General features: G+C 39.1%; 2 protein-coding genes, 1 long non-coding RNA gene and 1 pseudogene across 6 annotated transcripts; 2 read left to right on the top strand and 2 right to left on the bottom strand.

Annotated features, from left to right (window-relative positions):
- Window positions 1–15,171: 15,171 nt before the first annotated feature.
- On the bottom strand, window positions 15,172–20,641 carry LOC140529030 (uncharacterized). Its single transcript, XR_011975396.1, has 2 exons — window positions 20,066–20,641; window positions 15,172–17,745 (listed from the first exon to the last, which is right to left on the bottom strand). It is a non-coding gene; the product is annotated as an uncharacterized lncRNA (long non-coding RNA).
- On the top strand, window positions 19,510–59,111 carry LOC140529026 (SLAM family member 9-like). 2 transcript variants are annotated; one of them, XM_072647420.1, is made up of 8 exons: window positions 19,510–19,747; window positions 30,628–30,975; window positions 32,130–32,396; window positions 32,690–32,809; window positions 35,958–36,061; window positions 40,847–40,912; window positions 51,680–51,685; window positions 58,863–59,111. In XM_072647420.1, the coding sequence occupies exons 1-8, from the start codon at window positions 19,696–19,698 to the stop codon at window positions 58,944–58,946; spliced, it is 1,047 nt and encodes a 348-aa protein (XP_072503521.1). In that variant the 5' UTR covers window positions 19,510–19,695; the 3' UTR covers window positions 58,947–59,111. The 2 variants fall into 2 exon arrangements, with proteins under 2 accessions (XP_072503521.1, XP_072503520.1); XM_072647419.1 differs by lacking the exons at window positions 51,680–51,685; window positions 58,863–59,111 and adding an exon at window positions 41,954–43,164 and having other exon boundaries at window positions 19,525–19,747.
- Window positions 59,112–59,219: 108 nt separating this feature from the next.
- LOC140529029 (SLAM family member 9-like) lies at window positions 59,220–84,058 on the bottom strand. 3 transcript variants are annotated; one of them, XR_011975395.1, is made up of 3 exons: window positions 70,964–72,799; window positions 70,283–70,340; window positions 61,627–61,715 (listed from the first exon to the last, which is right to left on the bottom strand). XR_011975395.1 is itself a non-coding variant. In XM_072647423.1 (2 exons), exons 1-2 carry the CDS (start codon window positions 84,004–84,006, stop codon window positions 61,354–61,356), a joined length of 411 nt encoding a protein of 136 aa, XP_072503524.1. In that variant the 5' UTR covers window positions 84,007–84,058; the 3' UTR covers window positions 59,220–61,353. The 3 variants fall into 3 exon arrangements, 1 of the variants encoding a protein (XP_072503524.1); XM_072647423.1 differs by lacking the exons at window positions 70,283–70,340; window positions 70,964–72,799 and adding an exon at window positions 83,958–84,058 and having other exon boundaries at window positions 59,220–61,715; XR_011975394.1 differs by lacking the exon at window positions 70,283–70,340 and having other exon boundaries at window positions 61,626–61,715.
- A 2,822-nt stretch (window positions 84,059–86,880) lies between these two features.
- On the top strand, window positions 86,881–104,914 carry LOC140523123 (T-lymphocyte surface antigen Ly-9-like; annotated as a pseudogene).
- Window positions 104,915–115,973: the final 11,059 nt, after the last annotated feature.

Consider the following 115,973-nt stretch of genomic DNA (forward strand, 5'->3'; position numbering starts at 1 on the left):
TGCTCCTCTTTCACCTAGGTCCCACAGAGTTTTCCCACTGACCCTCTATGCTGTCTATGATGTTTGTGAGTTCAGAAGTCTGGAAACTGCCACAACTGTCAGTGATTCAGTCCTCTGAGGCCTCCCCCAGCCTTCTCTATTCTGGCATGGCACACATCTGTATTAATAATGCATTTTTTTTGTTTTAGTATAAATAAGTGCCTCTGATTGAATAATGTGATTAAAGAAGATCTTCCCCATCCATTAATGAGCCTGCTCATTAAGGGGACTTAGATTAGGGAAGATTTGCAAGAAGGCCCATACCTTTTTTTAAGTTTCTAATGAGGCACTAGTTCACAAGGATTGTGATGCCCTCTGGCTCTAAAAAAATGTATAAATACTCTGAAGGTGAGGTTTTACTTTGGGGCTTACTGACTGAAAGTGTTTATTTGGTGAGACAAGACTCTGGGAAGCCTCTAAGGAGCCCTTTGGCTTTGAAAACCCAGATGTTGGTGCTTCTCTCTCTGGTAACTATGCATGCATGGTCAGACAGTTGCATTTGTCTATTGCTTATGTCAGACAATTGGAAGCCCTGTCAGTTGATCTTGATTTCTCTGTATTTTCTCTGAAGTTCAGGGTGCTGACTTTTTCCCTGAACTAAGTGAGTGATATATGTGCTTGATTAAAGTGATTGGTGACCTCTCAAAAGTTACCTTTCCTTTTAGAAAAGTTGATCAAAGAACCTGTAATAGCAGTCTCTCCTGTATATGCCAGGGGGCTCACTGTTACATTATGGCATAGTCACAGCAGGATCTGCAAATTCAAAGGAAAGTCGGGGCTTTGTGGGACTGGGATAATTGTCTGTTGTTTTCCAGTTGTGGCAGCTATGGTTCTGTGGAGCCCCAGGAGGTGGGGATGGCCAGAGCCAGGGATCAAGTGGATTAGCCCAGCTCCTGACTGTGCTGGAGAGGCAAAGGCCGTGAAAGTGTATTGTATTCGGAACCCAGACCAGAGTGGCATGAAACCTGGACCAGGAGTGGAAAACTGCCAGTGTGCCAAACTTGGAGAGGTGAGTAGCAGAAAAGGAGAGGAAGTTGGAGCAGACAGCTTCCTGTGTGCAGACCCAGGTGGGAGCTGTGATTGTCTGACTCCTGTTGGAGAAGAAGGAACCCAGGAGTTCAGAGGTCAGCCCAGGGAAAGATGAGAACTGCATAGAAAGGGATAGAGTGTGCTTTTTTGCAGCATCCTCCTGGGACAATTTGGGTCCCAGGGAGTGGAGCTGCTTATTTGGGTGAGTGCTATACCCAGCTGCCCCTCAGGACTTGGAAGCAAGAGGTGGAGCTTTGTTAAAACTGGGAATTGGCTCATTAGAGACTACATCTGAGAGTGCCTGCAAGGGCAGTGTGGGGAGGACACACCTCTAAAAGGACTTTGCTTGGATATTTTTGTTTGGGGTTAAGGAAGGAGGATCTGGTTGCTTACTCCTCAAAGAATGATGTTATGTTATGCATATACCTTTGATAATGAATTGCTATTTTAGGTATTCAGCAAATGTGAATTATGTTGTATTTACTTAAGAAATTTCAATGCCCGTTCAAATACAAGTTGCCCAAGTAATGAAAGATCTTGGGGCTGAATGTATTGATAATGCATCTGTTTTTTGTTTTAGTTTAATCAAGTGCCTGTGATTGAATAATGTGATTGAAGAAGATCTTCCTCACTCATTAATGGGCCTGCCCATTTAAGGGAGTTTGATCAAAGAACCTGCGACAGCAGGCCTCCTTCTCTATATCAGGGCATTTATTGTTACAATACCAGCTTGTGGTTCACTCCCAACCTGGTATCATATATCCTTCCTGTTGACTTTCCAGGTTGTCTTGGACTGGAAATTTGCTTCACTCTGTCATTTTGTCGGTTCTGTAGCTCTAGAATTTGCTTACAATCATTTTTACAGGTATTTGGCGAGGTTTGGAGGAGAGCTCAAGCAAGTCCCTGCTTTCACTCTGCCATCTTGGCTCCACCCCCAACTAGTTTTTTTTAATAGATTCTCTACATGTGCCATTATATCATCTGCAAAGAGTAATAGTTTCTTTCCTCATTACCTGTTCTGATTCCCTCTGTTTCTTTTTCTCCTCTTATTGCTATGGCTAGCATTTTGAGAACAATATTAAATAATAGTGATGATAACGAACATCCTTGCTTCACTGGCTTATCCCCATTACAGATAATGCTTGTTGACATTATTTGAAACTCCACTTATTCCTATGCTCTCTAGTGTTTTCAGTAGGAGTAGGTCTTGCATTTTGTTAGCTTTTTCTGTATCTATTGAGATAATCTATGATTTCTGTTGGTTTTGCTATTAACGTGGTAAATTGTGCTAATAATTTTCCTGATATTGAACCAACAGTGCAATCCAGACGTAAATCCACTTGGCCATAGTGTATGAGGCTTTTTATATATTGCTGTAATCTCCATACTAGTGTTTTATTTAAATTTTTTGCATCCATATTAATTAGGGAAATTGTTCTATAATTTTACTTCTCTGCTTTGGCTCCCCTGATTTAGGTACAAAAATCATATTTGTATCATAAAGGGGGATTTGGTAGGACTTCCTATTTGCCTCTTTTCCCAAATAGATTATGTAGCATTGAGATTAATTATTCTTCTTGTGCTTAGTAGAAACTGCTTGTGAACCCATCTGGACCTGAGAATTATTTTTTAGGGAATTCATTGATGGTTTGTTCAATTTCTTTGTGTAAAATGGGATTATTTAAGTATTCCATTTCCCCTTCTGTTAATCTGAGCAGTTTATATTTTTGTAAATATTTGTCCATTTGACTTATTGTATGTCAATAAATATGATGATCTAACTGTTTTCCTCAGCAGTACCCAAAACTTGACAAAGGCATAAAAGTTAGGGCATAAAACAAAACCTCACAACCAAATGCAGAAAGGCGAAAATAATGAGCAAACATTTTTCAGATCATAATGCAATAAAAATTACATTCAATGAGGGGCAATGGAAAGACAGATTAAAAATTAATTGGAAAAATAACAGAAAGAAGCCAGGAAGTTATCTGAGCTCTCCCCAGTTTCTCTCACAAACAATGTTTAATAAAGCCTTCAAAAAAATTCTGGAGTGACAAAATACACAAAAAGATGAAGTGAAACAATTTTCAAACCCAACATAGCTTAGAAGGAATTCAGGAAAGGTCTGTGTCACTTGAGTAAAAGGGTAGTGCAAACTAGTGTAGGTAATGTCCAAGTCATTCTGTGGGAAGCTCTGAGTCACAGTATGAATCAACAACCAAGGCTCTGCAGTCCTGGCTCAGAAGATCAGTGACACAGAAGGCCAGCTGTGAGGCTGCCAGCCCCAGGGCACAACAGGTGCAATTGGACGGGCCACTCTAGTGAAATGGACAAACTGTTAGCCCCAGAGGCCTTGTCACAGAAAGCCAGTGTCCTCTGGCTCCCAGTTCAAGAAACTTGGAACTGTGTTCCCTGTACTCCAGAAGAAGAGCTCAACTTTAAAAAACGAGCAAAAAACAAAAAATAGGAAGCCCTGATCACACAAAGCTACTATGGTGTCAAGGAAGATCAGAACACAAACTCAGAAGTGGACAACATTGTGAAAATGCCTACATATGAAGCCTCAAAGGTGAATATGAATTGGTTTCAAGCCCAAAACGTCCTCTTGAAAAAGTTCAAAATAGATTTTTAAAATCAAGTAAGAGAGGGAGAAGAAAAATTGGGAAAAGAAATGAGAATTTTGCAAGAAAATTATGAAATAAGTGTTAACAGCTTGGAAAAGGAAGCACAAAAGGACTGACAAAAACAACTCCTTTAAAAGTAGGATTGGCCAAATAGAAAAGCAGGCACAAAAGCTAACTAGAAAAAAATAATTCCTTAAACATTAGAATTGGGCAAGTAAAAACTAATGAGTCTATGAGACATCAAGAATTAATCAAAGAAAATCAAAAGAATGAAAAAATAGGAGAAGTGTTAAACACCTCATTGGAAAAACAACTGACCTGAAAAATAGATCTGGAGAGATAATTTAAGAATTATTGGACAACCTTTTCATTTTATTGATCTTTTTTTATTATTTATTGATATCACATGGAGTTATTAGTTTCAACTTGACAATGCTAATTTTTAAGGAATTATTTTTCTCAGTGAGCATTTGTACCTCCTTTTCCATTTGGCCAAATATATTTTGTAAAGAAGTTGCTTTCTTTGATGAAGTTTTTATATCTTTTCCCACTTTTTTTGTTGTGATTCCTTTAACAAGCTATTGATTCTTTTTTTCATGATTCTCTTGCATTACTTTAATTTTTACCTCCAATTTTTCTTCTTCTCTTATTTGTTTTTAAAAATCCTTTTTGAACTACTCCATAAGTTTTTTGGGGGCCTGAGACTAATTTACTTTTTTTCCCCTGAGGCTTCGCATGAATCCATTTTGGCATTATTTTCCTCTAAGTTTCTGCCTTAATCCTCCTTGTCATCATAGTAACTTTCTATGGTCAGTTTCTTTTTTTCTCTCTCTTTTTGCTCATTTTTCTACCTGCTTTGTAACTTTGTACTTTTACTAAAAGGCAGACTCTGCTCCTGGAGTGGAGAGTTCACTGCCTCAAGCTTTTTGTGCTGGGATTCAGGACTTTGCTGCTTACTTGCACTGCATGGAGGGTGACTTTTGCTGGCTTACGCAAGGGGCAAGGCCTCCCTTTTGGCCTGCCCCAGGAAGTGATGACTCATTGTTGGCCTGCTCCAGGCGTGGGGTGCTTGCAGTAGGGATGGGGCCTCTCCGTGTTGCTGGTCTGCCTCAGGGCTGTGGTCTTTCTTCTGGTTTACACTAGGGGTATGGCTTTGCTGGTGACATGCCTTGGGGCTTTGGGCCTCCCTGAATGCCTGATGTTTACCCTGCCACTGCTGTTCATTCATTGAGCTTCTCTCCCACCCCAGTGAAGTAGAACTTTTCATCTGACCCTCCAATTTGTCCTCTGCTGGTAAACTGTTTTGCTGCTCCATAATTTTTTATGAGGCATTGGTGTAAAGTTGTTTGGAGGGGAATTTTGGAAGACTTCAGGGAGTTTATTCCTCACTCCACTATCTTGGTACCAGAAGTCCTCCAGCAAATTAGATTTTTTACAAGATATGTACAGAAGATAGAAGAAGGGCAGTCAACAGCGAATGAAAGCAAAATGATGGTTCAATATGATGAAAACATTATCAGAAATGCTAAAATTCAGAACTAGTGGAGGCTGGTAAGGAAAGCTAAGGAAAACCGAAAGGAGTTGTTTTGAATTTGAGGAGAGGTTGTTTAGTTTGTTTTGCATATTTTCTGCTCTGGGGTAGATGAAACAGTAATACCTGACAACAGAGACCAGAAAGAACTGCATGATTTTGGTTTTTTCCTCTGCTGAAAAAGTCACTTTTGAACAGAAAATAACAGAACAGAAATAGCAAATAGGGAATTGGCAGCTACAATCTGTTGACACAAAGCTAGGAGGAAAGATAAGAGTTAGGGTCCAGAAAGATAAATGACAGCTAAGGTCCAAAAAGATTTTGAAAAGCTAGAACATTTGTTTTAATTTAACAAGGCAATTTGATAAGTCATTAGCTTAAGGGGAAGGACAGGTACATTTCTTTTGTGCAAAGGCATCTGCTTTTATTTGGGCACTGGAAGTAAAGAAGTATGTGGTTAGGCATGACCACTAGTCTCCACTAGCTGTTCATACTGCAACATCTAGGTAAGTCAGCAGGTGGCACCCTTGGCCTGACTTACTAGCTAAATCATCTTGCCTTTTTCAATCATTACACATTTCAAGAACTAATCATTGAAATCAATCAGCAAACTTTTATTAAATGTTTGTTTTGAGTCAGACAATATGCTAAGCACAAAAGGTCTAGAATTTCAAGGGGAAAAATGAAAAAATGAGAATGAAGGGAAAGTGGTGCTCCAAAAGTTCAAATTATACTGGAAATATGCTCATCAAAGTCATTTGAGCTAGTTAAGAAATAGAGAAGAGCGACATCTGAGAACCAAGATGGTGGAATACACAGTAACTTGCCATAACTTTTCCATGTTCACCTCCAAACAATCATAAAAGGAGTCTTAAAACAAATCCTGAAACAGCAGAACCAATGAAACAAGAAAAACAAAAAACAAGGTGAAACAAACCCAAGATTGTTGGGAAACAAGCCCAAGAAACTTGAAAAATGAGCAAAAAAGGTCTGTCTTACTTGGGCAAATGGAGAACATAGTCCAGGATAGGAAGCATCCTATTGATATAGCAATAAGCCCAACCTCAGCAAACCAGAGAAAGATCCTGAGCCCCAGTATGGAGGAGTAAGTAAAAGCCAACACCAGAACCCCCTCATGTGCCTCCGCATAGCCAGAGGAGCTGACAGACTACAACCTCAAGAACTATCACATGTTTCAGTGTAGCCCTAGGAAAACAGGTATCCTCCAGGGACCAGATATCTGTATGCTTTAGCTCAGCCCCAAGCAAACAGGGAGACACCAGTGCTATAGATGCCTTACAAACAGGTAGCCATCAGCACCATACTCCCAGCCTCCAGGTGCTTGAGGATAGTTCTGGCCAAACAGGCATCCTCCAGTAGCCCGACCTCCTTGTGTTTCAGTGTAACCCTAGGAAAATAGAGAAAAACTCCACTGACCTCAGCACGCACTAGGACCCCAATTCAGCACCAGGTAAGCTGCCAGACCCCCTATGGCCCCCAAGAAAGCCAGCCATCTCCCCACCCCCAGAACCAGAAACAAGAGTCTCTCATGGGCCTCAGGGCAACATCAGTGCAGTACCAGGTAAAAAGTCAGGACCTGCCACCCCTGACACAAGAAGCCATAGGAAGATATAGTGATGACAGAAAAGATCAAGATATAAACTTAGAAGAGGACATATTGAAACACCTATGGAAAAAACTCCAAAGGAAAATGGAAAGTGGTCTCAAGCCCAGAAAGAATTCATGAAGGAGTTCAAAATGGGGCTTAAAAATAATAAAATAGAGGGAGAAGAAAAATTGGGAAAAGAAATGAGAGTGATGCAATTAGGAAATTAAGAAAAAAAGAGTAAACATATTAGAAAAAAACAACTACTTAAAAATTGGAGTGTACATAGACAGAAGGTACAGGTATAAGGTGAATTTGAGGGAATAAGATAAAAACAATAAGGGATGAGAAAGAGAAGTAGACAAGGAAGTGATCTCAGATAAAGAAAAAGCAAAAATAGACCCAAGTAAAAGAGATAAGGAAGAAAATTACATCTTGCTAAAAGGTGCATTCATCTTTCTTTGCTGAAGAAGACCATGTCATCGGAGAAATAATGACATGACTTGCACTTGACTTTGTTTTGAGTGAGAGAGGGCTGTACAGGTCACTAGCCTCACTTCTCCTCCAGAGCCATCTGAATCCACTGACCAGATGACTCATCAGGATGATTGGAGATGATCCAGGATGAGGCAGTTAGGGTTAAGTGACTTGCCTAAGGTCACGCAGCTACTGAGTGTCAAGTGTCTGAGGTGAGATTTGAACTCAGGTCCTCCTGATTCCTGCACTGGTGCTCTACCCACTGCACAGCCTAGCCACCACTGCTAAAAGGTACATGGACAATGAAGTAATAGCAGTACTAAATATATGTGCACCAAGTTGAATGTCATCCAAATTCTTTAAGGAGAAGTTAAGTGAGTTGCAGATTCATAACCAAACAAGAGATAGAGAGCATTATGAAATGTAAAATAGGTAATTTTGATTATATTAAATTTTAAAACTTTTGTGGGAAAATTGGGACTCTAATGCATTGTTGGTGGAGTTATGAACAAATTCAACCATTTGGGAGAGCAATTTGGAACTATGTCCAAAAGGCAACCAAGCTGTCATCCAGAAATACCCTTGATTCAAAATTCCCTTTGATCCAGAAATACCACTACTAGGACTGTATCCCAAAGAGGTCACTAAAATGGGGAAAGGACCTATGTGTGCAAAAATATTTATAGTAGCCCTTTTCATAGTGGCAAAATATTGGAAACTGAGGGTGTGCCCATCAGTTGGGAAATGGCTGAACAATCTGTGGTATATGAATGTAGTGAAATACTAGTGTGTAATAAGATATGAACAGGCAGCTTTCAGAAAAACCCAGAAAGATTTGTACAAATTGATGCAAAGTGAAATGAGCAGAATCAGGAAAACATTATAGACAGTATCAATAGCATTGTGTGATCATCAAATATGAATGACTCAGCTTTTGTCAGCAGCATAATGTTCCAAGAAAAGTACAAAGGAAAATGCTATCCACATGCAGATAAAGAACTGACAGTCTGAATGCACACTGAAGCATACTTTTTTCCACTTATTCATTTTTTCATGTTTTTTCTTTTGATTTGTTTCTTCCTTCACAATGGTCACTAATATGGAAATATGTATTACATGATAACACATGCACAACCCACATGAAATTGCTTACCATTTTAGGAAAAGGGGAGGGGGAGGAGAGGGGCAAATTTGATGTCAAAATCTTGTAAAAATGAATGCTAAAAATTGTCTTGACATATAATTTGAAAAAATAAAATGCTATTTAAAATGTAGGAAAAGGAAAGAAAAAAGTACTATTGGGTGAACATGTAAAAAGAAGGAAGGAAGGAAGGAAGGAAGGAAGGAAGGAAGGAAGGAAGGAAGGAAGGAAGGAAGGAAGGAAGGAAGGAAGAAGGAAAAAAGAAATGAACAGAAAAGAGATCAGACTATATACATAAGCAAGTTCCGTAAAGAGTTGAATTTGGGGGGCGGAGCCAAGATGGTGGAGTAGAAAGACACACATATGTGGGCTCTCCCCACACGGCCATAAAACACCTGTAGAGAGGGACTCTCAACAAATTCTGGAGCAGCAGAAGTGGAGAACAACAGAGTGGGGGAGTTTTCCAACACAGGGTGACCTGAAAGGCCCAGGGAAACATCTGTTGCACTGGATGTGGAGCAGAGTCCAGCCCAGCCTTGGGCACAAGGTGTGGCATGGCTCTGGGAGGAGGTCATCTCGGGGCAGAATCTCCAGTTGCAACAACAGCAGCGTGTTCGTAGATCCCTCAACCCACAGGCGCCAAAGGTCAGTGATAGGGTTTTTTCAGCTGGCTGGGAAGGGAGAAGGGCTTTCCCATAGCTCCGGCCTCAGACAGCGGCCTCAGAGGCCACATCGGGCAGGCAGCAGCAGTTCCCACCACAGCCCTTACAGCACCCCACATCCATTGTTGGATCGTAAAACCCCTGGAGGCACTGAGGAGCTGATTATTACCTCAGCCCTGTATAGAGGCCATGAGGGAGCTGATCTTTATCTCACACTGAATGGGGGCCCTGCTCCCAAAGATTAACTGAATCTCAGGACCGCAGTGCTGGCTTGAAGGAACCGGAGGCCAGGTGGCTGTGGAGAGGTAACTACTAAGATTCTGGGCACCATCCCTCTCTGCATCCAGACCAGTACATGCTTGATTGTGCCATCTTGGAGAAACTGAGATCTTATAGATTCCCAGAGTATACCCTACTCTTGACAAAGGACCCAAAAGTCAAGTAACTGGTTGGAAAAATGCCCAAAAAAGGGAAAAAAATAAGACTATAGAAGGTTACTTTCTTGGTGAACAGATATCTTCTCCCATTCTTTCAGATGAGGAAAAACAATGCTTACCACCAGAGAAAGACATAAAAGTCAAGGCTTCTGTATCCCAAACATCCAAAATAAATATTCATTGGTCTCAGGCCATGGAAGAGCTCAAAAAGGACTTTGAAAATCAAGTAAGAGAGGTGGAGGAAAAAACTGGGAAGAGAAATGAGAAAGATGTAAGAAAAGCATGAAAAACTGGTCAATACCTTGCTAAAGGGGACCCCAAAAAATGCTGAAGAAAATAACACCTTGAAAAATAGGCTAACTCAATTGGCAAAAGAGGTTCAAAAAGACAATGAGGAGAAGAATGCTTTCAAAAGCAGAATTAGCCAAATGGAAAAGGAGGTTCAAAAGCTCACTGAAGAAAATAGTTCTTTCAAAATTAGAATGGAACAGATGGAGGCTAATGACTTTATGAGAAACCAAGAAATCACAAAACAAAACCAAAAGAATGAAAAAATGGAAGATAATATGAAATATCTCATTGGAAAAACAACTGACCTGGAAAATAAATCCAGGAGAGAAAATTTAAAAATTGTGGGACTACCTGAAAGTCATGCTCAAAAAAAGAGCCTAGGCATCATCTTTCATGAAATTATCAAGGAAAATTGCCCTGGTATTCTAGAACCAGGGGGCAAAATAAATAGTGAAAGAATACACTGGTCACCACCTAAAAGAGATCCAAAGAAAGAAACTCCTAGGAATATTGTGCCCAAATTTCAGAGTTCCCAGGTCAAGGAGAAAATATTGCAAGCAGCTACGAAGAAACAATTTAAGTATGATGGAAATACAATCAGGATAACACAAGATCTGGCAGCTTCTACACTAGGGGATTGAAGAGTGTGAAATATGATATTCCAGAAATCAAAGGAACTAGGACTATAAAACCAAGAATCACCTACCCAGCAAAACTGAGTATGATACTTCAGGGGAAAAAATGGTCTTTCAATGAAGTAGAGTGCTATGGTAACAGCATAACACACCGAGAGGAGCAAGTCTTATGCCTGGCCAGCAGGCTGCTCATCCTCCCGTGGAGCTCGCGAGTAAAAGAATGAGGCAGGAGAGCGGGTCATGAAGCAACTACGATTTATTCAAGCAAGCACTCTGGTTATATAGTCTCTGCCAGTCAGCCCAATGAACCATGGTAACGCACACAAAAAAACCCGGAACTATAGTAACAAACAGAAGCTGGAACTATAGTAACAAACACAAGCAGGGGTGGGGCCATCCCTTCCAGCACCATCTTGTTCACCCTTCCCTGCTCTGGACTCAGTTTAACTGATGTCCGTCAGTGTGGCGTCCCAGATGGCGTGGCGGTCAGCACCCCTTACAACTCCCCCTTTTTGTTTTAGACCCAGCGACCTTCACAAGTTTGTACATCTCTCAACTTGAATTGATTTTCAGTAAGCGTCCACATTGCATCTTTTACAGTTTGTAGGGCACATTTGAGACATGCTGGTATAAGGTATATAACAATCAAAAGAACAATACCTCCTGACAACAACGGACCTAACCATTTAAACAATGAGGTGCACTGATCAAAAAATTGCATTGTGTCTGAAACAAAATTCTCAGGTATTAATTTTTTCATCCCCTGAGTATTTATATCCAATGTCAATTTTTCCAACAGTTTCATTTCACTTGAAACATCGGCGAGTGTTAAACCATGCAGCTGAGCTCTTATTTCTTCCCAACTAAATTCAGTATCATTATACAATTTGTTCATCATGCAAAAATGACGATATCTGTAATTACATCTTAAAGCCAATTGTGTTTCTATGGCCTGCAGTTCATTTCCAATGGCTATTACATCATTTCTTATCACTTGAATGGCCTGGTAGAATTTGTGATCCATCCTCAATTGTTCCCTAAATCCCACGGATGCATTTTTGTACAAACACCAAGGATAGCCCTTCACCAGTCCTGTAAAGTTGAAATGTCTACTAATGTCCAAACACCCAATACTGGTCCTTGGCCTTGCTCTCTGTTAGAAGCAGTAATATGCTGCTGACTAATTTCATGACTCAGGCGTTGTAGTTTCCTCTTCTTTCTCTGGTGGAATCCCTGTAATTTCTTCCCCGTGCTGTACTACCCGTAGCCTTTTCACTGGTACCCAAATCTCCTTGTCTCCTGTAAAGATACAAGCATAACCCTTGCCCCAAGTTATTATGGTATGTGGTCCATGCCATTGCCCTTCTTGATCTCTCCACATGGCTGTCTGTCCCATGGCCAGAGGCGTCCATTCCAATCTTTTGTTTAAATCATCTGGTGGTCTGCCTGAACTGACCATGTATTTCATGGCAGGCGTAAGACTGTGCTCATCGAATTTAAAAAATTGATTGTGTACAGTGCTAATTTTAATTGGTCATATGCCATAGACCTGGGTCCCCAAGCTCCCCCTTTTTGTTTTTGGACATATTGTTTTATGGTGCTGTTTCCACGTTCTACTATAGCTTGTACTGGTTCCCACTCACATGAGAGATTCCGAATTCTGAAAGGAACTTTTTGAAGGCCAAATCAGTGTATGCCGGGCCATTGTCAGTCTTTAATAGGTGTGGGACACCATGGGCGGCAAAACATTGCAGCATATGACTACACACATCCTTAACTGCCTCTCTGGTGTGTAGAGTAGCTATGATGAAACTGGAGAAAGTGTCTACAGACACATAGACATATTTGAGCCTCCCGAATGAAGCTATGTGAGTCACATCCATTTGCCATATGACATTAGGATGTGATCCCTTAGGATTGTATACTCTGCATGGCATTGGTGGCTGGAAAGGAACGTATGCTGTGCATGACTTCACAATTCGTCGGGCCTCTTTCTTTGTAAGCTTGTATAAATGTCTTAATGATTTTGCTGATACGTGAAATTTTTTGTGAGCTTGCTGAGCTTCCTCTGTATTTTCTAGGTACACACCTCCTGATACTGCTCGATCCACAACCTCATTACCTTCTGCTAGAGGCCCTGGTAGGTTGGAGTGTGATCTTATAGGTAAAATGTGAAATGGGAACATCCACCCTCTTATGGTGTTTTGAACTTCCACTAGCAGCTATCCAATTTCTAATTGTGTTGATATGCAGGCGGTCTCTAAGTCTGGCATAAGTGTAGCTACCTATCAACTATCAGTAATGACATTGATAGGCTCATCTATTGCTAAAGCCTTCCATACCGCAAATAGTTCATTCTTTTGGGTGGATGAGAATGGAGTACTATATACCTGCAACCATTTATCTTGATATACATATGTAGCTGCTCTGTTTAATTTTATGGCATCTGTAAATATGCTCTTTCCTTCTACTGGGGTGTCATGGTGTTTCTCAGCCCATGTCCACGGTGTTTCCTGGTGTATGCTAGAGCCTTATTCTTGTTCCCTGTTTTGAAGTTTTGATTTATAATAACTTGCCATTCTGGGTATTCTGTACAGCATCTCTCTACTTGTTCTTTAGTATATCTACAATAGATGGCATCAGGATCTCTTCCTATCAATCTCCTCACTCTCTGTATTGCCTTATAAACCACTTGCACAACCAAGATACAGTAAGGGACACAAGACCTGTTATGCACTCTTTTCAAGTGTATCCACTCTAATACCCTTTCCTCTTGGTGTAGATACCCCGTTGGAAGTTCCACAGTGAAAAGAATGGAGACAGACAGACATTCTGTCGGTTCATATCTCCTGGTGCTAGCCTCTATGATTTTTGTTTGCACTTTTGAGATACTTTGCAACGATTGAGGAGTCCATTCTCGTGGTGAATTTAAGTCAGGATCTCCTTTCAGCATGTCATACAATGGGTGTAGTTCAGTCGTAGGTATTCCTAATTGTGGCCTGATCCACTGAAGCTCTCCTATCACCTTTTGCATATAATTGAGAGTCTTAACTTTAGAAACATCTATAACTGGTGGTTTAATATGGATTTGATGTTCTAATGTGGTGTGTCCCAGATAATGTATAGGCAGGTCCTTTTGTATCTTATCAACTGCTATTCTTAAGCCCTGCTTGAGGAATTCTCTCTCCATCATTTGTAATGTCATTTCTTTTTCTTTAATTATTATTTTTTAATGTTTAACAATCACTGCCATACAATTGAGATTTTATCCCCCCCACACCTACTCCCCTCCCTCCCCACGACTGCATATAATTCTGTATAGGTTCTACATATACTTTCTTATTGAGTATATTTTCACTATAGTCATGCTATGTAGTCAGACTAAAATAAATGAAAGAAATCATATAACAAATCAAAACATGATACACAAACACATACACATACACAAACATGATCTGCTACATTTTGTGAATGACTTCCATATTTCTTTCTCTGAGTGTGGAAGGCATTTTGCCTTGAGAACCACCTTTGGGATTTTTTTTTTTTATAAGAAGTTTTTGCGTTATCACAAAATTCCAAGTCTACCAGAAAAAACTCTCGCACACTGTGGTCGTTGCTGTGGACAAAGTTCTCCTGGTTCTGCTCCTTTCACTCAGCATCAGGTCATGTAAGTCCTTCGAGGCCTCTCTGAAGTCTTCTTGTTCATCATTTCTTATGGCACAATAGTACTCCATTACATTCATATACCATAATTTATTCAGCCATTCCCCAATTGATGGACATCCCCTTGACTTCCAGTTTTTGGCAACTACATAATGTCATTTCTAAAATCTCAATGTTATCATGAGCTCCTAAGGTATCATCCATACAATGAATTATTAACACCTGGGGAAATCTTTCCCTGACTGGGTGTAGTGTCTTGTTTACATACCACTGAGAAATTGTGGGACTGTTTTTCATTCCTTAGGGTAGTACCTTCCATTGGTAACGATGGTATGGCTCCTGTAAATTGATACTGGGTACAGAGAATGCAAATCTCTCCCTATCCTCAGGGTGGACAGGAATACTGTAAAAACAATCCTTGATGTCAATCACCCAAAGTTTATAATTGCTGGTGATTGCATTGGGTGATGGCAAACCTGGCTGCAGAGCACCCATTGGCTGCATGACGTCATTGATCTTTCTCAAATCAGTCAGCATTCTCTATTTTCCAAATTTCTTTTTTGTAAGAAATACAGGAGAGTTCCAAGGACTAAAGCATTCCTCAGTGTGTCCTAACTCTAACTGTTCTTGAACTAGGTCTTTCAGGGCTGTGAGATTTTCATGTTTTAGGGTCCATTGATCCACCCATATGGGCTCATCTGAAATCCATTGTAATTTCGGGGGTGGAATTCTCACAGCATTCTCATCAATGGACCCACTCAGAAATTTGTTGTTAATCTTATCCCTATTTGTGGAAGCAGATCTCTTCCCCACAGTATTATGGGAAGCCCTTCCAATACTTGGGGCCAAAATTTTCCTGACCTGTCCTCAAAAGTCCACCGTAGTGGTCTGGCCACCTCCCTGGCCCATTGTGAGCCTCCTATGCCATATACACTGTGTTCCTCTCCTATAGGCCATTGAGATTCCCATTGTGTCAAGGGGAATATGCTTCTGTCTGCACCTGTGTCAACAAGGCCTGTTTTGGGTATTTCTTCTATATATATGGTAGGCATTGGTCTCTGATTGCCAATTTGTTGAGTCCAATATATTGTTTGTTCTATTCTATGATTCCTTTGTATTAACTGTGCTACTGGATGCCCTCTATCGACCTCCACCTCTGTATAGTTAGAGTTGCACATCAAGATCTTGTGCAAGGTGCCAATTGGTGGCTGCTGTACTACGGCCTGTAAGCCTGGGTAAGCATTTGCTGGTGCAGAAATGATCATCTCTTGCTTTGTCTTGACATGTACTCCCTCTGTTGGTAACCATACTGCTGTGCATGGAGGTATCAGGACATTTCCTAGGCTTCTAATTAATTTTGACTGTATGGCACCAATTTGAGTGTCTGATACTTCCTCCTGAGGTTGAAAGTGGCCTATAGGATCCTCTCTGCATGCTCCCAGGTGGCCCCCCTTTGCTCCTGGGCTGGAGGGACGCCAATCTGTATGTTTAAATACTGAGCGCTACTCTTGGTAGTAGAAGATGACCTACATTCCAAAGCCCAATGTCCTGACTTCTTACATTTTGGGTATGGTGTGGTTGGCCTACTCTTAAATGGTGCTCTGTCCACTTGGTTCTGGAATCCCCTTTTCCCCTCTGCTTTGTTTCTACACTCCTACTTGTAATGACCTATTTTTCCACACTTAAAGCATCTCATTTTTGATCCAGCTCCTTGATAATTTCTCATCTCCCCTGTGAAGGCGGACACCTGTACTCTTGCTCTGTATGTCTGAGATCCTACCTCCTCACAACTATTTAACATGTCCTCAATGGAACAGTTCTTGGGCAATCCTAGCATAGCCTTCCTACAGTCTGCATTAGCTCCTGATCAGAGGATGTCCTTTATCACTACAGCAGTACCCTCTACTTCACCCATAGTCCACGTGACAACCTCAGTTACCCGAGCACAAAAATCTGTGAATGATTCTGCATTTCCTTGCTTCAGTGATTGCAGAGATATCTTCTTGGGACCCTTCTCAGGAATCAGTGTAAAGGCCTGCTCCACCCCTTGGGCCAGTCTCTCATACAGCCCTAGATCATGTTCTATTTGCTTAACATCTTTGCGTACTCTCCTGCCCCAAATAACATATCATACTACCTTTGGGTGTTTGTTGTGTTGCCCTCATTAACTGTTATTGCTATAGCTCTTAATTTTTCTGCCAGTAGCTGAAGAAAGCAAACATATTGTCCGGGAGTCAAAATGGCTCTCATGATTAGTTTCCAATCATTTGGGGTTAACACATAATTAGCCAATTCTTTTAATCTTATGAGAACATAAGGAGCATTTATGCCATAATCTGTTACAGCCTTTTTCAATTCTTTTATCTGTGAGGCTGGCATGGGTCGTGAGTCCTTGTCACGGAGCCATCGGCTCCTTTATGCTCCAACACAGGGAATGCATCTATTCATTCTCCACCAATCTCCCTCAAGCTAGTATAATCACCATCCTCTCTCAACTTTTCTAAAGTCTGCTGTAATGATGATTTTCTGCCTCTAGATGGTGGTGTTGCCTCATTTTTCAAAATTATATGTACTTTCTTTAACTTACCACTAGGTGTTACAATTGTTCCTTTTTTCTCACGTTTCATGCTTTCTCTTTTCTCACTACCTGTGAGTTCCTCTTTCCAGCTAACCCTCCTTTCCGTTTTCAGGAAGCCCTTTAATTTTTCAGTTAACTCTTGCAAGTTCTCCCTCAGTTCCTGAATCGTCTCTCTCTCTCTTGTTCCAACTCTAAGTCTGGATATATGGGTGCTGGCTGCCTTTCTGGGCTATTGTCCCTTGTACTACTCTCTGACTCTGATGGGGCTGTCTGTGAGGATGTGGTGAATGTTCTCATTTGCACTGCCTTGCCACCGTCTTCCTCTATGAACACATTCTTCAGCATGTTATATAAAAAGAATATGTGGGGATCCAATTCATTTGGGTTTTTGAGCTGAAAAGCTGTTAACTGCTCCCCAACAATAACCCAAAAGTGTAAACGTCATAGGAGGTCGTTCTGATACCCAAGGACAGATTTCACAGATGGTGGCTATGAACTTCCTTATATTACTCAAGCTTACTGTGGTTCAATGTTTCCTGATCTTTTTATAAATTATTGCAGTATACTGACCCTAACTCAACTTTTGTGAACTTTGCCCCATTTCAGTTTTACTCACGGTTACACTGCGTCTCACTGGAGCTGGATGCGCATGTCTTCTCCTGCATCCGTTTCTCAGAAGCACTCTGGAGGCACTCAGTGAGAAAGACAGGCTATGGTCTCCTGCTGCACTCAGGTATCCACTTCTGACCCTGTCCTGATAGCTCCTATACACCAAACTCTGTGAATCCTGACTGTCTAGGGTCCTGGGGAGCCTGATTCACTCGGCTAGGGTTCCTGAGGAACCTGACTCCCTCGGCTGGGCTATACCTAGCCTCCAGCACTGCTCCTTCCCCCTGCCTGCAGCCCCACGTTGGGGCTCCAAGTTGGGACTCAGTTTACCTGATGTCCATCAGTGTGGCATCCCAGATGGCATGGCGGTCAGCGTCCCTTACAATAGAGGACTTTCAAGCATTCTTGATGAAAAGATCAGAGCTGAAAAGAAAATATGACTTTCAAACACAAGAATCAAAAGAAGCATGAAAAGGTAAACAGCAAAGAGAAATCAGAAGAGACTTACTAAAGTTTAACTGTTTACATTCCTACATGGAAAGATGTTCGACCTAGAGGCCGATGAGCTACCTGAGCCTTCTTACGTTTTCACTGGTCTTTGGTGGCCAGCCGGATAAACGTGTTGAGAGATGAGACTTTCCAGAGTCAAACAAGGGTTAGGCTTTATTCAGGGTCTTAGTTAAGTATCCACAATCAGGGTGAGTTCTTCCCCAGGAGAGAGGAATCCTCCTCCTCCCAAGGGGCAAGGATCATACAGCAAGAGGATGGGAGTGGAAGAGGGGAGGGACTCTCTTCCCTCCAAGGCCCCGAAGCAAGAAGAGTGCCTTCAGGCATTCCTGTCCCTACTTAAGCTCTCCCACCACATAGTTTGCACGTGAATACCGTGAGTGCTCTCATCCCCTAGCTAATTAACAACAGGTGTGCTCAGACCAAGGACCAGTCTCAAGGGTGGGATGCTCTCTCCAGCAAGTTTCCCACTGAGAAGAGGTGGAAATGCATGAGATAGCCTGTGTTTCATGCCTCAATTCCCAGCTGTTCCCTGGGGGGCCTCATTAGAACTCTGAGGTTTAGAGGTCCTCACTTTTACCTGCCTGAGACTGTCCACATGAAAACTGAGCTTACACCCCCAACAGAAAGAGAATATTTATAACTCTGGAGACTTATTTCCAGTATCTGGGTAGTTCGTGAGATTACACACATACACACACACACACACACACACACACACACACACAGAAAGCACAGGGTGAGTTGAATAGGATGGGATCATATCTTAAAAAATGAAATTAAGGGGTGAGAGAGAAATATATTGGGAGAAGAAAGGGAGAAATGGAATGGGGCAAATTATCTCTCATAAAAGAGGTAAGTAAAAGACTTTTCAGTGGAGGGAAAAGGGACGGAGGTGAGAGAGAAAACATGAAGCTTACTCTCATCACATTTCGACTCAAGGAAGGAATAAAATGCACACTCATTTTGGTATGAAAACCTATCTTACAATACAGCAAAGTGGGGGAGAAGGGAATAGGCAGGATGGGGGAGGGACGATGGAAGGGAGGGCAATGGGAGGAGGGAGCAATTAGAAGTCAACACTCTTGGGGAAGAACAGGGTCAAAAGAGAGAGCAGAAAAAATAGGGGAAGGATAGGATGGAGGGAAATATAGTCTTACACAACATGACTATTATGGAAGTCATTTGCAAAACTACACAGATATGGCCTATATTGAATTGCTTGCCTTCCCAAAGGGGATGAGTGGGGAGGGAGGGAGGAAGAGAAGTTGGAACTCAAAGTTTTAGGAACAACTGTTGAGTATTGTTCTTATATACAACTAGGAAACGAGAAATACAGGTAATGGGGTATAGAAAGTTATCTTGCCCTACAGGACAAAAGAGAAGATGGGGATAAGGGAAGGGAGGGATGTTAGAAGGGAGGACAGATTGATGATAGGGGCAATTAGAATGCTCAGAGTTTTGGGGAGGGGGGAGGGAAATGGAGAAAATTTGGAACCCAAAATTTTGTGGAATTGAATGTTGAAAACTTAAATAATTAAATTTTAAAAAAACAGAGTTGAATTCAAGAGCTGAGTATTTGATGAACCACCACCCCTCCTCCCTGAAAAAAAAACCCAGTCTTTTTTGGGAAAGTCTCTTCTATTTGACAAGAACTCTGGAAAATCTGGGAATACCCTCTAATTAATATGACTTCTCCTCATTCTGTTCCTCCCATTCTCTCCTTTTGCTACTTCCCTTCTGTCCCTCTCCCAAGAGACGAAACTATATTTTGTCTCCCACGTGGTTATTTCAGAGAAGTGAATCTCTCATCTAAAACTGAGCTGTCACTCAGATTTTTCTCATATTCAATCTGAATAGAGACACATGGCCTGTTTCCAAAGATGTCTTCTGTTTTTCCTCTTCTACCCACTTTCAGGTAAGTCCAAATGGCTACCAACATCCAATCTCTCTATCCTGCCTCACAGAAGAGCCAGTAAGGACTAATTGTTTTTCAACTGAATTCAATTTAACAAGTATTTCTAAAGTACCTGGTCCTTGCAGGGGACATCATTTCCTCAACTGTAAAATGGGGATATTAATAGCATCTCCCTCTCAGGATCATTTTGAGGATCAAAAGATAATTGTTGCAAAGTGCTTAGCACAGTGCCTGGCACATGGTAGATGCTTAATAAGTGGTTATTGCCTCTCTTTTCCTTCCTCTTGACTTTTCTCCTTTCCACAGTCATAGACTCACCTGATTCAGTTGACTCTCAAATGTATCATCCTGTAATCCACTGTTCATTGCTCTCTCTGTCCCATTTTTGTTTCTCTGTGTCTCTTGGTGTGTCTGACTCCTTTCTGTCTGCCTCTGTCTCTCTGTGTCTCTTGGTATTCCTCTGATCACATGCTAATATTACAAGAGGCTCACTTCTAGATGTTCCCTCTAAAATTACTAAAAGCTTCTCTTCTTACATACTGTCAATGTGTACATATTTCTTCACGTTTTGTAGAGATGATGGAAGCAAGGATAAATAACAGAGGATGAATGCAAAAATGTGGTATGATCTTGTAAGCCCAGTGTAAAGAGTGCTAAAGTATTTGGCCAGGAATCAAAATCAAGCTCATTAGCTTGTGGTATGGAGATTCTCTTCCCTTTCCCATTCTTCTCTTGAACTTTGGGCCATTTGCTTTTCTCCAGTCCTGTGGTATCTTTCCTGTTCTCCATGATTTTCAAATATCACTGATGAACAATGATGCTCACCAATTCAGTAAATGAAGATGTAGTTCATGTTAACCAATCTGAATACATCAAGGGCAGCTAGATGGTACAGTTTTCAGTCATCCTAACTCTTGTCTCCCCACTAAACTTCAATGATTCTGAAAGAGAGAGGTGAAGCTGTTATTTGAGAAACTCTCACTTAAATTTAATTCCTCTGAAGATCACGACATTACTTATTTCTGATGCCATTGGTCTTCTTCAAAAAATGAAGGATGAATAACAATAAATAGGGCTGTCGATAGAGTGCTGGGCCTGGAGTTAGGAAGATTCATCTTCTGAGTTCAAATCTGGCCTCAGGCATTTATTAGCTGTGTGACCCTGGGCAAGTCACTTGACCCTGTGTGCTCAGTTTCCTTATATCTAAAGTGAACTGGAGAAAGAAATGGCAAACCACTCCAGTGTCTTTGCCAAGAAAATCCTGGGGGACTGAAATGATCAAACAACAAGGAAAGATAGATAAGAAAGGAAAGGAGAAGAAAATGAGGAGGATTCTTTTTACACACATTGATAAAAGAGGAGAGAACAAGGGATAGGAATGCTGGGAGTGGATGGGACCATAGTAATGATAAAGTTATCCTTCATATAGTGATTTAAGGTTCTCAAGGTGCTTTGTAAACAATATATTATCTCATCTGACAGATGAAGTAGGTGTTATGAATGTCCCCATTTTGCAGATGAAGAAACCAATTCAGAGATTAAGTGACTGTACAAGATCACATAAGTACTTAGCAAATGAAGGTAGATTTCAACCCACAGATTCCCGACTCCAAGGTTAATCCTCTATCAAGTAAAAGGAAATGATGGTAGTTAACAACAGAGAGAAAGCATAGGTATTCACTTTTTATTTTCTTACTGCTGTCCTTGCCAAAGAGGCTAATAGGTATTCAATTTGATAGCCCAAGCCAAGAAAAGAGATAGTAAGAAAATGTTTAGTTGTCCTTAATATATTCAAGTTGTCTGGTCAAAATGAACTTAATCCTCGGATACTGAATGGTTGAACTGGGGAATGCCATTCTTGACCCAAGGACAGTGATATTTGAAAATTGTGAGTGTGATTCGAAGCGACCAGAAAGAGAGAAAGAACATTGAGTATAGATATAGAGGTAGGAATAAGTATGTTGTGTTCAACTATTGGAAGGGCTGTCATGGAAAAATGAATGAATGAATGAATGAGACTTGTTCTATTTGGTCCAACGGGGCCAGTTCAGGAGAGCAGAATGGAAATTACATGGAAGTAAACTTAGGCTTGCTAATAAGAAAATCTTCCTGAGAATCAGAGCTTAACCAAAAATGGAATGGGTTGCCTCTGGGGTGATGGCGTCCTTCTTATCAGTAATCTTCATATTTTTTGTTGTTGGTCAGTTGTTTTCACGTGTGTCTGACTCTTTGTGACCCGATTTGTTGTTTTCTTAGCAGAGATATTGGAGTGGTTTGCCATTTCTTTCTTCAGCTCATTTTACAGATGAGGAAACTGAGGCAAATAAGATTCAGTGACCTGCCTAGTGTCACACAGTTGTCAGTATCTATAGCTAGATTAGAACTCAGTTCTTCCAGATTTGAGGTACAGAGCTCTAGCGACTATGCCACCTAGCTGCCCCAGCAAAGGTCACACACAGATGAACATGGTAAATTGGTGGCCAGCCTCAAGAGAGATTGAGGTCAGAATGCAGTCCATACAAAAGTCTTATGAAGAAAAGATATCTAATCAGAATGCAATCTTTCCCTTACATCCCAGCTCTATGGGACTAAATAATCTTTTAGATACATCCTAACTGGAACATTCTAAGTTTCTGAATCCTCTGGCCCAACCATAACTGCACATACTTATTTATCATCCTGGCTTAGTTATGTATGTACATAAGACAATGGCATGGTCTTACCAGGAAACCGGGGGATAAATTCCTCAGATAAGAAGTTGGGGATAGAAAGTGAAATATGTAGGGAAAGATTTCTGTCTACTACAATTCTAGACATTTCAAGTCTAGTATTTCCTAGGTTTTTCTGCCTCAAATCTCTCACTACATCCAGGTATAACAGTACTTAGTCGGATCCCCACTGCCTTAAGGTCAAGTGTATCATTTTTCCACCCCACCCTCACCCCTCAGGGTTCTCAGGTACCCATAAGGGACTGGGAGGATGGGTGTTTCATCTTTTCCATTGGCTCAAGTTCAAACCAATTATGTTCCCTGAATACTAAGGGTCCAAGCACCCCAGTTCCATTTAGCTATTTGTCAGATTAGCTTTTACAAAGGCACATATAAATATATATATATTATATATATATTTACTTCAAAGATATAGCAAGAAGAAACATAGAAATATCTCATCCGCCTTCCCAGCACCTGTAGACATCATCATCCCCACACTGTCCTCCGTCTCCAGGAAGATAGGAGGTTAAGGTTCAGAGTTTACTCAGTTCATTAATTCCATCAGGATCTAAGAATAAAGCACCGTATCCCCACTCCCACTCACCCTCAGGCTTGTATCTAGGACCCTGGCTTCTCCAGGGCATCCCTTTTGTACTAGCTGCAACATCCACCTGGAATCTTGGACTCCATGGTTCCCATAACTCAGGCTCTGAGGTTTGGTACTCTAGACCCTGTACTTAGAGCTGAGAAAAGACCCATGAGGACAGTCCAAAGGCCAGAGACCTTTTCCCAAGGACAGTAGTCTTAGAAGGTGCTTACTAAATCTTTAGCTTAACAGCACATTGCCCTTACTATGAATGAATGAGACCTTCAATCCTGATTCTCACACAAAGAGAGACTGTGTCTCCTTCAGGTAGATTTAAAGACACAGACAGCTCTGACTACTGTGCCAGTGGAAAGAGGCTGTACGAACCCACAAGTTAGAACAACATCTTCTGCAAGAAATGGATCCCTTGGCATCTCCTATGGGAGTGTTTCTTCATCTTAAATCATTTGAGCGTGCATCAATTGCCCCTTCACGTTTTTTATTTTTACATTTCCTCTCATAGTCCTAAAACTAAGCAAGTGTTAGACGTGGTGTTTGAAATCTAGTGTTCTTTATACTAGAACACATTCAAAGGGGTGCAAGGAGACAGGCCTTGTGTGGTTGGCAATTCTACTCAGGATGAGGAAGTAGAGCTATTAACCACACATGTTTAGTATCATGAGCATGTGCATAGAGGTTAGGGAGTGAGACTTTTATCCTAAAGTAACTGTATGTGATACCCCATCTCTCAGCTTTAGGCATTTTGTCTGGCTGTCTCCTATGCCTGGAATGCTTTCCCTCCTCATCTTTGCCCACTGGCTTCCCTAGATACCTTCAAGTCTCAACTAAAATTTCATCTTCTACAAGAAGCCTTTCTTAAACCCTCTTAATTCAAGTGTCTGCTTTCTCTTAATTATGTCTTGTATATACGACAAATATGTTTGCTACATATGGCAGACATATTTGTTGGCTAATTCTCTCCCACATTACTGTGAGCCCTTTGAGGGCTTTTTTTGTATCCTCAATGTTTAGCACAGCACATGTCATACAGAAGGCACTGTGATGGGTGGATTGATTGAAATGACTTCGGAAACAAAGGTTCAAGCTTTGAAGAATATCAATTTATTAAGCAATGCATGCCAATTGCATAACAAATTCTGACCAGGCTTCTTCAGCTTTAGCACTGGATCCCAAATACAGATTTTTATGAATTCATAAAAAAAAAAAGCAAGTAATAAACAAGGATACAAAACCAGGTAATTCAATTTCTAATTAGAGGAAAGATTAGGGGCTTTCCAAATTTGGGAGGGTGAGAATGAACAGGTGACATTTGCTGAAATCAGGAAAAAGAAATGTTCCCCCACCCCTACCCAAGGGTCTCTCTTCAGTCAAAGGCACATAGGAACAACTGAATGACCAGTGTGGAGCCAGTTTTCAGGTAAGACTTATGGGTTGCTTTAGATGTCTAATTGTGAGAAAACTCTGCATCAATTTTATCTGACAGGGTTTCTGGTCAGCATTACCTAGATTCTTAGTTAAGGGTTTTTCAACAACAAGAAGTGGTGGTCCAGCTTCCCCACCATTTTGATTTATGTTCAAGCAATGCAACAAAGCTTTCTCGTAATTCCCATAGCTGAATAAAGTTTTCTCACCAGACAGAAATTGGACTAGATCCATAACTGAATAGAAAGGGAACCTGAGCTAGCTCCAGGATTGAGTTACAAGATGAAGTCAGTGTAGTTCACTCAATTTTCACAATTCTTTCAATCCCTTCATCTTTGATTGCTGGGGCAGGACCAGCTATAAGTCAAGTTTATAAGGTTTTTCATACATTTAGAATCAGAATTTGGTAAGTCAGTCTCCAGCTCAAACTATTTAGTGGGCTCACAGTGAACTAGTTTTGAGAAGGGAGATTTATATGCTGCTGAGATAACCAAGAAAACAGTGTAAACACAATAACACAAAAGACCAAAGAGATACAATGATGATCATCAATGTTAAATAACATCAAGTCTCTTTGTGTCCTAGCAACCCATTCCCAATGGCCATTAATCAGCACATCGTGAGTCTCAGATACACCATGTAGTACAAGGATATCTGGGTCTTGGAAATATCTTCTTCTGGACATTCTGAAATAGCCTTATTCTCAGGACAGCTCTGAAAAAGCTCTGCTTCTCTGGTTCCAAATCACTTGTAGAGATTTCTTGATAATTCTGCTAAAATCAGTCATAATAATATACATAGCCATATTTATATATATATGTATATGTATATATACATATATATATAACATATGTAACAAGACATAATACAGTCTCTCAAATTTGGTTTTCTAACACCTTGTTCATATGGTAAAAAACAACTCAAGCCTTATGGAACAAATTCTATTAATAATAAGAGCTGTAGGAAGAACATCAAATCAGGAAACCATAATTCACTTGAAACTTTAGAAAATTTCAACATGTGCATATCACTTGCTGTTTCTATCTTTACCTAAGCCTTCTAGCTGATATAAGAATCTTAAAAAAAAATTCACAAGGGTCTAACTTGTAAACTTTCTTTTAAAATGGGAAAATAATTTCAATTTCTTTACAATAACCAGTACACTTTATAGGCAAAATCCTTAATCCAGTTTTGAACACTTATTACAAAACCATACCCAAAACCTGAATTTCTATACTAGATATGTTTAAAAGTCAATCATACTCACACACAGACATAGACACAGACACAGACACACACACACACACACACACGTGTTCTTAAAGCAAGCAGTGTAATCTTATTGCTTTCCCAAAATTCCAGAATTGAGCCATAAGAGGGGAGTCAGTGTGCATTCTTCTACTCTTAAGGCTTATTGGCTGATTTGTTGACTAAAATGGGAATTGATATGTGGTTGGGTGGGAAACTCCAGGATGTCCACTCAGTTCTTCAGCTTACCCCACCATGTAGCAGGGTATGTTTTCTACTGTGAGCTAGGGAAGCCCCAGCTTCATGTGACCTTGGTGAGATTTACACTATGCCTATGCAAATTTACCAGCTGAAAAATCCAAAGGCTATGTGATGGTCATCAAGATGGAGCTGATAAGAAGCAGAGCATGTGAAGGTTGACTCTTTTTCCCCTTCACAAATTCTATTATGATTTGATTCTGCTTCCATTCAGTCCCCTTAACTTGGAAGCACCAGAGAATACCTTCAGCTGTAGGAAGAAGTGGTGCCGTATATGAAATAGCAAGAGGAAGTGGGGCATCTTATCTGGTGCATGTTAGATCTCACTTCTGATACCCTAGGTTGCTGCAAATTTACCACTTCCTGTTCCTATATGACACCTTTCTTCAATGCTTCTGAAAAAGACACACTGCCCTAGAAGTATGGCTGCAATAGAAGAGATAATTACACAAACATATTTGTTTGCTTGTCTCTCCCCTATGGCATTGGGAGCTCCTCAAGGGCAAGGACTGTCTTTATTTGTATCCCCAACACTTAACATAGTGCCTAGCACATAATTGGTACCTAACAAATGTTTATTCACTGAGAGATTAAAGGCACTAGACAGAGACAGAAGCTAAGGATCTTTGCCTACTGTCACCACTTGCACATAACTCTTCTTTTTATTACAGTATAATTGATCAAAGATGAAAGATCTAATGGCATAGTGCTTTATTTTCATTAGTAGTTATAAAGCTGATGAGGTTCTGAACTAAGGTAGTGTCAGTGTGAGTGGAGGAAAAGGAGAGATGTCCAAATTGTGGACAGGATTAAAAGAGATTTGGCAACCAATTGTTGTATTCAAGAAAGGAGAAATAATAATGTAATAACTAGCATTTATATAGTGATTACTACGTGCCAGGTATGGTGCTAAGCTCTATAATCTTAACTCATTTGACCCTCACAATAACCCTGGACAAAACTGATATTATTATCTTTATTTTACAGATGAGTCAACTGAGACAAACTGAGGGTAAACAGCTTGTCCAGACTCACACAGCTAGTAGATGTCTGCAGCAGGATTTGAATTCAGATTGAATCCTGACTGCAGGCCTGGCACTCTATCCACTGTACCACCTACCTGCCCATAAAATTGTTCATCCCAGATTCCGTGGTTCATAGAATCATATATTTAGAATAATGTTCCCCCCTCCTTTTTTCTCATTTTACAGATGAGGGCTTTGAGATTCCTAGTGATTAAATGACTTGCCCAAGGTTACATAGGTAGTAATTGGCAAAGTCAGAAAGGGAACTCAGACCAGATCCTTTGCTCTGACTAGTTCAGGGCATTATCTAAGTATTTGCATGTGAACAAAGACAAAAGTCTTCAACAAAAAGCAAAAGCAGCTCTAAAGGTGGTGTCACAGTTTTAGGTGAGGGTATGTTTTCCCTAGCATACCTCCCTGGTGACTCTCAATGCGAAGCTCACATGCTTCTACCTCATTAGTTATTAGTCATTTCAAAGGGTTAAGGGTTCCCCTTTTCTTTCTTCACAAACAATTTTTTTTGGTTACAGTTGTGTCCCAAGCTGTTTCCCTCCCTCCTTCCCAACCTCATACATAAACATTTGACACAGATATATACGTGAAACTATACAAAACACAGCTTCATGTGTCAGTTGTTCCACTGGAGATGGATAGAATAGTTGGTTACCTCAGATATTCTGTGGTTCATTTGAATACTCATGTGACTCAGAATAGCTTAGTCATTCACATTCACTCTTCAAACAGTATTGTTGCTACTATAGGTAACATCCTCTTGGCTCTGCTCATTTCACTCTTTTATTATTTCATACAAGCCTTTCCATGTTTTCCTAAAATCAGCCTGCTCATCATTTCTTACAGCATAGTGGTATTCCGTCATAATCATATACTGCAAGTTATTTAATCATTCCTCAACTGATGGGTATCTCTTCAATTTTCAGTTCTTTGCCACCACGAAGAGAGTTGCTATAAATATTTTAGAACATAATGGTTCTTTTCCTTTTTCCCTCATCACCTTGGAAAACAGACTTCATAGTGGTATTGCTGGGTCAGATTATGCAGTTTTATAACTCTTTGGGCATAATCCCAGATTGCTCTCAAAAATGGTTGAATCAGTTTACAAGTCCACCAACAGTGTATCAGTGTCCTGATTTTTCCACAACCACTCCAACATTTGTCAATCTCCCCTTCTATTATTTTAGCCCATCTGGTAGGTGAGATAGTATCTCAAGGTAGTTTTAATTTGCATTTCTCTAAGCCGTAAGAGTTTAGAGCATTCTTTTCATATGGCCATCTATAGCTTTGATTCCTTCCTGCAATAATTGTTGTCCATATCCTTTGACCATTTATCAATTGGAGAATGACTCATATCCTTATGAATTTGACAAAGTACTCTATATATTTGAGATATGAAGCGTTGATCTAAAAAACTGTCTGTAACATTTTCCCCTAAATTTTCTGCTTTCCTTCTAATCTTAGCTACATTGGTTTTATTTGTACAAAATGTTTTTAATTTAATGTAATCAAAATTAACCACTTTACAGCTCACCATGCTCTCTCTTCTTTATTTGTAAATTCTTCTTCCATCTCTAAATCTAATAAGTAAGATATTCCATGTACTTCTGATTTACTTAGGACATCTCCTTTTATGTCTAGGTCATATATCCATTTTGACCTCAAATTAGTAAACAGTATAAGATATTGGGCTATACTAAGTTTCTGCCAGACTGTTTTCCAGTTTTCCCCATAATTTTTACCAAACAATGAACTCTTTGAAAGCTTAAATCTTTATATTTATCAAACACAAGGTTACTGTAATCATTTACTACTTTGTATTGTCTATCTAGTCTGTACCATGATCCATAATTCTGTTTCTTAGCCAGTACCAGAGAGTTTTGATAATTACTCTTTATAATACAGTTCAAGATCTGGTATTGCTAGACCTCCTTCTTTTACATTTTTTTCATTAAATCCTTTGATATTCTTGACCCTTTCTTCTTTCAAATGAATTTTGTATTATATTTTCCAGCTCAGTAACATAATTTTTGTAATTTAATTGGGATGGTACTACATAAGTAGATTAAGTAGAATTGTCATTTTATTACATTGGCTCAGTTCACTTATGAACAATTAATTTTTCCCTTTTTCTTTCCCTTTTTTCTTTCAAGTCCATCACAGATACTACATGTACTAGGAATATTCCAGTCCTGTATATGGGAAGACACCCTAGCCTTCCTGGGGTCATTAAAGGATACTCTTTCCTTTCCTATTGACCTCCATGAAAGGCTTTGCCAAATGGAGTATTAGGGGCTAGAGGGATCCGTTTCACGAGTATAAGTCACTTTCAGACCTCAAGAATCAGAGGCCAAGACTAGTTCAACTCTCTTCCTTGATTGGGTCCCAAACATTATTAGGATGGTATTACGCTACAATTAAGCTGTACTTAGTATCAGCTCTGTCATTTAATGCATGTATGATTTGTTCTCTTCATTAAAATGGATATAGTAATGCCTGCCCTGAAGACCTCATAGGTTTGCTCTGGGGTGTTAAAATGAGTTGCCAGGTGAAAGTGCTTTGGAAACTGTGAGATACTATGCAAATATAAAGAGATCAATCAAACCTATCTCAAATGCCATCTTCTCTAAGAAGTCTTCTTTGATGACAAGTATTTCCTTAAATTCTCTGCAACTTCCACCCACTGTACCTAGTTCTATCATCTGGTCTCAGAGCAAACAGTCTCACCTTCCTACTCCTACATGACATCACTTTAAATGGTTAGAGACTACTATATTTCTCTCTTGTCTTCTCTTCTACAGTTTCCAGTTCTTTCAATCATTTCACATGGTATGATTCTGATTCCTTCAGTGTTTTTGCTTACTCTCTGCTAGACCTTTTCCAACTTGTCAATGCCATTTCTCTTTTAAAACCATGCTTTATTGAAGACCTCCATCTTTAAATCATAGCCATTTCCCACCCAAATCCTCCATACCAAATCTTTCCTTGTAACAGTAAAAGCAATTAAGCCAAAAGATGTCTGAAAGCATGTCTCTAACAACAGACACCATATCTGACAACATATGCTGTATTCCATCCTAGGAGTCTTTCATTTCTCTGCCATAAGGGAATTGTAGTTTCTTTTCCTTAGGACCTCTGTTGGTTTCCCCATTATTCAGAGTTCACCCTCCTTTTAATCATAATTTCATTTATATCACTGTAATCATTGTAAATGATAATGTCGCTGCCAAAATTTGGCACCTAAAAAGTCTTAATCTTAGAAAACCTTACATGGTGACAGTGGGAATATCTGTCTTCTCTCTGCACCTATAATGCCTGTCTTTGACCAGAAGTAGGGGCCATATTTTCTAAGAGAAGCACCAGGTTCTTCAGCTAAATGTTGGGTGAGAGAGGAAAATGAAATGCAGAAATTATCTGGTACTTTTTATAGTCTATAAATATAGATATATCTCATTGGAAAAGCTCAGAAATGAAAGGTCTTTAGAAGAGGTCACTTCTGAGGGTATGTTCCTGGGGCTCTTCTGGGTATTGGACTGACCTAGGGGTGGGAAGAGTGAGGGCAAAGGTATTAACTGTGGTCTTCTTTTATGTTTTCAGAGCCAAGTGCTTCTGGAGAGGACTCAGTCCCAAACGTGGTAATTGGAATCCTAGGGGAGTCTGTTATTCTTCCATTGGAAATCCCCAAAGAAAAACAGATCACATATATTCTCTGGACTTCGCAAAGGTCTCTTGCCATGATACAGACAGAAAAAGGAGGAAAATCACCCAAAATAATGATGGCAAATCCTCATTATAAGGGGCGAGTGGACTTCCTCAATCAAAGCTATAATTATGCTCCACAGATCAGTCACTTGAAGATGGAGGATGCTGGCTCCTACCTAGCAGAAATTACTATAGCAAACATCGCTGAACCCATTAAAAAGCTGTTTACTCTCCTCATCCATGGTCAGCATTAAGTTCAATCTCAGTATCTTTTCAAACACAGTAACATGCAAAAATTGAATACATGGAATATTTATATGGCTTCCTGTATGATTGTTGGGAAAACTGCTTTGCAGTAATACAGTAAAACCCTTTGTAATGTTCGTTGCTATATTCCTACTTTATGTATAATAAATGTCAAATAAAGGCAGAACATAGCCCAATAGTGTAGTACAGTAGAAAGGACCCTGGGTTTACAATCAGGCAACCCCAGTTGAAACCTTGACTCTGCCTCTTAACACTGATGAAACTTTAGGCAAGTCACTTCACCTTCTGGGGCCTCAGTTTTCTATACGTCAAATGAGAGGATGGATCCCAGATACTTTCTAGGATCCCTTCTCTAAGTCTATGATCCTATAAGTTATTTAATATAAAAAATAACTTTCTAACAATTAGATCTGTTCCAAATTGGAAAGGAGTATTTTATGAGGTCATGGGCTTTCTTGAACAACTGCAAGAAATATTAATAAAATGTTAAAAATTAAATTTAAATGAAATAGAATCTTTGAATTGAATGAGATGTTGGACTAAATAGATTTTCATATTCTTCCATCTCTAACATACTAGAATTCCATGTGTATACAGTTAAGAATAATTTTTTTCTCATATGATAGGACATCTTAAGATTTTTAGGAGGAAATAGTAAAGTAGTATTTCTTTACCCATAAAGCAAGGAGGGTGCCACTATCTTTGAATAACTGTCCTCCTTCTCCCATCTTTTTATGATCAGCAGCAACCTAGAACAGGTAAATTCGTTTCCCAAAATGTCTGGAAGAAAATATGACTCTCTTGGCTATCTCTCTATGGCCCACAAATGTACTGGCTGTGCCCAGCCTCTCACAGTTGGGACCTGAGAATCCAATACCTGTTACGCTCCTCACACACTTCTATTTGTGTACAAGGTGTTCCTTACCTGAACACTTTACCCCTTTGTAGCTCTAAGTGTGCAGACTTGGATAACGTTAGCAACTGGAACTGGATGGTGACTGTCCAGAGTACTCTGTGGTAGTCCAGGGTAGAACTCCCTGATGCCTAAGGAAATCATTGACCATCTTCAATAGAGGGGAAGAGAGCAATTAAAACATCTCATTGAATATTATATTTTACCCTTCATGCAGAGCGATTGACAGAGCCAAAAATTACATCGGGTCCTAGGATCAATGATAATGGTACCTGTCTTGTCAATGTGACATGTTTTGTGGAACAAGTAAGAGAGAATGTAACATACAACTGGATGGCTAAGGGACAAGGGTCTAGTGTGTTCAGTAGAGGACCCATCCTCAGCATTAGCTGGAAACGTGGTGACCATGACCAGTACACCTGTACTGCCAGGAACCCTGTCAGCAACAGCTCCTGTACTATTTTCGCCAGTGAGATCTGCGCAGGTAAATATCTGACTGTTTTTCCAAGGGCCTGACATCATAGAGTCCTAGAGGGATTTCAGTTATAGTTATTCTTGCCGTTGGTACCAACTTAGTACCTACAGGAGCAGAGCTCCCGAGCTCTATCACTGGCCAAGCCTTACCCAAAGGAAATACTCATGCTCGGAAATTGTGAGAAGGGTAGTCATTTCAGTGGTCACTTCCCTCTAGTTGAACTGATCGTGACCACTTTTTTTTTTGGTTCATGGCTCAGATTACTCCCAATGACCCTGATTCTTTGTGTCTTCTCTTTTAAGGCTTTGAACATGGTGCAAGCTACATCAGATTCTTCCTGTACTTCATGGTGATCACCATCCTGGTTATTCTATCTATGTTGGGACTGTCATTCTGGTACATTCAGAGAAAGAAAGAAAAAGGTTTGAGTTTTTCTACAAGATGAAGCACATTTTCTTATCACAGAATCTCAGAGTTTGAAGGCTCTCATAGATCACCAGTTTCAAGTCATACTTATACAATACTACCTCCTACAACGTTCCTAACCCATGGTCATCCACCACCACTTGACGACCTCTAGAGAGAAGGAACTCTATTTTGTGCTCTCATTGTTGGAAGCTTTTTCTTGTAAGAAGCCCAAACTTTCCACTTGGTGACTTTCATCCATCCATTGCACCTCATTTTATCCTCTATGACCATGCAAAGCAAGTAAATTTCTTTTTTATGTGACAGGCCTTCAAATACTTGAAGATAATTTTCATCGACAGCTACACTTTTTTCTTAGAGGCTTAACTTCTGTAATTCTTTCCACAAATATTCATAGTATCAAGGCCCTTTTCCACTTAATTGCTGTTATCAGGTCAATACTTACTAAGGTCCTTCTTAAAATATAACAATGAGAACTGAATACAATACTTCAGCTGTGGGTCTGATCAGGATAGAGTACAACAGAATTATCATCTCCCTAGAGCTTGACATCATTCGTTCATTTATTCATTCATTAAGCATTTATTAGGCAGTACCTCAAGCCAGGAACTGCATTGGAGAAGACAGCATATGACATTTAGGCCACTGACCGATGCCATTGTAGGAACTATTCAAATAACCCCAAAGAACAGCATGTCTTTATTTTGTCTTGAGGGTATAAAGACAGGACTGAAATGATTCTTGCCTGTCTCAACTGGGCCAGAACTGGCCTCTCACCCATATGTTAGGGAGGAGTCACACAAAGCAGGCCAGAAACAGGAGAGTCAGGACACAAATAGAAGTTCAATTTCAAAGTGAGGAAACACTTGAGAGTGGAAGTCCTCCTGCGGAGGAGGGCTTAACATGCTAGGTACTTAAATGGGTTGGACCATGACATAATCATTTTTAACCGTTCCCACAGCAGGCTCATGTGTGGACAACCCAGGCATTCCTGGATCCGATGGGAACAGTCTCCAAGTTGATTGTCTCACAGACACTAAAGTCAGAGTGGCAGGAACAGGAGTGCAGTACCTGCTTTAGTTCACTTAGCTGTTACAAGAAACAGGGACTGTGAGCATGTCAATAGTGTAATGATGACTTCAAGTCCCTGGGAAATAGGGGGTGGTAAACACATGGTACTAGTGAAAGCAATATATTTTCCCAGAAGGTGAGATCATCCACAGTGCAAAGAATTGTTGCTATGCCAAGCACAGGGCACAGACTGCTTGCTGGGCCTTAGCTGTGGGAAACAGGGTGTCTCCAAATGTCTTGAGACTCTCAAGGAGTTTGTCTTCTACTGTACATGTGACAACATTTAAGCAGATAAGTAAACACAAATCATAGACCGAATAAATATAAATTAAGTTGGGAAGAGAGGGTGCAAGTAACTGAGGCAGAGAAAGGGACAGGAAAAGACTTTATGTCTCAATGCCACCCAAGATTTCATTGGCTTATTTGGGCTGCTATATCACATTCAATTCATATTTGGCTTTCAGTTCAGTAAAATCCACAGATTTTTTCAGACAAATGACTGTCCAGAAGTGGCTCCTCCTTTTTATACTTATGAAACTGGGAGTCATGCAGCTGTGCGAAAAACTTTACCTTTAACCCTTTTCAATTTCAGCATATTAGGATAATATGACTAATGTTATATCCTGACAAGATCTTTTTAGATCCCAGGTGTTATGCAATATATTTGCTTTTCCTCCAAACTTTGACTCACCTACAAACTGGGTTTGTGGTTGCTGTCTGTGCCTCTGTTGAATAAAGCTAAATCACTCAAAACTGAGTACTTTGGGACACTTTAATGCAGCACCCTTCCAGTTGAACCTTAAATCTTACTGAGATTTAGTTATTCTGTACAAGTTTCTTACTTACTGGAGGCCAGGGAGAGTAAGGAACTGATGCTTCTCAAACCTAGTCTCCTAATTCTGTGGTCCCTATTTACCCCACACCTATCTGGAGGCTCTCTCCATAGCAGTTTCCTTACTGCCTTCCAGAAGATGTCTGAATGGGACTACACTGGTTGATTGCATTGTTGAGACAGTTCCTATTATCTCTGGTTGCTTAGACTGAGTAATAATGAAGTCCCCTTGCTCTTATATCCCATGAAGAATAGTGGCCTCCACAGTTCAGTTTCCTCACCATATGTCTACTCTACATTTTCCATTCTCCTGTCAGAGTCCAACACCCTTTGTTATGCTTGTAAAGGTTTAATGAACTGTCAAAAACCAAGCCCTGATTTGTAATGTTTGCTAATTACCAAGGTATAAATGTTCACAATAAAAATTTAACAATTGGCTCTCCAGAAAGCAGTTAAGCTGACTCTAACACGTCTCTGCCAATACCCTTTTCTCCTTCTTCACAGGCCTGCCTCTGTAATGACCATCCCTCCAATATCATTTTTATTTCCCAAGATTTCTATGACAATAGGGGTAAATATTCTCTCTCTCTCTCTCTCTCTCTCTCTCTCTCTCTCTCTCTCTCTCTCTCTCTCTCTCTCTCTCGCTTTCTCTCTCTGTTCTTCTTTCTCTCTCCCTCCCTCTTTCTCTCTCTCCTCTTTCTCTCTCTCCTCTTTCTCTTTCTTTCTCCCCCTCTTTCTCTCTCTCCCTCCTTCTTTCTCTCTTTCTCCTTCCATCCTCTTTCTCCTTTATTCCTTTTCTCTCCCCTTTATTGTCTTGCCTCCTAAGACCTGCCTTTTTTAAGCAGCTGCACTGCAACATCCTCCAGAAAATATTCTGGTGAATCTTTTTGTTTATCATAGATACTTTTGTTTTCTATGTTGTTATTTTCTTCTATGATTTTCAAGATTTTATCTGATTATGAGTATGTAGCTTCTGCATCTCTTAGATGGTCGCAGATGGCTAAAGGGTTCACCCTGGGGATATCTTTAGGGGCTAACCAGTGATGTGACATTCTAAAATAAATTCATATATCTTTATATTAGTAGATCCTTAAAATACAAGGTGATTTGCTCCTGGTAGCATCTAACGACTAAACTCTTGCTCCTGCCTGCAAAATCATAGGTGGTAGCACAGGGTGAGGGGGATGACAGATGGATTGGTATCATGAATTCTAAACCTGTCTTTTCTCACTGGGTTGCAGAGGCTGATGCAGGAGACCAGACGTGTACTACTTATGACTCAATTCCTAACCTTGGTCTTAGCGCTGCAGAAAATACAGTGTATGCCACAGTTTCAAATCCCAAAGTAAGTTCTTTCTCATTTCCTCCCCAGAACCTGGACTTTTCTCCATGTGAAATCTTTGTTTATGTGAGGTTGACATTTGGTATTGTTGACCTGAAAACTTGGTTAAAGAGAAGACAACAGGCTGAATGCATACATTTTATGATTTAATTAATTAAATAATTCCTCATAAAAATAACGGTTACATAGCGCTAGGGGTGCCAGGATCAAAACTGGCTGTAGGGTACAGAAATCTTCTGGGTTTTGTACATTTTGCTATGATAAGGAAACTCTCTTCGTTGAACAAATCATAAATTTAGTAAGACAAGACAATTAACAAAATAGTATCAATTGAGTTTTATGATTCCAAGCTGTGTGAATTTCCTCACTGTAGCATATGCCTCTGTGACATAAGATAAGGAGAAAATCCCACCACTCTGAGGGCAGGCATCCTGCTGACACAGGAAAGGGTATCTTTAACAAAGTTTCAATTGAAATTACAACCCAGGACGTCTGCGTTTTTTTTTTTTCCTTATCACTAAAATGCCAGGAGAAGGGTCTGGTAAGGAAGTTACCAAGTCAGCCCATTTACTTTGCTGACACCAAAAGGCATTCTCTGAGTTTACTTAAGATAACACAGGAGACTATTAGGTCCACATTCTTCTTAATTCAAGTTTTGGCCCTTATTAAAGTCCAAAATCTATATTAAATATTATCAGTATTAAACCATTTAAAAAGGAGTAGGGTGGGGCAAGTGTCATGATAATTGCCTATGTGTCTAATCTGATGTGTCCTCATCCCCTAAAAGAAATCCTCCACTTCCAAGTAATCACATTCCTCCCGTCGATCCCAGTCCCAGTTTTGAAATTTTGGTCACTTATACATTTTTAGCTTATCATAATATACAGTGCAATTCAGAAATATTGTCTCCAATATTAGATTGGCTAATATGACAGAAAGGGGAAATTACAAATGTTGAAGGTGATATGGAAAAATTAAGACAATAATATACTGTTGAAGGGGCTATGACTTATAGATGTGTTTGTTGATTTCCTAGTTTTTAAAAATTGTATAATCTGTTTGTAAATTTTCTCTTTTTATTCTGTTAACATTTGTTTTGAGATATGAATTTTTTCCCCAGAGACTGCTTTTATGTTCTTTTATATACTCATTATTCATAATATCATGATCAAATCTCTTTTTAGGGCTATATTTTTTTGTTTCTGCTCTCTATATTACTATTTTTATAGTTTTATAGTCTATAAAGATTCATTAATTAACTCTGCTCTTATAATTTTATGTTCTTTATCATTTGGTTTATCTTATAAAGGTAAAGTATGGTGCTGAAAATACTATTTAATGTTACCACTCAGAAGGCAAATCTTTTTCATCTAACTTCCCTAACAGTTTGCTCAAGGACTTTATTTATTGTTAATCTTGTTAGATTTATTCAGCTCCAAAAGAAGAATATGAAAGCCTTCTAAAATTTTTATATTACCATCTATATCTTCTTGTGGGCCAGTTAACCCTTTATGAATGCACATGTGTATAATGTCATCATTGTTTCATTGCCCTAAGCAGATATAATGCAGTTTCATATTTATCTCTATTTTGGTATCATGAATTTTCAATTTGCCTTGTCTGATAGTATGATTGTAACTCCCACTTTATTTCTCTTTGAGCAATCAGGATTAAGTGACTTGCCCAGGGTCACACAATTAATAAGTTTCTGAGACTGGACTTAAACTCCATTTCTCCTGATTGCAGGGCTGATGCTCTATCCAGTGCACTAGAATTTAGGTATGACATCACAAAGAGCGACTCCCTCTTGGCTGCCATAAAACTACTGCTGTGCTGGGTCTGATGGGTCTTTACTCATTATACTTGTCTATTGTCAAACTCTGTCATGGCTTCTGGGTCCTGAACTCCTGGTGCTCTCCCAACCTTTTGAAGTTCCCAAGATTATTGCTTAGTTTGTTCAATATGCAATACTTTTCAACTAAGAGCAAGAAAGAATAGATACAATGGAGAGAGGAAAAGAGCTGGGTTTACTGGCCACATGTTGACCTGGACAAGAAGGAAGGAAGGAAGGAAGGAAGGAAGGAAGGAAGGAAGGAAGGAAGGAAGGGAAGAAGGAAGGAAGGAAGGAAAGAAGGAAGGAAGGAAGGAAGAAAGGAAGGAAGGAAGGAAGGAAGGAAGGAAGGAAGGAAGGAAGGAAGGAAGGAAGGAAGAAGGAAGGAAGGCAGGAAGGCTTTTTATTCCATCCAGGGCCTTACATCATGTCTTCCTTGGATCACCAACATGAAAGAGGATTTTCAGGGCTTCCTTGAGACAAGATGAGAAAACCCAGAACTCTTTCCCACCAAGAGTGCCATATAACTCACTCCCTTATCCCAGGGACCCTTCCTTGCCTATAATTTCAAATGGTGGTGGGTGGATCATGGAGAGCTTCTCTGAGATCCTCCATTTAAGGGATTACCCAGTTGGATACCTCCCACCTTCCTTTCAGTTTCTTTTTTATGTGTTGTCTTCCTTCATTTGATTATGAACTCCTCAAAGTCAGAGATTCACTTTTGCCTTACTTTGTATCCTTGGTGCTTAGCACTGAATCTGGTAAAAGGTTAGCACTTAGTAAATATTTGTTGACTGATGTCTCAATTGACATCTGTTAGAGAATAAAGGGACTGAGCTGCTGCAATGGGAGTTTTTGTAAGCATGTTTAGTTCTGCATCAGTAGTCACTCACAAAGTCTTACATTTACCATGTGGTAAGCATAGAGGAAACAGAATGCACGTTGTTGTTCCAAAGTCCACGTGGAGGACTGCATAAGGTCAAGCATTCTAGGCATGGTCACAAGGGGAGAACTCTCATGGGCTAGTCAATGTTTCACATTTCTTTTAAGTTCTGTACCATAATATCTGCGGTTTTTAAATTTTTTATTTTAGAGCTCTGATTTTTGATACAATTTTATTCCTAATATTTTTATCTGAAATTTTTATGATTTTTTTAAACCATTGTAGAGTTTCTTGCCACTGTCTATGGAGAGTTCGCATAATTTTATGTTTGACCAGAAAGTTTTGGTTTATTTTTTTCTTCATGGTATAATACATTTTCATAGTGTTTTTGTCCTCTTTCTAATTTTTTATTCATTCTTCCTTTAGTCTTCGTGGGTCTTGATTTAATCTGCTTGTGAGTTAGGTTTTTACTTAGGCTTTCTAGCAAGACCTTCTGGATTTCCAGTCTTTCTCTTGTGTTGCCACTTACTTGTCTAACTTTCTTTCTCATTCTTTGATCCTTCTACATCCACAGCTGCACAAGTTGCAAAGTTAAGCAATTTCAGCTCATTCACTTTGGGAGAATATTGGCCCCAACTGGGTTTCCAGTACCCTTTCTGTCAGGAAGAGAAGCTATTTTGCCTTCTAACCAGGTCTGTGTTGCACCCTGCACTTCCTGCTGCCCCCACTAACCATTCTTTACTCCTTTTCTACTTCTATTTCTTTGTCCTGGATGAGAAGAATCAATATTTGGGGAGGAAGGGTAGACATCACGTCAAAGTCAAGGAGGAACTGGGTAAACATTTCAGAATCTTGACCCTGAAGCACAATCTTGAGAGTTTACTTGTATTTAGTGTGCTGTTTATCTAGTACCTAAATCCCAGTGGAGTTTGTGGACACTGCAGGGAGCTCTACTTATCTTTTATTATGTGACAATCATTTAATATCATTTTTGGACACTAATAAAGGTCAAAGCCTGAATTAATCAAACAGCTTCTTTGTTTTCTGAGTAAACTCAGAGAATACCTCTTCCTACGTCAACAAGGCCAGATGGGTCTGACTTAAGAGCATTCTTCATGAGACTCTTAAACCGAGACACTATCTTGAATAATGAAACTTTTTCGTATTTTAATATTTTGTGCACATGTACTATGTTGTGGCATGTTAATCATAAAGAAAACACAGATATCCTGGGTCATAATTTCAATGGACACTTTGTCAACTCTCTTATCTTACTATATTTACCACCTATTCAATTAAGAAAATTCCTTTTTCATAGTAAGGTTAAACACATATAGAGACCATAAATCTGAGGGACACAGGCATCCTGGGATTGTCCTAAAACAGATTTAAGCCTGGTCATTCTTTTTTCAGTCAGTCAGAGTTTCCTTCTATCTTCATGATCATGTATCTGCTAGCTTTAAGGGAATAAATATTTCACCTAACCTGTTTGCCTCCTTTAACCAAACTTTTAGATCGACAGATGTTATTTATTAACTTCTCTGATATGTGTGATTGTTGAGTTTTTTTAGCTTTTGCAACTGTTTATCTTTTCTCATGTGTTCAAGTTAAGTTACTCTTGCACATAATTTGTTTTCCTGAAATTTTTTTGAATAGGAGTAGTTTTAGAAAAACAACATCAAGATGGTGGCTCCTGGCAATTCTATGATATCCCTTAAACTTTACTTAGACCCAAAAGTTTTTACCAACAAATAGATATCGTACCAATATTCACCTGTTTCCTTCCTTTCTGGAGCAGCTAGGTGGTATGGTAACTAGAGCTCTAGGCCTGAGGTCAAGAAGACCTGAGTTCAAATCCAACCTCATATATTTCTTAGCTGTATGACTTTAGGCAAGTCACTTAATCTCTGTTTGCCTCAGTTCTCTCAACTGTAAAATCAGGATAATTATAGTACTTCCCTGCAAGGTTGTTGTGAGGAGTGAGATATCTGTAAAAGCACTTTGTACCTAGTAGAAGTTTGTTCCCTTTTCCTGACCGCACATATTTCTGAGTTATAACTCTGTTTTTTTACAGAAAAATACCCCAAAGAAATTGGAAGCACTGAATACAGTTTATGACATGTTGCAGAGTACTACAAATGTAAGAAATTTTTCCTTAATTCTTTGTTCCTTCTCCGTCTCAAGTCTTAGTTGCCCTTTTTTGAGCTCTCTGAGAAACAACCAATTCCCTTAGACATATTTTTTATGGGTGAGACACAGTACCTGCCCTTATGAAGAGTGAATTGTAGTAGAAAGCTGGTAAGTATAAAACAAAACACTAGCTGATATGGGACAGGAGAAAGTTGCTAGCAACTGGGGAAATTCAGTGCAGGCTTCCTACGTGAAGTCACGTTGGAATTGGACTTTAAAGCCTTAGTAAGAATTTAACAGGCAAATAGAGGGAGCAGCATTCATTCCAAGGATAGGCAACAGTATAAGCAAAGAGAGAGAGGACAGGCTCCTGGGATTTTAATTAGCAAGACATTGACCAGGATTTCCGAAGATTGTTCAACTATGAGAATAGCCAAGTGAAGCAGGTTGGGGAATCTTACGTGTGGGAGACTTTTAAAACGTAAGATAGTGTCCCAATATGTCTGTGATGGTGAGGTTCTGTCCAAGGCTGTGGGGAAAGGGAATAGTAGAGAAAACTTTGAAAGATGATCCATACATTTCTATATTTATGTCAGGAGCTATGTCCTGCAGCCAGTTTTAACCAACTTACAGAAACATGGTGAAGTTTTCACTGCCAGGATTTACTCCTCAAAATCAGCCACTTACAAATACACACACACACACACACATATAACCACACGTGTGTACACACATGTATATGCATGCACACATATGTGTTGTTGATTGTCTAAGCGTGAGAAAGTGCTAATAATGCAAATTGGACACACATGTCCATAAACTCTCTCCCACCAATGGTCTGGTTCTTACACATGTACTGTGCTCCATAAATATTGCTTGAACTTTGCAGGAGTTTCGTATGAAGTCATTTTCAGACAGAAGTCCTGGGGACTGGAGCCTAGAACCAATAATAGTCACTGTCATCTATGTAGTACTTTGGTGTTTGCAAAGTGATTTACGTCCATTATCTCACTCGAACTTGATAACAGCCCTGCTTGTGTCCTTTTTACAGATGGGTCAGTCTGACACAGTTGAAAAGAACCCAAAGTCTCCAGGAACACTGAACTTTGTTAGTGTCATCTAAACAGCAAAATAGTTCTAAACCAGCCTCTGAAAGTGTCAAGGATCCTTAAGGTGTTAATGCTGTTCACGCAGGATTTTAGATTCATTAGGACAACATAGCCACTTGTGAGCATGATATGTGTGAACGAAGAAAATCTATGGCAAATTAGCAAGCAATCATGTAGTTCTTTAGGCAATACAAGCATCCTGTGTGTTCATCCTTCCTTGCTGAAGAAGACCTTGCCATCAGAGAAATGAGGACATGGCTTGCACTTGACTTTGTTTTGAGTGAGGGAGGGCTGTGCAGGTCACCAGCCTCACTTCTCCTCCAGAGCCATCTGAATCCAGTGACCAGATATTCCTCAGGATGACTGGAGATGACCCAGGATGAGGCAATTGGGGTTAAGTGGCTTGCTCAAGGTCACACAACTAGTGAATGTCAAGTGTCTGAGGTGAGATTTGAACTCAGGTCCTCCTGACTCCTACACTGATGCTGTATCCACTGCACCACCTAGCTACCCAAGCATCTTGTATTCACCGCTGATATCCCTCTGTCACTTGGATCCCGACATTGAACCACATCCCCTAGATCAATCATATCTAAGGAAGTAGATGTAATTCCAGCCCAGTACCCCCTCTCTCTGAGAAGAACAGAGGGGCCAACCTTCTAGTTGCAACCTCCTGCTTGCCCTAATGGCAGAAATTAAAGCCTCTCTTCGTGGGTAAATGGGGGAGAAGAGCCTAGAGATGTCTATTCTGCTGTCCTTCAAGTCATATAATGTATGCTCTATATAGAGACAGTCCTCACTATATAACTACATATTCTGAAGATATAGAAAGGGGAAGGGCAAGTAGAAAGGGGTCAGGGTAGGACCAACTACCAATCCCCAACTTCTTGTCCTTCCTGCACCAGTGCCTTAATTTTCTCCGACTCAACTGAAAACCCCCTTTCCTTGCAATTCCAGTCATGGTATTTTGTCCCAGTGACCTAAATCTTGTCTCCTGCTTCCCTTCCCTTTGATGTGCCATCTAACATAAATGGCACTCATCACATGCATACATACATATACATAGATTTATACATATGTACATGTAAACTCATTTTGGTGAATTTGGATATTCATGTATAGATAATAAAGGAAAATCAAGAATCTAGGTTCACTCTTTTATACTACTTTGTTTTTTGTTATGGGTGTGCTAGCTACCAAACAGTAACCCAAGATCCCCAGGAACAAAATGAGGGGAAGGTTTTTGTCCCTACATCAACCTCCCCAGCAATGAACAAGGGCTATCTCTGCCTCAGTTCTCTCAACTGTAAAATCATTACTGTAAAATGTCTGAGACTAAGATTTCCAGGACTTTGGCCAGTTTAGCGATATCTTTGACTGAGAAAGAATCTTGAGGGAATAAGTCTCACCAGGAAGATTTTAAGGACACAAATGCATTTTAGTATAAGGGGGAGGAGTGGCTCAAGGAGAGTCCCTAGTCAATTTAAGTAGTTCCCCAGTGAAACCAATGAGATAAGAGGCCTTGGGGATATTCTTTAGTGACAAATTTAGGACAGAGGTAACTCCCGATAGGTGAATGGCTTCGGAGGAATCTCCTATACTCACGGCTGATAAAAGTTGATCTTATCCTCTGGATGTTTTGCTCTCTAAGACTCTTTGCTTTTGCCTTTACCTTTGTTGATTCTTCTTCAAATACTCCAGGAACAGCAATGTCAACTTACAGCAGAAGGTCATGGCAGCAGTAAATATTGCATTACACTTAGCCTGACAGGGGAGTTCAAGGATACAATTTTTGAACTCCAACTTTCTCTGTGTAGAAAAGGGTGGGTATTGATTTCCTGAATAGTGTGATTCTTGAATATAGTCTTCAAGACAGTGAAGAGAGATTTCTAAGATTACAAAAATTTGCAGAACATCAGAAATAACATGGTTTTCATTTAAGTAACTGGTATCCAACTTGAGCTTAATCTTCAGATTTTTTCTCTTTTTTTGCTGTTGTTCAGTCATTTCAGTCCTGCCTAACTCTTCATAATCCCACTTAGCAAAGATACCGCTGTGGTTTGCCATTTCTTTCTCCAGCTCATTTTACAGATGAGAAACTGAGGAAACAGGGTTAAGTGATTTGTTCAGGACCACACAGCTAGTGAATGTCTGAGACTGGATTTGAACTCAGGCCTTCCTTACTCCAGGTCCAATGCTCTCTCCGCTGTGCCACCTAACTGCCCTTCTTCTTCAGCATCCCAGACCTGCTTTCCCATCTGCTCTATTTTACAGAGAGGGAAGGAGGGAAGGAGAATCAGACAGAAAGAAAAGAATAAAGATTTCCTTCATTAAAGAGACCAGGAAATGTGGGTCACCCTCACCCAAGTGAGCAGAGCAGGGTAGAAAAAAGGAGAAAGTATTATTGCTAAGCACATACAGATCCATAAATGTAGTGAGGAGGGGGAAGATCCTAAAAATAGAGAAAGGTGCTTAATATGGAGCTGACAAAGGAAAAAATCCCCTTGAGTGAGGGGAAAACATGATGTTCAAGGAAGAGAGGGAGCATGGAGGTTGAAAGAAGGGAAGGGAAGCGCCAATGATAGGTGTGGTCCCTAAAGTAAAGAGTGTTTAGAGGAAAAGAAGAATTGGTGTAAAAACTTAAGGGAAACATAATGGAAATTGTGCCTCTCAAAAATACATGTGTAGTGGAGAGGGCCAGAGAACTCTTTCAAGTTACGTTATGGAAGGAAAAATTGAACTCCCTCTTAGAGAATGAAAGGGGTTGGCAAAGGAGAGTTTATCTCATGGTGGAAGGAAAGAGTTGAGAATCAGGAAGGAGAGGTGGGGGTGGTCTTTCCTCTTGGGCGTCGTGAGTCTTTTCCAGGTTAGATGAAGAGAAGGGGGTGGTAGGTAAATGAATAAAGATTAATCATCTTGTTTGTTTTACCAGTGAGAAAACAGAAGTATTAGGGGGTCAGGAGCTGTTTCTTTAAGTTTTAGGGCATAGGAATGAATATATTTCATCAAGGAAGAGAGTTGCTTCTCATCACCAATTTTAACAACAGTCAAAAGGAGCAACATAGAAGGCATAGACACTTAACCTCCCCCACAGACACCTACCTCCCCTGCAAACACCCCAAACCAAAGACTTGGCAGAAAGAGGCGTCACATACGAATTTGCCATTTGAGGTCATTTTCTGTCATTTGCAGGGGAGAGGGGGAGTGTAAAGTGTCTTTCCCACACTGGGTAAACTGCATGGTTACAAGAAGAACACAAACTTTAGTGAAAAAGCATTGAATTTGGAAAGAATTTTTAAAGGAACAAAAAATACCAACTAATAACCACGTGAAGCAATTCTCAAATTCCCCAAAACTCAGAAAAAAGGAAACAAAGACAATTTTAACATATCACCTTAAGCTAGAATTGCAAAAATATTTTTTAAAACAACAAATTCAATGTCCATGGGCCTGCAGGGAAATAGGTACTGAAATAATTGATGATGGAATGATAGACTGGTACAAAGAAGAGAACATTCTAGAAAGGAGGCCCTAGATATGAGCCAGACCTAAACTTCAGATTGTTTTTACTGGAGTTTTAGAGCAGGGGGTGGGGAGGGAGACGTTTAAGGAGCCAGAGGGCTAAGGGGAAATAGCCAGACCTCTCTTCAGGGACTAGACTTTCCTAGGAGTGGAGCTAGTCTACTCAGGTGGGTCTAGAGCTAGAGCACCCTTAGCAGGAAAGATTAAGCAGCTCAGCCCTCCAGGTCCCCCAACTCTTCTGTGTTGTTATATTACTCTGCTCAATAAAGTCCAGTGGCTTCCAATTACCTTTAGAATCAAATATAAACTGTTCTGTTTGACATTTAAAATTCTTCTCCACCTGACCCCAGCCTTTCAAGTTTTGTTACATACCTATTATGCCCTACCATATATACTATAGTCCAATCAAACTTATCCTTTTAAGGTCCTTCATTATTTATCATCATTATTATCTCTTGTATTTACGCAGTACTTTAATGTCTGAAAGAGACTTTACCAACCTAGGAGGTAGGTGCTTTTATTATTATCCCTATTTTACAAATGAGGGATCTAAGGGATACAGGTTAAGTGATTTGCCCATAGTTACACAGCTAGTAAGTGTCTGAGTCAGGATTTGAACAGCAGTCTTCCTGACTCCGAGTCCAGTACTCTATCTCTATCCACTGTGCTGGGTATCTGTCTATCTACCATGCCTGGAATGCACTCCTTCATCTCTTTCAAGTCTCAGCTCAAGGGCCACCTACTACATAAAACCTTTCTTCATCCCCAGCTGGAGCATTCCCTGGCAAAATCAACTTGTACCTATTCTGTGTACACATATCTTGTATAGGTAGCTCCCCAAGCTGGTTTGTAAGTTTTCCAAGGGCAAGGACTACGATGTTTTTATCTCCAGAGTCAAGTACATCTCTAGGCACATAGCAAATGCTTCATGAATGTTTATTGGTTGATTAATTGCATTCTATTGCACAGCTAAGTGGCCTGATGAGTAGAGTCCCAGGCCTAGAGTCAGGAAGATTCATTCACTTACTAGCTATGTGATCCTAGGTAGGTCATTTAACCCTACTTGCCTCAGTTCTTCATCTGTAAAATGAGCAGGAGAAGGAAGCAGCAAACCACTCCAGTGTCTTTGCCAAAAAAAAATCTTAAATGAGGTCACAAAGAGTTGGATGCTAAAATGACTCAGTAAGAGTAACAACATTGGCATAGATTCAAAAAACCTTAGGTAGTCTCCACACTGTGGGGAGGCACTGACCGATATAAGACTTCTGTAGCCATCTAAAGCAGCCCATTCCAATTTCAGACAGAAGAAAATTTTCTCTTCTGTCAAGTTAAAATCTGCTTCTTTGAAACTTCTTCTACCTTCTCCAAGTTCTGCTGTCTGGACCCAAGCAAAATAAGTTGAATCCTTTTTACAAAAGGACAATCCTTCAAATATTTGTAGACAGTTATCATTTTCTCCTAAATCTTCTGCTCTCTAGGAAGAACATCCCTAGATTTTCCTACTGATCATTATCCTACACCTTTTTTAAAAATCTCATTTCAATCCCAGGTTCCTTCTTCCAACACATTCTATCTTGTTGACATCCTATCCAAAATATGGTTCTCAGAATCCAATAGAATTCTCCAGAGCTGATGTGAACAGGCATGGTATGGTGGGATTATCAAGTTCTTTGTTCTGGAAAATATTCTTTTACTAATCCAGCCTCTAATCACATTAGGTTTTGTAGCAATCATATTTCATTGATGACAAATAGAGTTTGCAAGACCCTAAAATGACAACTTGTTCTTATTTTTTCAAGTGCTACTTACTTACCATGCCTTTCCCATTTTGTACTTGTGAAGTTGAGTTTTGGAGCTCCAATTTGGATATTATATGTATCCTTGTTAAATTTAATCTTTATATATTCAATCCAATCAATGCCTTAGACTATTAAGATCTTTTAATACACTGACTTTAGGATTCTGTCATCTAAGTGTTAGCTATCTCTCCCAATGTATCATCAGAAAATTTCAAGTCCACACCAGTTACTTTTAGATAATTGTTAGGAAGTTGTTTGTTTGTTTTCTATAATGCAAGACTAAATTTACCTTTTTGCACCTTTCATCCTTTGTTCCTAGTTTTTGTCTCTGGGACCAAAAAGGAACAAGTCAGATCCTTCTTTCAGGTGATAGTCCTTCAAATACTTGAACACAACATTCCCTTCTTCTTCCCCTCCAACCCTTTTCTTTTCCCAGGTTAAACATGCCCAATTCCTTCAAATGATGTTCATATGACATTAACTTGAGGCCTTCACCATCCTGATTTCCATCCTCTCTATGCTTGCCAGCTTAGCAACATCTTTCTTAAACCATCTTTTTTTTAATTTTTAAAGTTTATTTATTTTTAGTTTTCGACATTCATTTCCACAAGGTTTTGAGTTCCAAATTTTCTCCCCATCTCTCCCCACCTCACTCCAAGACACTGTGCATTCTGATTACCCCTTCCCCCAATCTGCCCTCCTTTCTATCACACCCCTCCTTTCCTTTATCCCCATCTTCTCTCTTTTCTTGTAGGGCAAGATAGATTTCTATCCCCCATTACTTGTATTTCTTATTTCCCAGTTGCATGCAAAAAGAGTTCTCAATATTTGTTCCTAAAACTTTGAGTTTCAACTTGTCTCCCTTCCTTCCTCCCTATCCATCCCCACTGAGAAGGCAAGCAATTCAATATAGGATATACATGTGTAGCTATGCAAAAGACTTCCATGATAGTCATGTTTTGAAACACTAACTATATTTCCCTCCATCTTATCCTGCCCCGCATTTATTCTGTTCTCTCTTTTGACCTTGTCCATCCCCAAAAGTGTTTGCTTCTAGTTACTCCCTCCTCCCATTTTCCTCTGTTCTATCACCCCCCCCCATTTATCCCCTTCTCACCTACTTTCCTGTAGTGTAAGATAGATTTTAATACCAAATTGAGTGTGCATATTATTGCCTTCTTAAGACAAATCTGATGAGAGTAGGCTTCACTTTTTCCCTCTCACCTCCTCCCTTTTCCACTCCATTGAAAAAGCTTTTTCTTGCCTCTTTTATGAGAGATAATTTGCCTCTTTCTTGAGGCAAATTCCATTCCATTTCTCCCTTTCTCTTCCCAATATATTCCTCTCACCCCTTAATTTTATTTTTTTAGATATCATTCCTTCCTATTTAACTGACCCTGTCCCCTCTATATCTCTGCTTCTCTGTCTCTCTGTCTCTGTCTCTCTGTCCCTTTGTCTCTCTCTCTCTCTCTCTCTCTCTCTCTGTGTGTGTGTGTGTGTGTGTGTGTGTGTGTATGTGCGTGGGTATGTATAATCCCTTCAACTACTCAAATGTTGAGAAAAGTTTCAAGAGTTACAAATATTACCTTTCCATGTAGGAATGCAAACAATTTAACTTTAGTAAGCCCCTTATGATTTCTCTTTCCTGTTTACCTTTTCATGCTTCTCTTGATTCTTTTGCTTGAAAGTCAAATTTTCTATTCAGCTCTGGTCTTTTCATCAAGAATACTTGAAAGTTGTCTGTTTCATTGAATGATCTTTTTTTCCCCTGAAGTATTATACTCAGTTTTGCTGGGTAGGTGATTCTTGGTTTTAATCCTGGTTCCTTTGATTTCTGGAGTATCATATTACAACTCCTTTGATCCTTTAATGTAGAAGCTGCCAGATCTTGTGTTATTCTGATTGTATTTCCACAATATTCTAATTGTTTTTTCCTGGCTACTTGCAGTATTTTCTCCTTGACCTGGGAACTCTGGAATTTGGCTACAATATTCCTTGGAGTTTTGTCTTTTTGGATCTCTTTCAGGAGGTGATTGGCGAATTCTTTCAATATTTATTTTACCCTCTGGTTCTAGAATATCAGGACAGTTTTCCTTGATAATTTCATGAAAGATGATGTCTAGGCTCCTTTTTTGATCATGGCTTTCAGGTAGTCCCATAATTTTTAAATTGTCTCTCTTGGATCTATTTTCCAAATCAATTGTTTTTCCAATGAGATATTTCACATTGTCTTTTATTTTTTTCATTCTTTTGGTTTTGTTTTGTAATTTCTTGGTTTCTCAAAAAGTCATTAGCTTCCAGCTGCTCCATTCTAATTTTTAAATAGCTATTTTCTTCAGTGAACTTTTGAACCTCCTTTTCCATTTGGCTAATTCTGTTTTTTTAAAGCATTCTTCTCCTCATTGGCTTTTTGGACCTCTTTTCCCATTTGGATTAGTCTATTTTTAAAGGTGTTATTTTCTTCAACATTTTTTTGGGTCTCCTTTAGCAAGTGGTTGACTCACTTTTCATGATTTTCTTGCATCACTCTTATTTCTCTTCCCAATTTTCCTCCACCTCTCTTACTTGATTTTCAAAATCATTTTTGAGCTCTTCCATAGCCTGAGACCATTGCATATTTTTTTGGAGGTTCTGGATAGAGAAGCCTTGACTTTTATGTCTTCCTCTGGTGGTATGCCTTATCCTTCCTCCTCCAAAAGGTTGTAAGACAATACCTGTTCACCAAGAAAGTAAACTTCTGTAGTCTTATTTTTTTCCCTTTTTTGGGCATTTTCCCAGCCAGCTATTTGACTCTTGAGTTCTTTGTCAAGTGGAGGGTGTATTCTAGGGACCTGTAAGTTGTTAGTTACTCAAGGTGGTACAGTCAAGGGACTCCTCTCCTGACCTGTGCTCTGGAAGCAACCACAAGCTTTTCTGCCCAGGCTCTGTGAATAGAATTCCCTTTGTAAAGCCTCCACCAGTTCCACCATGTCAGCACTCTTCCTCACCCCAGGACTGCCACTCAGGGCTGAGACCCAGATTAGCCACTTGATTCCCCCCAGGGTCCTTAAGTCAAGGGCTCCTAAAATGGATGCTACTGCCTCAGCTACCACTGCTGCCCTGGGGCCAGGGCCAAACCTTGTTCTCTTTTCACCCAGGTGAAAGAGCTTTCTCACTGACCTTTGAAGCTGTCTTTGGCATCTGTGGGTTGAGAAATCTGGGAACTGCAGGTGCCGCCCATGATGTGGCACCCTGAAGCATGCTCTAGTCCTGTCAGTGCTGCACTGCCCTGCCAAGGTCAGGCTCTCCTCCATTGCAAGCATGGTATGATACACTTTTCCTGTCAGCCTTCCAGGGTGCCTTGAGCTGGAGATCTTTCATTCTGTCATTTTGTGACTTCTGCTGCTCTAGAATTTGTTTAGAGTCATTTTTACAGGTATTTTATGGGCTATGGGTGGGGAGAGCTACTGCAGGTTCATCCTTCTACTCCACCATCTTGGCTCTGCCTCCCCCTTCTTTCTTAAATTATCTTAAACAGTATTCCAGATGTCATCTAGCCAATGCAGAATAAAGCAGTGCTATCACTTTCTTATTCCTGTAATTTATGCCACTCTTAATATAGCCCAAGATCATGAACTTTTTAAAAGTTACTATTGCCCACTATTTCCTTATATTGAGCTTGAGGTCTGCTAAAGCACACACAACATTTTCTAATCAGCTAATGGCCCAGTGGATAGAACACTGAGCATAGAGTCAGGAAGAACTGAGTTCAATTGCCTTTTAACTTCACCAAGTAATGCAGTGGATAGAGTGCTGAGTCTAGAGTCTGAAGTCAGAAAGACTTAAGGTCAAATCCAGCCTCATAATTCCTGTTTTCTTTACTGGAATCTATTTTCTGGTCCAGGTTTTTTATTTATTTTTTTCCCTCATGAGAATTTTCTCTTCCATCATCAAATATTGTAACTTTTGGGATTACAAACTACATTGTGGTTGTGGCTACTACTAACTATGTTATTGATAAGTTACTGTTTATTTGATGAAGTAGTGACATTGGACATATCCACATTTAACAGCAACAATAATGATAGCATTTTAAGATCTGCAAAGCATTTTATAAATATTATTTCATTTTAGCCTCATAATAATCATAGGCAATAAGTACTATTATTATTGCCAATTTAAAGTTAAAGAAAGTAAAACAGGCATACAAAGCTGATAAGAATCTGAGTCTAGATTTAACTTGTTGTTGAATTGTTTTTCAGTCATGTCTGACTCTTTGTGACCCCATTTGTGGTTTTCTTGCCAGAGATACTGGAGTGGTTTGCCATTTCCTTCTCATTTTATAGATGAGGAAACTGAGGAACACAGGATGAAGTGACTTGCCCAGGGTCACACAGCTAGTTAGTGTCTGAGGACAGATTTGAACTCACAAAGGTAAGTCTTCCTGACTCTAGACCAGGTGCACTATCCATTGCACCACCTAACTGCACATAGACTTGAACTTAGCTCTTCTCAACTTCCAGTTCAACATTTATCTCTTGAGTCGCCTATGCATATGTGAACTATGAGTGTGTCCTCTAGTCGTTAGTATAAGGGGACTGTGGAATTGTATTTTGCACATATAGGTTATTTGTGTCTACATGGTCTGTCTAGATGTGGCTTACAGGAAGACATGAAGAGGCAGAGCATTCCAGGCACAGGGAAAAGACAGTACAAAGGCAAGGAGATAGGATATACACCATCCTGTTTAAGGCCAGGGTAGGTGGACCATAGCATCCATAGAGAGGAGTAAAACCTAATAAGGCTGGGAAAGTAGTAAGGCCTCAGATTGTGAAGAACCTTAAATGGAAAACAGTGTAGTTTATATTTGATCCTGGAGGTAAAAGGGAACCATTGGAGTTCATTGAGTAAGGTGATGATAAGGCTAGACCCACACTTTAGGAAAATTAATTGTACAGATGAGCAGAATATGAATTGAAACAGGAAGAGATTTGAGGTCCAGAAGACTAGCAAGAAGGTTATCTCAGTTATTCAGTGAGAGGTGACAAAGACCTGAATGGAAGAGGGGGATAGGGAGAGAAATCAAGCTATGTAAGTGAAGAGAAGGGAACATATACAAGAGATGCTGGGACAATAGAAACTACATTTGGCAATGGTATGAGGAAGAAAGACTCCCCAGATGCTTTCTGTGCTATCACTAGGCTGAATTGTGTCCATAGCTTCTGACTTTTGATCTATTGTTTTGTATCATGTCTCACCTTGACTTAGCCCTTTTTCATGATTTCTGTCCATGCTCCGAATTATTTTTTGATCTATATCACGTCTTTCCTATTTATAGTCTTTCCATAGTTTCAAAAGGCACCTTTTTGTCCTTTAAAACTGTGCCCCACCTCCCCCCACTTAGAAGTATTAATTAGAACCTAGGCCACTGTTGGGTTTCCTCCCCAAACCTGGACCAACTTCTTTCCCCTTTAAGTAGACTCAGGAATTTGCTATAAAGATTTATATTTTTAAAACATGCTTAGAGTTTATATTTTTAAAACATAAAGCCCAAACACACAACCCAACTCTAGGACCCCTAACTACCTCTGATTTAATAGAATATTTGGATAATATTAATTATGCAAAGATGGTTCAAGCCTCCATTCCAATGTATGAACTTCCTTGCAAAGCAGTTCACAAGGAATTGGAAGGTAATCCATGCAAAAAAATAAATGGGGAAAAGAATCATTCTGAGTTCCTCTCCCACATTACCCACTATTTCCCACCATGCAAAACAGATGCAACTCCTGTGAACTCATTTGCCACTGATACATTAATAACCTGGAGACATGAGGAAATCACATGTTCCCTCCCCACTAAGTGTGGCAGTCGGACTCAGCATCTAACCAGAACAGGGAAAGAGGAAGGAGATACTGCCAGAAAGGGCTTTCACAACATCTCCTCCTGCTGAATATTCTGAATGGTATCTGGGTCATCAGGAGAGGGAAATATTGGGAGGTACGAGCCAAGAAGAGAGAGGGAAGAGGGGTGGAGGAGAGAACCCCTTAGTGGCAACTTCTGCTAGCCCCTTGTGTAATGACTTACAAAGTCAATTCTATACCTTCAGTATCCTCAGATCAGGCATACAGACCTACCTGCATACCCATTTCTAGACCTATCAATGCATAAAGGGAGATAGGATATGAATGCAGGGGAAACATCATCTCAGAAAAAGTAATATTAAAGGTTAAAGAAACAAAGCTATGGGAATCTGTAAATATAGATGGCTCCTCACTGTATTTTTTTCAACAACATTGTAAGTCCACTGATTCTATCTGGGAGGCCTCCACTATCTTAGAGATTTCCTACCCTACCAGGATGTTCTGATGATATTAACTATTTTTTAAAAATCCATACTTCAGTGGACCGACCCTGGAAATCAACAAAGAGTTGGACGCAGAATGAAACAGGATTGCCAGACCTTTGGGGAATCACATAGTTCTTTTTGAGATAATGAGTTCATGTGAACTGCTATGAAAACCTTAAAGGGCTATTTAAATGTTAGCTGTCTATTTATATCAATATTTGTCATAGACTGACTAAGTGAATAAGTGAAAAGATTCATTATTTCTGGGCTGAGGAGCTTGGGTTTTCTGATGTAGATTTCCCATATCAAGGGGGTAGAGACCTGGACTTGTGCAGAACCCTGACACTTCATTTGGAAACATCCCATATATTACGTACTCTCATTCTATGTCTCATAGAATCAGAGAACCAAGTCTTTCTGTTTCCCTTTTTACTTTAATTTTTGACAAAAACAAAAGTCTTGTGCTCCAAACTTCTCCCTTCCACTTTTGCTTCTCATTTCTTATTTGCTCATACGATTAAAATTCTTAAAAGAAATTACAGAAGGGCATTTACTGAGAAATAACAAAATTACCCATTTGAAAACCAAACATTGTAAAAATAAGGAAATAGCACAATGACTATCTGGGCTTGAACGTCACAGATATATGAGTTTTAAAAAGGGGATATGGAGTAGGCTGGGCTAGTTTTATAACTTTAGTTCTGCTATTTATAGTTCAGTACAGTATTCCTTTAGACCAAGGACTCAACCAGACATCCCTGTGCATAGATTTCAAGGAGTCTATTAACTTATATGGGGAAAAATACATATTTATTTCAATGTTTGCTTTGCAATCCTTTTTATTTGTTTATGCATTTTAATACTTTCTGAGAATGGGTCCTTAGGGTTCACCAAAACAAGGCAAGTCAATAACCATTTATTAACCACTTATTATGTACCAAGCTCTGTGTTAAAGCATGTACTCTTTAAAGGGGAGACAACAGACAAACAACTATGTAAAAATAAGATAGAGAGAGAGCAGATGGAAGGTAAAAATAGGAGAGACTGGGAAAGGTCCCTCAGAGAAGGTAGGATTTGAAAGTTACTAAACTATGCAAATGCTGTGACCCAGCTCTGCCATTACTAGGTTTATACATCAAAAAGACCAAAGAAAGATGGAAAAGACCTACATGTATAATAAAGATTTATGACTGATCCTTTTATTCTAGCCCAAAATTGGGAAATGGCTAAACAAATTGTGCTATAAGACTGTAATCGACTACTATTGAGCCATAAGAAATTACAAGATGGACTGTTTCAGAGGAACTGGGAAGATCTCCTTTGAACTGATGCAGAGCAAACCAAGAACTTGTATAGCAGTGGCTTATAATGACAACAATGTTGGAGAGAAGAACAACTTTGGAAGACTTAGAACTCTATCAGTGCAGTAATAAACCACAGATCCAGAAGACTGGAGATGAAACATACCACTCACTTCCTGACAGAGAGATGGCAAACTTCAAAAATGAAAAAAAAAAAAAAGATAAAAACCAACAAAATTTTCCGGACCATGAACGTTTGTAATGAGGGTTTTCTTCTTCATTTTTGTTGTAGTTATCAATGTAGTTATCAAAAGAAGGGCAGTAGAGAAACAGATCATGAATACATGTAAATACATAAATATTTTTTGAAAGGTGGGATTTGAGATCAGTCTTGATGGAAGTCAATGAAATTAAGAGGCTGAGGTGAGGAGGGAGAGGATTTCAGGTACTGGGGTTATTGAAAAGACACTGAGTAAGGAGATGTGACAAACAACAAAGGAGTAAAATCTCATTCCAGGTGAACACTATGGAACTTTCAGTTTTGGTTTCAGAGATGGGCCGTTAGACAACGTGGAGGTCTACAGTAGGTCCTGAGGGAAGCAGACTAAGTCACAAGAAATTTTATGAACTCGTACCTCACAAACTTTCATCTAAAGAAAAGCAGAACTGAGTTGAGAAAGACCGAAGGCCCCCTTACTGTTTCTGGAAATCAGGCCTAGCTATGATTTCCCCAACTGTAGTTTTGGGGCAGGAAGTGTGAACACATACTCTGTGAGTGTGGTAACCACAGGCAGCAAGAACAGTATGGTTGGAGGTCCTAACTAGAGATTGAGCCTCCAGACAGAATTCAGAAAACAACAGTAATGAGGATCTGAGGTCTAGGACAACATTATCCACAACTCAGGGTTAAAATTGTTAATAATAATAATATTAAACTGTTAAAAATAAAATAAGACAAATTAAAAATAACAATGAGTAAGCAAAGGAAAAAGAACTCAACCCTTGAGAGCTGCTTGGATTTAAAAGAACATTTGGGGCCATATTCAGAGGAAGATTGTGAGGTTTAAAAAAAAGCAACTTCTATCCTAAAGAGTACCACCAAATGGTCATAAGCTGAAAAAGAAATCTTGGAAGAACTTCAAAAGGAATTCAAAATTCAAATAATAGAGAAATGAGGAAAGATTAGAAAAAATAACAATTCAAGAAAATTATGAAAAGATAGTTAACCAGTTGGAAAAAGAGATACAAAATCTTAAGGAAGAAAATTAAAAGGAATTCAAAAATCAAATAAGAAAGAACTAGGAAATTTTAGAAAAAGAAATCCAAGAAAATTATGAAAAGAAAGTTAGCCAGTTGGAAGAAGAGATACAAAATCTGAAGAAACAAAAATAGCTCCTTGAAAACTAGAATTGGGCAATTTGAATTGAATGACATTTATAAGACCCCAAGAAAAAATAAAACTAGAAAAAATAGGAGAGAATCTGAACAACTGATCTGGAGAACAGCTCTAGGAGAGACAATATAAGAATCGTTGGACTACCTGAAAGTTATGATCAAAAAAAAAAGAATCTGGATATAGTATTTCAAGAAATTATTAAGGAAAATTGCCTGGAAGTTCTAGAACAAGAAGGCAAAGTAGAAATAGTAAGAATCCAGAAGTCACCACCTGAGAAAAGATCCTAGGAAGAAAACTTACAGGAATATCAGAGCCAACCAAACAACAAGAGGAAAAAAAGCAATTTAAATACTGTGGGAAAACAGTCAGAATTTCACAAGACCTAGCAGCTTCTATACTAAAAGATTATAGATTTTAAGACTTTACATTTCAAGGAGCAAAGGAACTGGGGTTTCAACTAAGAATAATTTATCCAGAAAAATTGAGCATCATCCTGAACTGGAAAAAAATGGCTATTTGATGAACTGAGAGACTTTCAAGTATTTGTAACAAAAAGACCAGAACTCAGTGGAAAATTTGATATAAAAGATCCAAAAGAAAAATTAGGAAATCATTAAAGACTAATTATAAGGCACTGATTAAGGTCAAACTGTGTATTTATGATATATGAAAATGTTATTAATGTTAGTAATTATTAGTTATTACTACTATCAATAGTATTCTTAAAAATGTTATCATTACAAAGGTAGTTTGAAAGAAAAGCTGCGGCTTAGTTGTGTATGATGAGGTGATTCTAAAAACAAATTGGGTAGAAAAAGATTGAAAGGAAAAATTATTTCAAAAATGGGACATGAAAAGAAAAATTAATATAGAGGAAGCAGGTGGGAGTGGAGGGCCAGTAATATTAGAACCTAAATCTCATCTGCATCGAAGAAGAAACAACTTATACATCTGAAGAAGTTTACAAGTGTTCTTAACTTTTAGAGAGGTGAGAAAACTGTGGGAGAGGGTGAGGGAGGGACTTTTTGAAGGGTATCTTGATTCACCTTAAGTGGGTACATCATATGATGTAAATACATCATGAAGGAGGGACTTTCAGAGGAACGTGTAAAATAAGGAATAATAGGGTAAGGGGAGAAGATAAGGTAACAGGAAGAGGGTGAAAAGAGAAACTGAGAAGGAAAGTAGTGAGTAAAAATAAGATGGAGGGAAATTCACGAATAGTAATTATAACTTTGAATGTGAACGGGAACTGAATTGGGAAAAAGACGAACAAGTTGTGGTATATGATTGTGATGGAATACTACTGTGCTATAAGAAATGATGAGCCCAATGATCTTAGAAAACCATGGAAAGATTTGAACAAAATAATGAAAAGCAAAATGAGCAGAACCAGGAGAACATCATATACAGTAACAATAATATAGTTTTAAGAACAACTTTGAATGAATGAGTTATTTTGTCTGTTATAAATACCCAAATTATATAAAAGGACATATGAAGAATGATGCTATTTGTATCCAGAGAAAGAACCAATGAAGAGAAAGATTTGTAGAATAATTTTACATATATACCTATTTGGGTCTAATGTTAGTCATCTCTAGGGCAAGGGGGAAGAAAAAACAAGAAATTTACATAATAATTTTGTTGTGTATTTGAAAGGAACAGTGAGTTGTGCATAATAGATTTATAGTTTCATGTGTGGTCATCTTTTTATTGTATTATGTTATGAAAATGTTTGTCTTATTCCATAAATTAAAAATAAAATAAATAATTGAAGATGATGTTACAAAGAGGGGACAATGCTTGGCACAGTGCCTGGGAAATATTAGGTGCTGTATAAATACTATTTCCTTCCCATCTTCTAGTGCCTCCTAACACAGAAATTAAAACTATCTAGTGACTTCTCATTGCTAAAAGGGCAGAGTGAGGGTGGGGGTGGGGGGAAATGAGAGTGTGTCTTTCTGGGGTGTTCTAAAGAATGTCAGCCCAATATGGCAGAAATTAGGTATATACCAACATCTCTACTATCCTGAAGTTGGTTCCTAGCCTGCATCTCATTATTTTTGATAGTGAACCACAATATAACAGAAATTCAGTTTCGCATACAATCCTCTTTTTCTGTTTTTTGTTTTTTGCTTTTTTTTTTGGTATATGAATATGCTCGTGTTTATTGGAGATTGTCAAGCTTTAGAATAAGAAAGAAATTTAAGAGAAAAGGAAGTAAATGGCCAATCATTTCTTCACAATCTCATATTCAGGTTTCAGGTAAAATTACATTTTCTACCTTCAGCAACAGCAGGATCAGATGCAGGAACACCCTGCAGCCAATCCATCTCTGCAGATATAGGGATTCTAAGTGAGATGAGAAACTAGGGGAGCTGTGTTCTCAGATTGGCAGCTTTCCACTGGGCAAAGACAAGAAACTCAAGTGTTTCACAGTGTCTTACAATAGGGCTCCTGTCTTCTCACTCCTCCTCAGAATGCTCTCTGTGTCACGATCAGACTTGTCCAATGCTCAGCACACCCAAGAATCCAAGGAAGAAAGTCCCCCTCCCTAAGGAAGAAGAGTCTGAGGAGACCGAATGAGCAAGAACTGTAGAATCTGAAAGGGAAAAAGGAGACCAAACGAAACAAAGTCACTAGGAAAACAAATGAAAAGGAGAACTGCTATAGAAAACAGTACAAAGGGTGGGACCAGTAGATTGGGCTCTGAACCCCATCCTAGAATGGAGTCTGGACCCCTAGAGTAGAGGTGGGGAATCTGTGGCCTGGAGGCCACATAGGGCCTGCTAGGTCTTTGGGTATGGCCTTTTGACTGAGTCCAAATTTTACAGAAAAAAACACTTTTATTAAGGGGATTTGGATTCTGTGAATTCAGTCAAAGGGCCACACTTGAGGACCTAGAGGGCAACATGTGACCTTGAGGCCACAGATTCCCCATTCCTTAGACCAATGGAACAAGCGTTACTGTTCCTCAGGAAACTGGCTTCAGAGAAAAAGATTTCTAAAGGAAATAATACCCACTCACCACCTCCATCTCTTCATCTCTTCAGAATAAGAAAATTTTAATAGTATGGCAGAAAGAATACTGAACATGGAGTCTCTTCTTGACCCATAGTACTAATATTACTACTGTTATTACAACAACCACCACCACCACCATTCCTCCTCCTCTTCCCTACTACTAACTACTACTAGCTAACATTTATGTCGAGTTTACTATGTACCAGGTACCAGGCTAAGCACTTTACAATTATTAACTCATTTGATCCTTACAACAAACCTGTGAGCTAAGTGTTATTATTATCCTCATTTTACAGATGAGGAAACTGAGGCAAATAGAAGTTTAGTAACTTGCCCAGCTAATAAGTATCTGAGACCTGATTTGAACTTAGCTCCTCCCGACCCCAGGCTCAAGAATCTACCTTCTGCACCTCCTAGCTGCCCCTTACTACCTATGTGATGTTGGGCAAGGCTGCTGGCTTCTCTGAACCTCTATTTCATCATTTATAAAAATGGGATAATGATAGTGCTTATGTCACAGGGTTGTTATTATGATTATCAAATAAGATAATGTGGTAGGTTAAGTTCCCTGAAAATTGTCAAGGGTTATTTAAGCCAACTGATACCTTTTTAGTCTGGAAAGTGTCTTAAGCTTTTGTATCCTATTCTATCTAGCACAATACAGGACTCACTCAATATCAACGAATAAAACACCAATCTGGAGGTGAATTTCTTAGGAAGCAAAAGGTGTGCCTGTTGGGGTCAACTTTATAGGAGTAAGAAGAACTGTGACACTTCCAAGGGGAAAAATAAAGTATCTCTGCTACAAACTGTGCTTCCCTCAGAAAGGCTCTGTCCCTAAGAAACTCCGTACTCAGAACTCTGGTCAGAGGCTTGAAAAGAATCCCTTCTATGAAAACTTGTTCAAGATCACTAGTCCCTGGAGATACCTGGTACTCCTAGGATTTTAGATTTAAAGCTGGAAGGGATGTTTTAAAATATTCTTTTATAGATGAGGAAATGAGGCCCAGAATTAGGTTCTGTCCTAAAGGATTCCATTAGGGAAAAGTTACTCCCGTAAGGTACCAAACTAAGAGAGGAGAGAGGGTATCATATTGTTCATAAAAATGAATGATCCCCTATTAAATTGGCTTCATTTTTCCAGTTAAAGTTGAAAGCCCTGAGGAGATCCATTCACATATGCTCATATGTTTTCTGTTCTCAATATCACAAATCCAGTCTTCTGAAGTTATTAACAACAATTTTGATAATATTAACTGCAACTGATATAGCACTTTGTGGCTTATGGTACTATTTGCATTCATTATTGAATTTGATTGTCCCAGAAGCCCTATGAATTACATAAGTAAGTATTATTTTTCAATTTGAAGAAATTTGAATTTCAATTTGAAGAATCTGAAGAAATTTGAAGAAATAAGAGTTTCAGAAAGGTTAAGGGATTTGGTTATGATCACAGAGCTAATAAGTGATATTGCAGGATCCTGAACCCATGTCTTTTGGCTTCACTGTCATTTTTCATTCCAGTATACCATAACGACTTCTGACAGCAACAGAGCCTGCCCTGCCCTGACTTCATCACTTCCACACCAGTTTTTAGCTGTCTCCAATGTACTTAGCAGAATCACAGAATTTCGGAGAGAACAAATAAAAATATTAATGAATTATTATTATGTACTATAACATATATTACATGTCAAATTATTAATGTCATTAATTAATAATATTAAATTACAACATTTTAAACTTAAAGGTTTGCAAAGTACATTTAAAAATTCACTTTTCTCCCCCTTCCATAAAGTGCATCAGGATGATGATACAGGAGCCCAGTTGATCTTGAAGTCTGATGTAATGTTTGCCTTCTTAAGCCATGTCAAGTCAGGGGAAAGACACTATGAAGATGAACACTCCATTCCCTTGGGCCAAAAAGAGGAAACTAAGGAGCTAGGCGCTTAAGATGAATATCCAGGTATCAGTGCTCCTGAACCTCACCATGGATTCTCAAGATGAACTCCTTGTTGGTGCCCACAGAGCAGGTCTGAGTGGTTATCAAAGCTTTGTAGGACCCTGCATCCTCCATCTTCAGGGAGCTGATCTCTAGGTAGTAGCTATGGGTAGGGACTCTCAACCTTCCCACATAAAGGGGGTTTATTAATGTGATATTGGCTGGTTTTCTTCCTTGTTCTGAGTACACAACAGCAACCAGTGTTCGTGAAATCCAAGCGATGCTTTCAACCTTCTCTCCTGCCATGATTTCCAAAGGAAAAGTAATCGACTCCCCTACAATGCCAACCAGCTCCCCTGGGCCTGCAATCCCTTTGGAGCCTCCTGGCCCTGCAAACACAAAAAGAAAAGAACAAAAATTTCCTTTTCTCAGATCCTCAGGGTCCTGGAAGCCCTCACCTGTTGACAACTCTTTGTACAATAATATTTCACATTTCTATAGCACTTGGAGCTTTATTTAAAAAAAAAAAACAGCTTTGCTCACAATTACCCTTTAAGGGAGTTATTGCAAATATTATTTTTATCTCCATTTTGCAGATGAAGGAACTGAGACTCTGAGAGTGTAGTGGATTGGCTAAAATTTCAGAACATAAAATTTCAGGAGTCTAGATTCAAATCTGACGCCAGCTTTCACCATGATGACAACTAAGAACCTGGGGTTGCAAGGCAGTGGGAGAGGTGGAATGACAACAGATTATGAACAGGTAAAGAAATTTCAGGGTTCATAGGTATGGACTTGGAACACTGTCCCAGCCTAATTGCCGTGGGCTGCCCGAGTCATCTTACCTTTCTCAAGGTCTTTGGTAGCTGGCCAGATAAACGTATTGAGAGAAGAGACTTTCCAGAGTCAGACAAGTGGTAGGCTTTATTCAGGATCTTAGTTACCTGTCCATATGCAGGGTGAGTTCTTCCCCAGGAGAAAGGACACCCCTCCTCATCAAGGAGCAATGATCAAAGAGTGAGAGGGCAGAGGTGGAAGTGGGGAGGGACCCCTCTCAGGCTTTCCTGTCCCCACTTAAGCTCTCCCAGCCACATAGTTCCCACGTGGATACCGTGCATGCTCTCAGCCCCTTAGCTGATTAACAAAAAGGTGTGCTCAGACCACGGACCAGTCTCAAGGGTGGGATGCTCTCCCCAGCAAGTTTCCACTGGGAAGAGGTGGAGAAACAAGAAAGCTCGAGTCTCACTCCTCAATTCCCAGCTGTTCCCTGGGGGTGCCTCATGAGAGTTCGCAATCAAGAAGCCCTCATTTTTACCTGCCCAAGACCGTTCATGTGAGAACTGAGCTTACACCCCAACAGAACACCTGGGAATGATACCAAGATAAAAGGTATCTATGTGTATATGTATGTATGTGCACACACACACAAACATATGTACACACATGTACACGTATACATATATGTGTGCATACACACATATACACATATATATTTGAGGAGGTCATGGGAAATAAGTTACTTGAAGAATTGGGAGGTTAGGGTGTTTGAAGAGTCTCAATATGTATGTTGAAGTCCCTTAGTATGAAGGCAGGGATTGTAGAAAAGAAAAAGACTGTGAGCCAGGTACTGAACTGATTAAAGAAGGAAGGAGAATATCTTTGAGGTCAAAAACAACACCCAACAGATTGGCTAATAAATATAGCTTAAGCGAATCTCTAAGGAGGAGTGGTTATAAAGTAATGATGGTAGAGAGGGAATCTAAAACAAACAATAAGGAGCAAAGAGTGTTTCAATCTCCCCCATCACAACCAGTGAGATAGAGGTATGAGTAAAAGTTCGATCAAGTGTTGGAAATGGTAGCCTCCAAAACTGTGTCATCACGAGGAAGTCAGGGTGGGATCTGAGGCTGTAGAACACAAAATAGAAGGCAGTCTCCAGTCGCAAAAGGTGTCATTCAGCTCTAATAGTGATAATGACGGACATATAACATAGCCCCTTTAAGGTGGGCAAGTTACTTAACCCACATTACCTTATTTGATCATCACAACTCTTTGTGGTTGGTGCTGTTATTGTTGCATTTACACACATGAAGAAACTGAAATTCAGAGAGGCTAAGAATCTTGCCCATGATACTAGAGCTGATGTTAGAGGAAAGATTTGGACTCAAATGCCTCCTGATTCCAAATTCTGTGTTCTTTCTACTACTACACACTGCTAAAGCTCTCCTCTTCTGTCAGACTTGGGGGATGTTTATTATTGCATTTGGTAGTCCTTTTCCCCAGGCCAGCTTTCCCGTGGGGCTTTCTGAGACCCCAGTTCCATTAGTTTAGGGGACCACAGCTTACTCTGCCATAGAACTCAGAGCCTCATTTAATAGGTCACCTCTTTGCCCTATACTCTAAGATACCCTAACTCCTCTCCTTCCCTTCTTTTTCCACTGACCTTGCTCTCTTGATCACCATTTTTCTTTTTAGATATTACAGTTCATCCTCAATCCACCTCTTTGGATTCTCCCTCTTTTTAGAAAGGGCTTTCCTTTTTGAGGTCTGGGAGATCAATACCTTTTTAGTTTTGTGACCTATAAACTTCAAGGCCATCCAACCAGATTTATCTTCCCCTTATAGAGTAGAGGAGTATCTGAAGCTGAGTCTATGGGGGGAAGGGATAGAGATGAAATGTGAGAAATTTTAACTATTTATATTATAAAATTACATATTATATATTATTATATATAATTTCACATTTTACCTGATCTTGGTCTTTTAGGACATTTCTTGCCTGACTTAGAGGAAAGTTGTTTTCTTTCTGAGATAAAAATAGGCCATATTCTTTAATCATTGAAAACTTTTGCCCCCACAAAATGCCAATCTGGGCTCTGCAGGGACATTGTTTCTACTACTGCAGCACTAGGGGGAGAACGGCATCGTTTCTCAAAGTTAGAGGGAGTCAAAAATAAGATATGTTAATATCTATAATAGCCACAAGGTGGCCCCTGAAGCTTGAGATCTGAACACCAGCAAACAAGGGCACTCAATATTTAGTGATTAAATGATTTTGAATAATCTGGGCAAAGATAATTCCCACAAAATAAAACACAAGGTGTTTTAGTTGAGAGGATGGAGGTGTTAGAGGTAAGGACAATAACTCTCCCTGAAAGGAAAAATGAGGCATCCCCAGAACAAACTGTGCTTCCCATACATAGGGAGAAAATTTTGGAAAGAGTATAAAATAAGGAATAAGAGGGCGAGGTGAAAAGATAAAGTAATAGGGATAGGGGGAAAAGAGAGGCTGAGAAGGAAAATAGTGAGTAAAAATAAAGTGAGTAAAAATAAGGAGAGAAATTAACAAATAGTTATAACTTTGAATTATGAAAAATGATAAAATTCAGTGGGAAAAACAAGAAGTCAAGATTATCAAAAGAAATAATGAAAAAAGTGTAAAGGAAGGAGGTTTAGTACTAACAGATCTTAAACTGCAGTACAAGGAAATAATTACAAAAACTATCAGATATTGGCTAAGAAATAAAAAAGGTGGAACAATGGGAAAGAGTAGCAGCAGCAAATAAACATAATCTTGTATTTGAGAAGTGTAAAGATAATTCATTATTTGGTAAAAAAAAAAAATTGTTGGGAAAACTGGAAAGCAGTGTGGCAGAAACTGGACATGGACCAATATCTTACACCATTTACAAGATAAGGTCAAAATAGGTACATGACCTAGACATCATGAGAGATTATACAAGAAAATTAGAAGAACATATTACTTAACGGACTTAAGGATAGGCAAACAATTTATGAATAAACAAGAGATAAAGAGCAAAATTAGGTGTAAAGTGAATAATTTCAATTACATTAAATTAAAAAAAGGTTTTGTACAAATAAAAAAAAATGTAGCCAAGTTCAGAAGGAAAGTGGAAATTGGGAAAAAATTTCTATAGATAATTTGTCAGATAAAGGTCTCACATCTAAAATATATAAAGAACTTTGTCAAATCTATAAGAATATGAGCCATTCCCCAATTGATAAATGGAACTTTCCCCAAAGACTTATTAAGCTTCCTATACCCTTTGATCCAACAATACCACTACTTGATCTATTTTTGAAGATAATTAGGGAAAAAGGAAAAGAACCTATAGTTCTAAAATGTTTATAGCAGCTCTTTTTTTGCGGTGACAAAGAACTGAAAATTTCAGGGATGCCCATCAATTGGGAAATGGCTGAACAAATTGTGGTATATGGTTGTGATGGAATACTACCAAATAAGAAATAATGAACCTAATGATTTTAGAAAAACCTGGAAAGACTTGCACAAAATAGCATCTCTAATTTTCCAGTTTTGTCATGTTTCTCAATCTGACAGGTGTGATGTGGTTCCTAAGAGCTGTTTTGATTTGCATTTCTCTAATTTGCATTTCACTATTAGAACATTGTACACAGTTACAGCCACATTCTGCAATGACTAATTTGGATAGACTTGTCTCTTCTCAGCAATGCAAGGTTCTAAGACAACTCCAAAAGACTCATGATGGAAAATGCTACCCAAGGCCAGAGAAAGAACTATGGAGTCTGCATGTAAATTTAAGCGTGCTTTTTGCTCTCTCTTTTTTGTTTTGTTTCTTTTTTTCTCATAGTTCATTCCATTGGTTCTAATTCTTCTTTGCAATAAGACTAATGTGAAAATGTTTAATGTGAATGTATATATATATATATATAGAACTTATATCAGATTGCATGCCTTCTTGGGGAGAGGGGGGAGGAGGGAAGAGAGGGAGGGGGAGAAAATTTGAAACTCAAAAGCTTGTGGAACTGAATGTTGTAAACTAAATATAAATAAATAAATAAATTTTGAAAATTTTTTTAAATAAGAAATAATGAAGAGCAAAATGAGAAGGGCCAAAAGAACACTGCATACAGTAACAGCATATTGTCTTCAGAACAGCTTTGAGCAAATAAATTATTTTGACTATCATATGAAGAAAGACTCTATCTGCATCCAGAGGAAGAACTGTATAGAATAAATTTAAAGCAATGGAACTGGGGTCTCAGGAAGTCCTGTGGGAAAGCTGGACTGGGGAAAAGGGCTACCAAATAATATAATAAACAGGACCCAAGTCTGACAGAATAAGAGAGTTTTAGCAGTGTGAAATAGTAAAAGGAATACAGAAGGTGGAATCATCACTTGAGATCAAATCTTTCCTCTGACACTAGCTCTATGTGTGTGTCTGTGTGTGTGTCTGTGTGTATGTGTCTGCGTGTGTGTGTCTAATGGTGGCCATCTCTAGGGTGAAGAATGGGGAGGAAGGAAGAAAAAAAAGAAAGGTACATGATGATTTTGTTGTATATTCGAAAAGAATAGCAAATTGTGCTTAGTAAATCTGTAGTTTCATGTGAAATCATCTTTTTTAATGTACTATATTATGAAAATGCTTGTTTTAGGGGCATATTTTAAAGGGCATACTCCTAAGAAATCACACACAGAACTCTGGTCCGGGTTTGTGGAAGGTCCCCTAGTGAGGACAACTGTTTCTCTTTCTGAAAACACAGAACCCTGGGGGCACTTGGTTCTCTTAGGATCATAGATCTAATTAGGGACTTTAGATATTATCCGACTCAACTCCTCCTTTCACAGGTGAGCAAACTGAAACCCAAAGTTAGTTTCTGCTTTTCATTTTATCTTTGTATCCCAGACATCTGGTATAATGCCTTGGATGTGGTAGGGAGCTAATAAATGTTTGTTGAGCAGAACTGAAATGAGTTTGAAGAGCATAAGAAGACATCATTGCCATATACCCTTGGTATCAGAGGGTAAGAACTAGGAAAACTTGTTGTACAAAGACCTTGTTGTATAAAGGATTTTTCAAAGGAATCAATATCCTCTGACCCTGAAGTTGGCCCTGAGATGTCATTTCATATCATGGGCTTTAAGAAAGCCCATGTCTTAGAGACACTATGAGCAGCGAAGGTGAAAAGGGTATCTGCTGATACTCAATGGTTCAGACAATGGACACCTGTGGCCTGTCCCTAATGGCCTCCAACTGAGAAAAGCCAATCCTAAAGGGACTAGACAGGCAAGGAAAGGGAGACAATTTACTCTTTTGTATCAGAGGAAGTCCTCCCCAAGTAAAACCTGATCTGCTCTATGCAAGTTCTCAGGGACCTTCTTCTCAAGGTTCCTGGGAAGACAGGAATAGAAATGGTTACCTGCACAAATATGCCCATCAAGAATGGATAGAGAACTATCTCCAATTAGCACCTGCCAGTGCAAGTATTATATTGGAGAAAGACATTCCCAGATCTCCAGGAGATGCTTAGGATTGAATTCCCAGATATGCTAGTTCTAGATCATAGAGGTGTCAATCATATTTCACAATGCTTCCTTCCTATTCCACCAAACATTTTAGGTTGATGAAACAGTCACCATCTTGACTGATCCTGGAGCTCAGTGTGATTTTTGGTTTTGCAGGTGGTTGCATGGGAAGAATAAAAAGCCAAAATCACAAACCAAGAGGACTGCCATGAACAAACTAGCTACTAACTATTCATGATACTGATTTCAAAGCAACCTCTCCCTACCCTATCCTTGTGAAGTTACTTTTTTGATCCAAGTGTAGGATCAAAACCTTTTTTTTTTTATTATTTAACCTTATACATATATCTTAGCTTCAGATCAGAGTTCTGTTCTGTTGAGATCTGGGATCTCTGCTCTGTCTATCATACCCTATGTTGACTCTGCCTTCCAACTTCATACCCCTTGAAATACTGAGCATCTGTAAAAAAAATGTGATGAGAAAAAAATGTTGATGAGCATGTCACTTGTGTGTCCTTTAAAACAGAGGAAGGATAAAGGGATGGCTACAGCTGTCCTCTAAGGCTCACATTTTCCTTAATGTAATTTAACATAGAAGATGCTGAATCTTAGCTCCTTTCCCTCTTCCCTCTCTATTGGAATGATGAGGAAAATAAATTGTGTTCATTTGAAGGCAGCATGGCAATAGAGGTGGGAGGATGAAGATTGGCAATTGATGGAAACAGGAGCATTTTTTTAAGAAAAAGAACCTTGAAAAAAGGGTACTCATAAAAAAGGAAAAAGACAGTGAAGATTTTGCCCTTGATTTATATGGCAGAGTAGGAGTTTATCACCCTACATTTCCATACGCATATGCACATTACACATGCACACACATATTACCTTCTAATACCCTGAGGAAGTAGTTTAGAGTTGGAATTAGCATGGTGATGGACCCTCTCTAGGAACCTTAGACTTTTGAGCATGAGCTGAAGTTGAGTGAGTGAGATAGCTGAGAGCAAGTAGGTGTCAATTCTATACCTGGGTCACAATAGTTATTCATTAAATCAGAGGGTTTTCAAGCATCAGTTGCATTTACCTCCTTTACAACATCATAAACTACAAAGCTACAAGCAGAGAGTCTATTTCAGAACACTGTAGGTTAACATGTATAACTTTCCCCAGGTTTCCTAGATGAAGGCTATGAGCAAATAAGTTATAAAGTCTGCCAAAGTGCACCTGGGCCCTTCAGATCCTGAGTATCTCTCACACAAAGTTTGCATAAGTAGTTGTACCCTTTACTGTGGCAGCCTCCCATACTACAGTGCAGTGTTTTCCTCTGACATTTCTAAGATGTAGTTGCCAATGAGGTAACAGTGGAAAGTGGAATAGTCTTAAGACTACTGAAAAGGACAGTTGTCAGAGTGGCACTCATGTTCCCTGGTTGAACTTTTAAAGGGATGCATGGTATTTGTAGAGTTGTGTCTCTGGGCATTCATTTTTCCAGTTCCTTTTTTTCTTTCTGGTTAAACAGCACTTCCCAAGGTCACACCTGGGACACCAGGAGAAGTTACATCTAATTATATGAGCGACCCAGAGATAAGTTTTTCAAGGCCTGTCCATAGAAGTTCCAAATGACTGACTAAATCCGTGTTGTTTGTCCTTCATTCTCAAAGAGGACCATGACATGAGTGAGGTGACGCCATGACATGCAAGTGAATTGGATTAAAGTGAGAGAGAGCTCTGCAAAGTCATCAACCTTACTTTGCCCTCCAGAGCCATCTGGGTTCAGTGGTCAGATATAGATCAAGATGACTGGAGATGGCCCTCCCATTAACTCTGTGAGAAGTCACAAGAAGCTGGACACTGTGTGCAACCCAAGGAAATTTTCCTAGGGTCAGAAGCTGATATATCAGATAGCAGGTTTCCTGTCCTGACTGCTGGACAGGAAGTGGAATAGAAGACAGCTCTTAGACATGCAATGAAAGAGACAAGATGAGTTTCGTGTTCGTCCTTCATTGCTGATGAAGACCATGCCATCAGAGCAATGATGACATGACTTGTGCTTGACTTTGTTTTGAGTGAGGGAGGGCTGTGCAGGTCACCAGCCTCACTTCTTCTCCAGAGCCATCTGAATCCAGTGACCTGATATTCCTCAGGATGACTAGAGATGGCCCAGGATGAACTGGGAGACCGTGGGCCCTTAATGGCAAAGGTCTTTGCAGATACTCACTTAGTGTGAGGCGACACCCATTCATTGAATAGGCCTGTTTAAGAAGTAGCCAGGGCATGGCCCCTTTAATGAGATCAAAAAAAACAAAGACATCAGGCTGGGTGGAAAAACAGCCACAGTTACTATTGATAATCACTCTAAAGCTAAGGGGGTCCAGGAGTCCCTGGGAAGGGCTCCTGTTTCCAGTTTCAGAGTGCAGTAAGTTTTAAAGTTTTGGGAGAGGACAAGGTGAGTTTAGATCACAATGAAGTGGCTTCCCTGCTCTCTTTGACTTTAAAACTAAGATGAAGTCTTGTTAGAATTCCTTCACAAGGGGTCTCTTTGTGAACTTGTCTCTCTGGGATGAAAATGAGGAAAGAATGACAAAAGAAAGGATGGAAGAAGCTTAAAATTCAGCTTTACCAAAAGCTGATATACTTTACCACTTTGAAACTTACAATTTACACTTGACTTTCATTTTCATTGTAGCCAGTGGCCAGATTCAGTTCTGTGGGGCTATATCAAGGAAAGAGGCAAGAATGAACTCTAAGTGGGTGCAGGGTGTAAGATTAGAGATCTATTTCTGGAATTAACTTATTTCCCTAGATTTTTAGAAAATAGAGGCCATGGACACTGGGGTGAAGGATGGAGGGAGAGATGTGACATAGATGATTTTTGTCACCCCCACAGCTCCATTGGAAGTACCTGAAGCTTGAGCTGATGACTGTCATAGATATTAAAACAGCTAATTTATAGTTCTCAGAAAACTGAGCAACTGATAAATACCATAATTCTAGATCTAGGAGAAATACTGCCCTCTATTGGACAGTGGGGGGAGGGGGTAAAAGGGGATCAAAAATATTTAATAATTAAATAATCTGAGATACTTTTATTCTAGAGAAAACCAGTTTTCCCAGGAGAATCAGAAAGAAATTTCCCTTAAAAGTTCAGGATCAAATATTTTTGTATTTCAGGTGTCTAGTCATCTACATTCCACTCCCCTCCCCAAAGCAGATTAACATAGACACTCCCTAATCACCTACATTTTACTTCAGCCTTGGAAGTGGAGGGTCTCCTGACAGCGATGGCCTTTACGATTATAGTCAGTTCCACAAGTTACTGAGGATTCTAGTACTTACCAAATATCGTGGCCTCTTCTCAGTCTTCGTTCTTCCATGCAGCATTTGAAGTTATTGACCAACAACTCCTGCTGGATACTTTCTCTTCTCTAGGTTTTCATGCTTCTGTTCTCTCTGGTACCTCCTATGGCTTTTCAGTCTTTGTAAAAAATCATTATTTCTATCTTAACCATGAGCAAACCACAAGGCTTGGTCTTCGGGTTTTTTTCTCTCTACACTCTTACTTTCTATGCTTTTAGTGACCTTAACAGGTCCTAAGAACTGAAATATTATCACTAAGCAGATGACTCCAAGATCTTTATTTCCAGCCCTATTATCTCTCCTGAATTTTAATCCCCAAACACCAGCTCTCTATAGAACCTTGTGAACTTGATGTTCTATACACATCTCAAATTAAGTTTCCAAAATAAAACTCATTATTCCCCCTGCCCTAAGAAAAAAGCCCTAACTCTCTTCTGAATTTCCCTATGTACAGATGCCCCAGTAGATAGAGCACTTGGTCTGGAGTCAGGTAGACCTGAGTTCAAATCCAGCCTCAGATACTTACTATTTGACCCTGAGCAAGTCACTTAACCTCTGTTTGCTCCAGTTTCCTCAACTGTAGAATAGGGATAATGACAGCATTTATCTCTCAGGTTTGTTATGAGGATCAAATGACATATTTGGAAAAAGCACTTGGCATAGTGCCTGGCACGTAAGTACTATATAATAGCTTATTCCCTTCCCCTACTTCTATCAAAGACAACCTCATACTTCCAAACTATCTGTAAGCTCCCTTCACATTCTGTGAACCTCCAGTTCTTCTGCCTTTTTTGATGTATGGGCCTTCTAATCATCCATACACAGCTGGCTGAATGGGAACCCAGCTAGCTGAGTAATTCAGCTCTTCCTCTCCTGTCTGCCTCCCCCTTCCCTTCCTTCTCCTCTCCAGAGGAAGGTAAATTTGGATGGCCAAAAGATGTCCAGTTGACTTGGGTTTTACTGGCCAGCTTCCTTCCCTTTCTTTTCCTTTCCTTTTCTTTCCCTTCCCTTCCCTTCCCTTTCCCCAAATCTCAAGCCTACTGCACTCTGAAGGTAGGATGCCAATTGGCCCCTGCCTAAAGGCTCTTCTGGGCCCTCCTAGTTTTAGAGTGATTATCAATAGTAACTCTTGCTGTTTCCCTCCCAACCTGAAGTCTTTCTTTTTCTTGGCCTCATTAAAGAGGCCATGCCCTGGCTACTGCTTAAACAGTCCTGTTCAATGGGCATTACCTCACCCTAAGTGAGTACCTGCAAAGACCTTGACCTAAAGGGCCCAAGGTCTCCCAGTGCATCCTGGGTCATCTCCAGTCATCCTGATGAATATCTGGTCACTGGATTCAGATGGCTCTGGAGGAGAAGTGAGGCTAGTGACCGGCACAGCCCTCACTCACTCAAAACAAAGTCAAGTGCAAGCCATGTCATCATTTTTCTGATAGCATGGTCTTCTTCAGGAATGAAGGACAAACACAATTCTCATGATTTCCAAACTTCACTTCCTCAAAAGGCCTATGTATCTCCTTATACTCTTGAGAGGTTGGGGAATAAAAGTTTCTGGGCATGATGGGTGATTCCATTGGTACAGAAATGAGATTCTCAGTAATGGATGAAAAATTGTGTCCAATCACTTGGAATGAGTTTTCCCACTCTTTTTCCTGGGCAAACTCTATGATTAAGGATCACTAAGCAATATGCAACCTTAATTGGCTTGAGTGGCAAGGACTGAGTTGGGCAGATGTTGGATTTTGGTCTTCATTCCATTTTGTAGTTCTAGGATGACACTGGATTATTTGTTCTTCCCATGGTCAGAATAACCTTAACTCCTTCTGATATCTTTCCTAAAGATGCAAAAGAGTCTTCTAAATCCCACCCAAATTAAATAAAATTTCTTTGAAGAAATTTGTGAAGGAGAATTTAATCTGTGGTCCCTATCTGGAATCTGGGACAGAAAATATACCATTTAGATGTCACAATTTACTAAAGACCTTCCTGAGCACAGATTCTCCTAGTCCAGAAATGAGTACCTGAATTCTAATAACCATCCTCTGAAATGAGCCCTCTCTTTCTGGCTTCCCAGTAGAGCCCTAAATGAATTCCCCCATATTATTGAAACTAGAATTCTCTCCTGACTAAAAAGGAGAGAGCTGATTTGGCCCAATGGCCTGTCTTTTTCATTCTATATTCTAAGATGTCTCAGGGTGACTGATCCATACAATGGCCAGAAATATCTACCAGGTCCTTCTCAATGATTTTGACATTGGAATCCACTGTTCCAAAAAAGTTTCTTACTGGCTGTTTGATCTTCAGCATTGAGTTACCTAACCTCTTCAGGCCTCAGTTTTCTCAAATAGTAAATGAGGATGTTGGATGAGTTGGTCTCTAAGGCTCTTTTCATCTCAATAGCCTATTATACTATAATCCTAGCACCTCTCTTGTAAGAATAACCAGCCAGAGTTCTAAATTGTAAAGAGATTACTCACAGAGGAAGTGGTGTGCTGTGAGAGATAGAATACTGGACTTGAAATAAAGAACATGTGGATTTATAGCTTATCTCATACACTCAGTGACTACGTGACTCTAGACAAGTCAATTAACTGCTTAAATCTTTTCATCTGTAAAAAATGGGGAAAATAATAACCCCTATTTTCCAGACTTGTTGTGAGGATCAAATGAACTCACATATTTTTCTGTCTCCCTGACTCTCTGTGTCTGTCTTTCGATTTTTCTGTCTGTCTCTGCAAACTTTAAAGCCCTCTATATATGTGAGTTATTATTAATCCAGTCCCCATTCATTTCCTATTTTTTGTTGTTGTTCCTTGAAAGCAATTCATTTGCAGCAGAGTTAAATCAGTATCTGAGCTTGAAGTCAGTGATTGGTTCTCTCACTCTCTCCAGAAATTTTGTCTTCAACACCATAATCCTTCTTCACCATTTACCACTACTGACCACCACCACTCCTCCTCATCCTGGCTTTTCAGAACAGAGAATATGTGCTCTCTTCTAGTCATAAAATTACATCTTAAAAATTACTGGCTTCTCCTTTATGACTCACTATAGATCCCTAGGCTATACTCCTGACGATGATGACATTTGGATTGATATAGGACCAGTAGGGTCCTTCATCCTCACTGCTCAGATTGTTGATCTGTAGAATAGTTCTTAGCAGAAATACTCACTTGATTCTTGTAACTGGGAGTCAACCTCATAGACCACAGCACATATTCCATACTCTTCTGGAACTACTCTGATGATTTATGCATGTGAAGAATGAGAACTCTAGGAAATGTCCTGTATCTTCTCTCCCACGAGTAATTTCTAAGGATAGAATTCTGACTTTCCTAGAACCACAATCACCATCATTGGGACTGGCTTCCTTCTTGAAGCTCGTGATCCAGCAGACAGAGAAAGGAAATTATAAAAGTTTCACAGCCCTTCCCATGTCCTTGGCACTTGCCAGTACCCACAGCCCTGAAGAGCTTTGGAGGAACATCTCTTAGGCCTTGTAAGCCTATGTATACCGAGTGCAATGGAAAGAGCATTCATTGGACTGGAAATGACCTGTAACACCAATCAATTCACTTTTCTTCTCTTGACCTCGATTCCCTCATAAGGAAGGCGAGATGTTTAAACTAAATGGTGTCTAAGGTACCTTCCAATTTAACAATTCTTTGATGCCAAGGGGGCAGCTAGGTGATGCAGTGAATAGAATGCTAGGTCTGAAATCAGGAAGACTTATCTTTATAAGTTCAAATCCTGTCTCAGACACTTACTAGCTATGTGACCCTGGGCAAGTCATTTTACACTATTTGCCTCAGTTTTCTTATGTGTAAAATGAGATGAAGAAGGAAATGACAAACGACTCTAGTATCTGCCAAGAAAACCCCAAATGGGGTCGTGAAGAGTTGGAAAAGCCTGAAACAACTGAACAACAACAAAATGATGTCAAGAACTAAATACAGTGGATTAGTAGACATTTTCATTTCTTCTCAGAGTTTTTAGACTACTGATGTAGAGATATTCCATATATACAATAAGTAAATGAACCTAAGGGGTTCCCCACTGTCTTGGAAATCTGAATAGGGAAGAGGAAAGATAACTCGATAAAGCACAAATGCAGCAAGTGTCTCTTGTCCTGTGACCTTTAAAGCAAAGATTGCTGTTTTCTGTTTGTGTATTTCTTTGGTTATGTTTTGTTTTTGTTTTGAATGGGGGTTATGTTTTGTTTTTGTTTTGACTGGGGGAGGGACGGTTGTGATCTCTCTCTCTCTCTCTCTCTCTCTCTCTCTCTCTCTCTCTCTCTCTCTCTCTCTCTCTGACTCTATGTGTGTCTTTCTGTTTATGTGTCTGTCTGTCTCTATTAGAGGATTTAGGAACAAACATTTATCTCAGGATCTCAGAATTCTTGCACCTCTTAAACTCCTCTGGATCATTCTTTTTCCATGGAAAGATACTAAGCCTCATTAAATAAAACAGGGTTTTTCTGTGCTACATATATATTTATATGAAAATCGGTAGCCCCATAATTTAGAATATATTTCCTCACTCCTTTTTTATTTCTTAGAATCCTTAAATTCCTTCAAAGCACAGCTGAGGAGCCACCTCTTACAGTTATTTCCTGATCTCCCCATTAAAATGCTCTCTCCTTTTTGAAATGACTCTGTATCAGTTTATATATAATTTTAAATTAGCTATCTGAGACCATATTACAATATCTCCTGTACCCCAAATAGACTGTAAGCTCCTTAAGAACAGTCTTTCATTCTGTCTTTGTATTCTCAGCATCTAACACAGTTTCTTTCATGTATTATGTACTTAATAATTTTTTTTAACTGACAAATAATTTAATAAATAAGGTAGGAAGGGATAGAGAGGGGACAGAAGGGGTGGTAGAGAGAGCACATAGGACTGAGTTCTCAAGATTTAACCTCTAGGGACACAGACTTTCTAATATGAAAAATGAAAGCATTGAACTCAATGTTGTCTAATATTCTTTATAAAAACTAATATTTTATATGATTTACATAAACAACAGACAATAGACAAGCAGACAAATTGATATGTAACTGAGCCCTTTGAAAATCTGAAAACTCTGGCTCTAGAGGCCCTTAATACTTTTCCTAAATTCGTTGTGACTGTTTATGATAATCAGGTAAATTATGGGCAAGCCATCATTCAGTACCATTCTATTAACTGCAAGGGTACTAGGATACCCACTGAGTCCAGAAAATCAGTTTAAACAGAAGTGTCACCATGGGTCCTCAGGTGTAATGGTTTTCTGATCACAGTGAAAGAGAGAATCCTTGATGGTCTTGTACATGAGGCTGCTCTTAGATCAGGACTTTGTACATAGTTACATTGAGTTCTTTTTGGGACTCTAAAGGTTGGGAAAGTGAGCCCAGAGGATAGCCACGTTGTTGTATTCAGAAAGAGGGTATTGGACTAGCAGTATATCTATCTGCCCCTCTAAATATTGTTAGTCTAGGGGAAATATGCTCCTGATCACTATCCCTTGATGGGAAGGAGTACCATAAGCTGTATATCCAAGGCTTGTCTCTCTTTCTAACAAATGCCAATTATACAAAGACCACACATGGTGACTAGCCAATAAATTCATTCATCTAAGCCAATAGCAAATAGAAATCAGATAAGATATATAGATAAGAATATACCATTTGTTGATGTTTAGCTGTTTAGTTGCGTCTGACTCTTTGTGACCCTTTTGAGGGGTTTTCTTGGCAGCTCATCCTCCAGTTGAGGAAACTGAATTAAGTGACTTATCCAGGGTCACACAACTAGTAAGTGTCTGAGGCCAAGTTTGAACTCAGGTCTTGCCAACATCAGGACCAGTATTCTATCCACTGTGCCAATTTATTGCCCAAAATTGAATATTATGTAGAGTGAATGAGATCTCCCACTAGGAGTGAAATATCTCAACTCAACCAAGAGAAAGTCAGAGATTTCACCCAAGTAGAGATTTCCCAAAGTCTATTACATAACAAGCTGAAGATAAGGACATGATCAAGGTGCCAACTCTTCTACCTGTGGGCTTATTTCCAGATCCCTTCAGGAACTTCTCTCTAGAGAAAATCTGGACCCTCATTTCTTCTCTTAAAGCTGAAAGACACTTGCCAATTCTAACTCTCAAGCATGCCTGGAACATTGAGTAATCAATCTCTACCAGCTGAAAAGAGTCATAGTAAACGGACTTTGAACCCTTAGTTACACATACATATGAGGGAACTGAACCTAAGACAGGTGAAGAGACTTGTCCCAAATAGCATAAATAGAAAGTGGCAGAAATGGGACACAAATACATACAAATACAAATACATGCTTCAAATGCAGAAGTCTTTCAATGGCATGGTATTGCTCTTGGGCAACTTGTTGAACTGAGAAATACTGAGTAAGAAAAAAATAATAATAAAAGCTTTTCCTGAACTAAAATTATGGTAAGTTGTCAGACAGGCTAGACCTGCATAAAGAAACAAGATTTCTGAAGTACTTTGGGGTCAGCAAATTACAAACCATTGTTATAAGAATAATTCTTATTCCCCGTGATATGTATAGGCTAACTCATGAATGTAGTGGAGAACCATGATGTAGGAGGCATCAATATCCCTTACCAACTGGCCATCTCAAATGTTTATCATCATTTAAATAATATACTAAATCATGTAAATGAGGAAGTGTGCAGACCAAAGTGTCTAGTATAAAGCATCCTGGCTGGATGCTGTTCTGGGCTGGGGACATGGGGAAGAGATCCCAGGTTGAAATGGGGTCTTAGATAAATTAGAGCAGATGCTTTCCCATCACAGTGAGCAGGGCCTTAAAAATGTTGGCTTGATGTCAACTTAAAGTTAGGAATTTTATCATAGGTTTTGACTGTTCCAATACATTCTAGAGCATTCTGAGTTTTCTCTTACCCTTTTCATATGGGTTGCAAATTTCATCCTTCTCTTATAAATAAGCCTCCCCCAAATTAATTGTGACTCAGGTTTAAGAAAAGGGAACTAGGAACAGGGATAGATGCAAGGACAGCATCAAAGATGTGAGGGTGAAAGAGGGTAGTGGTTAAGAATGTAGAATGAGGACCAAGCTATTAAAGAAAAGGTCAGATCTGGACAAAATTAAAGCATGAAGGAAGATAGTCATGGGATTTTAAAATGCAAGGGATCTTAGAGGTCATCTAGTCTATGACCTTGCTTTTTTAGATAAGGAAATTGAGACTTAGTGCATCTAAAGGGTTTTCCCCAAAGGTAGAAAGTAGCACCACCAGGATTCAATCCCAAGTGTTCTGATCCCAAACTCAATGGTCTTTCTATTAGACTACACTGACTTCCATGAAGTCTTTGGGCACAGATTGAATGGCATGATCTCGTGGTCCCCAGATACCATCAAGTCAGCAGGATCACATAGGACTCCTTTAGAACACACTCCACAGTGATGAATTCCTTCTCAGGCATCTAAAGTTACTACGTTTGTTGTGTGCCCAGCCCAGGTAGCAATCAAATTTTACTTTGTTTTTCTTTTAAATCAGTAAGTATAAGAAATATTTGAACACACTGTCTCCTCTCCTGGCTTATCTCTCCTCCTGGAGGGGAAATAAAAAGAGTGCGAGAAGAAAGAAGACTATAGGGGTACAGGGGAGAGAATACTAGAATTTAGTCAGAAAGAACTTGGTTTAAATCCTACCTCCAGCATTTACTAACTACATGAGAATAGGCAAGTTACTTAACTTCAAGTTTTTTTCTGACTCATAAAAATCATGGCTCTAGAGGCAGAAGGGACCTCAAAGTCATCAGATCCAACCCTTTCCTTTTACAAATGAAATAGCAGTTAGTCTATATACACAGGGTCACATAGGCGGTAAGTGACAAAGGCAGGATTTGAACCCAGGCCCTCCAATTCCAAAGCCAATGTTCTTTCCACTCTATCATACTCTATCTTAGTTTCATCACTGCAAAATAAGGATTGTAATATCTATCTTCCAGAGTTGGTGGAAACTTCAAATGAGATAAGGAATACAAAATGCTTCATAAGGCTTAAAAGTCTGTAGAGACTTCAGTTACTATCACTTTTCTCTCTTCATGCCATTGAGCATTGGAGGCAACTAATAAATGTTGAGCTAAAATAAAACATGGAGGGAAAAACTCATGAGATTCGGAGGAAAAGGAGGCAGAGGGGAAATGGCAGAAAGATGCTCTACCTGAACCAATGCATTGTATAGAATAGGGATTCTGAATCTGAGGTCGGTGAAGTTTTGTTTTCAAATAAGTAGGCATTTATTCAGTACCTACTATGTACCAGCCACTGTGTTAAACTCAATATTTCTAAAAAGACAAAAACAGTTCCTGCTTTCAAGAAGCTTAAATTCTTTTTTTGTATTTTCCTTTTTAAAAAAAATTATTTTTATTCAGTTTTTTTTTAATTGAGTTGCAAATTTTTTTGTCTTCCCTGCCATCATTGCAAAGGTAAGCAATATGACATTAATTATAAAAATGAAGTCAGGCGAAACATATTTCTATAATAGCCATGTTGAAAAAAGAAACCAAGAAAAATAAAGAAAAGTGAAAAAATTACACTTCAATTTGCACTAAGTTCATCAATTCTTTCTCTGATGGTGAATATCATTTTTCATCATGAGTCCTTCAGAATTGTTTTGGATCATTGTCTTGATCATAGTAGCTAAGTCTTTCACAAGTTGATCATTATTATAATATTACTGTTTATAATCAAAGCTCTCCTGGCTCTCCTTACTTCACTTTGCCTCCATTCATAGGTTTTCCCAGATTTTTCTGAAATCATTCTGCTTGCCATTTGTTAGTACATGATAGTGCTCCATCAAAATCATATACCACAACTTGTTTAGCCATTCCCCAATGGATGAACGTTGCCTCCATTTCCAAAGAGCTGCTATAAATATTTTTGCACATATCAGTTCTTTTCTTTTTTTTAAAATCTCTTTGGGATGATTCCCTGGGAAGAGGAAAGGAGAGAGATATAAAAAGAAATTTAAAAGATGTAAAAACAAAAGATACTGGTAAAAATTCATTTTTAAAGAGTGATCAACAGTGTCAAATGTTACAGAAAAATCAAGAAGAAAAGGTCATCGGATTTAGCAACTAGGATCTTTAGTAACTTTGAAAAGATAAGTTTAAGTATCATGCTAAGATCAAAAGCCAGGCAGTAAGGAGTTAAGAAGATAGTGATAGGAAAGAAAGTGGAAGCACCTATTGTACATAGTCTTTTTGAGCTTCTGGTCTTTGGAAGAATAAGGTAAACTGGCCACAGTGTGCCAAAGGCCCTTCTTAAGTTCAAATCATCCTTACAAGGACCCAATTAGGGGCTAGGAGGTCCAGAAAACAAGAACTGAATTATGGGTTGCAGATGAGCCCTCATCCTCTCTACTCTCTGTCTACTGAAATGGTTTGGTGCAATGGAAATTTGCCAGCCTTCTCTCTGGTGCACATCCAACTCTGAGCACTAGAAATGAGAAAACGTTGGCATTTCTTTCTTTGCAGGTAAAACTATGGTCTAGTATATTCTAAGCTTAGACAAAACACACATATTAATAACTGACATTTACATAGCTCTTTAAAGTTTACAAAGAGATTTAAACAACTGAAAAAAATAAGAATTGCTCAAGGATAAGTCAAGCCAATATAACAAAAATGATCATTCTACCTAAATTAATCTGCTTATTCAGTGCTGTATCAAACTACCAAAATTATTTTATAAAGCCAAAAATAGAATAACAAAATTCATCTGGAAGAACAAAAGGTCAAGAAAGTCAAGGGAATCAATGAAAAAAAATGTGACAGAAGTTGGCCTAACCATGCTAGATCTCAAACTGTATTGTAAAAGTGTTAATCATCAAAACAATCTGGTACTGAAGAAATAGAGTGGTGATCAGTGGACTAGATTAGGTACACAATACATTGCTACCATAGCAATTTAACTAAAATTTTATTAAATTTAATCATTTAATTTTAATTAATTAAATTTAATTACTTAAATCTAATTCAAAGATCCAAATTTTGAGACAAAAACTCACTATTTGACAAAAAGTGCTGGGAAAAGTAGAAAATCTTGCAGAAACCATAGACCAGCATTTCATACTATGTACCAAGATAAGTTTGAAATGGATACATGATTTACACATAAAGGTGATGCCATAAGCAAACTAGAGGAGCGTGGAATAGTTTATCTGTCAGATCTATGGATAAGGGAAGAATTTAAGACAAAACAAGAGTTAAAGAATATTACGAGAAACAAAATGGGATACTTTTGATAATATTAAATAAAAAACCTTTGCACAAACAAAATTAATGCAGCCAGGACTAGAAGAAAAGCAGAAATGTGGCAAATAATTTTTACAGCAAATACCTCTGATAAGCGCCTCATTTCTCAAATATATAGAGAGCTGAGTTGAGTTTGTAAGAATACAAGCTATTCCCCAATTGATAAGTGGTCAAAAGATATGAACAGGCAGTTTTCTTTTTTTTTTTAAATTGAATTATTTTATTTGTTTTCAGTGTTTGACAATCACTTCCATATGTCTTAGATTTTTTCTACTCTCTTACCCTTATTTCTCCCTCTCTTCCCACTCCCTCCTTGAGACAGCTTACAGTCTTGTATAGATTTGACATGTACATTCTTATTAAATGCATGTTGCATAGCAGAATTAAAATGAATGGGGAAAACCATAAAACAAAACAAAACATAACATAATACAAAAGAAAATGGTCTGTTTCTGTCTGTGATCCAATTCTGTAGTTCTTTCTCTAGATGTGGAAGATGTTTTGCCTCAAGAGTCCATTGGAAATTTTTTAAGTCCATGCATTTCAATGAAGTTCCAAGTCTACCAGAAAAATTCCTCACACACTGTAGTTGTTGCTGTGTACAAAGTTCTCCTGGTTCTGCTCCTTTCACTCAGCATCAGTTCATATAAGTCTTTCCAGGCTTCTATGAAGTCTTCCTCGAACAGGCAGTTTTCAAGCATAGAAATCAGAGCTATCTCTAGTCATGTGAAAAATGCTCTAAATCACTATTGACTAGAGAAATTCAAATTAAAACAACTCTTAGGTGTCACCTAACACCTATCAGATTGGCTAATATGATGGAAAATGTTGATTGTTGAAGGGAATATGGGAAAACTGGGACACTAATGCACTCACTGTTGGTGTAGTTGTGAACTGATTCTACCAATGGAACTATACCCAAAGGGCTATAAAACTGTTCATACCGTTTGATCAAACAATATCACTACTACATCTATATCGCAAAGAGATTTTTTAAAAAGGGTGTGTGTTGGGATTGGAAGCTCAATTCCGTGTGGACGGTCTCGGGCGGGTAAAAGTGGGACTTCTAAATCTTAGAGTCTTACGAGGCCCTCCATGAACAGTGGGGGTTCGAGAAGGTCAGACTGAGCTAGCTCGGCTAGCTCGGGTATTTCCGCCTCTCCCCTGGAGATACGTGATGGGTGGAGTCTCCCTGCCCTCGAGGTCGTCCTGGATTGGAGCACACCTAGTTACCTAACAGCACGATATTGAGATGCAAACTGTGTGGCTGAAGATTAAGTAGGATTGAGGAAGCCAGAAAGCTCTCTCTTAGCACGTGTGGAGCCAAGAGGACAGGCTCAGCTTCTTTTCTTTCCTCTCTCCCCTTCCCCTCTCTCCCCGCTTGTACTTCTGCTTCCAATCCCTTAAGCTTAGCCTCCTTAGGAAATCTCCCCCTCTTCCTCCTAAGGAAGACCCCCCTGCACTTGTAACCGAAACCCTGTAATAAAGCTCAACCCCTGTTCGACTCTGGAACGTCCTTTCTCTCATACGTTTATCCGGTTTGGCCAACCGAAGACCTGGGACAGGTAAGAAAGACTCGGGTAGCCCAATACAGGCCTCTAGGCTTGGCAGGTGTGGGGGAAAGACCTATTTGTAGAAAAGCATTTATAGCAATTCTTTTGTGGTGGTTAAGATTTGGAAATATAGGGCATATCCATCAATTGAAGAATGGCTAAACAAGCTGTGATATATGATTGTCATGGAATAATATTGTGCTATAAGAAATTACAAGCAGAATGATTTCAGGAAAACCTGGAAAGACTTACATGAACTGATGCAAAGTGAACTGGGTATAACAAGGAGAACATTGCACACAGTAACAGCAATATTATACAATGAAGAACTGTGAAGGACTTAGATATACCCCACAATACAACGATCCGAGACAATCTCAAAGAACTCATGCTGAAAAATGCTTTCTTCCTCCAGAAAAAAAGAAGTGATGTCATCTGAATACAACAAAGCACACTATTTTTCCTTTCTTTTTTTCTTTTCTTGTTTGAATTTTCTTCCATAAAATGATTAATATGGAAATATGGTTTACATGATTGCACATATATAACCTATTTCAAATTACTTACTGTCTCAGGGAAGGGGGGAGATAGAGGGAGAGAATTTGGAATTCAAAATCTTTTTAAATGCTAAAGATTGTTTTTATACATAATTGGGAAAAAATAAAATATAATTTAAAAATAAAATTTACAAAGCCCTTCATATACGTTATCTCATTGGAGACTCAGAACAATCATATGAGGTGTCCCCATTTTACAGAAGAGGAAAATGTAGTTGTGACTTACCTGTGATCATTTAGCTAGAGTCTGAGGTAGGATTTAAACCTAGCTCTTCCTCACTCAAATCCAGCACCCTTGTCCATTCTCTAACATCATACTGTTTCTACATGCACATACTCTGCTTGAGCACTTACACAAAAAGCACTCACAGAAATTAGTGTCCAATATGGAAATGACCACTTAACCCTCAACAATCCTCAATTTTATAGATAGCAGTGACTCTGACTTGGAAGGTAGCCAGTTCAAAAGCTACCAAGATAGATTGGGGTAGTGAAAGGGGAAAGGGAGAAACTGGAAAGTGAAGCATCTGAAGCATTAAGTCACAGTGTAACCATGTGTACTCACCTAGGAGGAGACCAAGAAGGAAGAGAGCCCACAGTCTGGGATAGATCATTTTAACCAAGAGCAGGGACCAAGTGAGCTACTTTCTGTCTCTCTGTGTGTGAATAATACCCATATAGACAGAGTTCCTCTTTCTACTTCCAGATTTGGAGCGGGGGGGCATGTAAGTGATTACTTTTAAAAATTAAAGTAAAAAGGAAGTGAGAAAAAAGAATGTGGAACCTGGTCACTAAGGAGTGGTCCATGAGAAAGTAAATTAGGCCTGGTAAGATTGGAATGGGAATAGAAGCCAAGACCGTTGACCAAGAACCATTAATCATGAAAATCAGACTTAAAAAGATTGGATGACAAAATAATCTACACCTACTACTTTTCCCTTTCAAGACAATAGACCAAATTTTACTTTATCCTTTGTGGGAACTTGTGCAAAAAAATTTCTTAAATGAATAAAACCTGTATTTGGAAAGTTCAGTGTACCTTGGTCAGGTTTGAGGAGGAAGAGTTTATCACCTTAGAGATCAATCCTTTTATCTTATTTGATCCTCATAACAATCCTGTGACATAGTTTACTATTATAATTCCCATTTAACAGTTGAAATTGAGGCAAACAGAGTTTAAGTGATTTGCCCTGGGTTACACACAGTATCTGAAGCTGAATCTGAATGCAAGTTTTTTAAACTCCAAGTCCAGGGCTCTGTCCACTGTGTCCTAGATGTCTTTCATTTAAAATAAGATATTTGGAAAAGTGCCTGACATTTAGTAGCTGTTTAATAAATGCTGATTTCCTCCCTCTTCCCTTCCCCTCCTGTGGGATCCTTGTGCTTATGTCCAGGAAAATATGTAGGGAAGATGAGAGGTATCTTCTGAGTCCAAGGTGAAGAGAGTGAGTCTCACACCCAGCTATGGTCAGGATAGTTGCTTTCATGCCTCATGATCCTAACCTAATTCTTTAACTGGCTGTAACCTCTACCTGTTGGACCCTGCTGGGATGCAGAGACAGAGCTATTCCTAAGCAGATGAGGAAACACGATCCCTGCGTCTTGTTTTCAACTGCTGCTGTTGCTTATATGAGACTTTAAGCAAGTCATTTCCCCTCTCCAGGACTCAGTTTCCTCACCTATAAAATGAATGGGGTGGCTGACATTTGCTACCTGTGCCACTTTGGGAAAGTTACTTAAAATATCTTACCCATAAAATGGAGAAAGTAGACGAGGTGACTTATACTTTAAATCTAGCATCCCTCTCAGCTATAAAGCCTATAAATCTATGGATTGAAATAAAAGACATTTTCAAGTTACTGCAGGTTCTGAGTTGGGAATGATATCTTCAAAATACTTCTGTAGGATGGAACTCAGAGGAAAGTTTTCCCAGTCAGTACAATAGTATCTACAAGTCAAGTCAAATCAGCAAGCATTTATTAAGCATTTACTATAAACCAGGCACTTTCCTAATGCTAAGAAATACAAACCCAAATGGAAAAAAGATAATTCCTATTCTCAAGGACCTTACATTCCATTGGAAGAAGGCAACCCATAAAAAAAAAGCTGAAAATGAGGGGGGGTGGGGTTCATGGCGGCATGGTAGAGAAAGACCTGAGAATGAGGGGTAGAATCTTAGTTAATCTTGTGGTATCTGACAGTTCCTCTCCCTATAATTTACTGAAGTTCCAAAGCCACAAGGAAACTCTCTCTTCCCCATTTTCTTCCTGGATCTAAAGCCCTCTGCAGATGGCTTAATACAACCATAACTCACTTAAAGGCGGTGGATATTTCCCTTATATCCTGCACACAGTACCTGACACTATGCTTGCCACACAGGAGGCACTTAACATCCCTGGCCCCATCAGAACTGGAAGCAAGTACAGAAGTTCAGTCTTTATCTGATAAAGCATCCCTTCTACAATAAACCTGACAATTATCATTCAGCCTCTGCCTGAAGACTTTCCATGAAAGAGAATGTTTTTCTTCCTGAGAAAACATATTGAGAAAAATAGAAAAATCTATTTATTTCCTCCTGAGAAAAGCATTATTTGATAGCTCTAATCAAGGATGTTCTGATACATATGTAACAATCAGTTTTCCAGGCAGGACATATTTTTCAGTTTAATCTGCATCATCACCATTTTCTCTAGCACTTTATTAAGTTTAGATTTAATAAGGAGAAGACAGCTAGATGGCACAATGGATAGAGCTCTGGGCCTAGAGTCAAGAAGATCTGAGTTCAAATGCAGTCTCAGACACTTACTAACTGTGTGGCCCTGGGCAAGTCATTTAACCTACTTGTCTCAGTTTCCTCAACTATATGATAGAGATGACAGCAACTACCTCCTCAAGACTTTCACTATAAACAAAGTATATCATGCGTGTAAAGTGCCTGGCACGTAGTAGGCACTATATAAATGCTTATTCCCTTCCCTTCCCTTCCCTAGACAAACAATAAATCAAGCCTTCATTTATAATGGCTCTTGACAGCCAGGACAAGCTCATTCCAGCACAACCCTGGCTCTGATTATTAGGAAATTTTTCCTTACATCAAACCCAAATCTGCCCCTTTGCAACTTCTCATTGATCCTAGATCTGCCTTTTGGGACCACAAAGAAAAGGACTAATCTTTCTTCCATGAGGAAGTCCTAGTAAACTTGCAGGCTGTTGGCATGATTCCCCAAAGACTTCTCTTTTCAAGGTTAAGCATTCCCGGTTCCTCCAACTCATCTTCATTTACTATAAACTGGATACTTTTCGCCATCCCATTTGCCTTCCTCTGGATGGTCTCAAGCTCATCAGTGTTCTTCCTAAGATGTAGCACCCAGAAATGAATACAACCCTCCAAAGGTGGTCTGATAGACACAGAGTGCCATGGGATCATCACCTTCCCATTTCTAAATTCTCAGGGCAGCCCAATAACACCTTGGCTTATTCTAGATGTGTTATTACTGGTGACTCATATCAAGCTTTTGGTCAACTGAGCCCTCTATTTCTTTCAGACTAACTGTTGTTTATCTAGGCCTTCCTCTTCTACTGTTCTGTGCACCATTCTGTGAAGAAACCAGATCAAGGAGGTGTGGAAACTAAAGTGGTAACCATTTCCTCCTTTCTCATTGTGAAGATTCAAAATTAGGCATGCTGAGCCTTCATCGGAAGGGTAGCCCAACACCTGACACTACTTGTCAAAAAGTTAGCACCGAATGACCTGTCCTAGATTATGGGCTTTGTGGCTTCTCTGTCAGCTCAAGGGTAAGTCTGCAGTTATTTCTGTTCCTGTTTTTACTTCTGCTGCTGCTAATACAACTTCTCACTATCCACTGTCAATCTTGATTGATTTGAATCTGTCCCTATCTTCTTTGCCTAAATCACCTCTATTTATAAATTCAGGAAATTCTAAAACCCAGGTGTCAGTTCAGATCATGGGTACCATCTGTGTGTATACTTGGGATGTATGTGTGTGTATGTGTGTGTGTGTGTGTGTGTGTGTGTGTGTGTGTGTGTGTGTGTGGGTGTGTGTGTGTATGGACATGCACATGTTTTTATGTAACAATCTCATTTAATCCTGGGCTCGCACTGTGGCCTTCCAAACCTCATTCAAAGAACCAGCAAATCTTAGCGTATTGGAGTCAGTCTTATAAGAAAGAGAATAAGCCTACTATATGCCAAACACTCTTCTAAATGCTTTAAAAATGTTATTTTATTTAATCCTCACAGCAAATCTGAGAGGTAGGCACTATTATTATTCCTTTTTATGGTTAAGGAAACTGAGACAAGTAAAAGTTAAGTGACTTGCCCAAGGTCACACAGCTAAGAAGTGTCTGAGGATCGACTTGAACTTAGGCCTTTCTGACTCCAGGTCCAGCCTTCTAATTACTGTACCACCTAAATTGGCTCAATTCTGTCATTTTATGGGTTATAACTTTTTTTTTTATCTTTCTATTCTTTTTTTAAGTTTTTATCTAGTATTTTACTTTTCCCCAGTTACATGTAAAAACAATTGTTACCATTTGTTTTTAAAATTTTGAGTTCCAATTCTCTCCCTTTCTCCCTTCCCAACCCCCGTCATTGAGAAAACAAGCAATTTGACATAGGTTATACAGGTAATAATGGTAGAAAACATATCCATAATAATCATGCTGTGAAAGAAAATGAAGACAAAAACACCTCAAGGAAAATAAAGTAAAAAGAATATGCTTCAGTATATATTCAGGCACTATCAGTTCTTTCTCAGGGAATGAATAGCATTTTTCATCTTAAGTTCTTCAGAGCTATCTTGGATCATTGTATTGCTGAGAATAGCTAAGTCATTCACAGCTGATCATCTTACAATATTGCTATTACTTTGTGCACTGTACATTTTACTTTGCATCATCCCATGCAAATCTTTCAAAGTTTATCTGAGAGCATCCTGCTCACCAATTCTCATTGTACAATAGTATTCCATCACACTCACATACCACAACTTGTTCAACCATTCCCCAATTGATGAGCTTTCCCTCAACTTCTAATTCTTTATCCCTTGAAAGAGCTGCTATAGGTCCATTTCCTTTTTGTTTTCTATCTCTTTTGGGATACAGACCTAGTAATGGTATTGCTAGGTCAAAGGGTATGCAAGATTTTATATCCTCATGGGCATAGTTCCAAATCACTCTATGAAATGATTGAATCAGTTCATAAATCCACCAAGTACATTAAAGTTTCATTTTTTCCCAGATCCCCTCCAACACTTGCCATTTACCTTTTATGTCCCATTAGTCAATCTAATAAGTATGAAGCAGTACTTCAAAATTGTTTTAATTCACATTTCTCTAATCAATAGTGAGTTATTTTTTCATGTGCGTATAGATAGCTTTGATTACTTCATCTGAAAACTGATCATATCTTTTGATCATTTACCAGTTGGGGAATAGCTCTTATTTTTATAAATTTGACCCAGTTCTGCATATGTTTGAGAAATACAGCCTTTATCAGAGAAACTTGTTTCAAATTTTTTTTCACGGTTGCTATTACTAAATGCATTTCCCCTCCATTCCATCTCTTCACCTTATTCTTTTCTCTCTCTCTCCTTTCACCCTGTCCCTCCTCAAAAGTATTTTGCTGCTGACTATCCTCTCCCCCAATCTGCCCTCCCTAACCCTAAATGCACACCCTCCCTTCTATCACCACCCCCATCCCTTTCCCCTTCTACTTTTCTGTAAGGCAAGGTAGATTTCTGTACCCAATTGAGTGTACATGTTATTCTCTGTTTGCATCAGTTCTGATGAGAGTAAGAGTCACTCACTCCCTCTCTTCAACTCTGTTCCCCTCCAATGGGTTCTGATGAGGCTTGAGCAGGTATACAGCCATCCAGCAGCACTGCCTGGACTGGCTGGGCAATGGTCTGGCTCTCAGAACCTCCTTCACCTACAGAAAATGAGAGGTCTTCAAGAAGGACATCTCCAGTGAGTAGCAGAAGAATTCTAAGAAGAGCAAACCCTAGCCCCTGACTACTAGGGAACCTGCACAGGTCCCCATGTCTTTATGGGGGCTTTATAGTCTCGGGTACACTGCCATGCAAAGTACTCACCTCTTTCCTCAAGGGCATAGTTCTGACCTTTTCCTAAAGTCTTTCTCCTGATTCATTCACACCCCAGTGACAGAGAGCAAGCTCCCCATCTTCTGCTTCCCATTAGATGGAGCAAATTTCTTAGTCTCTCTTTTGTTGATTTTATCATGTACTCTGTTTCCAATAAAAAACAGTGAATATATTTATGTGGGAGTTATACTGAAAATTTCTAGGTGGCATAATGGATAGAGTGCTGCTCCTAAAGTCAGGAATGCCCAGACTGAAATCTGACCTCAGACACTTACTAGCTGTGTGACCACAAACAAGTCACCTCACAGGGATGTTGTGGGGATATAAGAACATAATTCGTGAGCCTTAAATCTGAAGTGTTATTTTATCCAGTAATTTTGACCTTTGCTTCAGGCACAAACACACTCAAATAGCCTAGTGCAGGGGTGGGGAACCTGCAGCCTCGAGGACACGTGTGGCCCTTTAGGTACTTAAATATAGCCTTTTGACTGAATCCAAACTTCACAGAACAAATTTTAAGTTTGATGAAGAGCTAGTACTCCAGTTTGACTAGAACAGGGGTGGGGAATCTGTGGCCTTGTGGACACATGTGGCCTTCTAGCATGTGGCCTTTTGACTGAGTCCAAGTTTTACAGAACAAATTCTTTTATTAAGGGGATTAGTTCTGTGAACTTTGGATTCAGTCAAAGGGCCACGCACAAAGGACCTAGGAGACCACATGTGATCTCAAGACCAAAGGTTCCTCACCCCTATATTATGTCCCTTGAGAATGTTGGGGAAGAGGGGATAGGGATTGACCCAAAGTTTGGAAAACGGCCTTAGTGTAGCAAATCAAGCTTAAGGGTAACTTGGCTTGATTTGATTACCAAGTTAAACGCTAGATCAAGGTATTATTAGACTACTAGCTGATTATGAGTTTCCCTTACTACTCTTGTTAGGCCTGATGGGATTCATAATTCCTTCCAGAATTTGCTTTGTACTGTCCTCTTCCCAGGAGTTCTCTCCTTAGTTTGATTGTCTCTGTACCTCACCACCAGCCACATTAGATCATAAGCTCCTTGAGGTCAGGAACTGTAATTTTATCTTGTTTTTAATCTTTGTGTTCTCATTTAAATAATATAAATAGTCATTATTTCTATTGTCATAGGAGCATTGATTCGGAAATGGAAGAGACCTTTGAGGTCATCTAGCACAAACTTATAGTTTTATGTTTGAGGAAACGAGTGCCACAGAGGCAAAAGGCCTTCTTTAAGGTCACAGTGTATATAACACAGTACCTGGCACAAAAGTAGGTACTTAAAAAATGCTTTGTCCATACCAGGTACTTTCATTCTTTAGCAGCCCCTAATCCTAGCTTAACCTTGCCTCCTTTCGTCACTGACAGCTCATAGGAACAAGGATCACAGATTTGGAGCTGGAACTAACCTTATTGGCCGTTGAGTTCAACCCTTTCATTTTATGGATAAGGAAACTGAGGTTGAGACAAGTGAAGTGATTTGCCCTGGTTCACATAGCCAGTAACTATCTGAGCTGGAATCTGAACCCAGTTCTTCTCACTAGTCCAAATGCCCTCTCCACTATAGCTAGTTCCACCCACTTCCCTCAGGTTTCTCTCATGATTCACTCATGAGAGTGGATTTTCTTTTCTAGTCACTCTTAAGGCTAGTGCTTTTCCTCCAAGATTATCTCCATTTTATCCTGTATAGATACTGTTTTTACATAGTTTACACTTTGTCTCCATGTTAGACTGTGAGCTTCTTGACAGGATGAGTTTTGTTTAGTTTTTGTTTTTCTTTTCTTTGAATCTCTAGCATTAAGCATAGTAGTGATAAAGTAAGTATTAAATAAGTGCTCATTGATTTGACTCAGATCCTTTTTCTTTCCCCTTCTCAGAAGTCTATTCCCTTCAGTTTTACAATATAAAACACTTTACATGCACCATAACAGTTACATTCATCACCAAAAATACGAGGAAGGACATATTGTCAGAAAGGAATGGTCAGAAATACAGTTTAGGTTTAGAGGTTAAGCTGGGCAGAAATTTTTTCTATGGAATATGAATTATTCTCTGAACCACGGCAATTTAAGGTGATCTTCCCTATTTCCCCACAAAAGACAATGTGATAGAAGGAAAGAACTACATTTCCCCTGAGGTTGTGGACTTCAGTGATGGACCTTATTGAAGTTCCTAGGATTTCAGTGCTTGTGAGAGGGTGTATTTGTCAGAAAGAGTGATTGTGGAAATTGAATCAAGCCTGTCTAGGTCCTTTTGGAAAATATAGTCCTTCTCACAATGAAAAACGCTAGCCACCTCCAGAGAGAGAAGTGATGAATTCTGAGTAAGATCGAACCATTTTTTTTCACTCTCCCTATTTTTCTTGCTTTTTTTCAATATAATTAATATGAAAATATATTTTGCATGTCTTGACAAACTATCATATTGGTTGCCTTCTCAATAGGTGGGGGAAGTGCTGGAGGAAGAAAGAGAATTTGGAACTCAATTTTTTTTATATATTAATTTTATTTATTGTCAGTGTTCTACAATCACTACCATATAACTTAGATTTTTTCCCCCTACTTTCCCCCTACCTCCCCTCTCTCTCCTTGAGAGGTCATACAATTTTATATAGGTTCTACACACACATGCTTATTAAATACATTTTCTCTATAGTCATGCTGTGTAGAAGAATTATATACTATATATATAGAAATCATATAACAAACCTAAACATAATGCACACAAAAAAATGATCTGCTATATTCTGCGATTGAATTTCATAGTTCTTTCTCTGGATGTTGAAGGCATTTTGCCTTAAAAGACCATTAGGAATTCTTTTTTAAGTCCTTGCATTGCTACGAAGGAACTCAATTTTTTAAAAAAAGAATGTTAAAAATAAACATATTTTTTCCAAAAAGGAAAAATATCCTTTCTCTCAACTGTACACCTATTTTTATTCAGGAAACCATAAGGTTTCTACCTTCCTGTGTTATAACACCCTTGTATTACATTCATAACAAGCCCTCAGCATGCATGTTGCCTCTGGAGAGATGAAGCACCTTCAGGGACTATCTCCTGGGTAGTAAATGGGTAATGAGGTAATCTTTCACTAGCTTCAAGAAAAGTGTGACTTGCATCTGGTAGTCGAGGGGTATAACATCAGAATTAGGATAGGAATGATGACAACAAAAATGTGACAAGACTTCATAAATCATAGACAATGCCAGAAAAACCTCTTTCCTTTTGGATGGGGTTGCAATTTTGATGGATAAGAGGAATGCTACTTTTCTAAAATGTTACTTTTATTCTGAACTTGAACACCAAGAATAAAAGAGCATTTCCATATACATAGCAAAGCAGAGAGAGAGAGAGAGAGAAAGGGGGGGGGGGGAATCTCCATTCCATACCATTAGATTTTTCCAAAAAAAGAGTATGTACTAAATTCTATATATGACTTTCAAAACTGTCCCATTTTGTACCTTTTTCTGAATTCACTCCTTTTCTCTTTGTATTTTAAAAAATGTTACAGTGACCCTCTTTTTTGACATCACTTTTACTATTGAAATTGAAATATCAAGAGAAAGAAAAGAGGAGTAGCCACGTCCAAAAATGTATGGTTCTGTACCTTGTGCCCAGCATTTACATATCAGGAGGTATGTAATATGCTTCATCTTAGGTATGAAGGGAATCCCATAGTTATAATTTTCCTAGGCTTTTTACAAGTATTTCATTTTACACCAATGGAAGGAGTATCCATACCAATAAGATCACAGATCCATTAAAATGTGTTAACTATATATATAAACATCTTCTTCAACATCATTATTTTGAGAATTTACTTTAATTACTGGAATCTGGCTAGATAGAAGTTCTTGGAAGAAAGAGTATTTTTAGTGAACTGAAAGCTCATTATGAGTCAACAAGATCTATGACACCTGTAGCTTTTCCTTTTTTTCACCCAAAAAGCTAAATCAAATTCAGGCTGCATTAAGAGAAGTGTGGTATCTAAATGAAGAGGAATGGGTTCCTCCTTTCATATAGCCACAGGGTTAGCAATCAGGAGGACTCAACCCACTAACGACTCATATATAGTCAGAAGTAGATAGAATCCTAACCACCATCCGCACATGCTGAAGACACTAGTTAATCTCCAGGAACAGTGACTGAGCATGCTCCAAAAGAGGTTTGGGAGAGTGCACCCACTAGAAAAGGATGCCATTGACAAGTTGGAGAGTATCCAGAGAAGTGTGATTAGGATCATAAAAGATGCTGCATTCATGCCATAGGAGAATTTGTTGAAGGAACTAGGGGTACCTAACCTGGAGAAGAAAAGACAGGAGGAACCTATTGGTTGGTTTCGTGTACTTGAAAGGCTGTCATGTAAAAGAGGAAGTAGATTTTCTTTGCTTGACTCCAGAAGGCAGAACTGGGAACAAAGAGCACCAATTACAAAGGGCAGATAATGGCCACTAGAAAAGAAAATCCTTTAATGAATTAAAATAAAATAAAATAAAAAATCCTCTCCAGAATTGGAGTGGACTGCTTCAGTACATCATGGATCACTTTTTACTTGCCTAAGATGAAACAGCTAGTAAGTAGTGGAGCTGAGTCGGGAGAGATATTCAGGCCCATCTAGTGCAACTGGTTGGACAAGAGTCCCCTCTGCAACATACCCAATAAGTAAATGGTCATCCAACCCCTCCTTGAAGAACTCCAGTGATGGAGACCTGTCATCTCCAGAAGGAATCCATTCCATTTGAACTCTATTGTTGTTAAATTTTTCTCAAGTCAAGTCAACATTGGCTTCCTTGCAATTTAACTGATTGCTCAGTCCTTCTCTCTGGAGCCAAGCAGGAAAAAAACAATTATCTTCTCTCCCTTCAAATACTTGAAGATAGTTATCATGTCCTCATCTCCCTCTCCCGCAAATTTTTATCTTCTCTAGATTAAATACTTCTAGTCTTTTCAAATAATCCTCAGAGACAATTACCTCATTACCCTTCACCAGTCAAGTGGGTTCTCTAACTTCAACTACTTTCCACAGCTATTGTTACTTCATTTTCATGTCTACAGGACCAGAAGCCTCTAGAAGAGACCCAGACCCTATAAAGGTAATTAGAATCTGGGAAAGTCAGTCACTCTCCTCTTGGAAATCCCAAGAGGAGAGGAGCTCAAGAGGCATTACCTGGAGTAAACAAGGTACTATTACTTTAATAACTCCAGAGGAAGAAATAAGAGTGATTGAGAAAAAGTACAGAGACTGAGTGAATGTAATCATCAGTAACTATTCCCAACAAATCAACATTCTGATACTAGAGGATGCAGTAGTCTACAGAGCTCAGATAAACATAAAAAACTGGCATGTAACCTTCAAGTCTATGATGAGTATCAAGCACGATCAAGCAGTTTCTATCTTAAGTTTTTAAAAGAAGAAATCTATTACCTCTCTAGGAAATAACAGTACTCTTACTGATTATGAGGCTGCATGTCTCAGAAAGTTACTGCAGTTATGCCAACTGGGGCTACAGATGAATTATAAAATGGACTAAATGGACTCTATTGACCCTATCAGTCCTAAATTCCATGACTCTGTCTTCCAAAAGAGAGTCAGATTCTGGCTGTCCAAAAACAGAATGGCTGCTTACCAAGGTAATGAGATCTTCAAGTAGAAGCTAAACATTTGGCAGGTATGCATTAGTGTCCTATTCATGTACCAATTGAATTGGAAGATCATGGAAGTTCCTTCCAATTTGAAATACTTTGAATCTATTCCCACTGTCCCTATCACATCCGCAACTCAGCAAACAGAAGGTTTGGAGTTGAGAACTGAATTTTAAAAAGAAGTAGTGGGTGGAGCACCCTGAAGCAACTGGTCTCTACTAATAAAGAAGGAAGTCAAATTAACACTAAAAATGAAGAATACTGCTTCTTTTCTCTTCCTCTGCTTCATGACATTAATCAAACTGAAGCTTAAATGAATCCTATTTCCTAACTGTTGATTCCAGGCTTCCCCACCTGACTTCCTGGATCCATGTTTGCCTTTTCTGTTATTTATTCTCCTCCATAAAGGCTTTGGCAAATAACCCATTTAAAAAAATAATTGACATTTATAAAGGGTTTCAAAGTTTGCAGAGTGCTATCACGTTATCTCACTATTTCATGTTGAATCTACAATAACCTTTCAAGATAGGTATTGCAGGTATATTAATATCATGTTACTAATGAGGAAACCGAAGTTCACAGAGAGACTAAGTGACTTGGCTACCTACTTGGTCACCTGGTTTGTGAGTTTCCAAAGCAAGAGTAAAGCCAGATCCTCTTGACACCAAGCGTAAGGCTCTATTTATTACAACATGGTTCATGAGACTGCCTGGTAGTTCAGTTATCTGTTATCAGTTGAACAATGGGCCAGAGATAGGGAACCTGAGGCTTTGAGGGTACATGTGACCCTCTAGGTCCTCAAGTGTAGCTTTTTGACTGAATCCAAACTTCACAGAATAAATCCCATTAATAAAAGGATTTGTTCTGTAAAACTTGTACTCAGTCCAAAGGCTGCATGCAAGGATCTAGAAGGTCATATGTGGTCTAGAGGCCACAGTTTCCCCCCGCTCACCCCGATTTAGACCAATCAGTCAACAAACATACTATGTGCTGGGCATTGCACTAGAATTGAGAATACAAAAATGAATTAGTTTTTTCCCTCTCAAGAAACCTGCATTCTATTGGAAAGACATCAAATACATGTATAAATGTATATGAAATATATAAAAGATAATTGAGGGCAGGGATAAACAGCTGGAAGGATTAGGAAAGACCTCTCACTGAACGTGCTTGGGTTGAGTTTTTAATCCTGGCTCTACTCATTCAGTAGCTTAGATAGACCCTACTTATGAATATACTTAGCCCCCCCATTCCGTTCTTCCAGTCAGAGCAGGTCCCTTACTCCCCAAGTCAAACCAGGCAACCTCACTCTCAAGGCTTCCTGGGATAGATCTGAAATTTCCCTTTGGACTAACAGCATCCAGCAAACTCAGCAATGGGGGTAGGAGAGTTTGATCATAAAAAGAAGAGTAAAATTGTTATTGACTATTAAATCTTAGAGTCAGTTTAATAGCTTACAACTCTGAGGAGAGTGTAGCTGCTGAACCCCAGCTGAGACATGTCCTTTATTGTGTCTCCTTTCATTCCCTTAATAGAGTCACCCCTAGGAAGTGAGCAAAGACAAAACTGGTGGGGAATGGAGGCAGGTGGATGGGATTCCATAATCCTAGCATAAGCAAACTCCTGAGACCCAGGTGTCTGCTCTGGGAGGGTGGGGAGAACGAGTTGCTGCTTCCTTGGAGATGGGAACAGACTTGGTGAAACTGTGATACAATGATAAGAGCATTGGATTTGGAATCAGAAGACTTGGGTGTGAGTTCTATGCTTGCTAGTAAATATCAAGGCAAACTTCAGCAAGTCACTTATTCTGTCTGGGTCTCAGTTCTTCATCTGTAAAATGAATGTATTGGACTAGATCAGAGGTTTTTAATCTAATGCCTACAGATCCCCAAAGTGTCCTTAGATAGATTTCAAGAGGTATGTGAACTGAGATGGGGAAAAAAATTGTGTCTTCGTTTTCACTAACCTTTAACTGAAATTCATCATTTCTTTTTATTATGATTTTTAAAAACCAAACATTATTCTGAGACAGGGTCCAGAGCCTTCACCAGGCTACTGTAGGGTCCATGACACAAAAAAGATGAAGAATTTCATACTAGATGGCCTTTAAGGATCCTTCTCTCTCTATGAGTTTAAATTTTATCTCTCTCCTCACTGCTACCATTATCTCTAATTAAGTAATCAGTTTTTCTGGGTGGGGGGGGAATATGGACAATTTGCCTGATTTTCATTCATTTCCCTCATGGTCACCCTTGGATCCAAATTCTACTGGACCCATGCAGAATCTGTTATCCAAATCTCCTGGACACCCTGTAATGCTGACTGGAGCTACACATGCCCACAGTCCAGAATCCTGTAAGCCTTAGCAGATTCTAAGTCACCCCTTCTTGTGATCTCTGCTTATGTACCATCTCTTTCATTGTGTTTAGGTGACTCTCAGCAGCCTCTCAGCAGCTGCAAGGGTTTGACTTTAAAACTATTCTCAAGAGACTTAAGAAATTCTCATCCCCAGCTTAAACCCTACAAGAACATCTCATGCCAGATGAAGTGCACAACCATCCAGACATAAATCCCAAGTGTCCTCTGAAAAGCAACCCTGTCCTCCTCTTTCTTATTCCTGACTCTTCTCAAACAAATTTCTGCATTTTAATAGCTACAACGACTCCCTAGGCTTCCTAGAAAATAACAGTGTGGGAACTCAGTCTAACTGCTTACACAGTTGTCAGAATGTTCTATGCATTAATGGCTATAGAACTCCAGCATCTCAGAGGTCACATATCTAAGCATGCACAATATGCATCTGAAAACAAGGAAGAAAAGAGCTAAAATAGAGTTCACAAAAGTCTATGTATAAAATTCCCAAACTCACATTATTCAGAGCCCATTTGCCTCTATATTTGCACACAATTCTAACAAATCTGGTTCTCTAGTTTCCCAGGCCACAATAGGCTAAAGAAGGCCATTGAAAAGATAGTTTGTGTAGGGGCAGACTGTTGTTAGAGGCAGCAATAATAAATGACCACTGACAGCTTGACAGTAAAGGAAGGGGAAAAACTGTACAAAGCAGACACCTGAAATCAACATACATCTTGGGCTGTTGGCCAGAGGGGCAAATGACCCATACATAACCATAGAACTCATTTATCATAGCCTATGAATGGATCCTTGTGTTAAAACCATGCAGAATAGTGGTTCATTTTCATAATGATGACCTTGATTCATCTGGAAAATATTAATTTGTGTTCAAACCATTCTATTTACAATAGCACAGAAATGATATAGGGATGAGCTGGTAGAAGAGTGAGGGAGATGGAAAATGAATGTCTAGAATTGAGTAGGAAGGACTGAAGTTAGGGGAAGGGGGAGGGGTGCCTGAGAGTCCAAAAGGAAATTACATGGCATAGAAAGCAAGAGATAGAGTAAAGGACAGGAACTGAGGTGGTCAGGGAAGGAGCAAGGCCTAGACCTAGCCTGGTCTGGTAGTGAAAGAACCACTTATGAACCACTAGAGAATGAGTAAAAGAATCAAATTTTCAATTTGATTAACATTTATTAAGCACCTACTATGTGTTACACACTGTGCAAAGTGCTGGGGATACAAATAAGAAAAAGAAAGACAGTCCTTCCTCAAGGAGCTTACAATCAATTTAGAGAAAGATAACACAGAAAATGAGTAGGGAATAGGGAAGATGATCAGATACCAGGGGTATCTTGTTCCCTGGATCTGAAACCTGGCAAAGCAGCAGATGTATAGCAGAGTGAGCTAAAGTCCAATTTCTGTCTTCCATAAAGTAAGGCTTTAGGAGGAATTTGGTACTCTTTCTTTCAATCCTCCAATCAGAGGGGTGGTTGAGGAAAGTGGTATCCAGGCTGAAGTTAACAGCATGATGATGAGATTAGAAATTTATCCTCACCTCAAACCAAACTAGGTCTGGAAAATTACCTAAAGTCCAAAGAATGGAATAAAATGAGTATGAAGGATTTGTTACTCTCTATGGCCTGTCAGTGTTTCTTGGGAATAGGAATAAAGGGGTAGAGGACAGAGTTAAGTGCCAATGGAGGGAAGGAAGGTGAAGGTAATTAAGAGGAAAACAGGGACATTGTAGAAGAATAATCAAGGGCCTGGAAACCTCTTTAAGCTCTGGACAAAGGGAGCTAATGCTTAAATTTCTAATCTACTTCCATAGGGCCAGGAATCTCAGAAAGGAACTCAGCTCTCACAATAGTGATTGGGACCCTGGGGGACCTGATCACTTTCCCACTGGAGATTCTATCAGGAGTTGAGGGCATTGTCTGAATTTCAAACACTTCTCTTATCAAGACAGAACCAGGAAAAATGGGAAAGCTGAACAGAGTCAAGACCCAGAGACCTGACAGAGGCAGAGACTCTGCCCAGCACTTCTCCCTGCAAATTTATAATGTGTAGATGGAGAACCAAGGACTCTATACAACCTATGTATGCACCAACTCCTCCAGAGTCCCAACAACATGCTGATATTCACTTCAAGTCTATAGTGAGTTTCAGGACTGAGACCCTGATATTTGAGCTGTTTCTCCAAAAGCTTTTTCCTCTCTCTCTGTTGCTTTCCTTTGCTGTCATCCTCAACCCTCTCCTTTTCAGGAAGAATTATATATTTGTACATCGTATCATATTTCTTTTTTAAAATTAATTTGTTTTCAGTTTTTAGCAATCACTTCTATAAGTCTTAAATTTTCTCCCTCTTCTTCCTCCTTACCTCCCTCCCCGAGATGGCATGCAATCTTATATGGATTCTACACATACCTTCTTATTAAACACATTTTCACAGTCATGTTGCATAGAAGAATTAAAATGAATCGTAAAAACATGAGAAAAACCAAAACAAACCATAACACAAAAGAAAAAAGTCTGCTACATTCTGCGTTCTGATTCCATAGTTCTTTCTCTGAATGTGGATGGCATTTTGTCTCAAAAGTCCTTTGGGAATGTTTTAGGTCCTTGCATTGCATCATATTTCACACTGTTTTATTTAATTGGCATTTGTTGGACATCCAATGCCCAACACTGTTCCTTACATAGGACTCTGGTTTGTCCCTGCCCTATTTTCCAATGTTTATAGCTGTTGCTCACCTATAGGAAATTCCAAAAAATCCATTGTACAGAATATTATCTTTCACAGATGTGTGGTTGCTACTTGGGACCATGAGCTGAACTTTAAGGGTAACAGCTCACAGTTCCTAGAGTACTTTCTTCCCAACTAGCAGCATAATGTGAAGGGAAAAAAATACTGGATTCAGTCCCTTATCTTCATCTGCAATATGAGGATTTTAAGATCAGATGGTTACAAAGGTAGCTTTTTGGTCTAAAGTCTATGATAAAAACTTATGAGGTAGACAGTGTGCACCAGAGGTAGCACACTCAAATAGAAACAGTGGTCATTAGTCCATAGATATGGATTCCTGTGGGCTGCATTTTTAAATGTGGTATTTAAAATGTGATATCATTTAGATTTTGTTGTATTTTTATTTATTTTGCTAAACATTTTCCAACAATATTATAATCTGGTTCAGGCCACACTTGGGAATGTTGTTCCATGTGTTTGATGTTTCTGGTGTACATAGTATTATACCCATTACATTGATGTGGTAACTGAGGCTTAAGGAGTTTAAGTGCCTTCACTCACAAAATCATTCAATGTTAGAGCCAGGACTTAAACACAGGTCTTTGGACTCTAGGTTCATTGTGCTTTACACTATACAACACGAAAATGCTACTCCTTGACTTCTTAGGGTTCAGTACCAAGAGGAATTCCTTACAGAGTCAGCCTCTTCTCTCCCTCCCCCCAATCTACTTAGCTGTTGGGAGCAGGGGGGAATGAGTGGAAGAGGTTCCCCACTAATTCTTCCTCTTTTATTACTTTCCCAGCACTTGGGCAGAGTATGAGACAGGGAAGATTTAGGTGTCTAGCTGAAAATTAAAGGATTTTAGATCTAGAGCTGAAAGAGATCTCAGGGACCATCTAGTCCAAACTCCTCATATTATGAATGAGGAAGCTGTGACCCAGAAAAGTTAAGTCATTTTCATGAAGTCATACAGGTAAGTGAGTAACTGGGCTTGGCTGAGGACCAAGATCATCCAACTTCAAATCTAGTGCTCACACCACTTTTCATTTCATGGTGTAAAGAAAACAGCAACTGTCTGCATGTCAGGAGGACTAGATTCTATCCCAGAGATTCCACTAACAAGTCTGTCCCATGTTCTCGCTGATCCCCAGTTTCCTCATCAATGAAATGTGACTAGAGGATCTCTAAACTCCCTTCCTGACCTGAAATCCTGAACCTGTACTTGATAAGTGTAAAGGCTTAAGTTTTGGGGATAAGAATTCATTATTTGGTAAAAAATGTTGGGAAAACTGGAAAGCATTCTGACAGAAATTGGGCATAAACCAACATCTTACATCGTTTACCAAGAAATGCAATGTTTTATAAAATTCATGAAAGAAAATGTCAGATTGTGGAGTAGGTAGCTGAAGAGATGATGAAGGCAAAGGGGAGATGAAAAAAGCAGGTTCCCCCAGTCAGGGAGGCTTGCCTAGGTTTTAATTTTATTTATTTGTTTATAATGTTTATTGGGTCTTTCAGAGAGGGCCTTTACTCTCAAGGGAAAAGTTTGCTTGTTAATCTGTTTATTTTCTGCTTTTTAAAAAAAGCAGTTGCTCTTCTGTGTACAGGGCTAAAAAGCAGTATGATCTAATGAAAAGTTCAGTGACTTTATATGCTGGTGTGGGAATTTGTTTTTCTGGACCACACGTTTATATGGAAGATTTCATTCCCTTTATTTTTATTTGCTCAGTTTGGAAAGATGACTAGAAGAAAGAAATTATAAATGCTCATAAAATATGCATACACAGTTTCTTTTTGAAATGAAGTCACTGGATGAGATGGCTTTGGAGATGCCTTCCAGCTCTAGAATTTTGTCTACCTCCTAAGGCAGCCCATTCTACATTCTGTTAACTAGTAGGTGTCTGGGTCTGGATTTGAACTAGATTGAAGTCTTTTTGACTCCAATCCAGCACATGGTACTCCTTAGCTGCAGTTGCATGCTTAATTCTCTTTTGCGTTCCCCTATATATGAGGTATCCCAAAAGTCTTCATTCAGAGTTCAGTTTTAGCATTTAATAGTATATGAGAATGTTCATTTTATTTATTAAGAAGAAACTGATTGTAGAACACTGAAAACAAATAAAATAATTATTAAAAGAAAAAAAAGATGAAGAAACTAAGTGGCCCAGGGGACCTGGAAGTGATAGACTGAGAATCAAGAAAATGAGTTCAAATCCAGCCTCAGATTCAGCCTCAAATACAGTAGCAGCAGCAGCAGCAGTAGTAGTAGCAGCAGCAGCAGTAGCAGCAGTAGCAGCAGCACCAGTAGCCTCAGGAGCAGCTGCAGCATTAGCAGTAGTAGCAGGAAAAGTAGACGTATCCTTAGCAGCAGTAGCAGCACAGCAGTAACTGCTGAAGCAGTAACAGTTACAAGTGGAGGGTGAAAGATCACTTTTATGGTATGTTACAGGTTAGATTAGGTAATCCCTGAGGTCGTTTCCAACTCTAACATTCTATGATTTTGACAGGGAATACCAAACTGCCGCATAGCAAGACTTCTAAAACAATGTTTTCAAAATGTCTGCGGCAAGGGTTTCCAAGACATTGATATTGACAGGAAAGGAACAGAACAGGGAATTTGGCCCACCCCTGCTCACAAACCTATGTCTTTTCCTCTCACACGGAGCAGCTCAAAAAGCTAAAAGAACAATGAGCTAAAGGACCAATGAGAACCAAACCTGTATCATCATAATGACCTGTCAGATGCAGGAGAACAGTTATGGAGACAATGTGATGTACAGTTGGACACCACTTAGTGAAAGCGTCCTTGTGTCCCATGAAGGGTCTGTCCTCAGTGTCTCTTTAAAATGAACTATATTTGTACAGTCAGGAATCCTGTCAGCAACAGCTCTTACTCCTTCCCACCTTGGCAGATCTATCTAGGTAATTCTCTCTGTCTACTATGATCTCTCCCTTGTCCCCACCTTCAGACATCTTTGCTTCCTTAGATATTCCCGTGGACTAGAGCAATGGGGCTGACAGTTACTTAGGAGTCCACTGAGCAGCATGGGGTGAAGGGGAGAAGGAAAGACTATTGTAGGGAAGGTGGTATTTTATAATAGAAAGAACCCTGGACCAGAAATTAGATGACTTGGATTCATTTCCTGACACTACTACTGACTACTTTGATGATCCTGATTAAATCAATCCATTCTGAGTCTGTTTTTTCATACATGAAATGAGGCACTTGGACTGAATCAGGGCTTCTTAATCCTTTTGTGCATCATAGAACCCTTTGTTGAAGCTTACAGAACCTCTTCTCAGAATAACATTTTAAGTATATAACGATAAAGAAGATTAAAAAATACATAAAATAATAAGGTACCGACAGAAAATGATCATATCGAAATATGTAAGCCCTGTCCTAAAGTTCACTGGTATGGAACACTCTCTTTATTGGCGGAGTTGAGGACCCCGCCTGTATGAGGAGTGACTCAGAGTTCGTGAGAAGTAGGAGCTCCAGTCTTTTGTAGAATCCTTTAAGTTCCCTTTGGGGGATAAACAATTTCCAAGTGACTCAACTTCAGTTTGGAGAGAAAAGATGGAAGAAGCCAACCCCAATTCAGGTTTCTGAACCAGGAAGACATGAGAAGAACAGACAATCTCTATCATATCCTATTTCTAGCTTGCTACTTAGAGACTTCAGAGAGTTTTCCCTTGGGTGAGATGAAGGACATTCTTGGCTGGGCTGAATTACCTCATTCCCAATGGGACAGCCCTTCCATTCTGCTTTATCTGGTATATGTACTCCTATATTTACCTTCTCAGATATCTGTTTTGCTATGATTTGGATAAATTGATTTCTTTGCTATTTGTGATATGTGTTCAATGTAGAACTAGTATTAGGTGGGACTTAGATATAGAGCTCAGGGTCCCCCTTCCCCTCAAAATGTTCAAAAGTTAGATGGAACCAGATCATATCTCCTAGACAATATTTAGGGGAGCAGATAGATAATGTTTCTAGTTTGGTACTTCCTCTCTCTGAGGAGAGCAGAATGCTAGCCTCCAGCCCCCAAAATCCAGTCTCCCCTCCTGGCAGTATTGAAAGTCTCCCTTAGAAAAGAATGGGGGTAGAGAAGAAGGTAGAGATGTCTATTCTCCTTCTTTTCAAGTCATACAGAGACAACCTTCCTTGCCACATGGGAGCCTATCTACATATGTGGGGTCTACTGCACAAATATTATCAAAATATTTTAAATCAAGTTCATACTAGATCAAGAACCCTTGGACTAGACAAGTGCCAAGGTACAATCCAATTCATGAGAGCAGGACCTACAGTAGGAGCTGGGGGGATGAGAAGGATTGATTATAAATTGAACTGGCGAGAGGATTCTGTGAATATTGTCAGAAAAAAGTCCTTATAGAGCCCTACTCTAAAAAAAACCTCTTAGTTTGGCAGAGGGGATCAGAGCCCAGGAAACTGAAATATTTTGACTCTGTGACCAGCCCTGAGCATACTGAAAGCCACTTGTTTCCCTTTCTTTTTCAAGAGGCTAAGAAAAAGAGAAATACCTGGCTGGTGCTGCTTGGGCTTCTTGGACTGGCAGTCCCTTGATGGTATATTTGGGAAAAAAAGAGACACGGTAAATGTAAAGGCTAATAAAATGTATATTTCTTCCTTTGCCATCCTTTGCCTTTTTGTTTTGGAATATCTTTACCTCTATGAAGTAACTTAAGAATTATTCTCACTTCCCACATTCTTTACTATCTCCTTGTCCTGAGATTGGGGAGGTGTGTGGAGTGGGGGGGAGGATGGAAGGATGAGTTGCAATTCTCTGTGCTTTCCTCAGGACAGAACCAGATTCTAATCTATCCTCCACCTCTGCGTTCTTATCACTGCTTTATTCTGGGAAGACCAGGTTTTCTGCTTCTTCTTAAGTCCTATAATCCTTCCTATGTTCCCATCTTTTTATAATCCTTGCTTGTCTACTTCACTATTAGAAAAATCTGAAGACTGAAGAGGAAACCCCTCTCTCTTTATATTTCTTTTGGTTAAATATCAACTTTATTTTCCCCAGGTCACTACTTAGATTGCTGCTCTATCCAAACCCAGGGCCAGACCCCTGAAGAGTTATCAAGTAATGACAACAATTGGAAGGACAGTGTGCTTGCTACACCAGGGAGAGGTTTGCAGGGGGTAGAAGAGGAGGAAAAAGGATGTGTTAAGCCCCTACTATGTGTTGGGCACTAATAATATCTCATTTAATCCTCATAATATCCCTACAGGTATTATGATCATCCCCATTTTACAGATTAGGAAACTAAGACAAGCAGAGATTAAGTAACTTACCCAGGATCACAAAGGTAGCAAATGTCTAAATCTAGATTTGAACTCAGATCTTTCTGCCTTGACAGTCAGGGCTCCATCCACTGTACCACCTAGCTGCTGGGGGTAGGAGGGACCTTCTGGGGAAAGGTTATTCAGGATCTTAGGACTATGATATGGTTGGGCATCATAACATGTGAATGGAGACATGGGAGAGAATTGTGGCTTGAGCATATCTGTTCCCTGAAGGGTCTACAGTGCCCCTCATAGGACTACCGACTGGCCCCTCACAATTCCCTTTGTTGGAAAACTCAACAAATATTCACCAAGTTTTGATTATGTATAATTCCCTGTACTTAGTATTAGGGATTTAAAAACAGAAACTAGACAGTTTCTTACCTCAAGATATATTCCATTGGGGAGCTATGACATGTTAGCAATTGCAAAATCATTTGAAGAGGGAGGAAAAAAATAACTGGAAGGAACAAATCCATAGATAGATTTGAGTGGGTCCATGAACTTGGATGAGAAAATGGCATCTTTATTTCAATACAATTGGTTTTCTTTGTGATCCTATATGTTTTATTTTATGCATGTACTGCTCTCTGGAATGGTTGGATCAGTCCACAACTCCACCAACAATGCATTAGTATTCAAACTTTTCCACATCTTCTACAACTTTATCATTTTCCATTTTTGTCATATTAGCCAATCTGATAGATGTGAGGTGGTACCTCAGAGTTGTTTTACTTTGCATTTCTCTAATCAAGAGTGATTCAGAACATTTTTTTCAAATGGGAAGAGTCAAAGTTGACTACAAGATCAATAATCTGGATAACTGAGAAGATGATAGTATTCAAGAGAAACACAAAAGTTTGGAGTGTGGGGATAGGTTTAGGGTGGGGAAATAATGAATTCTGTTTTAGACACATTGAATTTGAATACTAATGCAACATTCAGGTGGAGTTATCCAGCAGTCATTTGGCAGCTGGATATATAAATTTGGGGGTTATGTGCACAGAGATGATCACCGAAGTAGTAAAAACATATGAAAGAACTTAGAAAAAATAAAAAGAGATGACCCAGGATGGAACCATATGGTGATCTGACACTTAAGGAATAGAAGATGTACCAACAAAGTAGATTGAGAAAGGGTCAGACAGGTAGGGAAAGAATTAGGAAAGGGCAACATCAAAGAAGCCAGTGGAGGACATAATCCAAGAGGAAGAAGTGATCAACAGTGTCCAGTGCTGCGGAAGTGTGAAGGAAGATGAGGACTGATAAAAGGCCACCAAATTTAGCAATTAGGAGATGTTTGGAAATTTTAGAGAGCATAATTTCATTATAGCATTGGGATTAGAAGCCAGATGGCAAAGAAATAAAAAAGTGGTTTATGAAGAAAGTACGGACAATTCTTTCTTAGAGTTTAACAGAGAAAGATAGGAAGATATAGAGCAATAATTAGAAGAAATATCAGGTTCAAATGAGGGTTGTTGTTTTTTTAAGGAAAGGGGAGGCAAGTTATATTTTTGATGTTTCCTTATGTCAAGAGGATACTATCAGTAGATAAGAACCAAATGCAAGTAGGAGAGTGGATTGGTTGGGCAAACTCCTGGAAAGGATGGGAGGGGATCAGTTAAATGGACAAAAGCTCTTTCTCCTCTAGCTCCAAATTCCACTATGTGTATTACCACTGGGCAAACTGGTGTCCCAGGAATCAAGTTTTTACAGTTCAGGTCAAGTTTTGTGCCCAAATGGTCACCTCTTCAAAAAGAAAACCAACATGGGGATAGAGGAAGAATAGGGTGGTAAAGTAAGGGTTCTTAACTTAGAGTCCATGGACTCTCAAGAGGTTCATGGATAAGGTTTCAGTGGGTCCATAAACTAAGAACACTACATTTTTATTTCAATGCAATTGATTTCTTTTATAACCCAATATGTTTTTTATACATTTAAAAGCATTACGTTGAAGAGGGATCAATAAGTTTCACCACACTTCAAAGGAGGCCCATGACACATACCAAAAAGTTAAGGAAACCTAGGATAGAAGCAAGCTCCTCTGGTGTAAGACTCAGAAATTGCTGGACAGTTTCAAAGCAACAAGGATCAATGAGATCAGCCTATGACAAGGAGTCCTATATCCTGGTGCTATTCAGAGAGAGCAGTGAAAGAACAAGGCTATTCCCATTTGCCTCCCAGCATTGTGATTTAGACTGAGATCCTCATCAGAAGCCCTTAAACTTAACAGGATGTCACTCATGCCGAGGATACTCTAAATACAAGAGAGATAGCCCCAGGAGGAAATGGAACTCTAGAAGTCTGAATATCCAAATCAACGGCAGTGTTGGGAAAGAGAATGATATCCTCCAAAGCCAAAATCATTTTGTTTTCCCCCAAAGCAGCTGTTTCTTCTCACTTCCTTGATTATGTTAATAGCACCATCAACCTCCCAGGCTTAAAACCTAAGCGTCATTTTTGACACTCCTCTTTTGTACCCACAGCCAGTTAAGTTATAGGTCTTGTTGATTCTACTTCCTCCATATCTCTTTTATTCATTTTTTCCTTTTAGTTCTTACAGACATCTCACTATCTCCTTTGGACTATTGCAATACTCTCCTAACCAGTTTCCCTTCCAGTCTTGCTCTTCCCAGAGTAATCTTCCAAAAGCAAAAATCAGCTCAATCATTCTCTGTTTAGTCCCCTATTGAAACACCTTCCATGGACACTTTTTGATAATCACAAAGACTTTAGGAATGAGAACTATTGCTATTGTTGCTGCTGTTAAGAGACAGCTTATTAAGACAGAGAGATGGCCTCAAAGGTAAGAAGATTTGGATTCAAGTCCCATCTCTGATATGTAACTGTGTGACTCTGGGAAAGTCACTTAATCTTTCAATATTCCAGTTAACTCTAATGTTTTTTATATGTTGCAAAAATAAAAAGATGCCTATCTGCATTGGTAGAGTGTTTTCTCACCTAAGAATTCCCCATACAAATGTAGTTACAAGTCCAGTCCCTGTCCTTATTATTAATTATGACCCTTCTGCCTACCAAATAAAGTCCAGATTACTTAGTTTGGCAGTCAAGACCCTCTCTCATCTATCTCCTACTTACCTATCTAGTCTAATCAATTACTCTCCTAAACAAACCAACTCTAAACAGAACAGCTGCCTTATGGTTCCCTAAACATATCCCATACATTTCAGCTTATACTTGTGTACTTAATAATATCCAGAATGCTCTTCCCTCCTTTTTCTATCTTCAGAATCCTCCTCATCCTATAGCTAACAGCCTGAAAATTACCTCCTCCACGAAACCTTCCCTGAAGTCCTGTACATTCCCCTACAAGCTCCAAGCAACCTCTTCTCTGTGGAACTTTTTTTTAAAAAAAAAATGTTATTTGTTTTTAACATTCATCTTTTTAAAATTTTGAGTTCCAAATTCTCTCCTTCCCTCCAACCCCTTCCCCACCCATTAAGAAAGCAAGCAATATGATATAAATTGTACAAATGAAGTCATGTAAAACATTTCCATATTAGCCATGTTGCAAAAAAAAAACAAACCAAGAAACATAAAGAAAATGAAACAAGTATGCTTCAACCTACACTTAGAGTTTATCGGTTCTTTCTCTCTCTGGAGATGGATGGTATTTTTCGTCATTGGTCCTTTAGAATTGTCTTGCCTCATTATCTTGATCAGAGTAGCTAAGTCTTTCACCGTTGACCATTATTACAATATTGCTGTGTGTGTACAATGGTTTCACTTCACTTTGTATCAGTTCATACAAGTCTGTCTAGGTCTTTTCTGAAACCATCCTGCTTATCATATCTCAAAGCACAATAATGTTCCATCACTATCATATAACACAACTTGTTCAACTATTCCCCAATTGATGTGCATCCCCTCAGTTTCCACTTCTTTGCCACCATGAAAAAAAACTATTATAAGTACATTTGTACATATAAGTCTTTTTCCCTTTTATTTCTGTAGACTTCGTAGGGGTATTGTGGGGTCAAAGGATATGTAACATTGATAGCCTTTTGATTACGTCTCCAGAATGGTTGGCCCAGTTCACAACTCCACCATTAGGGCATTAATTTACTTATTTTTCCATATCCCCTCAAGTATGTATCATTTCCGCTTTCTGTCATGTTAGCCAATCTGATAGGTAGAAGGTGGTGCTGGGCCATCTCCACTCATCTTGATTTATATCTTGCCACTGGACTCAGATCACTCAGGAGGAGAGGAGTGAGGCAGTAGACTTTGCATATCCCTCTCTCACTTCAGTCCAATTCACTTGCAAATCATGACATCACCTTCCGGATGCCATGGTTCTCTTCAAGAACAAAGGACAAGCAATGATCTGTGAGTAGTAGTAACTGAACCACTGGGGACTGAACTGGCCAATTCCAGTTGGGTAATATAACTCCTTCCTTCCTTCCCTCCCTCCTCTCCCTTTGTCCATATACCCTTACTTGCCAGTGCTCTGTTCAAAGGAATATAAATTTTGCTAGTTGAAAACTAGTGAGATGTCATGGAGTTTATGGCTAGATTTCATTTCTAAGGACCATGCCTTAAACCCAAATCACTCTGGCTCTCATTGATTAACCAACAGTAGGGCCCAGCCCAAGTACCACTTGGTCATTGTTTAGGCTGTGATGGCTCTGAGTGAGTGTAAATAACAATCGTTTCTGTTTTGGACAGAAACTGTAAGGATCTTCCCCTCCCAGACTGATTTTGTTTTTTATTTTTTCATTAGGTAAAAGAGGCCATTCTCTGCCTCATTTCTTATCTAACCTTAATAACTGAATAGGCATTGCCTCAGTCAGACTGAGACTTGGGAAAGACCTCAGCTTAAAAAGGCCAAGATCTCCCACTGCATGGGGCCATCTTTAGTCATCTTGATCTATATCTTTCCACTGGACCCAGATCTCTTAGGAGGAAAGAGTGAGACTGGTAACTTTCCACAGTCCTCTCTCACTTAAATCCAATTCACTTACAAGTTATGACATCACCTTCCTGATGTCATGGTCTTCTCTGAGAACTAAGGACAAACAATGAAAGGAGTTGTTTTAATTTAAATTTTTCTAATCAATGGTGATTTAGAGCATTTTTTTATGTGACATTGATAGCTCTGATTTCCTTTAAAAACTGAGAAATATCCTTTGACCATTTATCAATTGGAGAACGGCTCTTATTTTTCATTAATTTGACTTAGTTCCCTATATGTTTGAGAAATGAGGCCTTTATCAGAAAAACTTAATGTGAATTTTTCCCCCAACTTTCCTCCTTTTCTTTTAATTTTTGCTGCATTTGATTTTTGTTTTGTGCAAAATCTTTTCAATTCCATGTAATCAAAATTATCTGTTTTATTGCTCATGATCCTCTCTATCTTTTGTATAGCAATAAACTCTTTCTTTATCCAAAAATCTGACAGATACCTTTTTCCTAGGTCCCCTAATTTATTTATGTCACCCTTTATGCCTAAATCATTTACCCATTTGGATCTTGTTTTGGTACATGATATGAAATGTTGGTCTAGATCTAGTTTCTGTCAATCTGCTTTCTAGTTTTCCCATCAATTTTTTGTCACATCGTGAATTCTTGACCCCAAAGCTTGGATCTTGGGGTTTATTAAACACTAGATTACCATGGCCATTTACTACTGTGTATCATGTACCTAATCTATTCCACTGATGCATCCCTCTGTTTCTTAGCCAGTACAAGATTGATTGGATGATTATTTGTCACATAGTCTGAGGTCTGATACTGCTAGGTCACCTTCTTTCATGTTTCTTTTTCATGGATTCTCTTGGCAGTCTTGACCTTGTGTTCTTCTAGATGTCTGTGGAACTTTTATATCACTTTGTACCTCCTGTGGGGCATTTCCTACATACCACTGTATATTATATGTAGCTATGTATGTTGAAATTATGGATTCCTGAGTGTTGAAATGTGCATGTCTTAGCTTCTACTACACTTTAATGCCAGGCAGTGCAACAGACAGAGCAGAAGGCCAGGAGTCAGAAAGATCTGAGTTCAAATGTGACCTAAGGTACTTTTTAGATAGGTGATCCTGACAAAGTCACAACCTAAGTTTCCTCAACTGTAAAACAGGACTAATAAGAACATCTATCACCCATAGTTGTGGACCAACTGAGATAATACTTGTAAAATGCTTAGCATAGTGCCTAGCACATTGTTGTTGTTACTCTATCACTTTAGTCGTGTCTGACTCTTTGTGATACCATTTGAGGTTTTCTTGCCAAAAATACTGGAGTCGTTTCCTCTTTCCTTCTCCAGCTTATTTTTTGTGGATGATGAGGAACTGAGGCAAGCAAGGATAAGTGACTTATCCAGGGCGACACAGCTAGTAAGTATCTGAGGTCAAATTTGAACTCTGGAAGATGTCTTCCTGACTTTGGACCTGGCCCTCTATCTACTGGGCCTCCTAGCTGCCTGACCTGGGATATAGTAGGTAGGTAGTTAATAAATGCTTGTTTCCTTCCTTACTCCCATTCCCAGATTCTAATGTCTTTTTTTAGAATTATAAGTCTTCATTAGAATTAGATGCACTTCACAGGACTTCATAAGATTTATTCATTCATTCATTCATATTATAGATTTGAGCGGTTTTATTCAATGGAATTAAAAATAAATGGTACAACATTAAAATTCCCAAGTGACTGAACCCAGCCACTCCAGGAAAATTCTGAAATCTCTACCCACAATCAATTGCACCCACTCCTATTAAATCTAAGTACTCAATTAATTGATGGCAAGAGAACAGCTCAACACCAATAAGGTGTTATCAACCATCCCCACAATATCAAAGTTATAAAGCTAGAAAAGGGAACAATTTCTTCACTGGTGATCCCTACATCGACTCTTACAGAAATAAAATTTACTTTCCGGCCAGTAACCAAACACAACCTGAAATTCAGTGGTCGTGAGAGGTTCTCTCAGATCTCTCTGACTTCACTCTGTGCTGCCCCTGGGTCTAGCAAACCACAAACTCATGGTGCAAGCTCATTTTATATGCCATTTCTGTCATGTTCTCTTGCATACCTCTATGTGTCCACTCCTGGGCTTGCCTTTTCTCATGTGTTTCCCATAAATCAGATGACTGTCTTTGTTTTTAAAGTCCCACTATAGCATGGTACATTACTTTTTGAAACTCACTTTAGGTTAAAAGTCTTTGTGTAATGCATAACCTGTATCAGATTGCCTGGAGGGAGGTGATGGGAGGGAGAAAAGAAGGGAGAAAAATTGGGAACTCAAAATCTTGTAAAAAAAAAAAAGAATATTGAAAACGTTCATATATGTATAAAACAATTGCATATCATTAGGGAAAAATGAAATACTATTAAAATAAAAGTTTTAAAGAGAAATTCTTTATGTGTACCCTTCCCAATAGGTAGAATCACTGAGAAGTGGCAATGAGTCTCCAGAGGCCTCTGTCTATGAAAATTTCACCTCGATAGTGGAGTCACTGCCTACCTCTATCTTCTAACTGTGATAACAAAGAGAAAGCAGAGTCTTATTAGCACATAGACGATCTGAGGATGAATATCCCTATGTATGGAGAGATCCAGGGATTTCCATGCATTACTCTACACATATTCTGAGTTCCCTCAGTCTGGTTCCCAGAGCAGACTGGGTTTGGGCTAAGATACTGGTCTGAAGGGTAACAGAAAGACTCAGGTTATTTTTAATTGAGGCCTTAGAATTTTCTCTAATGACAGGCTGGGGCTGGGAATTTTATCTCCGCAGTAGGATGCTCCCCATGCTCGGAATCTCTTATTACCTCTGCTTTCTAGTTTTCTGTCTTCCTTAAGACAGCTTTGATTCTACTTTCTACAGGAGGCCTTTCCAAACACTCCATATCTCTTTCCTCTGAAATTAACTATAATCCTCTCTCTCTCCCCCTCCCTCCCTCTCTCTCTGTCTTTCTCTCTCTCCTTCTTTCCCTTCCTCCTTCTCTCCATATAGTTAGATAGATCTTCACGTACACCTATAAATACTGAAATATATTGTTTGCATATAGTTATTTGTTGTTGTCTCCCCCATTAGAATGTGAGCCCCATTTTTGCTTTTCTTTGCATCCCTAAACTAGCATAAAGCCCTTAATAAAGCTTTTCTTGTTAACTGACTGAAGTTGGAACTGTCCATAGCACATTTATACTGTGAACCATTGGATGCCAGGAAATGCACATCTAGATCAGTCACAGATGTTTATGAGAAGCAAAACTAGTTCAGTGAAATATATTTCAGTGAAATATAATTTATAGCAAAATAAAGGAAAGTTTCATTATTTTAGCAGGAGGGGAATAAGAATAATTCAATTTTGATCTGCTGTCATCAGTCAGAGCAATCTGTTCATCTATGACTATGTCGTTTTCCCTTGCTTTCCTTTTTCCATAACCTGGGAAGAGAAACTGCATCTCACAAACTGCTTGTGCTAATTGCCATTAATCTGCCCTGCTATAGTTCCCCAGGTCTACTCTGTGAAACCACCTCGGTTCCAGGCCAGAATCTCTCTCCCCATTTGCTTCACAGGAGACCTCTTGGCTAGCAATATGAATCAAAACTGTAAAACTCACCTTTGCTTAAACAGATACCCAGCATGAACCATTTTCTTGCAGGGATCCATTAAACAGTTGTTACATTTAACTTTCCTGGGCCTTGGTTTGCTTATTTGTAAAATGGGGACTTTGGATTAAGTATTTACTAAGCTTTGTTTGAGCTCTAAATCCTATTAACCTGTCATGAAAAGTCTAAGCACACTGAAACCCAAGAAAATTGAAAACAGATTCTAGGTTGATGTGTTTACAAAAACGATATTATTGATCCAGCATCACTCTGCCATATATTTTTATTTGTTTTCCCAGAAGTATTGTTGACTTTGCACTGAGCCATCTAAACTCCCTCTTGCCTGGTTCCCCTTGTGACTAAATGACACAGTTTAAAGGTAGTATAATTTTTCATCTATGTATGAACAAATGCAAGACCTTGACTGCATTAGAGAAATGCTTCAGCAAACTTGGAAAGACTTACATGAACTGACACAAAGCGAAGGGAGCAGAACCAGGAGAACTCTGTACACAGTAACAGCAATATTGTGTGATGATTAACTGTGAATGACATAGCTCTTTCAGCAATACAATGATCTAAGACAATTCCAAAGGACTCATGATGAAAAGTGCTATCCATCAGCAGAGGGAGGAAAAATTTATGGAGTCTGAGTGCAGACCAAAATATACTTTTTCATAACTTTATTTTTCTTATTTTTATTTGTTTTTTGGGGATTCTGTGTTTTCTTTCACAACATGACTAAATGGAAATGTTTTATATGACTGAATATGTATAACCTATGTCAAATTGCTTACTTTCTCAATGAGAGGAGGGAAGAGAGGAGAGGAGAGAATTTAAAACTCAAAAATTTAAAATCAAATATTAAAAATTTTTAAATGTAATTAAGAAAAAATATTTTTAAAAAAAAGAAAAATGCTTCAGCATGGAACTGACCTGTCAATCTTATTCATTGCTTTGAAGTACACACACAGGCTATTTCCTCTATTATAAAAACACTTGCAAATAGAGAAGAAGACTCATTAATTGAATACATTTCCCCCTTCCTATTGCATATTGTAGATTTCGAGTTAGAGGAGACCTGGGTTCAAATCCCACAGAATTTGGGGATAAATGAGTTTCAAAATAAGTAGCTACTACTTAATATTGATGATCGTTTAATATCATTTTTGGACTTTAATAAGGGCCAGAACCTGATTTAATCAACCAGAAGAAAAGCCTGTACCTAACAGTGTCTTTGTTCTCTGAGTAAACTCAGAGAATACTTCTTCCTATGTCAACAAGGCCAGATGGAGTTGAACTCAGGCCCTCCTGACTCCAGGGTGAGTACTCTATTCACTCTGCCACCTAGTTGCCCCTTCCCTATTATTATTAAAGCCACCACCATTTTAAACTATAGGTCCAACCATGTCACCTCCCTACCTAATCAATTTACCTCCAGAATCAAAAATAAAATCCTCTTTGGGAAATTTTTAAGGCTCTTCACATGTTTGCCCCTTCCTTCCTTTCTAGTCGTCATACTCCATGCATTCTGTGGTCCAGCAATACTTGCTCAACTTGCTCTTCCTAATACATAACAAGTAATCTCCTGTCTCCATGTCCTTGCAGTGACAATCCTGCAGGCATAAAACATTTACCTCCTCAATCTTGCCTCTTAACATTCAACTTTTTTCAATGCTCAGCTCAAATGCTGCTACCACAGTCAGCCTTCCCTATACTGCTCCACCCCAACCACTTCAGCGTTTCCCTCTAAGATGATGTTCCTTCTATTCCATAGTTCTAAACTTGGTTGGTTTGTTGT

The sequence above is a fragment of the Notamacropus eugenii genome, chromosome 2 (genome assembly GCF_028372415.1).
Source record: "Notamacropus eugenii isolate mMacEug1 chromosome 2, mMacEug1.pri_v2, whole genome shotgun sequence".
NCBI classification, from domain to species: domain Eukaryota; kingdom Metazoa; phylum Chordata; class Mammalia; order Diprotodontia; family Macropodidae; genus Notamacropus; species Notamacropus eugenii.

Bases quoted from the DNA above. Each gene is read 5' to 3' on its own strand.
- LOC140529029 (XM_072647423.1), bottom strand. From the start codon at position 84,006: ATGATCTATCCCAGACTGTGGGCTCTCTTCCTTCTTGGTCTCCTCCTA. The intron at 61,716-83,957 runs GTGAGTACACAT...TTGTGTTTGCAG, and splicing joins CCTTCTTGGTCTCCTCCTAG to GGCCAGGAGGCTCCAAAGGG.
- LOC140529026 (XM_072647420.1), top strand. From the start codon at position 19,696: ATGGCCTGTTTCCAAAGATGTCTTCTGTTTTTCCTCTTCTACCCACTT. The intron at 32,397-32,689 runs GTAAATATCTGA...TTCTCTTTTAAG, and splicing joins CGCCAGTGAGATCTGCGCAG to GCTTTGAACATGGTGCAAGC. The intron at 36,062-40,846 runs GTAAGTTCTTTC...GTTTTTTTACAG, and splicing joins CCACAGTTTCAAATCCCAAA to AAAAATACCCCAAAGAAATT.